General features: G+C 39.2%; 1 protein-coding gene across 6 annotated transcripts; it reads left to right on the top strand.

Moving 5' to 3' along the window:
* Nucleotides 1-512: 512 nt before the first annotated feature.
* TPPP (tubulin polymerization promoting protein) lies at nucleotides 513-74,022 on the top strand. Of its 6 annotated transcripts, none has more exons than XM_053938134.1 (5): nucleotides 513-682; nucleotides 13,855-14,106; nucleotides 42,806-42,959; nucleotides 55,036-55,226; nucleotides 73,732-73,891. In XM_053938134.1, the coding sequence occupies exons 1-5, from the start codon at nucleotides 528-530 to the stop codon at nucleotides 73,793-73,795; spliced, it is 816 nt and encodes a 271-aa protein (XP_053794109.1). In that variant the 5' UTR covers nucleotides 513-527; the 3' UTR covers nucleotides 73,796-73,891. The 6 variants fall into 6 exon arrangements, with proteins under 6 accessions (XP_053794109.1, XP_053794118.1, XP_053794127.1 ...); XM_053938143.1 differs by lacking the exon at nucleotides 73,732-73,891 and adding an exon at nucleotides 73,152-73,286; XM_053938173.1 differs by having other exon boundaries at nucleotides 593-745.
* Nucleotides 74,023-121,896: the final 47,874 nt, after the last annotated feature.

Here is a 121,896-nt window from a genome sequence, read left to right as displayed (position 1 = left end):
TCACAGATGAGGGTGCATAACGGCTGACTAGATTCCTGCTGACTCCTGGACTGTACCTGTGCTCCGGGATTTTGGATGGGGTTGCTCTAGAGTAGGTTTGTGGCTGCGCCTCTCTGTTGTGCTGGCCGCAGGCTGCTCCCAGGCAAGAGGCAAGCTAAGGAAAGGTGAGGCTTTTACTGAATGCCCGCTGCACCACACAGCCCAGTCTTTCACACGGTTTTCATTTACGTCGACGATCCCAGCTTCAAGCACAGCCGAGCGGCCATCCAGACCCAAACCTGCCAGAGCGCGGCAGGGCACAGAAGGCATTGGTACCCCTCGGTGCATCGGAAGGGGGAGGCGCAGGATGCGCGAACAGGGCGAGGCTCAGCCTGCTGCAGCGCACCTGCCGTAACGCTCCGGGCGGCGGGGCAAACGGGGATAACAGGGGAAACGGGGCGGTCGGGAGCGAGGCCGCGCCAGCGGGCCATGTAAGGCAGCGCCGGCCGCGCGGCCCCTCAGCCGGCACGCGCCTATGGGCGCTCGCGATGGACGGGCGGCGCCACGCGCCCGCCAATGCCCGCGCGGTGGGGGCGGTGCCGCTGCAACGGCCGCGCCGGCTGCGGACACCCCCGGCTGCTCCCGAGCGCACCGGACGGAGCCCGGCCAGCGCTGCCAGACCTGCCGCCCTCCGCAGCCGCCGGTGAGTGTGCGGGCGCCGCTCCCGGGCCGGACGAGCACCTCTCCGCCGGAGGTGGGTGGATAGGTAGGGTGTGAGTCGTGTGCCGTGCCCAGTCCGTCCTTCTATCGCGCCACTAATTGATCGCAGCTCGGTTGCCGATGGCGCCAGGGGAGAGGGCCGTGGAGGCGCTGTCGGGCGTCTGGCGGCTCCGGTGCCCCCTCCCGGTGCCAGACCCCACCGGAGGGGCGCCCGAGCCCAGCCCGGCGCGGCCGCCGCTGTCGTTATGTAACGCCCGCGGGGGGCTGCGGGCGGCGGCGCCGCCGCGTCCTTTCTTGGGGTTCACCTCCGTGCTGTCTCCCCGATGTTCTGCGCTCCCCTCCGGGAACCGGGGACAAGGGGCCGGTGGGGAGCGGTGCTCGGCGTGGAGCTGCGCTCCTCTCCCTGCCATGGGGATGGGCTCTGCCGCCGCATCACCCGATCGCCATCGAGGAGGGACGCGCGGCTGCAGCCAGCGTGGGACCCGGGCAGCTTCCCGGCTGTCGGCGGCAGCAGGTCTGTGGCTGGGCGATGCCGGAGTCTGGCTGCGGGCGGCTGGCGAGCCCCGCACTGCGCCCGGAGGCTGCTCCCGGAGGAGCCGGGAAGGAGCCACCTTGCGCGCACACATCAAATGCTCCTCAGTCAACAACAAAGCCTCGACCGCCCCAGCTGCTGCTGCTTCATGAGCTCGTGTAGAGGCAGCAGCCCCCTTTTATGGAGACCGATGCGGAGAGGCTATTTGCCGTTTCTTTTTTCTTGGGCTTTTTGTTTGTTTGGTTTTTGTCTTGTTTTTGTTTTTTCTTGAAATCCCCAAGCGGTAGCTGGAGGGGCTTCGTCTTCGAAAGCTGCTGCTGTATATCGTCCTCCACAAAACCAACATCAGGTGTGGGAGACCATTTAGTGCCTGCGGGGTAATACCCGTAGGTATACAGCCGTGTACTCCGGGGTGGAAAACAAGGACGAGACAAAATCCTGTGTTTTAATCTGTAACCCCGGCTAGCTCGTTTAAAAATAAATACAACCCCTCCCCCACCGGATCACCAGGGGTTGCAAATATTTCTCCAGTCCTGGGTAAAAGTTCTTGTACATTGGTGAAATTATTCCAGGGGGAAGTTGGGTGTATGCTACAAGGTGCCAAACGCACATGTGAATAGCATCTTAAAATGACAGCTTTGAATTATGTAGAAGATGCTGCTGACAACCAGTTTTCCTGTTCATGTTTTGCAGGCTCTACACGGGCAGGTTTGGGAGGGGACAGGTTTTTTTTTCGTATTTTACAGAGGGTTGCATAACTCCTCATGCTTATTTGAAAAGAAGGGGAGGAGCAAACCCAAGCCCCAGCCTGAAATGAAACACATGATGTGAGACTGTCTTTTACTGAGTCCCACTGTTTTCTCAGCTAGCATCATTAAATAGCATGCTTTAGGTGGGTTGGAAAGGGTTAGCATGATAGTAAAACATTAAGGTTCAGGGTTTTTTCCCTCTAGTGCTGTGCAAAAATTGGGGAAAACCAAAGAGATACCTATACACTTTCATAGTCTTAGGGTTAAAATAGCATCACTGTTTATCGAACCTATACAACTTATTTTTTAAATGGCCATGGCCATTTTTTTAATCCTTTAGTCATGAGCCACTTCTTTATGTTTTTAGAGACCCTATCCCAACTCGACCTTTCATCTCCTCAGTCCAAAATAAAATATTTTGAATGCCTTTGTACATTTCTGGGTCACAGTTAAATGCTTTTAAATAGTCCATCATTTGTAACTGCTGAAGTGTATATCCTGTATTAAATTATAGTACAGTGTAATGCTTAGACAGCATGCCATGCAAGGATCAAATTGCAGATAAAATTCACGCAGGAATCTCCTGCAATGCTTGCACTTGACCCTTGTAAATCTAAGAAAAGATATTTATAAATGGAAATATATATCCAGCAAGTAGTTCTTTCTGTGTCATGTTTAATCTGTGGCTTGACTGTGGTGAAAAAAACACATGTATTTAATTTTTATAGTAGATGTATTCATTCCAATTACTTTCTGGAGGCAGCTGTGTGATTGTAGTGGTTTTGGTATTTGGTATTTTTATATTAATTTGGTATTTGGTAGTGGTATTGGTATTTTTGGTAGAAGCTATTTTTGCTTCTTGTATCTTGAGCTTAAGTTGAAAAAATAAAGGTCTTTCAAGGAGTGAGGCAGTCAATTATGTCAATTTATGTTAAGATAAGTATTCTCATTATAGGTAAAAACAATTAATTGTACTCAGTATATCTCATAGCACTTCAGAGAATAAGCCATGCAATGTTTGACCTTGATAACTTGCTCTCAGGTGATAAGCTAAAATACAAAATAAAATAATATCAGATGTTTTTCTTGCTTTACACATTTTAATTATGTAAGTCTCCAGTGTGAGGATGTGACCATCCTCACAAGCATCTATCTCTCTATGTTTATATATTATTGTATATATTTCATATATTACAACAAGAACAGTCATTCTGTGGCATAGTCAGTCATTCAATGATGTAATGTCCTTTTTTATTTGTACATGCATACTACTTGTAGGCTTGCATAAATGGAATAGATTCTCTTCAGCAAGCAGCAAAGTTTGTTTTTGTCTCCCCCCTGAAACCCATTCTTATGCTGTGCCTAACTGAAATTAAATGCAGGTATATAATTTCCACACCTACTGTTTCTCTGCTGTACTGGCATGACTACTGTGGGCATAAGTACTTCTAGAAGTCTCTGCCAGTTAGTAGAAAGGAAATATTTTGCTTACTGTCTGTATTGCCATAGTGTCTGGAAGCTGTGGTCAGGGACCTTTACTAATGTGTTATGTCCAGTATAATGGAACAAAAACTTGGACATGGCCTCCTAAATATTATGATCCAAAATAAAGAACAAGGAACTGTGAGTGGTGCAAAAGGGAAATCAAGCTGATGTTAAGAAGGATACATTGGTTTGTGTGTGCATTATCCAGCTGTGTACTTTCTCATGTAAGAGCAAAGGGAATTGTAGAACTTAATGTAAGACTGTCACTATTCTCTGAGGGTTATCCTTGAGACATGCAAATGGCTTGGGTTTGGGGGATTTTGAAATGCATCTAACTTGACTAAGTGCTGAAAACTAAGGCAAAAAAAGTACATCAACCATCAATCTGCAGACTATCTAGTTTTTACAGTTTTTTAAATCTAAGGTAATATTTTACAATTTTGAAATGGAATTTTCATTTCAAATTCCAGTTGTACAGGAAAAAAATTGTTTTTCCTGTATTTAATGTTGTTTTTCCTTTTCCTCAGTGTTTTCCATAAGCTGTTCTGGCTCTTTCTTCATATCATCCCCCTCATGTGCCTAACCCCCCTAGAAATATATAATAATAATTACACCTTCAGCTGAAAGGCATTTCTGAGTGAATGCATCACTCTGCCGATCCCAAATTGCCCATACATAGAAGTATTGCAAGAATTTCCCATTTCATTGTAGACTATTTTTTGGGATACTTTGGAATAGTGATGAAAAGAACTGTACAGTGAAAGGATGTTACTGGTAAAATATCCCATATATAAATATGGTCTTTAAGTACCCAGGGACTGTACATGTGTTACAGGACAAGTATGCATATCCTGCTCAGGTTTCAGGCCGCTCTTCCTGAGTGGGTGTTTATCTCAAGTGCTGACAGAGCAAAACAGACTGATTCTGTGCTACTCAGTTTTCTTGGCTCACAGTGGTATGTCCATCAAAAGAGTTGGGAAGTTTTTCTTTACTGTTAGTTGTTATATGTGGTGGGTGGGCAATTCACTTTGCTGCTGCTAAGTCCTCTGTCAGGACTTTGAGGCAGCTGTGGAGAAGCTTAGGCTCTTACTCTTGCTAGTTGTCTTAAGGTTCCCTCTTTCTTTTCCTCCTCACCCTTCTCCTGCCTTGTAGTGTCCTGAGTTTGTGGTATGAGTTTACCTTGTCCTGGATGGAAACCCAAGAGGTGGCAGCCAAGAGTTTACATATCAAAGGGTCAATGCATTATGTGGCTGGTAAAATTATAAAAATGAATCTGCAGTGTTACTGTTTTAAATAATCATATGAAGTTAATTTTTGCTCATTTTGGCTAATCTCAGGAATATGCTTCTGTGTCAGTGATCATATATTGGGAGCATTTGACAAAACAAGCACAGAGAAACTTGGAAATAAAAAAAAAATCAATGACATAACAGTTTTTGCTTGAATCTCTGAGGGTTGCAGTCCTAGTTCAAATTCTTAAATGGATCAATGCTAAGAAAATTCTTGCAGTAGTAGTGAAAATGCTATGAGGTCTTGCTTCTTTTTCCATTGTTGATGACACTGTTTAATTAAAAAACCTGTTTCGGCCTGTCTTTTCTGATTTGAGTATTGGAAGTAGTGCCCAAATATTTCATCTTAGAAGCGCTTATAGATGTGAAAGAACTTGCTGATTTAGCAAAGGAAGTATTTTCCTTCTTATTTTGGACCAGGATGTGGGTGGTTGCAAAAAATCTGCACTTAATGGTTAGTTTATTTTCGTGGGTTCAGACAAACGTGAAGTAGCAGATTTTAAGAACATAAGGGATCCTTAGACAGTCTAACCTGATTCGTATATTGGTTATATTGATTTAGTTATCTGAGAGCAATAACGTAGATTTGGTAAAAGTCTGTCTTTCAGAGATACTTGACTAAATATATCTTCTATATTAAAGGCAGTCTAATGTGCGGACATGAGGATGTGAAGTATTTGCAGCTGTTCTTGAGAGTAACCTTTAGTACCTGGCATGGTTGATTGTCTCTTCATAAGGAAGTAATATTTCTAATTTGCACTGGCGTAGCCTGAATTTTCAACTGTTGAGTTTTTTGATATCTTTGGTAGATAGCAGAAGAGCCTTTGGTAGAGAATCATTTGGTAAAGAGCCATTTAGTAGGTGATTCAGTTTCTCTGCACAAGTGTTTAGATCTCTCAAGAATTCCACCAAAGTAATTTGTAAAGTGTCTTATAGTAAAACATCTTGTCTCATGATTTTGTGTCTCTTGTATCATCTTCCTTCCTTTGGTCAGAGGTGGTGCTTTTTGACTGCTAAAATCTTACAGTGCTTTTGAGTCTCTGTTAGCTCAGTTTTTCTTAGATTTAATTCTGTCCCTGTCAATAGTTGATTCTCTAGATAATTTTACTTGCGGGTGGTACTCAAAGTCCCCCATCTTAATGGAGTTTGAAGTGATTTTTTGTACAATCTTTGATCCGCTTTCATAGAGTGGATCTTTGTTACTCGTGGCTTTTCCAGAAATATTTTGAAAGGGTTCTGTAGAAGTTTCAAGTAAAGTCTGGTCTGGGTGGGGGTGGTGAGAGGATACAATGTACAGTGTATGAAGAAGTGAGGCTAAGCAAGCTCTACAATTGTAGTGGAGCCTATACTCAACTAATCCAAAAGTGATGACAGGCCCAGCGTGTTATTTGGAGCTGTAAATTAATTGTATGACTAACTACTGTGGAGAGCAGCTGTTGTCTTCCACTCTTTTCAGATCTGTGATTCCAAGTCTTTTTTTTGATACACCATGAAAAAATACCTCATCTAAATACTTGAGTCTCCTCTTTTGTGGTTCTTTAATTGGTGTCATATTCACTTTCTCCTGTGAAGGTGATTCTAGTCACTGGCTTGTATCCTTGCCTGTGTATGAAATTGCAGAATGTTTGTGTCCAGATTATTCATCTACCAATGACAGCAGCCTGGCAGAGGTTAGGATGAGTACTTAGTGGAACTCTCAAATGGAGTAGTGGCATAATGAAAAAAAAGCATAATAAGAGTTCACCAGTACATGTATATATTGTGGATGCCTTATTTATGCTTTTACCTTCACAGTTAAAACCTTATGTAAGTGTAATTTACTAAGAACTAAACTTAGTTTTGTATCTTGAGCAACATTGTAGAAGTAACTAGCTGAATAGCAATAGTTTTTAGAAATACAACAGTAACAATTAATTGTCAGTAAAGTAATCTCTTTGCTGGATAATATGTTTTCTAAGTTAAATCCTTTAATGGCATGTGATGGCATATGTTCACAGTCTGAAATACTGTTTTCCTGAGGAGAAACATTGGACAGGTTAAGTAGGTACCTTTTCTGTTACTCTGTGTGTGTCCTGATGAAGGTCTAAATGTAGAAGGTCTAAATGCAGAGGTCTCTGCTCATTTGTCTTCTGTGTTGTATGCTAGGGAAAATGGATGGCTGTCGTTCACTTCAGCATCACATGTGGAGAAATATAACCAGAGCAGATCTCTGAAGAAAAATGCTTTAACTCAGGTTCCTGCAGGTAGCTGTGAAGGAAGCTTAAGGGAAGCTTTAAAAGCAGTGTTTTTTATTAGGAGGATGTTGCATTTCTCCATCTGTTTATCCTTTCCTAAGCTTAAATGTTTATGCAAAAATGTGGGAAAAAGATTCCATCTGCTATACTTTGTCTCTGCTGTTTTTATTTGGCATAAATAATTACAGAGAGAAAATAAATGAGAATTCCTTTTGCAATTTTGTTAAGTTTTTATAAGAAGGGAAGATGGATCAAGTACTAAAATAAACCAAATGCAGTCAGACAAATTCAAATGCCTTGCACAGTTTCATAATGAATTATGCACTCAATTAACTCATAAAAACAACACCTTCTGTGCTCATTGAAAAGTTGCTTTCTTTTTTACTTGGATTGGTTAGAAAGTCTTAAGAAATTTTAGATGGCATCTATTTGTGGTGTATTGGATAAGTTTTACCAACAGTGCAGTAACAGATTCTGATAAAAATCCGGTCGTAAGCACCTACATGCTTACCAACACTTGGTGGGCAAGAAAAATGAGCAGGAGAATGGAAGGTAAAAACAGGTAACACTGAACATATAAAACTAATTGTTTGGGTCATATGGTAGAAAAGATTAAGAAATTAGGGAAGTATCAGGGCTAAGACTGAGACCCTGAACAGACAGTGCATTTTAGGTTGTAGGAGCCTGAGGAATTTACACTGCAGACTTTGATTGCTGGCTAGATGATGGCCTTGATGCTCAGTGTAAACATAACTTTGTGTTGTTGTGCTGTGGGCTGCGCTGGAGGTGGATATTACACCTGAGAAATAAGGCTGACCTGGGCAAAGGTGAGTGTTACAGGAAAGAGGACATGCTAGCAGTACCATTATTGCATTGCAGCTGTGCCATTCTGCTGTTGATCTGCAAATTCATCGGTCTTAGCAGTCAGAGGTCTGCTTGATCCTTGAATGAGTCTGCTGTTTAAAAGTGTGAATTGGAAGTTTCCCTTAATTCACGCTAGACTTTTGATCTCATTTTAGCAAATTCTTGGTTGATAAGTATTCTAAAGAATTAACAGTTTTAAAATACATTGACTTTTCCATTAACATGAATGTATCTGAGGCTGTAATAATGCTGCAATGTTCTAGTCTGTTGTTGACTGTTGATATGAGTTACACTCATATTCATTTCCATGGCAATTGATGTTGTGAGATGACTTCCATGAAAACTGTTTTTTTAACACTGTTTAAAACTTCCTGCAAATGAAAGCTATTAGAGGTGAGCTAGACAAAGCAGATGAAAAAGTATATGGTATAGCACAAAAAAATAGGCATTCAGATTTTTGTATCCTGCTGATATGTGTATCAGTCTTAAGCTGTGCCAAGGGAAATATAGGTTGGATATTAGGAAAAAGTTTTATACGGAAAGAGTGATAAAATTCTGGAGTGGCCTGCCTGGGGAGGTGGTGGAGTCACCATCCCTGGATGTGTTTTAAAAAAGACTGGATGTGGCACTCAGTTCCATGGTTTAGTTGAGATGTTAGCGCATAGGTTGGACTTGATGATCTTGAAGGTCTCTTCCAACCTCGTTATTCTGTGATTCTGTGATGTGTATATATATATATATATTTTTTTTTTTTAAGAAAACAGTTTTTTGATGTGGAGATCCTAAAGAGGTTTAATAGATTTGCAGCTAGTGAGAATATATTTTTATTTCCTTTATCAAGTCAGAGAATGTTGTCTCTTAGAATAGTCATTACACTCATGTATCTGCTTTATGTGACCTTAATAATTAAAGTAGTGTAGAATATGGGTCCCAGGGTCCTCATGATAATCTGAATACTGGCAGCAGAACAGACATGTTTCTTCGTCCCTCTCCTTTGGTTTCCCTATCCATGGCATGGCAGTGATGATAATTTGTGTTACAAATACTAAGCTTTCTGCTGAGCAAATAAGCCATGAATTAGTTGACAGGGATGGGTTAGTGAAGGTGCTGTGGTGAATTCTGACCTGTTAGGACACATGCTTATTCAAAAAGTTGCATGAGCTTCTGAAATTGTTGGAAAAAAATACTCTGGGATTTAGTAAGTCTTCCTTGCTGCTGAGAGTTGGATTATCTATAAGAGCAATTCCCACAAATTTAACTCAGCACTATACCAGAATTTCTGCAGTTTGTTGACACCTGGAGAGGGTGTGGATAAGTGAAAGAATGTAAATTAATACAAATCCTTCAGTAAAGTTGGCAGTTGGGTAGTACTGAGGCTTTGGGTATTCACATAGCTCTAGAAATTGACAACTGAAATTTACAGAAACATTTATTTCTTGTCCCATCTTTTATGGAAGAATCCAAGTTAATAAGTGACTTTATGTAGTGGAGGCCTTCCAGCTGTCTGTCTGCAGATGAGTATATATTCTAGTCTCTGTCTAAAAGGAAGTTTGATGATATTAGAAAACTTTTTCTTATGGGTTAGGCATGTGCTAAGAACACAGATCTGCACTTTCAGTCTATTTAGCATAAGATAGTAATGAAGTCAGTGGCTGACATCAGTTAACATGAATTTGATCCCTGGCTTAATCTCTGTATAATGTGCTGTATTATTTACCTATTGCAGATTGAGGAAAGGGACAAGAACTGTTTTTTCATGTTACTAAAGCACACAGACTATAGCAGTTCATAACACGGCACCTGTCTAAGTATTCTGTGGGTTTCTGAAACTCCATTTTTTGGAGGATAGTTGTTCTTTCAGAAACCTCCTAAACTCTAGCATCTACTTGTACCTCTTTCTTATCTGGCTGCTTTTGGGTGCTTGGTTGGAGCGTGCAGTATTTGGAGAGGATTGTATTGGTGACTAGTCCCACCTTTTTTTCTGCTGACTCTTGAGATTGGTATTGTCTAATTGTATACATATTAGACTTTCTGGATGGTGATGAAAGGCATTTCTTTGGTTACTGTAATTGTAGTCAGCATGTACACAGCTCATGCTTTTGAACAGTGGCTTAATTTTGTTTTACTGCATTTTAGATTTGGTATTCTAGAGTAATCACTTTCTTTTGTCTTTCAATTATCATCTTACTGTGGGCCTGCCCCAAATTACTCCTAATCTTTACTTCTAGCAGAATCTACCAAGCACCTTTTGATTCCTTTGTCCAGGGAAAAAGGGTAAGGAAGACTCAAAACAGCATTTGATGTTGAATTTTTGTCAAATAGGTTATTCTTTATTTCTGTTTGAGAGATCATTTCTTCAACATGACATGATCTCCTTCCTTACCTCTAATCACTAAAAAAAGTTAAAGGAGCTGGCCCCATTCAAAGTCTAATTTCATATCCTGTGTTGTGCAGTTCTTTACCTTCTAATTATAGTATGTTAACAAATATGGTTCTCGTCACACTGTGTTATTTGTAGTGCTAAGAAAGAAAAGCTGAAACTGAGAGTAGATAATTTTTTCATAAATCCAGGTAGCTTCTTTTTAATACATTTCATGCTATTACATAGGGTTTTAACAAGTAAACTGTAATTATGATTCAACAAGGAGTGTCTTTGATAATATTTGGCAAGCACTGCAGAGCCCTGGTTTTAATCTCTCCTTGACTTTCCACTTTAGATGGCAAGGATTTATTTGAAATGAGTCTGTTTTGCATACCAGATTTCACCATTCAAAACTAAAGCCTTTTCTGTAGTGTGTCTGCTCTGCCTGATCCAGAACTACTCAAAAAACCCCAATACAAAGTTAATTTATTAATGAGTGAGAGAAGTTAATATGGAACTATTACGAGCCTACCCTCTCAGCCCCCCGAATCACCAGGCCAACCCAGATATACGGGGCCTTGAGGGAAGGCACATCAGGAGATGGGCACAGGTACAAAAGAGGCTCCAATTCCCAATGTGGTTCTCCAAGCTTGTTTAATCCATGAGATGGAGGGGAAAAGAGAGACCGAACAGGAAGGGTCATGGCCTTTTCTAGGCTCTGGACAGGGAGGGCTTTCTGGCTCTCTGCCAACCCCAGGGGAGCAGGAAGGAAGGGACCCTGTTTATCTGATTCCAGTCACAGGGGTCCCCGAAAGGGAGGAATGTATAGCCCGAGCGCACTGTAACAGAACTATCTTTCTGAAGGCCAAATATGTTCCTTTCAACATTTTTCCTATAACAAGTTTATAAAGTTTAAATTTCTTAACTACTGAAAGTAAGTAAAATATTCTTTCAGTTGATACAACTATCATATTAAAGACTGTATAAGATAGTAAAATACGATTCTGTTGTGCTGTGCAAAGTTGATTTATGGTTATACACAACAAAGCATTAAGCAAAACTGGCCAGCAAGGCACTGGCACTGGCTAAGGAAAGATTTTGTTCAGGAGATACTTAAAAATGTAGGCATGCGACTATATTTTCCAATTTCAGATGAGACAGTGGCGCAGATGTTTTCTTGTTTATAGCTTGTAAACTGTGCTATTTTTGTATCTTTTAAAGATACTCACTCTGAGTATAGCTTCTTAAGAGAATTGCTAAGAGCAAGCAGGTGCTATCCTTGAAAATTTCTTGGAAAGTTTATTTGCCAGAAGATAAAATTACAAATTGATGCAAACCGTACATACCTTACCATTGCAAATTTCCATCTTCTCCTGTCCTGTTTCTTGCATACAAAGGTAACTTTGGTTTTTAATATACTACACAGACTTTGTTTTTTGTTGATTTGTACTCTCTTTCTCTAGCCAGTTCGTATTAACTTGGAAAATTTCTGGCTCTGTATTCCAGCTCCAGTTGATTTGAAATGCTACAAGCTTGGAAGAGACTTCTACTTTTGGAAGTCAAGCTTCCTTGAATGTAGAGGTACACCATAGATCTTCATGATCTGATTTTTAATGAAATACTCTGTTGTATATGTTATGTCAATAATATTTTTTTGTTTTTTTCTTATGTTATTTTACTACTGTTTTGGTGGCAAAAGAATGTAGCCTGATGAGACAGAAGATTTGATCTAGACACATTTTGGTAAAAATAAATGCATCTTAATGTTTGTAGTAGGTTTCAATTTACTATGCATGCTTTTTGTTTTAGAGTTTCAATGGTGGGATGCTTTCAGATAAGGTTTTTGATGTAAAATTCCTCTTTTGACAGTAGGCAGAATGCAAAGGAAATAGAAATAGGAATTGGTTACTGTTGTAGGGACATTGTCCCTGCGACAGGTTACTTTTTAATGAACTTGACATTTTCAAACTCTTTTCCCCCCTCTGTGCTTCATTTTTTATTTCATAAGTGCACATACAATTCTCAGGCCACAGTTAGTAATTTTCTGTCATAATAATTTTAATTTAGCATTTTGATTTGTTGGCCAAAACTTGTGCTGAGTAAAAGTGTGTAAGCAAAACAGAAGGATCCCCAGGCTTAAGATGTAACAAGGGATTTAAGCATTTACGTGTTTTTAAAAAAGGCAGTAGTGCTTTGGCCATGTTATGTTTGCTCAAGTGTGAAGGACAGAGGTCCTTTTAGTATGTTTTTAATTAAAATATTATTTCTGATCAAAAACCTCGACAACAACTGCTGCGTAGCAAGTAGCTACGGTTAGTTCTGTTACAGTGTGCAGGAAAGGGTATGTCATAGTTGTTTGAGTGACAGAGTTTAAACAATATAGGAAGAGACAGAATTTCAGTACCCTTTCTCTTGCTGAGGCATTTGTACTGATGTACAGTATATAAACCAAAAGAACTTCCTATCTGATGAGGAAATAAAACCTTAACTAGAAATACCTACCTGTCTCTGAATATGTTAATCACATCCCACATACAGCTGGGGCTTTAGAAGAAAGGCTGGGTTAGTATGATGGGCTTTCCAGCCCTTATCTAGCATTTGCCAGATTTCTGATACTGTAACCATCTCTTTATGGGTTAAAAATTTGTAGCAGCACCACCGATGTTATGGTGGTGACAGTCTATGTGCAGCTTGTTGGGGCAGGTAGGCAGTGTGCCCTGTGCCTAGGCTTTTTAGTGCCTAGGCCTTTAGTGCCTCTTACTTCTGCCATGCCAAGAGTGCATGGGCAGAAGTCAAAGGTTTCTATGATGTGCTTCTGGCACTTCAGGGTTTGGGTTTTTTTTGTGAAGACACCTGAAAATAGTATTCTATTGAGCAGTTTAAGGTTTCATTTAAAGGGCAAACCTATACTATATGTTTAGTATAGGATTATACTACTTGGAGTAGTCTGAAAGTTCTTGTCTGCAGTAATGACATCCCTTTTCAGTATGCCTCCATAATGGATGTGTTCATTCCAAATAAATTTCACAGCTACAATTCTCTGGGCATAAACTTGAGAAATAAATGGTCTGGATAACAAGAGAGACTTGTCTTGTATTTGTTAGCCCTTACATAATGTAACATAAGGGTTCTAGCATTAATATTTTTGTTGCATTTCAAAAATACTTAATTTTTCAGTAAAAAAAATTAAAGTTTAAGTACAAAAAAATAAAGGGATATTTATTTTTCCTTCAGAAATACAAGTACATAGTGATGCCTACAGTGTAAAGGGCATACTTCTATTCAAATCAACAGAGTGACTGTGACGATTGCCATTTAAGAAAAAAAAAGGAGCAAATATTAAGTGTTGTTTTGATGGCTGATGTAATGATGGTGAAACTAGTTTTGTGTCCCTAGTTTCTTGCTGTACCTTTTTTTTTTTAACGTACTAGAATTTTTTTCCCAGATGGGCAGAGAGTTACATAGTTCTCTGTTTAGACTGATGTTTGATGGTGGAGGGTAGTGAGTTCTTGCTAACTTTATAGACCATTTATACTTCATATGAACTTCATTTGTTGTGACATGGACTGTAGCGTGTAGATTGACAGAAAGTAATCTAGTGCAAATTAATGCAATAAGTTTACCCTCCTTTTCTTTGTAGCACAATGGCTGAAAAATTGGTGAAACCAGCAAAACGATTATCCTCAGAATTAAACTCCCATGAGGGAGCTACGGCAGGAGACATAAGTGCTCTGGAAGAGGCCTTTAGAAAATTTGCTGTCCATGGTGATACAAGAGCCACAGGAAAAGAAATGCATGGGAAGAACTGGTCAAAGCTATGTAAGGACTGCCATATCATAGATGGGAAGAATGTGACAACCACAGATGTTGACATTGTCTTCAGTAAAATCAAGTAAGTTCATTTTAGCCATAATTTCATTGTCTTCCTGCTCCCCACCCCCAGTGTTTTGTAGATACCATCTAAATTTACATTCTGTTGCTTCTGATGTTGTGAGACACTGTTTGACAAAATCAATCTTTCTCGTTCCTTTACAAAATTTTCTTGCTTGGTCTGAAGATACAGCTTTCAGCTTCTGACCTGCTGTCTTAAATTGACTTCAGTTTCACAGGTCTTATACTATACAAAGACTTTGATGTGATCAGGATAAATGCAGGCTATTCCAATAAACTAGTCTGCAGTAAGTGCTGTCAATATTTCCTGAAACATATCTGAATAAAGTCAGGATGTCAGGATGATCTTGCCAAAGCTTGGCATCAGAGGATGGAGGCTAAGGTGGGATATGTACTAAAAGTCAGTATTCTAACAGCAGTCATGATGTCCAGCACAACACCAGCTCAGGTTTGAAGTGTAGGGCCATGCCAGACTGATGGTGACCCTTGGTTATGATGAACTAGGATTGTCTTGGTCGTCTAATCTTATTTTTGTGACTGGAGCTTTAGTGAACCTTTCTCCCCAGTTGAAAACCTAGGCAGACTTAGTCTGAAACTTATCAAATCTAAGAGAAGATATTAAAGGAAATATTTTAACAAGTAATTAATCTGTTATGGCATGTTCTGTATGAAGTCCCAAATAATTTTTTTGGTTTTGGCTTATGTGTAGAATTGGATTCTTTTCACCTTTCATATTCTCCTGGTATCTGATATGATAATCTTGTCTTTTCTGCTTTTTATTACCACACTAACTGTTTAAATTGTCTCACACATCATTGTGTTGAGGGACATGCTTTTTAAAGGGATCCCTTAATTGTACTTGTAGCCTGTAGGAACACTTACTTGGCTTGTGCAGTCAACTGTTGTGGTGTAATGCTGGAAGAACATGCAAACTACATTGCTTACAAGGTAGTTGGAAAATCTTGCTACAAGTGCTTACCGTTTAGGCTGCATCAAACTGGAGAAAGGCAGAGAAGAAAAGACCTTTAATCTTGAAAGTTGTCTGTGTAACTTACATAGTTAGAATGACCTTATTTATTTGATAGATTTCTTTCTTTGTTTCTTTTCTCCTTGGGGATATTATCAAGATAACTGAAAACACTACATACTCACACTCCCACCCTCTTGTCCTTTCAGCAGTCCCTACTTGAATGGAATTAGGTATACTATCAGAGAGCTGGCTTATTTGAAATGGATGTTTAGGCTGTAGGGTTTTGTTTCTTTCTTGATCTATGATATTTTCAAATTTTCTTTGGCTTTCATGAGCTTAACATTTTGTTTTATTATTTCCTGTAGATAAATATAATCTTAGTGCTTCTTTCTCATATCAGTTTCTGGGCTCTTTAGTGACAAGATGACCCCATGATATGGCATAAACAGATGTGCAGCATTAGCAGATATAAAGAAGTATCAGGTTTGGTGACTGTTGGGGAAGAAGGAATCCCATCCTGTTGCACAAGAGTAAATTGTGAGGTGACAGGTACCTGAGCTTCCTGGGAAATGTTAGCACATCCCCTTGCTGCTGTTGAACGCTCCCAGCTCAGCTTGAGGTTTCTTGTCTTTGTCTCTTGAGGGGAGGGCTAGCTCAGCAGTTTCTCAGACCTTGTTCCTGTGACCGTTGTTAAGTGTTGTCATTTCTCTTGGAAGAGGTATACCATCTTTTCCTCTATCCAGTTGTCCTGGTTTAACCTCAGCCAGCAGGCAAGCCCCATGCAGCTGCTTGCTCACTCCCACACTCTTGCACACTCCTTAGCAGCACTAAGGAGAGAATTTAGAGTAAAAGCTGGAAAACTCATAGGTGAGATAAAGACAGTTTAATAAGAAAAGCAAAAGCCATGTGCACAAGCAAAACAAAACAAGGAATTGATTCACTGCTTCCCATGGGCAAGCAGGTATTCTGCCGTCCCCAGGAGAGCAGGGCCCCATCACATGTAACAAGTTGGGAATACAAAGACCAACCAAGATATCCCATCTCTTCCTCCTTCCACTTCATATACTGACCATGATGTCATGTGGTCTGGAATATCCCTCTGGTCAGTTGAGGTCACCTGTCCTGGCTGGGTCTCCTTCCAACCTCCCAAGCACCCCCACATTCAATGCCAGTGTGGCAGTATGGAAAGCAGAAAAGGCCTTGGCTTTTCTGGGTGTGCAGAAGTCCTGCTCAGCAATAATAAAAATATTGCTAAATTATCAACCCTATGCTCGGCACAAATCCAAAATACAGCCCCATACCTGCCACTGTGAAGAAAATGAACTCTACCCTAGCCAAAACCAGCACTCCAGTATTTAATAGCTTAGTAGATAACTGCATCAAATGCAAAAGTATCTTAGTTTTAATTGTTTAATATTTGTTCATTCCTCAACCTGTACCTATACTTATATATTTTATATATTCGTCTCTTTTAAAATTATATTATTTTTAAATTATATTGCTTAAGTGGCATATGGGAGCTGAGATTCGTTGTCCTTATTAGGAAGGTCTGTATTTTTTGAATGTGTGCTTTCAGTAGGTATATTTGCACATTTTCTTAACTGTTGGGGTTTTGTGGGTTTTTTACATTTTTATTCTTCAGTGTCAGCAATTCTTTTTAGTCTAGATCACATTAATTTCACATATAATATTTTAGGTTTTAAGTTTTAAAAAGGGAAGATGTAATGGCTGTAGGAGCTCAAGTATCAGTAATATGCTTTAACTTAGGAGGGTTAAGCATAAGCTGGGTATACAGGATTTCTTGAGCATATTGAGACAGCTGTTTTTCCTTGCTTTCTCTTTTACTTCACATTTAACCCGAAGCTCAAGGAAAATGATAGATTTGGTATTGCATCAAAGCAGACATACTCACATAATAAACTCACACTAATTTTTATTTTACAAACAGCTTTTTTCCAGCAGAGCTCTGTGGTTTTTTGACAAACCAAGTTTTTCCCCATCTATATTAAATGTAAAACCTTAACCACTATAGAATAATCTCCAACCCCCTCCAAAAGTGGAAAGTGCAGCTTCTATGCCTCAATAAGAATTCTCCTTATGGTTACCAGAAGGCTTTGTGCATCACTCTTGGTTTTGGGCTCTTAAGCTAAAGTGTGTCTCACAAGATTAGCCTCAGCCTGGGATTCTTATGATCAGCCAAAGTGATGGTTCGGTGGGATGGGGCTGGTGGATTTTAGCAGTTGTAGACTAGCTAGGGAACACAACAAACATTTAAAAAAAAGTTTGCCATACCCAACTACAATTGCCATCTAGCACTGTGTTAGAACTTCCAAACATATTCTCTGTTGGTTCTGTTACTGGGAAGCCACTGTACCTAGCAGGGTTGTTTTCTAGCAAGCTATACTTAGAGTTTATGACAATGGCACATGTTGTTCAGACACTGGAAAATAACTAATCTAATAGAAATGTTCTTTGTATTTATGAGTTACTATGTATAAAGCCCACATTTGTTGTCTTGCTAACTTTCCCTGGCTTCATTTATTATTCTAGTAGATACTGGCAAAATAGGTAGGAACTAAACATTGCTGATAGGGTAAAGTAACAAGGAAAATTAATAAGAGATATGTTTACCTAAGAGCTACTGAAAGATAATGTTTTATTTGCCTATTGGCAACTTGCTCTGCTCCAGGAGAGGTTTTACCTCAGAAGTAATGAACATATTTGTAGACTCAACACCCCCTCTCCACCTCTGCCAAACCAAGTGAACAAAACTTTTGAAAGTTTTAAATAGTCTGTGATACTTCTTGAAAGCTGGTACCTATGTGTCTGTCTTTCAGAGATTAGTTCATTTGAAATTAAGTTTAATGTTGTTATAAAGGTTGAAGAAATTCTATTGAGCCTTTGTTACAAATAAGAAAATAAGTGTAGAATGCATGAGAATGTCAGGTCAGACTGAAATGTAGTTTGTCTGTTTATCTTGCATAAAAGGTCTACTGAAGGCCTTCATGTGAGCACAACATTTATATGTATTTGAGGATAAGAAGTAGGAATAGTCTAATGCAAAATATCCACAGTAGTAGACATGAAAGAATTATTGCTAGAATTGCATTATTTGGTAAGGAAATATGTAAACTGGGTGATTTCTCCACTGCCCCCCCCCCAAATATTTTTGTGTAACAGTCATTTGTTGGGTCCAACAAGTCCTTCCAACTTGGTGGATTGTAATACAAGTTTATATTTGTTAAAATTGTTCAGAAAATACAAGAAATGAAGCAGCAAAGAATTTTGCAATGGAATTACTTGAAATGAAAAGCTGAAGCCCACCTATGAGAGTAAACACATGTATGAATATTTATTATTTGAGCAGACTTAAAACACTCGCATTTATGCCAAATCTTTGGATTGCATTAATGCAGTTGGAATAGTCTGCAGTTTCTGTAAATAGTCTGCAGTTCTTTTCTTATTTTTTAGGTTATAAAGCATACAATAAAGCCATCTCTTATAATGTCATTAAGTTTCCATTAATCCTGTACTTGGAAGAGCAAAAGAAATTGTGAAGAGTGAATGACAGAAGTTCTATCATATCTTACAGGATGAAATCTGTTAAAAATGCAGCAAAGCCAACAGAAATGTACATAACTGTAAATGTAATTATGCAGTAAGCTTTCTTTTTTGTAGTTTTATGGTCAACACGAGATGTTGTACTCCTTTCTTCATGTGTTCCTTGGACTACATAAAACAGTAACACCATTTGCAGGGTAAATTTTAATTTCAAAGCTAGCCTAAAGTTACTTGCTTAAAGTTATATAAAAGTCCCTTCTGCTAATTGGTACCAGGAAAACCTTTTCTCTGTAAATGGCAAAGGAAGCAACCTCTTCTCAGAAAAAAAATGGCTTATGGGATTGTTAAAAAAAAAAAGCCTGAAAATACTTCCTAGGAAGTGATTTTTTAAACTGGTCCATAAATTCAGTGCCATACTTGAAGACAAAGAATAAGTCACATTCTATGGGAAAGGAAGTTTTTGTAAATTAGTGTAGCTGAAGTATTTGTGACAGGACCAACACTAGTGCTCTGACTTCTTTTGTTACGATAATATCTTTGATTTCCCTGTAGCTCAGATTTCTGCTAAAATGTAGGAGTTTAGTATAAATATCTTAGTAATATTAGATCATTCAAAGCATTACATTTTCTCATACTATCTGAACCTTATATAGACATCTTTTTTTTATATTTTTTTAAATGAAAAGCGATAATGCAATCTGGGCCCACTGAATTTAGAGACATACAATATGCAGGCGTGCAATAGTATTTGAAGATGGATGTTTTTCATGACAGTGGGAATTCCATGGGTGTCTTTTCAGTCACTGAAACACTTGCCTGGTTTCTTAAAAAAATTCTTCAATAACTGTTTCTTTTCTGGTACTCTTATGGAGTTCCAAAATTTTGTAGGCTGTTTTGTTTGCAGAATGCAAGTATGGATTTAGTGAATCTTGTTGCCTTGAAGAAAGCAAGGTAATTGGTGACAGAGGAGAAGGGCACTGAAGAGTTCTGCATTTGGTATGAAAAGCAACATGTGGATGCATTCTTCTTATCCAGCAAGACGGTGAGACACAACAGTCTAAGAACTTCAGGATTTTTGTATTAAGGAAAGCAGAACACCCAAGAATAATAGATGCTACTGAGCTCTTACCAGCATTCCGGCATGTTGCCTTAGGAACTTAAATTTCTTTGTTTATTGAGGATCAACGACTGCTCTGGGAAATTTGATATGTTAGCTATGCTGTACACATACTCCACATGTTGTATGTAGTTAACATGGTCATAGTAATAGCCCCTATATAAATATCTCTGCTCTTATTTTAGAAGTGTTACCATGCAGCACTGCAAGAATATGGTTTAAGCACTGCCATAAAACTGCTAACTCTGTGACATTTTTAGATAGAAAAATAAAAATATTTCTGTTTACACTGGCACGTTACTATGGTTGCAGGCAGGCCTGGGTGACGTCAGCCCTTGAATCCATTGTGAGCATTTATTTAGGTAGCCATCTCCATGGAAACATTTGTTTGTTTTGGTGTTACTATGTGTTAAATTTTAAACAAATTTTTGTGATTCTATACTGGATTGTTATTGAAGATTAGTTAAGCTACAGAAGCTTTGTAAATATACCTTACTCCCTGCCCTCTAAATTATTCTTGGTAAAAGATCAAGTGGAAGCATAATTGTCTTCTGAAATGCCATTAGTAGTTCCTGATGTTGCTTTGACATGTTTTCTTGTTGCTGAGGAAGCCATGTATTCTAAAGCCCAGAAAATTCTCCTCCATCTTTTTGAGAAAGGAACGTTTATTTCCGATAGAGAATCTTCAAAACAGACTTTTTTGTGCCCTGACTTTTGAGCAGACCCACCTGTGCACTGTTCTTTCTCACTGTCTTGCACACTTGGCTGTTTAGCCTAATTCCCACAGCCTGGATCGGTCAGGTCTCTGCAAGAGTGCTTCCACCTGAGAACAGTTGGGCCTTAATGCAGCAATAGTTCACTGTGGCTACAAGACTTGAAATGGGTAATGTTTGCTCTGAGAAGCTGGCAAGAAAACTCTTGGTAAGAATGAGTATGTGCTTTCCCCATTTGTCAACTGTAATATAATTGCTGTCTTTTTTTTTGTATTGAATAAGTATGATGCTTCTTGCATTCTTTTTGTATTTGAAAGGACTAGTACTCTTTAATGGAGATTTTTACTGAAGCCTCTCTTAAATTTTTCAAGTATTTAAATAGGTGTGAAGTGGTCTTTATATATAAATGAAGTAGCTAGTAGTTGCAAGCTGTGTTTTACATTCCTACTGGAGACATTCTTTTGATAGTGACATATAAAAGGATTTTTGTAATCCTACTTTATGCATGAAGTAGGCATAACAGTTAACTTTTGTACTTTAGTATGCCTGCATGTTTTAAGTGACTGTAGAACAATATGCAGAGCAAAATCTTTTCTGGTAAGTCTCAGGCAAATTGTGAAGTTGTACATTTTTAGGTAGAAATGTAGGTAAGTTTCAACAAAAAGTGTTCTTTTTTTTGCCACATCTATATTTTAATTGAAATTAAGATCCAATTGCCTTTTTTTTGCCTAAAGAGCCAAATATAATGTTGCCATTTGCACTTTATCCTTCAAAAAGCTTTTCATTTAAAAAAACAAAGGAGGTCTTCTCCCTCTTCTGCCAAGAGGCATAAATTCTAAAAGTAAAACACTGATAGCATATAAGAAGGAAGATGGTTTTAAATTCACTTGCATGAACACAGGCATGTTTTATGCATGTATAATGGGTAAATTTTATGCCTGTAATGATGTTTGCTGATTAGGATTTTAAAAACACCATTTTGCAGGATATCACATGAAAACCTATAGATATGGTGGTGAGTGATTAATTTCCCAACTGATATGGAATGCTGCATGATGTCATACACAGTACTGTATATAGCAGCTTGCTTGGTATTTGCCACACTTTGTGGCCTATTCCATGTGTGTGCTACACAAACTTCTACTGACTTAGAGTAGAAGTCAATTGTTTTGTTTTTTGGGGTTTTTTTTTTGCAGGTCAGCCTGTTGCACCATAATTTAAAACTACCTGCTTTTCATTTATAAAAGCAGCTATGTGAAATCTGCCTTAGTTTTACTGACTAAATAAACTAAGTAACAGGCAAGTATTTTCCAGATTTTTAAGTATCAGTTTAGATTTCATGGATTGAAGTAGAAGATGATTAAGATGCAGAGGACAAGGCAGCCTTGTCTGCAGCAACCAGGTGATTGTAAAGTTTAAGATCCTGAGGGGAATGATCAAAATTAACAACAGAATAACAAACCTGACCTTCAGAAGGGCAGATCTTGGCCTCTGCATTTTCTCTCTGAAAACTGCCCTGCAGAATAGAGGTGTCCAGGAGAGCTAGTTGGTCTTCAAGGCAGCTTCATTAGAGCACAAGAACATTTCATTCCCATGTGCAGGAAGTCAGGCAAGCATGCCAATGGGCTAGCAAGAGTAAACATGGAGCTTCTGCCTGGGCTGGACTATGAGAAGGAGGTACACAAGAGACAAAAGCAGGGAGAGGCTTTGTGCAAGGAATAAAGCCCATGCATGAAGAAACAGAGTGAGCAAAGGTGAAGTTCAGGCCAATCAGCATAACCTCAGTCCCTGGGGAGGTTATGTAGTAAATGCTTTTGGAAGTCCTTTCTTAAAACACAAAGGACAAGAAGGTGATTTGGAGCAACCAGCATGGATTTGCTAAGGACCAGTTATGCCTGATTGACCTCATTGCTTTCTCTGGTGAAATGACTGACACTGTGGGTAAAGGGGTGTAGTTAGTATACATTGATTTAGGCAAGGACTTGACTCCAGTCACATCATCACCAAATTGGTGAGGTATGGGCCGGACAGTGAGCCAGCAGTCTAGGGGGCAGCTCTGGAGGTGGTGATGGTGTCAGTGTCGTAGTTTAATAACCCCGTCTGGAAAATAAGCCCCATGTAGCCACTCTGTTTCTACCACCAGTGGGATGAGGAAAAGGATCAGAAGGATAAGAGTGACAAAACTCATGGGCTGAGTAAAAACAGTTCAATAGGAAAAGCAAAAATCACTCTCACAACCAAAGCAAACTGAGGAAGTCATTTACCCCGTCCTATGGGCAGGCAGGTATTCAGCCATCCCCCAGAAAGTAGGGCTCCATCATGCAGAATAGTGACTTTAAAAGATGATCACTCTGAATATCCTCCACTTCTTACTTCCCAACGCTTGTATGCTGAGCATGATGTCATATGTTATGGAATATACCATGGGTCAGCTGGGGTCAGCTGTCCTGACTGTATCCCTTCCCAAATCCTTGCATACCCCCAGCCTTCTCGCTGAAGGAGCAGCAGGAGAAGCAGAAAAGACCCTGAAGCTGTTTCAGTGCTACTCAGCAATAACAAAAACATCTCTATATTATCAACACTGTTTTCAGCACAAATCCAACATACCACGTCATACTAGCCACTCTGAAGAAAATTAACTGTACTACAGCCAAAACCAGCACAGATGGGAAACTTCTGAAGGTGAGGTGACAGTAGTCCTTGCAGTGAGTGTGAGTTGTGGCAGCAAGGAAGGGTAGCTACTGGGCTGCATGAGTCAGTGTGTGATCAGCAGGTCTGGGGAGGTGATCCTTACATTCAGTTTGGACTTGTAAGACTGTATTGGAGTGCTGTGCCCAGTCTGGGGCTTCCCTGTGCAGGAAATAGATTGATACACTGGAAGAGGCCTGGTGCAGGGCCACCAAGATGGTCAGGGGGCTGACTGTGGTACATGGTGACATGTGGAATAAATATAAGTTTCTTTGTGCTCCTGTATAGGCAGTAGAAATTAACTTCTTGTTCTGAAGTTGGACTGGAAATTTTATAGGGAAAAAAATGTGTGTGTATGGATGTTATTTACTCCTCAAACTAGACGTGACCTAGAAATCCTTCATCTCAGAAAGAGGATTAATATACTATACATGTTGCAATTAGATATATTTAATCTGCCTATGTGTGTAAAACTGCTTAAACAATTTAGATGTAGTCTGCTTGGGATGTGATGTTTGTAAATGGAAGTGTGCTCCATCTGACGTGGTGTTTATCATTCTTCAACCTTTTTGTTTGTCTTTCCTTAAAAAAACAACAGTGACTTGACTTGGAAGAGCCTAATTGGTGTATTCTTTCCATTATCGAGATGTTTAGGAGGTTGTTATTTGCAACTGTTATTTGCAACTGTATTGAAGCAAGTCTCATGAAAGACTGGACATTAAATCCTCACCAGAATTAGTTAAAATGGTGTTACTTTCTGGCATTATTGAAGTGGAGTTGCATATTGTTTTCTTTTGTGTGGGTGTGCCCCTGCATGTGCCTAAAACAAAGGAATACGAATGAAATACAAATTTTATCTGAAGCTTGATCTCTGTTTCTGACTTTCTGCAGACTTTTAATGCATGTACATGTATTCCCATGAATTTAAAAACAAAGTAAATACAATTTTGGTATGGAGTTCTGGTACAATGCCTCCCACACCCCAAAAGAGGGCAGACTTTCTCTTTGATTTTTTTTTTCCGTGTTACAGTCTTTTTTTTTTTTTTTTCTTATTTTTACAAAGGTTGTGGATATTACCAGCAGATTGATAATTTTCAAAACCTTGCTGAGACTATGAATGTTGGTGCCGATTCTGCAGGGTCCCAGAGCTTTTTAATTGCATAAAGAAATCTCCATGGCAACTTTTTCTAGGAGAAGGTACTGTTAGATAGTGAAGTTTTATGGCTGAAGGAGCAAATGTAGGAAAGCATTCCATTTCAGCAAGGAAAGCTGACTGCAGCTGACAGTGTAGCCAGGAGTACTGTGGCTAAGGTGTTGCACCCTTCTGGTGAGGAGTAAGAAGAGCAGCTCACCTACTGCCTGTCACCAGTGTTTGTGGCAGTGCAGGCACTCCCAGCACTGATTGCTGGAGAGACACAGTCAGCCCCTTGGGCAGGCAGGGACTGTTTCTGTACTATCTGGACATTTGTAATTCAGGAAGGAAAACCAACCAGACAATCCTACTGCAGCGTTTTGCATCATTAAGTTTCTGCCTAAGCTGTGGAGCAGCTTTAAATCAATCCCAAATCTTTGTCAGCGATGGCAAGCGGTGGAAAATACCTTGAGGCAAAGTTGTTTCAGTGGAGCCAAGAATTCATTGTGAAAGCGAGGGCACTCGGTGTCTGTTTGGAATGTGTGATATTCCTGAAGTCCAGTAGGTTTTCTCTGTGCTTTTCCTTCCCAGGAATTGGTTGTGGAGAGCCTTTTGGGAATGGTGCCATGCTGTGTGAATGGAGCCAGCACATGTGTTTGTCTCTGGTGATACAGGAGAGCATTGTACCACTTAGTGCCATTTGTGATCATGGGCATCAGCAGCTGCAGAACACTGGTGATCTTGGCACCAGGCTGTGACTCTCATGACACATGACAGCACTTGCTTCATTGCCCAGATGTCTTGGATCTTTATTATATGCTCTTCAGTTGCAAATATTGTTTAAAAATGAAAATAAGCTAACAAGTAGTTATTGTACTGTCAATATGATGTTTTTAATGGTATGAAGATGAAACCTTTTTTTTTATTTTATATCATTATAACTGTGTACAAGACAAGTTGCTTTTCTTGCAGTTAACAGGTTACAGTGATACTGTAACACAACAGTAGTTCATTGCAGCACAACTGAAAAATTTATGTGAGGAAACAAACTGTGTCTGTGCTTATTGTCTAGAATCTATCTCAGTTATACAGAATCTCCAGATATACTCATTATAATTCCCAGTGCAGTAGCAATTAATCCTGGATTTAGCTACTTTGTCATATTTGAGGTGTTTGGTACTCTCTGTGGGGTGGTGTTTGTTAAACTTCTGAATGGAACTGACAGTGCTGAGAATGGAGGGTTTATCTGACCCAGACCAGTGTGAGAGTAATAGAAGAAGCTAGTGACTAGAGGATCATAGAGTAGAGGGTTGGGCAGTTCTTACTCATCATCATATGCAGTCTGTATTTCACAGAAAGGTGTTAGGTGTTTGCTTCTGCTAGAACAAGCCTCTGTGGTATGGGCTGCTTAAAAAGTGAAGACTGCAGTATTTACCATCAGCTCTCCCATCACTTTCTGTGCACAGCAGCTACTGCTGCTGCATGCTTAAGATAATTTGTGTTACTAGGGAAATACAAGGAGTCCTATTTTGATACTCCTTTATGGGCTGTCTTCCTGTGTTGCAATTTGCAAAAGGTAGTAAGTAACCTTTCTTGCAAATTTAGGCTGTTTACATTTTCCTCCTGTCATGGATGCTGTATGGGAATAGATGCCTGGGGCATTTGTAATCCATCATCCATCACCAGATCAGCATGCATCAAATGGCTTGCATTTGGCATGGTGCCAACAGAGAAGGTTTTGTATGTTTCTAAACAGTATGCATTGATTAGTGTTTTCAGTTCTAAGAGAGGATTTCTAGGGAGGATGTTTTATTTGATTTTTTGGCATCTTTTTAATTTTCAGCAAAAAAATTTAACAGGTGAGCTGGTATTCCTGAAAGAGCCTATAAATAGGAAAAATAAGAAAAAGGGAGTAATTTGGCATTTATAGGTTCTGTCTTTTTTTAGTCTAAAGAGCTTTGTAGGTTGAGAGATAGGTTTTGAGTCTAACAGAACAATATGAGAAGGTACAGAAAGGTAGTTAAAAGAAAATATGTACCTCATATGATAGCCACACTGTATTGTGTGGCTATCCTGTGTATATCCAGATATACTGTGTCCTGTGTATATCCAGAAATAAACAATTTTGATTCTAGATGTCAGATGAAAATGGTGGTGAACTAACTGTCTGAGATTTGAGTTCAGAACATTTTTAATGCTAATTATTAGAGATAATGGAGTGGTGTGAATGCAAATGTAAAATGAAGGACTATAATCTGATTAATTGTTTTTTTGTTCCAGTAAGTCCTGGTACTAATTTAAAAAGAACAATGAAGAATATTCAATTCAGTAGATCCTTTAGAGAGCCAGTGCATTTGCCATGTGTTTCAGCAATCATCCTTTATTAAAAAACATAAATAGCATGATTTTTTTCCCAAGACTTCATAGTAAAATCAAATAGAAATTATTTCTTTACCTTAACAGAAAAGCTGGAGCTGTGCTGTCCTCTTCCAGACAGGTTTCTTTCATCACTTCACCTCAGCTGAGAATAATGGGAGAGATTATGCATTATGCTGAAGTGCATGTCATAGCTGGGAAATCTGTAGACCTAAAATGCACAGAACTAGCTTGATCCTGTTTTTTTCCCCAAAACAACAGGTTGTTGCCTATTGGGACTCCTCTAACCAGATGGAGAAAGCTATAGAGATGGTACTTGGCAGTTAAATAAGCTGCTCGGTTTTCCTGCTTCTGTACTGAATAGGATGAACTCTGTGTTCTGATTTAACATTCTAGTTTTGAGTCTGACTTGCAAATCCAGGTGACTGCAGCTTCAGTCAACATTGGCCATTCTGAACAATTTTGATAATTTCTCTCCTGATGTAGTTTTGTGTTCTTTGCCCAACAATACACTGTCTCATGCATGCTTGAAAATTGTTCCTTTTATTTCCCTTTTAGATTCTACACTGTGTGTCCCGGTCATTGGCTTCCTTGTCTTTGAGTACTAATCTGTGAAAGCCCTTTTATTTCCCTTTTAGATTCTACACTGTGTCACCCAGTCATTGGCTTCCTTGTCTTTGAGTACTAATCTGTGAAAGCCATAGTCCAGATGGACAGTGAAGTGATGGTAACCTGAGGTAAACAGCAGAGGTATGTAAGAGCAATTAGACCTAAGGACTACCCATAGAAAGCTGGACTTCTTTAATGTTAGGGGCATTAACTTGATGTTATTTGACATGACATTTGCTCTTTTTAGAAATTTTTCAACTCCATTTGTCAAAGCTTTGAGATAAAGAAGATGACACGTATTTTCTGGAGACAGTACCCAAATAACTTAGGCCAAGTATTGATTAGATTTGTGTATGTGCTTGCCCCAGGTGTGATCTCCTAATCTTGGAAGAAGTCATTTGCTGAAGAGCACAGCTTCTGCAACATACATAGTGATTTTTAAAGGGGTTACAGTATTGACTAACCTCTCAACAGAATTGTTAATTGCCATATGCTGTCGTTTTTAGAAAAGGAAACATATGGTGTACCTGGTTTGCATGTACTCAGAAGATTTCTAGCCAGAATTTTTGCTTGTCATCTTTGTTGAGCTCCATTTGAAAATCCGGAGGGTTTTTTGAGCTTTGAAGTGTGAGAGGATTTGGCTTCTAATGCCTCTGAAGGGGTGGACACCTAAGTGGACAACCTAAGTGCTGCAGGTTAGAAAGACATAAAGACTTAGTAGTTTTTATAGCTGTAATCTCAGATCTTTGTTTGTGTAGGTACAGGGTACTCTGTAGATTAGGATAAGATGTTCAGGAGCATGTAAAACTTGCTTTTATTGTGTTATACCTTGTCAAACTTTAATTGAAGGAGAGCATTTGCCTGAAACATTTGCTGTTGAATTTCTGCTGGTTTTGCTGTCCTTACAATGAAACATTAAATAACCATAAATACATCTATTGAGAACTTAAGCTAGTTTAAATTGACTACTTTAATAAACATTCCTAATGTAGAGGTTCTGTAATAAAAAAGACCAACATGTAAACCTGCAAAGATGTTTGTCAGTTGTGTGTTTGGGAGGTTTCAGACCAGCAAAACTGGTACATGCAACACAAAACAGAGCTGAACTGTGTATATATACATGGCATTGTGTTAATCTATTGGTTTTGTACCATCCTATTTTCTTGCAAGAGACAGTTTGCTTTGTGCTTTATAGGTTGTGAGGATATACTTGACTTGCTTATGAACAGCATCTACCCTATTGGCAGTGGTGATGGAGGGCGAGACCCCTATATGTTGAGTAAGATCCCATGGAAATTCATCAGGGATCTTCATTCAGAAGATTTTGTACCACAAATAAGTTAGTATACACCTGGAAAGTAAGACAGTTTTCTGACATGCATTGGGATAAGAGCACAGAAGTCTAATACTAATTGCACAATTTCCAATTCCACCAATCCACAAGTCCACTATTTAGAAAACTTGCCCTTCTATACAAAACATTGTGGGCATAGATACGTTGAATATTCTTGCACCAACATGTGCAGTTGGATGAGAGTTTGGAGCAATACTTTGTTGCTTCTGCTGGTGAAATCAGAGGCTTTGAAGAAAACAGTTTCAGAATTGAGATAGTAATCTGAGAAAAATGGACGTGAAGCTTCATTTTCTGAATGTAAGTAACTGAGAGCTGCTGGAAACTGCTAGTGCAAGAATGTACTAATTTTTGTTTGTATATGAAAGTACCCTTTTGTACAAAGGAGAAATCAAAAGGGCAGCAAATCCTACCCAGCATTGGCTCAATACCTTCCTTCAGTAGGTGTTGGTCTAAATAAGTCACAGATTTCCAAAAGAGTATATGCTTGCTCTTTTATAGTCTCCTCTCTGCTTTCACAATTCATTCCAGCACCTTGGAGTCTTCCCAATTGTTCCTGATAATTTTGGTGTGCAACTATGGGGTTGCAACTATGTGGGTAAACTTCACTTTTGCATGTTTTGAATAGAGAAGTGCAATGTAAATGACAGAATATCTGTATTGGTATCAACTATCATAATTTTCTGCCTTTCTTTTGGATTGGTTTCAGATGCACATGAGTCAGCACTGTAAAGACTGATATACTGATCTTTAATCCAGGGGAGGTGATAGATCCCCATAGAGAATTTGGTCACTTTATGTTTATAGCTTTCACAAAGTGCCAAGACATTATTGGCATTGACTGTTCTGCAGATTCTATGGCACAACTGAGAGTTCCATTTGTAAAATGTGTTCCCTGCTCTGGACACAGAGAGAGAGGATCATTCTCTCTCACCCAAGGAGTCAAAATGGCTTCTTTTTGAAGCTGGAGGTAGCTTTATTGTATCTACTTGTTTGGCAGGCTTTCTCTCTCTCTATAGTTGAGGTTTTTTTGTGAGGAGATGTGCTTTGCCTATGTTGAATTATTTTGGTCTCTGAGCTCACAGACATGCCTTAATTACTTGTGAGGTATACTGGGGCTTCATACAATTGTTCTTGGTTATGATCAGTAGGGGTATTTTGATTCAGACTGAGGGTTGCATTGTTAATTGCAACAACCTTCTGCTGAGATGAAAAGTGCCTAGAGATTGCTTTTGAGGTATACGAAGTAAATGGTCAGATGCATTAGCTATTTTTTCCCTAAGTTGTGCAAAGGTAGATATCTACCTCCACAAGTTATGGTAAAGATAAAGGCATAGTAGAAGAATTTATTAAAGAATATTCTCTGCATTGGCAGTAGCAGACAAACTGATTTGGCTTGTGGATCTGTAGTGGAAATGAGATGCTCTCATGTATAAGTGTTACAGGGGCTTTGCTGCTCTGTAATTTAGCCTTATCATTTCCCATCTGCACTTTTTAAAAATAGTATTTTTCTCTTCAAGTGGATCTCTTCAAATGCTCTCCTGCTCTCATTTGGAAACTGTTTGAGAGACTGTTTTGGCCACAGTCTACCAATTCTGTCTTGCTTTTTGTTTTGTAAAATGAGAATGTTGCCAATGCAGACAATTCCATCTCTAATTGCTGTTTCATAAGACATGAAGATAAGAATGACATGGGGAGCAGAACATCATTGTGGATGTTGTCATTTTAACATAGAGTGAGATCTCCTTTGCAAGGAGACATAGAATGGGAAATTCTCCAAAGTTTGGGACTGTATATTTAGAGCTTTGCTGTCACCATCCAATTTTCCCTTTCATAAGGGAAGGCAATCATCCAGTAGGGGAGAAATATGAAGTTTCTTCATTATTTCTATTATATTTCTTATTTTCTTTGAAAGAGAAAATGTCTGGTTTGTGCTGTTTGCATAACTGCAGTCTGGAATCTCCTTTCTTGAAGGTCATGATTTAGTCCTTGGCTGTTGGTTATGGCAAACAGTTTTGTGGCTTTCCCTGCATGACGACCTATGGATATGGACTAACACTGTAGTTAGTTTCTCTTTTTTCACCTGGTGTGTCATTCTTGATTTCACACTTTTCTGTCTCCAACCATGGTCAATGACTCTTACACACTGAGATCGTGCTGGCATCAGTTAACACCAGCTGTCTATTTTTAATGCTGCCACCTTCTCTCATATTGCCAGCAAAAATGGTAGAAGATACACATACATCTGTGTTTTCTCTCTGTCATCAGGATCACTGAAACAACCTCTCCCACAAACACATACTTTTTTACTTAGAGAGTTCCCTATCACTGAGCTGTCACTGGATTCAGAAATTGCTTTTGTGGTTAGATGTGATTTGACATGGAAAACAATCCAACTCTGTGAAATCCTTTGAAAACTGGAATGGTGCTGTTGTAAAACGATCTGACAATGATATTTTCTTAGTGAGACAGTCTGATAAAACTCTTTAAAAAATTTAAATTCTGTGTAATTAAACTCTAAAGGAAAATTCCACCTTGAATTAGAGGATTGCTGCTCTGGCTTCCATAGTTGCATTTTAGTTTTAGCAGTGAGTTGCTTACTGCTGAGCTGGCTGCAGCTCCCAAATATATGAAGCTGTGTTGCCGTGTTTAAATGATGTTTCAGAAATAACAAAGCAAAGCTGTTTTTGAAAAATATGTATGTTGCAACTGGGTTCATCGTGTCCAGAGAAGGGTGCAGCTGCTGGCACCGGGCATGAGAATACACGAGACAGGTCTTTGTTTCAGAAAGCTCGAGAATCCATTTATTACCCCTGGGGAGGAGGGGCGGGATGGAGAGGAAAGACTGGGCAAAGGCAGTCATGGGGTTTTTATAGGGTATCGCAGGGGTGGAGTTAGGGTTCGGGTCAAGGGAGGAGTTACTAGCAACACAAGACGGGTAGGATCAAATTCCTGTCTCTTAGGAACAGGGGCATTTCCACATATGTATAATATTTCTTATTTAAAATATTAAATGGTATTGTACCTTTCTCACAAAAGCTCACTGAAAACCAGTCTGCAACTGGAAATATTTACTTGGAGGGTAGGGAGGAATGTCCTGGAGCTGGTTACCTCAGCTATCAGACAACACTTTCTGAATTTCCTGGCCAAGAAATACAAGTAAACTTGCTGTGTCCTGGTGCAGTATGGTGATTAACAAACAGCTGCCATGCCTGAACAGTGGACTGAATATGCTCTACATGAATTCATGGTTGTGTTACTCATCCCTTTTCCTTCATTTTTCTTGTCATCGGCCAGGTACTTCTTTTCTTTATATTGACCAGTGTAATTTCTTAATTAGGATAGGAGTTTTTTCAGAGGCCTCACTGAACAGTGATCCAGACGCCTTTCTCCATAGGAACAAGAAATAAAATGTTCAAGCTGTACTTGTGGTTTTACTTGAGCTTCACAGTAATTTAAAAACATGTCCCCACAATACTCACTCTTTGCCTTGCCACCATTTTGTATTGTACTTTGTGTGCTGCTCTGATCTGGATTGGCTGAATGTAGGAAAAATGGCTAAAAAATTTGGTAGTTATTAAATTCCTGTCTGGGAATTAAAAATTCCTCATAATATTAGACATTGTAAGGCTACACAGCTAGAGTTTTTGCTGAAACATCACAGTATCTGAGGAGGAAAATAAGAAAGAAATTCCAGGAAAGTCAGTAGCATAGAAAAGTAGGGGTTTTGTTTTAATGTAATTTTAAGGAAGAACTGAGAGGAAATAAATTTTTGAGTATTATGTTGCGAGACAGAAGCTTGGATGCTTGCTCTTGTTCCATAATAAAGAGTTGGATTCAGTTATTATTCTGTCCCTTGTGCAATTGTTTACTTTCAAAGTCAGTTCAATTCTCAATGAAAACATAATTTAAGCTCTAATATCTTGAGACTTATGGAGTTAAGATCTTATGTCCAGTCCTATTTAATAATGCCATTGTTCTTTGTCCCCGAGTTTGAATTTTGTCTAAATCAAGTAGGATGTCATACCATATAACCATTCAATATATAGTTCTTAGATATGAAGCTTTTCTGTTCTGGGTCTCATTAATAAAAACAGCACTGTCTTATGTAACTCTGTTTTCTATTGTAAAAATTCTGCTTTTTATTCTCCTGTCAAATGTCATGTCCTGTTCTCGGTTAACTGATCTCATCAAAAAAGGTAATGTCTTCCCTGAATGTCAGCTCAGTCAAAACACTGATACTGTATGCAGAGAGAAAGCAGTAAGGAAGGCTACTGGTTATCAAAAGCCTGAGGGTGCTAATATGAAAGTTCATTAGGTGTGTCCCTTTTCCTATCTCTGAGTGCCATGTATTTGTATAAATTCAGGTTAGTAATATAAATGAAGTCATAAAAAATAGCTAGTAATCTGAAAGCTGTCCTTGAGAATATTTTTCTAGTCATACTTATGAACAATTTTGTATAGTTTCTATTAACTGCTTGGGATAAAATGCATTCACTTCTGCTTAGAAGATGATTGGCAAGGTGTGAAATCAAGAGAGAATAAAAATAAACCCAAATGCTGGTGTGTTGGTGGGTTTTTTTGGTTTTTTTTGTTTGTTTTTTTTTTTTTTTTTTTTTGTTTTGTTTTGTTTTGTTTTTGTTTTTTTCTGGGACGTGAATGAGACGTGTCAGCTCACATGGGATTGCTGGTGAGATGTAGAATGATACCTTATCTGTGTATCCTACTTTTCTTTCCCTGAGTTATCAGCCAGTGTGTTCATGTGCACTGCTTTAACTGGTGGAGAAAGTACAAGTGATATTGGTTCTTTGCCCTGTCCTCTCAGCTGTAAAGCCTTTGCTCTAAGCCCCTGCACTTCAACAGCAGAAAGAACTTTTGAAACTGCAGTGGTTGTATCAGCTTTTTCAGCTCTCTGAAGATAAAATGGTAAGTATTATTATATGAAAAAAGCTTCTCACCACTAGCTCATGGGGTAAGCTCAGCCTGGGGAAGACAGATGAAGTGATTAGCTATTAAGAATGCTTAGTAAATCTTCAATTATTTTAACTGCTTTAATTTATTTATTTCCGGCTGACTTAATGGGCACTATGACATCATCCTCTTGTATTTTTGTATTCTGAATGTGCTCAGCAGTGTCTCTGGCAGCTGGGCACTATATTGGGGTGTTATACTGTGGTTAGTTTCTGCTCCCTTCCCCTATGGTCTGTATGTATGCCTAGCCTAGTGCATATCCTTAAGATGACAAGAACCAAAGAGAACAGCAAATAATTTGAGCCTTCTAGAGAAGAAACAAGCATAGAAGCCTGATTTTGAGGCACTGTCTTTCTGCTCCAGTGCTAGTTTGTCCCCTACGATTTGTATCCAAGAACTGTCTGCAGCCTCTTTTTTTAATTGCTCCTAATTTCCTACATCTTTCTGTACTTTGGCCAGTATTCATGCTAATTTCACTTGCCGCTGCCATGTCCTTTAATGTCTTAACTTCCACCCAAATTGTGCTGTCAAATGGTATCAATCTGTCATACACCCAAGGGATGGATTTCTGTGTTACTGAACGACATTATCTGCAAGTTGTATGTCATTTATTGGATTCTTTCACAGGAGTAGAGAGCATTCTAAGGAGTGATAAAATTGTCTTCTATCGGTTTTGTGTATAATTTGGGTAGAGTCCACAGGGTTGACAACCAGAAGATGGATATCTCTCTTCTATAACAAGGAAAAGCTGAAGTACTAACAGACTACGTGGTAGCATGTTTCTATATCTTTTTCCAAACTCTGGTCCATGCCTGTCATGCCAAATACACTTGCAGACTCCTTTAATGTAAATTGGGGCGTGTGCTTCTTCAGGCCACAGAGTTTTCCTAATACTTCTTATCAGTAGCTAACCATTACATGAATCTTCATTATTAAATGTTCAAATGTAACATTATTTTTGTTCTCTTAAACTGAAGAAAACCTCAAACAAATGTGAAACAATTGGAATCTGCTACTCTGTTTAGCTAATTTACTCTATTCCTCTAAGCCATGTATAGCTATCAGACCTACTGTTTGCTTGGACTTTCTCTTTTCCTCATCCTCTGTAAATCCCATTAAATCTCTGTAACCCCTTTAACTCATTCTGGGATTTGCATTCTTTTGGAAGCTTTTACTTAGTAATGTTTATGCCAAGTCATATTCTTTCTCCAGTCCCCATTCATTCCCTTCCCAATACTAGTTTATCTGATAGGCTCATAGCTGTTGGGTTTGTCTAGTTTTGAATTTCAGATTTTATTTTAAAGGAAACAAATTTTCACTATGAGTGAAGCACATAGGAAGCACATAGGATAGAAAAAAAAGTCAAGAGGAGAGACGTGTTAGCTCAAGGATCAGAAAACAGAGTTTTCATAAGAGAGGCCTAAAATTACTTAAGTTGCAATTAAGTCAAATCAGCTACTGGTTTAGTGAGCCGTTGATGTCCTCTTGCTTCAGATTTTCATAGTTTAGCAGCTGTCCCAGTTTCAGACACTTAGAATAAACTGGGCATACTCTTCTTTACCCTTGCTCGTTAATGAGACAAAAAGCACCAGGAGGGAAAACTGACCATTCCAGGTTCAGTTCCTGAATAAATGACCTGAGGTGTTCTGCCCTTGTGGCCCACTCCCAGAGAGGTTTCTGTAAGTGAAGACTATTTGCAAAGATATAGTGAGAGAATTTTGTACTGCATTTTGCATTGTGCTTGTCTTGTTTTTCTTTCCTAGAACACTGATAATGACATTCACTTGTGTTCATGGGGGTATATGAAGCCATCTAGTCCAGCTGCTGTACTGTGACTTGGCCAGCATGCTATCTATCTTAGAGAGAGTAATTGTGAAGGTCATCTGGATGTCTTCGTTGTCAGTCATACTCTCCCCGTCAGTAGAATCCACTTGTGGTAAATAGCCATGCATTCAAAGGTGCCTGTGTTCCAGAAGTGACTACTACTTTAGCTGAAAATCTCTGTTGTAGCTTCTTCCTAGGATTATTTTTTTGAAAATATCATCAGTGCCTCTTTCCTCACAATTTGCCAAATTACTCCTGCTTGCATCAATATACAGATGTCTAATTTCAGTATCCCAGTTTTACCCATTAATTGGACAGATGTCTGATGTGAAGTGGTATCTGAAGTTTTGTTACCTTAATTTTGTTTTTTGAACCATGTCTCTTTAGAGCTTTTAGTTAAGTGCAGTGCAAATACCCTGATAGTATTAAAGTAGCTTTCTTCACCTGTTCATCTATCCTCAGCTGTATTGTTAAAATTTATACACAAGCCTGTGATTTGGGTTAATTATACATTGTTCAGTTTAATCCAAGAAAATCTTCTCTTTTTAATATTTGAGGGTTTTTTTGCACTGTACATCTGAGGAGTTTTTTATTCTGTTCTTGACTGATACAGCAACAAACCAGACCTTCACAGGATATCTCCATTAGATTGCAAGGTTCTACCAGCCTGCTTAGATACCTAGGGACCTACCTTTAGTTTGGGACTTCTTGGCTATGAATTATTGTGCTGATAGCCCACAGAAATTCTGAGCTGTGTAAGAAAGAAAGTGAAAATTGTAAACTACAAAAAAAAGAAAAAAAAAAAAAATTAACCAACAGCCCTGCAGCATAATCTGCTTCTTGGTTAAACAGCCTTGGACTTTGTGGTGATAATATTACAGCAGACATTCATGGAAAAAAATACATATGTTAGATGAGTGTTGTGTTTTGCAGAGACAAGTACAAACCTATTTTGCTTCAAGGAATTTGAATTTGTCTGTGGTACCTTATGATTGTCAAGGTGTGCAGTACAAATACCACTAGCAATTGTTATCAACATACATTATGTTTATAGACCACATCATGAAGACTTAGTGTTTTTACAAGTAGCAATGAAGAGAAAGTGTCTGTTCTACTAAACAAAGAGGCGTGAATGCTCTGAGCTGTAACAGCAATAATAATAAAGTTGGTGCTGTAAAGTGGAAAGTAAGAAAAATCTTTGTATGAAAATCAGTAAGTTTCAGCTGTAGTAACTTTTTGGTGTGGCGTGTTACGATAAAAGAGAAACAGCTGAAGTGTGAAGTCAGGGCTGAATGTCATTAGGAAATATGCCTTTAGTTAGCCCTTAGGATAAAACACCTGACTAATGGTCTTGTTCTCAGTGATGATGCCTTTATATGATTAATTTGGATAATTTTCAATGTTTGCTTCTGATAATTTAGAAATGTTTCTTAGTATTAGGAAGATGTAGATGTGGGACAATAGTGGCAAATCAGAAATAGCCTGATCATGCTTATTGTGCCAGTAAGTCAGAAACTGTGACAAGTAAGCTGCTCATGCGTTCTCTTGCCAGCATGGTCCTTCATTCTGTTTTCTGAATGAATGAGACTGCCTTGGAAGGGAATAAACATAGAAAGTACCTGAAGTCCTGTTCTAATTTGCAAGGAAAGATGCTGTTGAGTTTTACTTGACTGCTCAGTTGATCAGACACCAAAGTCTCTGGTGAATTTAGAATTGCAAACAAAACTAGTTTATGCAAAAATGTTTGTTGGGCTCCCACTTCTGTTAGAGTGTTTTTAGACCCTTATTGGACCTGCTATATTCCTTAGACCGTATATGACAATTTCCACAGCAGAACAGTCCTGGTTATTGTATCTTGCTGTAATCCTGACATACTAATCTGTCTGACATGCTAAGAAAAATAGAACCTTCTCTCAGTAATTCTACATTTTCTTTCCTATCTTCAATGTAAGAAAATAGAAAACTGTCCTGCTGTGATGGGAATTTGGGATGACTTTTTGTTGGTTGGAGATTACAGCAGGACCTATTAAGTTGTAGGCTTTGTTCTGTTAATACTGAACTGTTCTAGTGCTCTGGAGATAAAGATCTCTAATACCAGTCAAGGATTTTGTCTATCAGGTATATGGAGTGTAATTGTGTAGCTTTTCAGCTGAAATTGTGGGCAACTGTTAATCCAAATAGCATTCAAGTCCATGGTATCCATTTGCAGCAGTACGCTTTCACATTTAAGAACTTGGGGCACTGTTAGTAGTAATATTTGCAAATGAAAGCTGCATTGCTTGCTGTTCCAATCTCCTTTGGGCCAATGTTAGATACTTTGCAGTTTGTTTACTGTGCTGATGGCCAGACATAGAACTGATGCACCAGATATAGGTGAACTTGGGCTCCCAAGAGCAAACTGAGGATTTCAAACTTCAGTTCAGAATCTCCCATTACATAGTAGCCACATGTGGAGAGACTTATCAAGGAGGGGGAAGTGATGGGAAGCTTCCTAAAATTCTTCTGAGTATGTTCATTCTGTCTATCCCAAGTGTAGACATAGATACAGGAGGCTATCAGTATTGTACCATGAACATAGTTTCTGCCACTGAAGGATGATGCATTATAGTAATTCTGTTTGTTGTAAGAAGCAGAGTTTAAAATAGAATGGTATGTAAGAATGTATCCTTTCTAAACATAAAGGTTTCTTTGTGTCATAATGAAGTATAGGGCTTTAAATTTTTTTATTATTAATGTCCCTCATATATTTCCTTCTTTTCCTTGAAGTGGCCAAACTTATGACACCTAATTTTGTAAAATCCTTTTTTCCCCTCTATCTTCCCTTGTTTGTTGCTATTTTCCCTTTTGTCTTATTTTCTGGTCAGTTTTAATTTTCATTCTGATGCCTTGATTTTTAAATATTTTTTTCAACAGTTTTTTATCTTTCTATGATAACTCTCTGGAATGCTAAACCTAAGACATAAGTGTTAAGAACTGAGTGATCACCCTTGGCATACTTAATTGTGGACAAGTTGTTTGAACTTGTAACACTTGAAAAATGAAAGTGAATATATTTGGTTTGTTATTCCCATGGAAACGAGATATTTATAATGAGCTTTTATAAACAAGCTACAAATATACACAAAGAAGCTGATTCTTTGTAGCAGTTGCTTAATAAAAAGGAATTAGTTTATTTGGGGGGTTATAGCTTGGGGTTTTTTTCCTAAGTTCATGTGGTCTGAAAAGCTGGTATAAGGAAGGGATTTCCTGAATGTGAGCAGGGCATTAAAAATGGTGAAAATAAGCTGGGGGTATGACAGCCTTGTGTGTTACGCTGTGTTCATAGTATTATAATTTTTCCTACAGTTTGAGTTGGAGAGAGGCTTTTACATGTCATCTAGGTAAACACCGTCACCTTGCCCGTCTCCCAGTGAGCAGGGACATATTGCATGATACCGGGTTACTCATAGCCCCATCCAACCTGACCAGGGGTGGGCCATCTATCATTTTTCTGGACAACCTCTTGCAGTGCTTCACCACCCTCCTAAAAATGACTTCCTTATATCTAGTCTCTATCTGCCCTATTTAATTTACAGCTATTACCTTGTCCTATCACAACAGCTCTGCTAAAAAGCCTTCCTCCATCCTTCCTTGTAAGCCTTCTAAAAGCTGCAGTAAGATCTGTAGCCATGTCTCCACCAGATTGAACAACCCCAACTCTCCCAGCTTGTCTTCATGGCAGAGCTGTTCCTTCTCTCTGATCAGCTCTGTGGCCCTCCTCTGGACTCACTCCAACAGGTCAATGTCTTTCCTGTGCAGGAACCCTAGAGCTGGATGCAGTGCTCCAAGTGGGCTCTCACCACAACAGAGTAGAGAGGCAGAATCCCCTCCCACATCCTGCTCAGGTGCTGCTTTTGGTGCAGCCCAGGATACAGTTGTTGGCTTTCTGGGCTGGGAGTGCATGTTGCTGGCTCATGTCCAATTTTCCATCCAATAGTACTCATAAATCATTATCCTTACGGTGTTTTTGTGGACCTGGATTGGACAGAGTGTAAATCAAGGTTTGTTGAAAGACTTTTCTTTTCCTCTCTCATTTCTACTTCAGTCAGTGGTCTCCTATATGTTCAACCCATGACTATGCAGACAGAGGAGAGGGGACCATGCTGTTCTAGTTAGTAATCATGATGACAGCAACTGCTCAGAGCTCTTCAAGACCTGTCTCTAGAGGGAGGACAGGATTGCTGATTGATAATTTAGATGCTGCTTCCAGATGCTGCTGGTACATGGCATACATATACTATACCTCACATACCAAAAGTGCAAGAACATGTTGTGTTCCTTGGGTTTTCCACAAGACTTGACATATGTTGCAGCTGTAGAGTTTTGGACATAATTATGATGCTTTACAAGTAGATTTGATAATATTGTAATCGATGGGGGAGCAAGAGGGGATATTTTTGGAGTGCAGAAAAAGATAATAAATTTCAAAATTAAAGCTGTTTTATTTAGGAAACTTGGGCTATAGTTGCAACAATTCCTTCACTACCAATCCTATTTTTAACATAACTCCAATTAATGTTGTTTGCTGGTAAAGAATATCAGCTATGATGCACATTTGTTTCTCTTTCGGGGCTTAGCTGCAATAGTACATTGGTCATATATGTGTCCAGTTTGTGGTTTTACCTTAAGCTAAAAGGGAAAAATCCATGCATTTCCTTGCCCCATGTAATTGATAGGGAAGAGATGAAATGTGAAAGGCAGGTATACCTGTTTCTTAGACCAAATGTTCTTCGTTCCTCTTGGCAGCTATATTTATGTATTTTTCCTTTTAGTTTGTGCAAAAAAGTTATGCTCTTCTATTTAATAAGTGTACATCCAGAAATTCTTCATGTGTTAATAAAACCCTGAGACCAGTTCATTTGTTTAGAGCGTGGCGCTAATAGCGACAAGGCCATAGATTTGACTACTTAAGGGTTGAACTCGATGATCCTTGTGGGTCTGTTCCAGCTCAGAATATTCTATGAAAAATAAACAAGTCAACATGAATTTCTGCTGGATTTGGTGAAAGTGATCATTCTCTTTCCTGTTGCAATGATCCTGACTCATGATCCAAGCTAAACCTATGTGCTACAGAAAACTGCTTTTGGCAAGGCCTGAATGCTAGGTTTGGCATGAATCTGTAGAGAATTTAGGGCCTTAGGGTGTTGTTATGCTGAAGCCTTGCAGTGATTGCCAGTGCTTTCTTTTTCTAAATGAGAGGCAAAACAAAATGAAGTCTTGATCTCTTGTGCTACTTAAAAGTTCTTGGACATGTTTCATCAGAAGAGGGATGTTAATCCTATGAATGAGAATCCTGGAGAAATTCCAGGTAGTTAATTGCAGTTTATTCCACCTGTCTTTCTGAGTAATGAAGTGCTGGATTATATTCTTTATTTCTACTGTCATTATGTTCTTTTACCAGCTAATTCTGTGAGATACTCCAGCACATGCTTTACTTAAAGCAGACAAGTAGTTGCAAACAGCAATGTTTGGTTAAAAAACACATAGAGTTTATTTTGTGGGTGATACATATGTTGGGCTGCATTGAAAATAAAGAATGCTAGTAATGAACAATTACGTAAAGGGTTCCCTTAGTGTTGAATTTTGTTGTGAATAACAGGTTTCTCTTTGTTTTAAAAGCCTGGGATAAAATTTCATTTTTGTTTAGTTAATTAAGTAGGAGTCACTTTCTAACTGTTGGTTGTTAAACCAGAAATTTCATTTCCCCTTTTCATTAGTGGAGGCGTCCCCCAGCTGAGAGGGATTTGACCACTGAAGGTACCTAAAAGAAGATCAAAGATAAATCCATGATGTATAGCTGAATTGCTCTTCACAATAGTATTTTTGACGCTTGAATTAAAGTCAGATTTCTGTGTACTTCTTTTCTAGCCCAAGATTTCTATTGCTGGTGCATACTTTCTCTGTCCTAGCATCTATTGTTTATTCCTATGTAAACAGCTGTCTCCGTTGAAAGGACTGTTCTGGGTTGTGTGGTGCTGCTTGGTTATTTTTTCCCCTGATTTGCTTGAAATGTTCTCTAAATTGGTATAAAAAGAAATGCTCAAGCAGCACACAAAACTTATGTAGTAGCATGTTTCCCAGCAACATGGACTTTTATATATTACTTTAACTTTGAGAGTTTTGTAATGTAAACATTTTCTGCTTTTGAAGATAGTACTATTTAAGATTATATCAGCATAAGTATCAAAACATCTTTTTGAAAATGGCTCTATTTGATCTGCTAAACTTTATTTCATATTATATGGCTAAATTTTGGGGTGTAAATTCTTATTCTAAAGATCAGAGAATCTGTAGTTTACTAATACAAGAAAAGATGTGGTTTGTGTCTGCTGTAATTTTTAACAACTAAAAATAATGGTGAGTAAACTCACTAATGCTGTTGCTTCATACCTGAATTTTGAAATGAGGAACACTAAAACTAGGTTAATATTAGGGAATTGAGCGGAACAGTGCATACTCTGCAACATTATCTCCTGGCTAAACTGAATATTTTAAAATGCTAGAAAACAGATATGCATTAACCTCCTTTTGGTTAAACATATCACTGTAGTGAATGCTTTGTAAGAGTTCTATCAACTGATACCTTTGGTGTGATGGACCAAAAAAGATCTGCAGGAATGACAGTATATACTGGTGTTTGTAAAGTGTGAATTTCCAATTCATCAGAATTTGCACCACATACTTGTACAGCAAAATTTAAGAGTTTACCAGGCTACTATATTGTGTTTTCTATGTACCTTTAAATGTCTTTTGAAGATGATTGTCTACAAAGGAAAACAGGTGTTGAATTTAAATGTGTCATTTAAAAACTTGTCAGTCTCCAATTGAGGAGGAATTTCAAGTTTTTAATTGCTTTTCAATAGTTTGCTCTACGCAATAGCAGAATAATTCTTAATATATTTGTGAATATATTAATAGTGACTTATAAATAATATGATAACAAGTTACTTAAAGAGGAATAAAAAGTAGCAAATAAAAAGACTTGCCTAAGATGCTTCAGATCTTGTCTTATACATACAGGCATTATAAGTGAATCAACCAAATGAGACTGTATTTAATTTGATGAACTGCAGGCATTTTGACAGTAGGCCCAGTCACTTTATTTCCTTTTTATTTCTGAATATTTGTCAAGGGAAGTCTATGAAGTGCTATCCTACTGATGTACATATAAAAATAAAGTGATATTCCTGGGATATGTTTTATTTTACACCATAAATGGGCTGCATGGGTCTTCCTGTTCTGTTGCAATTTTCTGTTGTTCAGTGTGGTAAACTGAAACCATTCTGCTATTCTTGAAATGCTTTTTGTGCTCTCTTGTAATTTCTTTCAATTGCTGTGTGTTTCAACAGGGGAAAGTCTGTAAGAACTATTACTTTTGAGCAGTTTAAGGAAGCTCTTCAAGAACTCTCCAAGAAGCGATTTAAAGGCAAAAGTGATGAGGAAGCCCTTCAAGAAATGTATAAGTTAATTGAAGGAAAAGGCCCAGGTTTAACTGGAGTAACGGTATGTTACTGGTCTAATGGACAGATTGTTTCTACCTGTCCTTGTTCTACTGCAGTGTTGCTATGTTCACCACTTTCCCTCTAAGATCCACAAATCCAATTTCTCTGTGAGCCCAAAGGTAGCAATTGCTAAGCAGAATGGGAGCAAAGACTATGCAACAACTGAGTATTGCACTACTGTGTGTTCTTGTGCGGCACTGTCATTGCTCGTTCTAGGAATTGTACTACCACATACTAGCACCTCAGGAATATCCTGAGCTCTTGTGTATGCTTAGAACAATGAAATGTTCATGAAGAGTGGCGTATCAAAATCAAAAAGAGTATAATGACATTAGAGCCTCAATAAAAAGTTGTAATATGTTTTGTGAAATACCAAAAAGCAAAGGCATCTTAAAATACATTTAATTACACCATGTGAATCCCAGAACACTGGAAATCTGGGAAAAATTATCATGTGGTCTGGTCTTTGTTTCTTTGTTGTTCCAAGTCTGTCTGAGCTATAATGTTCTTTCTTTTTAATTTTAAAATACTGGTATTAAGCTTTGTATGTGAAAAGGGAGCTATAAAGCATTAGCTTGGTTGTCCTTTTAGATGCCCAAGCTAGGCAAGCTTTTATGCAGTATTTTAGGAGATACTGGAGTGTTTACCATCACCTTGAATAGTTCTCAGTTCATCTGCTTAAAATTTGTGATCCTCCTGAATTTTGCCTGTAAAGCTGTGAATGAAAATACAATCTATTCAGAAACTGCTTCTTTACAAATGATCAGTGTAAATATCAAGTGGGAAGATCTCTTTTGAGTTATAAAATCCTGCAAAAAGCTGACTTATTTTATTTAATTACTCTTCTACTCTCATTTAAAATAAGTGGTAATTTTGATAGAGACTTAAAATTTGAACCTTCCTTTTTGTTCTTCATTTACCTTAATAAACTTGAATAACTTCTTAATCTGTTCAGGGATTCTTTCTTCAAATTGTGTACACTCTTCTAGGCCTCACTCCTGATTCCATTTTTGGCATTTCAGCAGGCAGACATTGAAATGAGCGGTGTCTGCTGCTAAGGGAGTAGTCTCTTTCTGTGTGGGGCGCATGGATGAGAGAGCTTTGCAGATGCAAAGTAGTATCGTATAGGTTCAGCAGAGGTATATGAGTGTGCCAGCAACAGGGGGAAAAGAGTGGTGGGGGAATATGAGCCAGAGATGTGAGGCTTGACTGCTCAATATGTGCCATTCTGGGGAGAGTTGAAGAAGTTAAGAAAGGGGAATCAGAACATCTTCTTCTGCTACCTGGAAAAGTAAAGGGCAGGAGGCAGAGCTTAAAAAGGAGGGAAATTGCAGGCTGGGAGTGTGTGTGTGTGTATGTGTGTATGTAAAACCAAATTTCATGTTTGTTTTCTCATGTGATTTTAGTTCCTGGATGGTAAAAAAGACCCACAAACTTAGCAATTAAAAACATTAAAATAAATAAATGAATACATGGCCACTCTCCTCTGTCCTGCAAACCTGGAGTGCAGATATGAATTCTCTATACAAGCTGTTAATGCTTTGTTTACTTTGGGAAGTCAGTATTGTGGAAATTTTAAATTGTGCTGCTTTCTGTATGGTTAGATAAAGCTACATTAAGTTTTTCTTAAAAGTTCTAAGGTAAGTTAGTCATGCTATGTAGAGTGTGCCCTGCTCTGTAAAACTCTACTATACCTCATGTAGATTTGGTTCAGACAGAAAACTTTATGTGACTACTGCCTACTGACACATTACTCTAAACATGTTAGGGAAGGAGTTGAAAGCATGGTTAAGTGAAGCTTGTGAATAAGAATACTTCAGCAGCATGTGTGGAATTTTGTGTCTTAGCTTTTTCTCATGTTCTGTACTGGGTATTCTGGGGAAGTAGGTGGCAGAGGCAGTATGTGTGGACTAAATGGCAGCCTGGGGAAAGCACTCCTTCAGCAGGACAGTTGGAAAGTTTACCTTCACATCAGACAATGAGGATTTTAGTACATGTTGGGATAGAAGTGATAGAAGATTTTTTATCGTCTTCTTTTTATTTTTTCTTCTCCTTCAGAATGTTGCAGAATTACAAAAATCCCTGCTTGTTGTTGATGTGGTTGAGAAGGCTCAGCAGACAGACATTGAAACCTAGTGAATTTTAGGCTGCTTTCTAATCTGGGAACAGAACATGTATGATTGACTTTGTCATACAGGAAGAAAAACATGGGAAAGTGATAAGGGTTAATGAAGCCAGTGGCTTTATTAGCTCACTTGATGGTGATCTCTCAATAGAATATACAGTGCAGGTCACTTTGACAGCTTGTAAACAGAGATGTAAATTAAGTCTATGGCTTTTAATTTATCCTCATTCCTACACAAAGGTTACAAAGAGTAAAACATTTTCTTTCTTTTCCTGTAGTAAGAGCTATGTGCCATAACAATGCTGAATGCATTTTTACACTTCCTAGGGAACACATCCTTGCTTTGGTTTTTGCTTGCTGTTAAAACTAGTTGAACTTTAGTGTATATTCATCAGGGTCCTTGACATAAAAATGCAGAACAATTTCGAGTGCAAGGAATCTGGGATGATCTCGTTCAAACCTTCTGCTCACAAGAGGGCTAACTTAAAGCCAGATCAGGTTGTTCAGGGTTCAGTCCAGTGAGATTCACGGTGAGAGGAGTATGGGTGGCAGGGCAGTACAGCAGCAACAGCACTTTAAAAGCTGGATGCTGGGTGCTCAAGGAGATGCTGATGTGGGCAAGATCATATTCTCAACAAAATGTACCTGTTGGAGCAAGGGCAAGGAAGCCAGAGTGCAGTCCACAGAGTGTGGTAAATGAGACAAAATAGTTGTTGCAGCAGAAGGGCAAAGAGGGCTAGGAATTCCACTTTAGACTATGTGGATCTGCTTGAAGAATACACAGTGGTAGTGGGAAAAAGCCGCAGCACATGGACTTCCATTAAGATGTAGAAGTCTGCAGAACTGCCATTAGCATATCAGAGTTCTTGGCTCTATTAGGAGGAAGTCTTATATCCACCTTGAATGCTTCAGAGAGCTCCTGTGTCTTCTCAGAGGTCAGGGCAGTGGTGGCCACTCTTGTGGGAGATGTGCTGTGGTTGAGGTCCTGAGATTCCAGATGGTGGCAGAAGATGAAGAGGAGACTGATGTGGTATTTGTGGAAAACCCAAGCTACACAAGGTGAGGAAGGAATGACAGCTGGAGACCAAGTGGACAGAGACTATTGAGATAAAAAAGGCTGAAATCTTGTGGCTTTGGGCAACAAAAAGTCACAGATCTGCTCCACCTGCAGTTGTTCAATTTCAGAATACATATAGTATCCTAAGCACTCGTGGGGATCAACAAGACCTGTTAGAAGTCAGCTGAGCCTGAATTTAGAGTTCACACAAAAAGGGGAAAATGAGTGATAATGTTGACCAGCACTATCTGACACTGTGGGGACAGACAGGTTCTTTTAAGAATCCTTGGTTGAATGAGAGCTGGACACAGATCTGTAGTTATATCAGGCCTTAGCATGAGTTGTGTCTTAGTGAAAATATGGAAAGGACTTGAGTGAACAGTTACAGAAGATTTTGCCATCCCAAATATCTCATGTGTTATTATACTTCCCTGTTCTGTAATGGATGACACTATACTCTGACAACAGTGCTGTACCATGAGTCAGGAGTATGGGTACCAGTCACAGAAAATTACTGGAGATTTTTCTCATGGATGATCAAGGCATGACTTGTGGCATTCTGGTGTTTCTCCCGGGTCCGGAGCAGCTGCCGTGCCCGGCGGGGCACCGCGGCTCCTCCGGTCCCGGTCTTGCCGCTGCTCCCAGGCTCCGTGGCTCTGGGAAGGTGGGTCGGCCACTTCTACCGCCATGCGGGAGGGACCTTGATAAAGGGGGAGAAGGAAGGACCAAATTCCCCACGGCAGGAACTGAGAGCATTTTATTGATGTGCTCCCAATTCCTGAGTTGGACAATATGGCCGCACGGCCCAGGCCTCGTGGGAATTTTATGGAGGGAGGAGCAGGGTGTGTCACGTGGTCTGGGAAAGCCAATAGGGACGCAGTAGGGGATGGCACCAGGACCTAGGGCGGTCCTGGCCATGGGGGAACCAATAGGGGCATGGCAGGGGCGGTGCCAGGGCCCTGGGCACTCCCGGGGCTGTGGGGGTGTGGTGTGGAAGGCAGGAGCCAATGGGGAAGTGGCAGGGGCGGCGCCAGGGGCCCCGGGCAGCCCCGGCCACGGGGGAGCGATAACAGCAGGAAAGGACCCACAGGAGGGATGGGAGCCAGGCCACATGGTCAGGCAGCTCGGGAACCGGGTACTGCAAGGAGGGGAAAACCAGGGGATACATGGGGGTACACAGGATTTGCTAAGACACCATCAGAACCCCGACCTAAACCCAAAGTCCGGGATGCAGCAGGCATGTATTTTCTGATGTCACCTGATGTCTGAGGAGTTTTATTGCTTGGTAGGTGCCAGGATCTGGGATTGTTGCAGATGCACAACCAAGATTTGTCCAGCTTCCTGAGATGGACCCGTTCTTCCTGTTTCTTTTCCTTGTGGGTACCCAGAGTACTGCTCTGGAAGTAACCTGGTGCATATAAAGAGGAACTGCAGAGGTTTAGGGATGAGGGTGATGGGTAAGGAGCTGAGATCTTGTCTTGCCAATCCCGAAAGGAAGAAAGATTGGGTAGAAGTAGACTGTATGGGTTCTGTTGAAGATGGGGTTTTGGCTTCTAGAACCAGAGAAATGAGGACTACTCAGCAGAGATGGAATAAATCTAACAAAGTGGAACAAGAGTATTTTTACACACTAAGCTTACTGATCTGCTGAGGAGACTATTAGACTGGGTATGGAAGGTTGCCGTAACCTGAAGATGAAAGATCATAAGGGGCAGCGCAGATATGTTGAGGTGACAAGCCTGACAAGCCTTTCCCTTCTGTAAATGCAACAGGACATGGGGTCTGTCTCTAACGCCTGCACACAAAAGCATATAGTATGGGGAAAGCAGGGCAAATTAGATGCAGAGATGTGATTCACTGGGATTGTGCAGGTGTGTTAACACAGCTCTTCTGACTGGAGTGCTGCACTGGATAAATAGAGACTCTTCAGGAAATACATGAAAAAAATGAGGAGGAGGGATTGTAGTCTATGTAAAGGCTTATGTTAACAGCATCTAGCTTTGGACCAAGTCTCATTAAAGACTAGTTGTAACAGTAAATTGAAGAAGGATTCAGCAACACCCTCACTGAAAAAAAAAAAAAGGCTTTGTAATATGTTTCCCTTTCTGTTTTGTCTTCACCACCAACAAGAATGAAAAACTCCTCAGAGAAGTGTTGGCACACTGTTTTTGTGGAAGGTCATATTAATCAGGCTGCTAGATCCCATGAGTTGGGATCATGTAGTAACTTGGACTGTTGAAATGCTGGAGAACTGGAGTTAAGGGGCTGATCTTAGAGAGGAGGAAAGGAAGGGGTCTCTTGTAGCTGCCAAAAAACACCTGATTTGCCCTTATGGCTGGACTTTACATGGTCTTCTCTTGATGGAGCTAGACCTGGGTCAGGCAGATTGGACAGATTAATGTGAACTTGTTGCTCTAAGTGGTGTCATATATAAGGCACCTTTTTGTTGTCTTGTCTCTAGCTCTTACTCACTTTCTAGTAAGTGAGAAAGTTTAGTTATTGTATATAGTCTTTTTTTTTCCCTATTTTTACAAAGGTTTTGGTTATTTCCAGCAGATTGATAATTTTCGAAACCTTGCTGAGACTATGAATGTTGGTGCCGATTCTACAGGGTCCCAGAGCTTTTTAATTGCATAAAGAAATCTCCATGGCAACTTTTTCTAGGAGAAGGTACTGTTAGATAGTGAAGTTTTATGGCTGAAGGAGCAAATGTAGGAAAGCATTCCATTTCAGCAAGGAAAGCTGACTGCAGCTGACAGTGTAGCCAGGAGTACTGTGGCTAAGGTGTTGCACCCTTCTGGTGAGGAGTAAGAAGAGCAGCTCACCTACTGCCTGTCACCAGTGTTTGTGGCAGTGCAGGCACTCCCAGCACTGATTGCTGGAGAGACACAGTCAGCCCCTTGGGCAGGCAGGGACTGTTTCTGTACTATCTGGACATTTGTAATTCAGGAAGGAAAACCAACCAGACAATCCTACTGCAGCGTTTTGCATCATTAAGTTTCTGCCTAAGCTGTGGAGCAGCTTTAAATCAATCCCAAATCTTTGTCAGCGATGGCAAGCGGTGGAAAATACCTTGAGGCAAAGTTGTTTCAGTGGAGCCAAGAATTCATTGTGAAAGCGAGGGCACTCGGTGTCTGTTTGGAATGTGTGATATTCCTGAAGTCCAGTAGGTTTTCTCTGTGCTTTTCCTTCCCAGGAATTGGTTGTGGAGAGCCTTTTGGGAATGGTGCCATGCTGTGTGCAGAGCTGCCCAGCACAAAGGTCCTGCAAGGTTGCCAGGGGCTGTGGTGCTGCAGGAGTGATCCCTGCGCAGCTTCAGGAGTGTGGTGCTGCACTGCCCTGCTCATGGAGTCCTTTGCACTGTGCTGGGTGCAAAGGTTATGTGACATTTGCTTGGGTTTTGAACTGTGAGCTTTGAGGAAGGGATGGTCATGTGTGCTGACAGAAAATGAGGAACACTACCTTGGCAGCACTGAAATGTCTTTCCTTTTCTTTGCCTCTACTTTGTTCTGGAGGGAAAAGTCCTGCAAGTGTGGGAAATCTTCCAGTCTCACACTGTTACCTTATTTTCATCATTGTGGCTTCACTAGCTTCATGTAATGCTTCTAGCCTTTTGACACAAGAGTTGATTATATGGGATCTTTTGAGTCCATAGAATTCATACAGTTTTCCTGCTGCAAACAAGCCAAGCCACTGCAGCTCCAGAGCTTTCACTTCATATATTTTTCCTTGGCAAGCTGCTATATACTTCTGTACTAGAGTAGACAAAATGCATGTTCTTGACTTTTGTGCTCTCATTTCCTTTTTACTGTAGTTCATTTCAGTTTCTTAAGGGCTGATATTGCATTTCTGGAACTAATTCAAATTATTGAAAATAATGAAATGGATTGTGTTGCTTGTTCTGTAAACTGGTCCTTGATTCATTAGTTATCTTGAGGTAGCAGGCAAAATCTGTGTCAAAGTTTGCCGAGTTGCCTTTCTTGAGAAAGGGCAAGGGAGGAATGCGGCATTTGTTAAGGTTTACAGAGTTTAAAGATAACAGCTTTCACTTCCTGTCTTTGGTATGAGGGCTGCTTCAGACAGAAGTTGGACTATTGGTAATATGGAATTTGGATGAGATGTTGGATTGTTTTGGCTTTTTTACTTACCTGCAGTGTGGTCAGTCCCTGGAATAAGTTGCCTATGGAGGCTGTGGGACTTTGGAGGTGTTCAGGACTTGACTGGAGAAGTTTCTATGTAAGCCTCTTTGAGCCTTGCTGTGAGCAAGGCCTTACGCTAGATAAAGACTCATATTCAAAGGTTCTTTCCAACCTAAATTGTTCTGTGACTTAGTAATTTTAAGTTTTGATAATCCTCAGGGACAGATAATCCCCCACTCTTTCCAGGCTTGACCAACCACCGTGGTGAAAACTTCTCACGTGTCTAGTTGGAATTTCATATCTTCCAAATCATGCCCATTATTGTTTACTTCTGATCTGTCTCTGTTGAGGACGGGAATAAGATTTGTCTCTCCCTTTTTAATTCTGAGTCTTTATAAACACATTTCTGTCATCTTTTCCATGTATGTCACATGCTCCAAGCCCCTTGTTATCTTAGCAGCACTTCTTTGTAGACACTAAGACAAAGTGAGGAAAAATACTGAATTTCTAAGAAAAAATTCACAAAAAAAAAGAATAAACTCAATTTGGAACACTAAATGATCATGTTTGATTCTGTTGTGCTAAGTAAAACTTTCTTCCTAAGACAAAGGTTTTTTTAAATAAAAAATTGAAGTTCATGGGCACCTTCTGTGATATGCAAACCTTGTGGTTAACTGTATGTGCAAATAAGAGATGGAAAATGAAGGCTTCTGTGGTCTCAGAGAAAAAAAAAAGGGAGGAAATTTGCCCCAAGGAATTTATTGCCTTTAGAATAATGTAACTAGAGAGATTATATAACTTACTCTAGATAGTAAACAGTTCAAGCAGAATTGCTGTATGACAACTCAGAATCATTTGTATGTGATTCATTGTGAAAAAGAAGGGAGTGTAGTAACTTGCTATTGTGGAAATTGTTCTCATCCAGCCCTTTGTGCTCTTCACTATATTTCTTCCTACATTTTTCTTCACTTAAGAAGGATGGTCACCTTTCTCTCCCCACCCCCCCCCCTTTTTGTATTTGCCTCCCCATAACCTTGTGCAATAATGATGGGTTGTAGAGAATGAGCTCATGGCCACCCTTTCAATTGGTTTTGCCTTTTGCTCAATTCCCAATTTAATCTGCATAGTTGATTTTGTTCAGTAAAAGAAAAAAAAAAAACATTTTGATAAGAACAGTTGGTTGCACATTCAGTTTATAAAGGCTGTTCACTAAAAATAAATCATCAGCTCATAGAGGAATCTTTATGGATAAACTTTTCATGTTAAGACACTGAAAGTAATGGTACAGCTAATCCTAGAAATCATATCCAGGCACATGAAGGAGAAGAAAGTCATCAGGAGTAAGCAGCATGGCTGATCACCAAGGGAGAGTTGTGCTTGACTGACCTGTAAACTTCTACAATTAAATGACTGCCCAAGTAGATGGAGTAAGAAGAGAGTACTACAGTGTCTACCTAGGCTTCAGTAAGGCCTTTGATGGAGTCTCTTACAAGAGTCTCACAATGCGGTCCTATAGTGACTGAATGAGCAGACACTGAAGTGGATTGAAAACAGGCTAAATGGTTGGGCCCTGAGGGTATTGATGAGCAGTGCCTCCTAGTTGGAGGCTGAAAAACCTGATGTAGCCCAGAGGTCTATACTGAGTCGAGTCCTTTTTAATATCTTTATTAATCATCTTCATTATAGGGTGTGGTATACTCTCAGTGAGTTTGCTGATGACACAGAGCTGGGAGGAGTGGATGACAGGTCATCCAGATGGGATGGTTGCCATCCAGAGGGACCCGACAGGCTGGAGATCTGGCCTGACAGGAACTTCAGCAAGTTCAGCAAGCAGTGCAAAGTCCTGCAACTGGTGAGGAAGAGCCCCACTCACCAGTATGTGCAGGGGGCCATGCAGGCGGAAAGGAGATTGGTTGAAATGGACCTGGGAGTGCTCATGGACACCAAGCTGAACATGAACTGGAGAGGTGTTCTTGCTGTATGGGATGTTACTGGTATCTCAGTTTCATTAAAAGTATTGCCAAGCAAACAGCATGCTCCTTCCCCTCTGCTCAGCACTGGTGAAATCTCATCTGAAGTCCTGCATTCAGCTCTAGGCTCCCTGGAGAAGACTGATAACCTACTGGAGAGAGTCCAGAAAAGGACCATAAAGATGATGGAGGGACTGGAGCATCTCTCCTATGAAGAAAGGCTGAGGGAGCTGCGACTATGTAACCTGGAGAAAAGAAGGGTCAAGGGTGAATCCCATATCCATGTATATAAATACCTGAAGGGAGAGTGCAAAGATGATAGAGCAAGGCTCAGTAGTGCTCAGTCACAGGACTTTTCTATGATTCTGTGATATATAGCACCACTAGCTGCTTCTGGTTGCTCCTGAGCCCGGGATGGGTATGAAATTGTTGTATATTCTACTCTGTATTTACAAAGACTTTTTGAATGAAAGCATCTTAGCACAACCTTAAAAAGAAAGGAGTATTTTCTTTTTTGTGTATAGATGTTCATCATAAGAATGATGGAAAAGAATGAAAAGGAGAAATGAGGTGTTCTGCATAGCCTTGTAGTGGCATCTTATCTCTGATCTTTTATGTAGATACATCAGTTCAGGGAGTGAGAGCATAACATACAAGGAATTAACATTGATTGGATTTTGTATTGTTGGAAACAAGGTGAGCCTCCCATTTTATAGGAATTTTGCCAACAGCAAATCAACACGATTTCAATTGTAATAATCTGTCATATGTGGGAAGGGGCACATCAGTGACTTGACATACAACTTAGGAAAAGGCTGTGGTTCTTACTTAGTGAAAAACAATTTGGAGAAAAAATGTTCACCTTGCAGCTACTGCCTTTAATGTTCATTTCACATTTTGTGACTCCTGTGATGCAGGAAGTGTTCTGATCTATCTTGGGCTGAAAGACCACCAGATGTGGGATCACTTTTACTCTTGCTCTCGATTTGTGCTGTTCCTTGTGCTGCGGTTTTAGGTTTTGCTTAATTGTTTTTTGGGACAAAAATATAGTATTTTTTAACCTGCCAAGCTGTTGCCCATCTTCAGTTTTCTTTGTGGGTTTGAAATGTGTCTGCACATTAATAGGAAAAGGAAGGGCTTGTGTAGCACGCTGCTCTTGTTGTAAAGTTGCACCTTATAAGTCATGTGTGTTGAGGTCTTATCAGAATGCAGGTGTCTTGATATAAACACCACATTGCTCAAGTTTACCACTGGGAATAGTTTTCGGGGAACGTCCTTCATTATTGACATGAGCCATTCTATTAATCCTTGTTTTACTGTTTCTTCTTGCATGTTAATATGTGTGCATTTCCATCCACACACACAAGTTTTAGTATGTATATTACTAAATATGTTACTGTACAAAAATTCTTGTATGTTTTATTGTAGTTTGTGTATTGAGGAAAACTTTGTACATTTCATGCCACACCTTTGAAACAGAGGAGCAGAAGCTGTAGTCTTTCTGTTTCAAAAAGTGATTAAGTTTACCATTACAAATTCTCAGAATAGCAGTCGGTCCTGAGAATGAATTTGGTAATGGAAAGGGCAGTCAACTAGAGTTTCTGAGACTTCTCTCTGTGGATGTGATGGTAGAGAGTGTATGCACATGCAGATAAAACTGATTTTCTGTAAAGTAGTGTTTTTTAAATACAAGGAAAGCAAATATGATTTAAGTTTAATTAACTACATATTGACTATATTGCCCTTGTCTTGCATTTGGAGTTTTCCTGGTTAAAAGGTTCTACCAGGTCAATGTGAACAAGTAAACTATATATTAGACCAATATTTCTTCCTAAGCATTGTCTTGATACCTATTTTTTCAGTATAGAAAAATAAACACTTCTGCAAATAGTAGTCGTAAGACTGCAAGACAGAAGTCCCTAAAGGTCATTTAGCAATGCTGTTTTGAGCAAAGAATGCTCCAGTGGTCATTTTCTTTCAGATAGTGACAGGTCATGCACATAAAAAAAAAGCCCAATTTTGGCACTCTTTGTTCATTTTAGGTCAAAAGTCGTGTGCGTTTTTTCTTCACCTGATTTTAAAATATAAATTTAAGAATCTACTGCTGCAGAAGCTGCTCCTAGTCAGAGCACGCAGGTTATCACGCTTTTATATTGTAATATGAAATATTTTTTTTTCTGTTTCTATAGTCAAATTTGTTTTGTCTTGATGACAACAAAATTGATTTTTGAAGAGCCTGATATGACTCAGTGGAAGGAAAATCTTTGCTCAATGCTATTTCATAGACTGCTAATTTGCTAATATTAGAAATAACTTTCAGTCCTTCCAGTTTGTTACTTCTCTCATGAATCCTACAATTTAGAATGGAATTGTCTTTTGAAGCAATAAATTCTAGTTGTATTGGAGTACTTTTTCTATATTGGTGGAGCCAGGCTTTTATGCTTTCATGTTGACATAATGGATTTTGAACATGGTTCAAAATGTGAAGTCAAGATGAAACTTCTTCATATCATTGGTGCTTAGAACTTGATTATTAATGAAAAGTCTCTTCCAAAAGGCTTTGACATAATTTGTGCTGTTTCCTTTTCTGCTATATTATTATTGTCATTGTATGTAATGCCAAGAAACAAACATCTTTTGCATCCTATTGCTGGGAATTAGTAGGTATTTGCATAGTCTTTGTCATTAGCAAAGATTCAAATCATGGTAGCATGTAAAAGTATCTGTATTAAGAATAGCTAATTTCTGATGTGTCTTTGTGTTTTGTTTCTTTTTTCTTCCAATAGAAGACCGTTGCATCTCCAACTGTTTCACGCCTTACAGATACTTCAAAATTCACGGGTTCTCACAAAGAGAGATTTGATGCCAGTGGGAAAGGAAAAGGCAGAGCTGGCCGAGAAGATCTGGTGGATAACTCAGGATATGTATCTGGTTATAAGCATGCAGGCACATACGATCATAAAGTACAAGGAAACAAGTAAGGCTGAGGGTTTACAACACAGAGGGGGATAGAGTATATATTTGTAAGGATGATGTTATGAATCTCACGTTTCAGTTATTATGAATGTTGAGACTATGTTGTCAAGAAGTTGTCTTCAGGAACTGGAACTGATTTCAACATCTGCTGAGCTACTTGCAGCACAATGCCACTTCATTACATTCCTCATGCATATATTGGCAAAAATAAATAAGTATGTAGGTATAAAAAATACATTATTTTGTTGAGCTTTAGGAAAAAAAACCCAAACCAGAAAACAACAAAGCCAAAGTTAAGAGCAGTTATACCACACTTTGTCAATTCAAGCGAAAGATCTCAAACGTTCCTAGGTTGCCCTGATGATGTCAAAGAGAACCTCTTGAAAAGTAGATTTTTTGTAGCAGTCTTTCTGAACAATATCCCATTACTTATGCAGTTTCATTTCACTATTGTTATAGGGTTTTTTTTTTTTTAATGTCTTATATGGGATCTAGCACTTTTCTTAAAACATTCAAAAATAAACTATTGGCAAATAAGTGGTAGTAATATACTAGGTTCTAGCCTGTGATTGTCATATACCACTCATTGGAAAACTGAAAAAAAAGCTATTTCTAGGACAATATAGGCTCTAAAGTATTTTATGTCAACAGAAAGAGTTGGGAAATACCAGCCCTTACTTTCCTCCTGTCTATACTTTGTGCTTGTTCTTGTGTGTACTGTAGCATGGTTCTGACTGGCTGGATTTGGATGACGCTATTGTACTAACCTGAGAGGTGAGGAACAAGACATTACTAAGAAAGTATAGTTAAGGATTTTCACAGTCTGTTTTCAAATTTGCACTGCCTCACATTGGAAGTGAAGGGGGCATTAAGCTAATAATGCTTTAAAATATTGTTTATGACTTAACACTGCCAATCAGATTGCTATTAAATGAATGATGTTTTGCACATATGTTGGCACATAGACCCTTTAAGCTCTAACATATGTAAGGAAAGCTTATGGCCTCTTGGAGTAAGGACATTTACAATTAATATCTATGTAATTAGGTGCAATTTTCCCACAAAAAAAAAAAAAAAAAACATTATAACTGGACTACATTTTATGATAAATTCGTTTGAATCCAAGGGACAAGGGATTTGATTCCCTGTTCACTCTTGTTGCAAGACTTGGGAGTAATTGTATTGCTGGGAATGGCTTTCCAATGTTACCAGGAGAACCAGTCCCACAGGCTTAAGGTACAGGCAGCTGAATGTGACCTAGCTGGTGTCCAGAATGCCAAAAGAAATTAATTGGAATAAAAATAACTTTTTTTTTAATATTGGTTGAAAAGGAGAGAAAAGGCCGTTTCAATTTTCTGCAAGAGCCTAACAAGTACCTTTATGTATTACTCTGTTTCTCTAAAGTTGTGAAAGATAGGATGTTCAGTATTCAAAACCAGCTATTTGCAGTTCTGCCTTGCTTTCTTTCAAAAAGAGCTTGTGCCCTGATTTTCATGTTCAACTCTTAAAAAAGGTTAATAGATGTATTGCTCTCCCCGCACCCATACCAGCATCCCACTCAGAGTACATAAATGTAGGTGACCAGTGTGTGCTGTCATGTGCCATGCAGGTGAACAATCTGTATTTGGCCAATGTATGGAAAAGGAGCAACTGGTTTTCAGCCCTTAAACTGTTCATGTTTTGTTCTGCTGACATTGTGTGGTAGCCTGTCCTGTAACTTCACCCTCAGGGACCCTTTGAGCCCATACATCAACCTAAAACCAAAACAACAATAGCAAACAAAAGGCAAGGGCTTCCTTGTGGACTTGAACATGCTTTTGTTTGTTTATAATTTATTTTGATGTTTGTTTTTAAGCGGGAGGGAAGTTTGCCAAAACAGCACATGCTCTTGTAAAGATTTAAATGACTTTTCCCATGGATGGCTTTGGTTACCTGAGAAGAGTTTAGGTTTATGTAAAGATGCTCAGGATGCAAAGTGTGTTCAGCTTTGTGAACCTTTTCCAAGAATTACCCAGTGTTCTTGAAGAGTGAAAGGTTATCCACTCCTGTGTTGCACTCAAGACCTGTCACACTCCAAAGCAGAAAATAGATTACTTGATACCAACAGTGGCTAAATTATTCTGCCATGGTAGTAAACTGTCTAAATGTAAAGAGCCTTCTTTGTCACTGGTGCCTGTGCACCTGAAGACAGCTCCAGGGTAGTCCTTGTTTTTTTTTTTTTTTAACGAATAAAAAGGCTGAGCCTACAACCCTTGATAAATCCTTCAGCTGAGTTACATGCAAAATCAGTGTCCCTGTTTTTCCTTTTGACTTTAAGACTTGACTAATAACTCTACCTGAGAAGAGTTTAGGTTTATGTAAAGATGCTCAGGATGCAAAGTGTGTTCAGCTTTGTGAACCTTTTCCAAGAATTACCCAGTGTTCTTGAAGAGTGAAAGGTTATCCACTCCTGTGTTGCACTCAAGACCTGTCACACTCCAAAGCAGAAAATAGATTACTTGATACCAACAGTGGCTAAATTATTCTGCCATGGTAGTAAACTGTCTAAATGTAAAGAGCCTTCTTTGTCACTGGTGCCTGTGCACCTGAAGACAGCTCCAGGGTAGTCCTTGTTTTTTTTTTTTTTTAACGAATAAAAAGGCTGAGCCTACAACCCTTGATAAATCCTTCAGCTGAGTTACATGCAAAATCAGTGTCCCTGTTTTTCCTTTTGACTTTAAGACTTGACTAATAACTCACTGGTAACTGAAAAGTTCTGGACCCAGCGTCACTAAAGGATGAAGTCCAGCCTACTGCAGAGTCCCAGAGCACACTGTTGACCTGGGTGTTTGTTGCTAGCTGTTGTCCGGCTGGCACATTGGGTGACACTTTGCTTTTAGGTACACAAAGGACAGGCTTTCTCAGGTGCCCAAATGCAGAGTCTGTAATGCCAGAATGTTTCTATACAGGAGGAGTGATTGGTTAGGAAGATTTTAAGATATAATCAGGTTTTAAGCTCTTAGTTCAAAGTGAGAGAGATCAGCACACTCATATGATAGAAGGCATGCAAGGGAATTGAGCGTGCGGACAGATCCAAGCTGACACTGTCTAGAAATTGAGTTATAAGAGACTGATGGAATGAGCTAAGGTTCTGCCAGCGTTTACTTTGCATTGCTTGTGCAGTATAAAATCCCTGTCACAAACCAAAGCACTTTTTTGTACCTGATGTAAACTTTGAAATTCTTTCAATGGCATAGTAAGCTTGGGATCAGAACCTAAGAAGATGGTTCAGACAGCAGTATTTTATTTTGAGGAACACATTTTTTTCTTCTTTGTTTCTTCAGTCTGATAGTTTTAAACCTCAAAAGTGATACATGAAAAGAAATCATTCTGATGTGACAGTTACAAAGGAAAGTTGTTGCTCGGAAGATAGTAAAGGTTTTTCTCTTTTATTATGCTTGGTGTGAAAGATAATGGATATGAATAAAAGCATCTTATGCAGCTGTGTATTAGGGGTTCACTACCTACTTAAGCTCTTACTAGTCCACTAATATTGGTAGGAAATTAAAAGCGTAAATACTTGCTTGATTATTAGCTCTTAAGTTCCAGGCCTGCTTGGAAATGAGGCAAAGTACATTTTCTTACTCATCTGCTGTTCCCTTAACTCTTATGACAGTAAGTACAGCTTATACATCAAATTTGACAGGAAGGGATAGCTGAGGAGGTGCCCCATTTTCAGCCCATAGAGTGTTGTAGAGCATATTCTCTTCTGATGCACCATGCTGCAGACTTTAACTAAATGTCATGTCTGAAGTAAGGACATGGGAACCTAATAAGGTTTACTGTTCTCTCTTTTTGGGGAGCATCTTAATTCATTTCATCTAAATTTCCAGCTTGATTTTCTAAATTTCCAGCTTGATTTTCAGCATCTTCCACTACGTAAAGCTGTCTTACGTGATATCTTCTATAAAACCCTGCTGTTCCTAGTTATCTTTGCTTTCATTACTACTGTAGATGCTACCAAAAGAAATGTGATCAGAAAGTTCAGATAGCTTTTAGAAATAACTGCCTTAAAGAACAAACTCAAATTTCATTTAAATACTGTGGCAGTACATAATCCTTACCTGTGTGTCTATTGAAGCTTAACCTGACCATCAAAACCTGACAAGACTGAGGACAAGAAATGAGAATCCTTACTGAGGCAAATGAATAGACATTACAAATAATTTTCTAAAAATGATGTTGTTTTTTAGTAAAATATGCAGCAGTCAAAAGGGAATTTCTTATTAGGGCTTGCTTACTAATTCCATTTAGTCACTCCATGAGCTTTAGTTGAGAGTTTCCTTGGGAGTTTTGCAGCCATTAGTATGGAAATACCAAAACCAAAAATGATTGGCCTGCTCTTTGTGGTTATCAAAGCTATCGCAATACCATTACTGAGAAGCAGACACTGAAAAACACACATAGTTTCATGGTCCGATATGAACAGTTGTAATTAACTGTAGTCAAATATTTGGAATCCCAAGGGAAATGTTGAATATTAGACTATAGCCAAAATTTAGCCCCTGTTTTTTAAAACCTGTAATACTTCTTACCTCCTTTTCATTTAGGGAAGAGAAAGGGAGATTTCAAAACTACTCACGTGTCACAGCTTGTGTTGTTCATCAGCATAGAGATTGTCTTTCAAAGATATTTTGAATTGAAGTATGTATTTTACTGACCTTACCTAAATTAAAAATTCTGGCAATTAAATTTAACAGTCTGACAATTTTTTAGCATTATACAAAGCTTTGTTCACAAAGTACCATTTTAGTCCTCCATATTTTCCTTCTATTGGATCAATATTTTTTATAGTAACTAGAATTAGGCAGAACAAAAAGGCAAATGACTGCTATGGGTTTGACTTGCAAGTGATAGGTATCCCAGCCATCTTTAACCATCTGTAGAGAAAATCCTCATGTATATTCCTCCAAAACTAACACTTTAAAGTTGTAATTGATAGGTTTTTTCCTCAAGGCTTTTCATAGTTATGAAATGAATTTTAATTCTTTGTGCTTGTATGTATGGTAGTCAAAACATAACCATGCCTTCAGGGATGCATGTATTCTGGGGGCACGCGCCTGTCATCCGTGAATAAGAATTCTCTGTTTGCATTGGCCAAGAGCAAACCTTTTACCTTCATGATAGAGCAAATGTAGCGTTGCACTGGTATGTGTCCTTTTAAGTGACTGTCAGCCTTACGTGTGTGCTGAAATAACTACACTTTTTTGTATGTTGTTTGTAGCGTGAATATTATGTTCTTGGTTTGTCATTTAGTTGGTATTAAGTAATGTAATGCACAAGACTTGTGTAGGTTTGTGTGTTTGTACACATACTCTTTGGATCCAGCATAAGTAATTAAACTGTATAAATGTTGATGAAAAATTTAAATTTTATTAGGGCCAAGCTCTAGTCCTGCAGCCAGTGCTGTTCAGCTTGCTGGTTGGGGGTGTTGTCATCCTCCCTTCATACCATAAAGGTAAAGATCTAAGGAGGCTTTTATGGTTTTACTTGTCTACCCTGTTCTGAGAGAAATCACTCTTCAGCAGTTCTAACATAGATTTAGTGTGACGTGAGGAGTTTCTCCATGGTGAGGAAGTAGGAGTGAGTAAGGGTGAAAGCAAGCTTTCCCCTGAGTACTCTTGAGAAACCATTTAAAACTATGCTCTGCATGGGCCCTGTATTTTCCTTTGCCCCAGCTTTGTGAAGCAAGGTGACACTCACTGTGTAAACACACAGTTGTTCATCACCTGTTAGTAAGTATAAAGCTGTGGTACAATGAGATGGGAATAGGAAACAGGAGTGTCATACATTGCCTATGGACTCAAGTTTTGCTTGAAACTTTATACAATTAAATACCAGAAGCATAATGACAGCTCATAAACTTGTGTGAAATTCTTAAAGTCTGGAGTACCTCAAATTAATATGTGTACCTCCTGTATTTGGAGTGTTTGCTCATAAAATATCATTTAACATTCAGTTGCTCGTTTTGTGCAACCCCAAAGTGCCCATTTGGCTTACTTAATATTACCTGGAAATGATGGTCAGGGTTGTTCAAGTCTTCAGAATCCTAGAACTACTAAGAAACCTGTAGCTGAATTCATGCTGGTTCATTAAACTCAAAATCAATGCTTTGAATGATGTCCCAGCTAAGAATAATGCTTCTAGGAATAAAAGAATATTGCAGATAGAACCTCCATGTCTTAATTGTCCAAGTAATTTATTTTTTTCAGGAAGAAATATCTGTTAATATATTTGTTGTTTTTTTTTCATGTTTTTCAGTATATTAACCTTGGTATATTGCTTTAAAAACTTTATGGAGAACATGGATTTCAAAACAAGTTTAAGATACAACTCTTGACTTAGTTGTCAGAAAATGTTTGAATTGGCTTGTTTCATTCAAACTAATAGATCATCCACTCAAGGTAGACTTTGGCAGGAATAAATCTGATCATAAACAAAAGGGGGAAAATTCCAGCATTCTTGCTGGATGACAAATGACAGACATTTGCAGTTCTGGTAGTCTGAAACAATTTTTTTAAAAAGAAGCTATCTTTTGTATTCATGCACGTGCACACGGGCACTACTTGGGGACATGGATATACATGAGGGCAAAACTACAGAAGAGACCTTTTTTTTTTTTCTCTTTAAACCTTGCATTTAGAAATTGACATTGAAATGCCCAACTGACTAACCTGATTTGGAAAAATGGTAAGCTATTACCATATTCCATTGCAGCTAAATAGCCAATGAATTAATTTTCAAATACAGTAATACAGCATCTCTTTTTTGTGAGTTACTCTAAAGCTTATGCCACTGTACAAAGTGAGTTTTGATGTAAACATTTGGAAAGACCTTAAAGATAATGCTCATGATAATTTGACCTTAATTTCAGTTATATTTATGCAAGGTTTTTCTACTACTTTGCACATTTTTCAGAAAACATCAGAAACATGAGCAAAGCTACACTCAACTAAATTAAAAACGTGGCTGTAAAAATACACTCAGTTCATCCATATTTGCATTTTGATCAGGAGCTACATTATAGATGAACAACAAAATAAGAAAAAAAGATGGCAGTCTGAATCCCCACAGTGATAAATTATTTTAAGTTCCAGTTTACATCAGTTGAGTTTCTATATGCTTGCATTTGCTCAAATGCTATTTTTAAACAAAGTAATTAAATAATGTGAAATAGTGCAGCCTGGGCTCTGTTAAATAGGATTATATTAATGCAACTGAAATGCTGTGTATGTCTGTAATATTCAAGCTAAATGTGTACTAGATCTTTACAAAGGCTTTGTGTAAAGTCAGTTAACCTACAAACTGATATCCTGTATAAAATTGTGTTGGCAAACTACTTTTGTTAGCACTGTAGTGTATGAAAAGGTAAGATCATAGGCAAATACAGGGTGCAAAAAAGTGTATTTGTATTTAATCTTTGTGCTGAGTTCAGAATATATTGGCTTTGGCAAATTCTTGCAGCAGGGAAAATTTGCTTTTAATTCAAAGTAATTTGTCTTTGCATTCTGTAAAGCAGAGAAATGGTCAATGTTGGATAAGTATATCGAAGTTTATTCTTAGCAAGGTGTTATATTTCACAGATTTAAATATTAGAGGAGAAATATATATTTATAAAAGCAGAAGAAGTATAATTTTTCAATGAGATTGATTTTGTTCAGTCATGAACCTTTTATTTATCCACATTATGCTTTATTCCTTTGCTAGCTTATTTGTCAGTCCATGCTGTTCCAGCATCCATTTCTAATTCGATTTAGATGTTTTGATTCTTCATTTGCACAAATCTGGATATGCATACTGTCAGGACCTGATCATAAAGGGTGGAGGCAAAACTGTTTTGTCTTTGATTACCTAGAGCACTAATTAAAATTTAATTGTTAAGCAGTTGGGGTATGGAGATAGGTCTTGGCATAGTCTTCCTTGGAGCACTGTACACTATTTTAAAAAACTTCAGTGAAGCTTGTTCTTATTTTCATTTGTCTTTCATCAACCAGGAAGCTGCTGTGTGATAATTACCTGCAATATTTCTAATTGCAGACATTGCAAACATTGACATGCAGCTGTACTAGCCTACTGTGTTCACTGTGAAATTTTAAACATGGTAAAAAATTTTATGTGATCATTTAACCTTAAAAGTTTACTTTTTCTCACTAATTTAACACTGAATCTTCTTTTCATTGCAAATGAACAACTTGAGCATAGCATTTCTAAATCTTAACTATAGTAGATAAACATGTCCTAAGCAAAGATTTTTAACAACCTGATGAAGAGGGCCAGGCATCATCCAGTGCAAAGCACACTGGGCAAAATCTTATCCCCACTGCAGCCAGTTCCAAAATTCTAGCTGGTGTTAGCAAAAATAGAACCACCATTACCAAGGGGTTAATACGCTTAGTAACCATGACAAGAGGTTATGGGGGGGCACAACAGTGATTCTCTTATTTCCATGTCTTTGTTTCTGTTAACTTAAAACTACTACTCTTTAATCTTTAAAATAAGTAAAAGAAACTTGAAGGGGGAATCATATATTACTAGTTTGTACTAGGTTTTTTCAGGAAAAGGAAACAAATTTATATATATATATATATATATATATATATATATGCAATATATTTTTACACTGTTTATTAATGCTACGAAGTATTAAATGTATCACTTTATCTGTGTGAATGTTAAAGTAATGACAATGTTATGGATGTTTTAAACCTTTTGAAGTTGTCTTGTTAAATTCTAAACCCACATTAACAATGGAAAAGCTACTTTGCAGCATTATTGTTGATGTTTTAGGGGAAAAGTTCAAGTGCAGCAGTTGTTTTGATTAGCACTGTAAAAGCTTGGTTTGACAAGTTATAGTGAAATCCATATTTTAAACACCATTTCATTAAAGCATAGCTTCTCATAAAGTACATTATTGCTGTTGACTGATTGTATAAAATTGTATTTTTAGTCGGTAAAGTGATCAATAAATGTGTTACTACATCAGTTCTGGGATTTACTGAGTAAATGGTATTTGCTGATAAACTTTGTAAGCAACAGTTATTTTACAGTTTAGATGTTAATTTAGTTGCTGATGAATTTATAAATTACATGAAAATACTCTCTGAACATTCAGCCATCTGATTCTGAGCAGAATTGATTTCTTCTTTACTGTTTATTTTCCTAGTTTGAATAATGACTAAAGCTGACCATTAATATTTTGAGAATTCTAGTATGATGCTTGAATAGCTATCATGATGGTGATCCACCAAATAATATCTGTCAGGCATGAAGCCATTTGTTCTTAAATAGCTACCAAGGATAGATTGATCCTCTGTGAAAAAGCCTGAGTTCTTTCAGCTTCTTTAAGTGGTGTTGAAAATATTTTACTTTTAAGGAAAGAAAGAAATTTGCTACATAGAACATTGTTTTAATGATGTTACATCCAAAAGCAAATATGGACCTTTTGCTTATAAATAACAACATCACTCAGCTTTCCAGTAGCAAAAATACCATAATTTTATTCAAGAAGCAGAACTCACAACATTGTAATACCATAATTAATAATGTGACCAAAAAAAAAGTCGAGTGCTGCTCTAGAAATGTAGCAGTGTCAATTGAAAATCTGTCAATTGTTAATTGACAAAATGAGCAGTCAGTTGCTAATCCAGTGGTTAGCAACTGCAAGGAGACATAACTAAACAGCTTATAGCTAGCTACCCTGTCTCTTTGCCAGTTGTTCTCAAACTGGAAATTCCTTGTTCTCACACATTAGACAACCTTCCTTAGAACTGCCTTTTAAGTGAAATCTAATACAGCTGTGTCCTGAGATAGCTTTTCCTCCTGCATAGAGGCCATAGACTGTCCCTCCTCTACTCCTTTTAGCTCTTAGCATGTATGATTACTGAAGCTGTAAAAAACATAGTGAAGCAGAATCTATAGGAAAAATCAAATTCTTTACCATTCAAAAAGCCTTTAAGATAGGCTTATTATTCTCTTCTGCCCTATGAGAATATAAGACACTAAGATTTGTATTTTCAAAAGATTTAAGGATTTTTTATTATTTTTCTGTAGGGCCTGTAGAAATGCCCACTCACCCCTACACACCACTTTGACATCATGACTTTAAAATTAAAATAACTCCCCTCTGCTAGGATGTGTTCTCTTTACTCCAGGAATACAATTATTTGGGCTAGTTTTCAGTCTGTGTAGCTACTCTTGCAATAGCTATGCACTCCTGCTCTCGTGTCCGTACATCACGTGCAGGCTGATCTTTCCTGCTTCTGTCAAGCTGTTCTACCACATCCAGGACTGTACAGACAGAGGTGTGGAGGCAAAGGCTATGTCTGCCAAATCTGAGACTTCAGGGGACTTAACCTGGTCTTCTAATTAGCCTTTTTTTTTTTTTTAAATTTCTTCAACTTTCTATATAACTCACTGCACTGATTTATTAATAATGTGAACTACCCTAAGCACATTGAAGGGTCACATACTTATTGATGAGTATTCATTAAATCCCCTCTCAGTCATCTCCACAACAATAGTGAATTTGTATGGAAGGAACCAAAGGCAAGGATGTAGGTGGTCTAGGGGGGAACAAGCACGGGAAAACAGGGGCATAAGGGACTAGTCTCTGGTCCATGCAGTTATTTGGTGATGTCCTGGATCTCCTAAGTGCCAACTGCCCTGTCTTATTAAATTAAATGTCTAACTATTTTCTTGGGTGAGTGGATTCTCTGTTCTGTGTACATATGTACTTATGGAGGTTTAAGTGCTACCAGCTGGAGTCATACCATGGGTCACAATAGCCAGTGTTAACTGTGGTGCCAGCAACTGGAGTAGAGTCTGTGGATGTGAGGAACCCATATGCCTGTGGTGCCAGCAGCTGGACCAAATGAGGGCATATCTAGTACCATTTGGCTGCCAGCAGATACTGAGCTGAACCTAGACAGCAAGCAGGAGCTTTAGCTCAGTTACCAAAGCATTCATAAGACTGGGCCAGATACATGTATGTCTCTGAGACAGCTGGAAGCACATACTGAAGGGACCAGGCAGTTCGTAACAACTGCTGGGAAGGCTATAAGGTCTGATGGTGTGTGTGTCCCTACACAGGAGATGATAGAATTTGTGGGATAGTTACTCAGCTGGCTGCACATCTAATCCCAGTTACTCAAGGGATCCAGTGTGTGCTGGTCTGCATTAGGTAGGAAGGGAATGATGACATGGGACTGTACCAGCAGATGAAGTGTAGCTGTGATCTTTATAGACTTGCATGTCCAGATTCCAGCAGCAGGGGAAAATAGTGATCTAGGCACTAGCCATTGGATAGGCTGTCTGGAGGGAATCTCATTAAATATACACGTTTCCTACTAGGAGCCCTTCATCCTGGTCAACCATAGACAGGTTGTTGGAACTGATTTTGGTTTTTTGGTGGTGCTGGCTTTGGTTTTTTTTAAGTGTGGAGGATTTCAATCCATCAACACTACCATAATTAAACAACTTTGTCTCCTGTTTCCTGTATTGTTACAAAAATGTTGATTTGTTGTGTTTCTTAACTGATAATAGCTCCCATTAAATTGCTCAAATTGAGTCTCAAGGCATGTGCATGTCTGCTAATTCCTGATAGAAATTAAATTTCTTTACAATAAAACAATTCAGGCAACCAATTTTGTTCATTACCCCAGCTAAATTAAATTATTTTTAAATATTTCCTTTCAGTAGCATTTTGGTAGGTTTATTCTGTTTTAGTGCTACTAATTTGAACTTTTATTACAAAGCAAACTCTTCAAAGGAACATTTCTTATAAGTTTCTTAGTGGAAAAAATTCTTGTAGTCATACACTGACATTTATTCAGTGAGAGTAGGTTTCATATGTTGACATCACTGGACCGGATGTAGTATAAAATATGAAAAGTATAAATTCCGTTTTTTTAATATAAGATTAAAATTTCTTATATCTTTATATGTTAAACATACACACACACACACACATATATATTCAAATTTATGTGAAATGTTTCCCATTATTTGAAACTCCATCTCTGTTCTTAGGTACTGTCAGCAGTATGATGTTATATGTTAATTTTGGGATCCTGCTGTAGCTATTTACCATGATACAGACATCCTGAAGGATGTAATCTTCTTTTACTTAAGTAAATCTTTTCTTCCTTAAAACACATCACAGCGTTTTGTCCTATGTGCAATCTTTGCTTATCGCCTTCTCATTCTCATCGTCCTCATAAACAGCACTTGACAATGGCTTTCATCTTGAGCTGTGTCTCATTCTGCTCTTCTCAGTTTCTTGTCTGTCTGTTTTGTGATGTCACACCCTATGGGGAAGGAAACACTCAAGTCTGGTAAATGTGGTCAAAAGGAATGACAAAAGTGAGAGGGCCCACATAGTTTTATTAGTAAATTACAACACTTGGCATGGAAACTGATATGTTAGTCACTGACCTACTCTGTAAGCCAGAAGTGGGGTTTGGGTGATGGGGTAGGGTCAGAGGGAAAAGAGAAAGGAAGAGATGAGTTAAAGAGGGGAAGAGAAAGAGAGAGGTTATCTCTTTGGCCAATGGGATGGTGTGTGCCTGGGCTTGATCAGTTTCGCCTGCCCTGAGGACAGGTTTCTTGCTTTCTATGCAAATTAGTTATCATTTGCAGGCTGTTCTTTCAGATCTATCTGGATATAGTTTAGAGGGTCACAGGGGTCTTGGGTGGTCTCATATCCTCCTGCTGGATTGGCCCTTGGTTTACAGTTCATGCCTGATTCTTCACTGATGTTGTCTTTTATTTGCTGTGCCTCTAGGGAGTAGAACAAGGATGTTTGTCCCTGCTCTACCTCCACATGGTCCTGTTCTCCAAGCAAATCTTGATCCTGGCACAAACCCCCCATGGCTCTCCGGTTACTGGTGTTTGAGACACGCACATTAGCCCCTTATCATCTGGGCTTCTACATACTCCTGGGCTGTAGCTTGATCTAATTTAAACATCACCTGAGATAATTTTGGATCAAGTGGTGTTTCTAATTCTTTCTGGAAGTAATATAAGATTGTCTTAAAAATTTCATTTTAACCAAAATTTTTACTTCTTTGCACAAGGCAGACCATATAACAACTCCTGTTCTAATTACTGAATAAGTAGCTGTTTTCTTCAGATATTTTACACCAGCCAGAATGCCATTAATTATGATTATTGATGTTAAAGTAAGAACACTTTATGATGTTGCTAAATACAACCGGATGTTGAACAGAAGACATGAATTAAGACTTATTTGTGATAAGACATATTTTTTCACCCAAGTAATGGGGTTGTGAGTTTTCTTTTTGGAAACAAGTAAATCCTGTATTTCATGGACCTGTGAAAGGATAAGTCTTTCACAGGATGTTAAAAAGAATCCAGTAGGTGGTGCACAAGGCATAGTAAAGACAGGCAGTGTTCTGGAGACCGAACTGCCACCTAGAAACTGTTTTCAATTAAAAAAAAAAGTCATCACAAAGAATCTAAAGTAATCCCAAAATCAAAGTTAAAATCTTTGATAAAAAGCCTCAATGAGAAGTCCAGGATACAAGCAAATTTAACTTTGCCAATGAAAGTCTTCTTGCTTTTCTATGAAGATTCAATGACTACATCTGGAAGAAAACCAAATCTTACAGATAAAAAGACAAAACCTTTTGTCCTAAAGATTGCACCATATTATATTGCTAGAGTAGAGCAGGGCAAGTGTGAACTACGAAATACCTAATGCATAACATTGAGCTGAAACCCAAAGGTCACATCCATTTCTCTTGTCACACAGGATGAAGGAAAAGGGTTGTGGATCAGTTCCCTGTCATTTCCACTGCAGGATATGTGTCCCTTATGTCCAGTATTAGCTCAAGGTACTCTTCTGTACAGCCCATGTGCATGTCTTCTTCCACAACACTACCTTCAGTTAATAAATTCCGTTATGTTTACCTAAGCCATTACCTCCCTGTGCCCCAGAAGCACTCTCACACACACTGCTTGCTAAGCAAGAGGCAATTTTTGGCCAGCATGCACAAAACTTAGCCAGCCACCCACCACAGGTATACACAAATGAATAAATTACTGAAGATTGCAGCCTTTTTTATCTTCATTAAAGACACTATTAGAAATTTCTATGACTGTTCTTGTGTTGGTCATCTCTGTGTTGCAACTTCCATTTTATAATTTGGAGCCATCAATCATCATTTTTTCTGACTTACAGTCTGTGTCATTTTTCACCACAGTTCTGCATGTGACTCCACTAATCCATATTACACCTTCAGAATAGGATTTAAAGACAATTATGTATTTGGTAATTTTCCAACACCGTCTTCAGAGAAGAAATCAAATTTAAAATACTATACTGTATGTAACTTACTTGTATCTTAGTTAAAATCATAAAATAACTCAGGCTGTAAGGGACGTCTGCATGTCCTCAATTGTCCAACTTATGCTTAAATGAGCTCTCTAACTTCAATGTCAATAAAGGTGCTACACAGTGTTCTGTTGAGTCATATTTCAAAGTCATCTCTAGGTGCTTGACCAGTGGAAAAAATCCTTTTATGTCCAGCTGGAATTGTCTTTGTTCCCCTGGAAATGTTAGCTGCCTCTTGTCATTTTACTGTGTGCGTTGGTGAAAATCTGGTTTCATCTTGTCCCCCATATGTCCCCATATGAAAGACAATAATTAGATTCTCCTCCTGCTCACTTTTCCCCAATTCTTCTCCGGAGTAAACAAAACCATATCTCTCAGCCTATTCCTAGTGTATGTTCTAACCTATACAATCTTCTCTGGACTCTTATGTTTTACGACCTCTCTTTTACATGGGGAACCCCAAAGTGGAATACAGTGCTGCCTCCTAAGTGTTGAGTAGAGGGAAATAATTTCTTCTCTCAGTCTGCTCTTGTTAATAATAAAACCCAACTTGTACTGCAGTCATGTTCAGCTCATTACCCAGGAAAAGCCCAAATTTTCTGCAGAGCTGATACATAACCTGTCAGATCCTGTACCTGCTGCAGGGATTTATTCTACCCATGGTACCACTTTGCATTTGTCTTTGCTGAACTCAATTGTCTGTCAACTTCTCAAGTTTGGTTAAGTTCCTTACTAACAGTAAGCCATGTCCAGTTTGTTCTTTGCTATACATTTGTAAACACAAAATTCCTTGCAATTTAGAAATTATCTTGTTGCTTTGGGATTGGAATAGGAAAAGTAATGCAAGTTTACCCAGAATACATTTATTCGGAATAACTTGCTCTATTGACTCACCTTTTTAAAGATATCTATAGAATCACATGATCATATTAAAAAACCAGTTATAACTGAAGGTGATGGCCCTGAATATAAATTGATGGGCCCACTTTAGACACCTAAGTTTGAGCATGCTGAGGAATGTAATTTTAGTAAATGACAGTGTTTTTTTCGTGTTCTACAATTTTCTGGCTGCATGTGCAGAAAAGCAGGTTCCTAAGATGACAAGAATAGAGATACTAGAGTTTATGGATTCTCCATGTGAGCAAGATCTACATACAATAGGTGCTAGAGAGGCATTTCAGCTGAATAAACACTAGACAACACAAGTTCTTGTTAGAAGGTTTATATTGCTTAATTTTCTATATGCTACGCATAGCTTTACAGAAAGGAGGCTGATAAAAGTATTTCAGACAGTGACAGGTCATGATGTAAAGCCTTTATTTTATTTACAAGTAAATAATTGTGAGAGCTTTTAAAATGTAAGACTAAAAGCCTGATGAGTTAGCCATCTCCACAATTAAAATCAGATGGCTAAAATAAGTCTGCTAATTTAGACCAGTTAATGTCAGCATGGTTTGCCTGAGAGCAGTTCAGAAAGCTGCAATCAGCTAGGTAAGAAGGAGACAACAGAGCACTGCTGAACTGGAAAACACTGGGCAAGCTAAAAATTATATTGTGCCTGTATTTATATGAGCATACATATAAAAAAAAGGATAAAGTTATTTTAAAAATTCAAAAAAATACATTAAAAACAAAATACTAAAATCACTCTAATTGTAATTACTATATTCTAATACTGTATTTTGGCATAACAAAATGATAGTACCAAAGCTAGCATTCAAAACATAAATTTGGTTTTTATTGACAAAGGAGTGCTTAAAGGCACAATGTGCCGCTAAATATACAGAAAGAACCAACAGAATGGAAATTTAAATGCAACCAAAGAATACTCAAACCAGATATTTCAAAACAGCAGACCCATTCTGAATACATCAGAAATCCTTTCTCCTCTATGCTAACTAGAGTTATTCAGTTCCCAAAATGCTTGCAAACCCATTCCAGGTTTCCAAACAAGCTAGTAGGAACATAGGATGCTAGTGTTGAAAATTAATGTATTAATGAGTCCACCAATGATGTATGAATGTCAAGAGACTAATTGATGACATGGGATGCCAACTGAAAAGGCGCCTCCAAAACTGAATTAATGCACAAGAAACTGACAAGACTGTCTCTGCTATATCTGTGCTGCTGAGCTGTAAGACAGCTATTTTTAAATGAGACATGTGATGTACCAGAAACATTCCAGCCACTGAAGCATGAAGCTGTATGTAACCAGTTCATCACGCTGCAAGGCTGCAGTACTATATGTGTAATTATCTTTCCAAAATGTTTAGGCAAAATTCAAATGGTGAATGAAGTCTTGTGGGTTTTTTAAGTCTTTCACTACAGTTTTTTTTCTGAACTCCCCTAACTGTACTATTCGCTTTTGAATGAAGCTCAAACTTCTGTGACAGCATTGCAATATCACTGTTTCAATTAATGCATCTGTACCTTCAATTGTTTGATTCTGTTGCTCAGGAAAACCTAATTTTAATGCATTATCTGTAGTAAATTGCATCAAAGATGCATTTCACTCAATTATCACTCACTGGAAATCATCTACAAAAGGAATTGATAAAATTAGGACTTGTACAAGTGTTCAAGTAAGAAAGTTTGCACAATGCCACAAAATCTTTTGGATTTGATTGATAAATTGTCTTTTAGTTCAGTAATGTCTGAAGTGGGTAATAAATGTTAATGAAAAAAGTAAGTGCATTCATGATAGCATTTTAGGACACGAAATCGATGCTGACATAGTAACTGTACACAAAACCTTGACAAATCATGTAAATCTAGCCATTTTTCAAAGGAAAGAATATTTTAATTTTTTTTAAACTCCTGTGTCAGGAAAAGGTTACTTTGTGATGACCATTTTGAAAAAATCCATTATGTTACGTAAGTTACTGAAATTCACCTCCCATTGACAGTACATGTTAGAGCTATAAAGAAAGCATTAGGAACAAACTTGCTGACTTTATGTTAATCATACTTTTAGAATATCTAGGAATATAAAGAAAGCACGACAAATTTAGATCAGCAACATGCAACAAGGCATATAGAAAATTTAGGTTGGTATTGAACAGTAAGAATTTTTGGCAATAGGCTTTGTGGCCAAAATTGATGACTAATGTCAGTAGCATTGGGACTTCATATGCAACTAGGAAAGCTTCTGAATACTGTTTGACAATGATGACTGTCCTTTAACTTAGTCTTACACAAGAAATGATGTGATTTCATTCACACGAAGGTAAGCATGCAAACTGCTTTGAAGTTTGGTAACAGGGAAGATTGAACAATGAAGTTTTCTTGCAAAAAATAATACAGAAATAACTTTACAAAAGTCACAGAAAACAGGAAGGTCTCACAGTTATTTCCACTCCAAAAATACCTCTTGCTATATTGTTTAGTCAGTTAATAGTGTTAGTTATACCAGTAACTATTAATAGAAGTAGCTATCTTCACTGTGGCCTTTGATATCGATGATGAAGCAATAAACTACAATATGGATGACAGATGGAAGTTTACAAAGCAATAATATGGCAATTTGTTTTGCAGCTCCAAAGACAATTAAAAACAGTCCAGCTTCCCAGGGGAAACAGAATCTAGTTTTCTTCCCTGATGCTACTGTGAGCACAAGATAAGACAACATTTCCAAGGAAAAAGAAATAAAGCTGTCTCCTCAAAAACTTTTGTGTATAGCATCAATTTGTGAGATTTGTGTATACCTGTGAATACCTGTGAATTAATCAAGTCATATTCTCATAGGACAGTAATATAAAAGCTTAAATGCAAAATATAGTACTGTTTTGTATTTTACTTCAATGCCTACTTCAAAACAACTGTAGCCTGAACTAATTTTATATTTCCAGAATACAGTCTTGAATAGTAGAAATTTGGTATTTTACAGAAGCCAGAGTAGCCCAAAGCAAGAGCCTTTTAATTTAGATGATAATAAAGTTAGTAGATAAACAAGACTGAATTACAAATTTTTTTCTCCTTTAATATTGGCATTCATCAACCTGAGACTGTGACATGTCAAGATGATCTGATCTAAAAGCTCACATACCATGAAAGAGAGGGAGCTGACAATCCTTTCCCCCTGTTTTTTCATTCTCTTTTTCATGCTTCCAATCAGAGGTTGCCAATGCACATACTTCTTACCTTGCACAAACTCCTGTGTTCTCTGGATTCCTCTGTGAGCTCATGTCATATGTCAACTTGCCAGAAGACAAGTTGATCAGGAAAAAGAAGACTCTCTTCTGTGCTGGATTAATGAACTGACTTGAAGAATTGTCTGATGAGTGCCAGAGGGACAGCAAAGGAATGTGCAGGACTATGTGGCCAGGAGCCATGGATCAGGGAGTGAGGTAGGATCTCTGCCATGACAAGGAGGATACAGGAATAAAAGCTATTCTTTGCTGCACCAGCAAGGCATTCATTTCACTTATTTTTTCATTAAAATATTCTCATTGTTGCAAACCTGGAAAAAAAATTGTTTTATTTTTGTACTACTGCAAAAAGTTATAAAAAGTAGAAGTAAAACTAGCAAGTTTCATTTTAATAACAAAGAAAAAATCTTAGTGTAGTGCATGACAACCAGATTTTAAAGCAGTATGTGAAACCTAAGTGCTATTTCTCCTTCGCCACTTCCAGTCAATTGTTCAAGTTCTCACACCATTTTTTACATTATATCTTTTGAATATGTCAGGTGTTATATCACTACAGTTAACTGGAAAGGTGATCTGGTTGAAAGATAACCAACTGGGATATTTTTTGGTGTTCAAATGTAAATATAAATTCTTTTAGATTTATTTCAGCCTTCAGCCATACAAGCATCTTAGTGTTTGTGATAGGGAAGCAGCAGATACATTTGTTTTGTCAACACTACTGCTCAGCTTCAGTTCACATATAGACTTAATTGCTATCCCACCTGAGTCAGAAAAACTTCAAAAGTAGTAATATAGTGATGCCATTTTTTCAATAAAAAGACTTAAGAGGTAAAATAACTTTAGAACAGAAACTGATGACTTTTCCTTGGTCCTGAAACTTAAGACACGGTTAAGGGGTAAAGGGCTTTTACTTCGGTGTTTAATAAGGATCTTTACAGTGCACCACTTCACCAAGGTGGAATGCATCAAAATGCACACCCCCAGTACACGTATACAGTTTTATAGACCTTGCAAATTAGCACATTTAATAAAGATGCCTCAATGAGAGGCTTGAATGAATAGTGTGATATCTCCCCATCCCAAAGAATTCCCCCCTGGAGGGGCCTAATTCTAATTTACAGGATGTATTTTAAAGAGGACCTTGGTTTCTCAAGATAGCATAGGGCCTTCCAGCCTCCAACTGCGAGATCTCTGGGATGTTTGGTCTAACAGAATACCAGAATTATGCTAAGTTATCAGACTTAAAGAATTACAAGTATGCATGCTAAGAGTGCCTAAGATACAAAAAAGGTATATAAAATATATACTTTAAAAAAGGTGAAAAATCATCATGTCCCCAAAACAACTATTCAGGATCCCCATGTGAAGCACCTGGGATTCCCATGATGCTGCCAAGAGTTCTGTGATTTGCTGTGTTTGACTTCCTGTGAAATCATATTTGCTATTAAAGAGAAGTTCCTTCAAGTGTTGTCAGTTCAACATGCACAGGCAGTATGTTCTTCTGCATACTCACCCACTGGTGCAATATAATCTTCGTGAAAGAAAAAAAGTTTTAAATACTTATCCAAGCTCTAAGTCTACTTCACTCAGACTATTGCCAAAGGTTGGTTTGTTTCGGGTGCTTATTTTGAAATAGACTAAATCCATGCATGCATTCTGAAGTGCCTTCTAAATAGCTACAGGCAAATATATTTAGATGCTGATGGATCAAATGCAGAAGTACAGTTACCACCTCAGCATGAAACCTACCCACTTCTTAGGATACATGTCTCAGGAATCACCACCTTATTTACAGTGATATGTTGTAACAGGAATTAAACACTGAAAGTCCCTAATTTCAAAAATGTAACTATTGCAATGTGGCTCTGCACAGCTGACACCGTCCTAACCTTGTCTTCCATAGACTTTCAAGACTTTGTGTGTATTGGTTTCATCTTTCTTAACCCTAGCTGTTAAGAAAACTCCAACCAACCAACCAACCAACCAACCAACCAACCAACCAACCAACCAACCAACCATCCTTCCTTACCTCCAAACTAACCAATGCATTATGAAAGAGATCTAGGGATTTCAGGTGACTGATTTTTTTCAGACAATTTCAAAAAAGAGTAATTTTCTCCTGTGAGAAAAGAGCAAGGATGGCACATCACCTACTTCAGAGCAATAGGACAGGCCAGGTGGGGCATGACTGGGAACATCCATAACCTCAGCATATTTATAAGAAAGGCAAGTAATATCTTCTACACATTTTAATACTTAATTGGGTTAATACAAAATCCATTATGAAGCTATTCTGCAGTATATCAATAATTTGGTATTAAACGAAAATAGGAAACTTTAATTTCTTGTTGCTGTTTGAGGGGCATTTTTGGTGGTTTCTTAAATGGTAGAACTAGTAATATTAATTATATGGTACCCATTGCAAAAGGATGCTAGAAAAAACTATTATGTCTTTCAAATGCCACTTAATATGAAACCAGCCCTTGCTAAATACCCTGCATATGCACTCTCCAGGACAAAATAACCTCTATGCTTCCAGCTTTTCTTTGAAAACAAGTATTTATAGCAGGTGCATATTATGCAAATTAAATCACTCTGATATACAGGGAGAACACACATCAGGTACACAGATCTGAGTTTGATCTTCCTTAGGAAAGAAGCTATGGAACAATAAAAACTCAGTTTCTAAATATATTAGGGTCTTGCCCACAGAGAACATTTTAGATGTGTCATATGAGTCATAAATATAACCTTTTTTTTTTTTTCCTTTATGTAGAGGTAATTTATGAGAGAGATTGTGCATTTCCTGGGTTTTGTGGTAGTCTTGGGCCTATCTCTGCTGAACTCCATGACAGTATTTCTTTAGGAACAACTGTAAAGAAAAGGTGTTAATACAGTGCAGGAGGCATCCAGAGTAAAATCTAACCAGGATACAAGAAGCAAAAAATGTATTTCTAAACTGGGAACTCCTACTCTCAGTCTGTGTATCAGGCATTACCTTTATCCCTCCCCTGATTTAACTCCACATGTAGTGACGCTGTTGAGCAGGACGGGAACAGAGAACTTCAAATCAGAAGGCAAAGAGAATTAACTCTGATTTATTTCAAATGTACCGCTCTATATATAGGGAACATCATGTGGACTAATGTCATTGGTCTTAGAGTAAAAACATCTCACGGCATTGGTGTGCAGTGAATGACACACACCGGCAGAACATATCTATAAACAATGTGAATAACAAGATAGATTAGAGAATTATTTACATTCTTTCCCAACTGCTTCCCAGGCTCTCGCCTGGTTAGAAAACCTTTCTCTTTCTCTGTGACTGAGCTGAGAATACCCACAATGTGAAGAATTTATAAGCCTTAATGAGCTTAGTTTCCATATCTGAGAATGCTGTTTCCAAGTACCCTGGGATGTTAGAGCATTACATCATTTTCAAAAACTTTCAGTTTTCAGGCACTGAATTATGAAAAACACTTTGTATTTCACATTACTCAAAGTTCAAGAAACAATTCAAAATTTACTGAAGTATGCCAGTGGCACATCTAAATTAAGTTAGATCTTAAAGTCAGCTGCATCCTGGGCTGCATCAAAAGCAGTGTGGCCAGCAGGTAAAGGGAGGTGATTTACATTTGCTCCAGCTGAGACCCCACCTGGAATGCTGCATTCAGCTCTGGGGTCCTCAGCACTGAAAAGACATGGACCTGTTGGAGTGGTTCCAGAGAAAGGCTACAAAAATTATTAGAGAGGTGGAGCCTCTCTCCTCTGAAGAAAGACTGAGAGAGTTGGGGTTGTTCAGCTGAAGAAGAGAAGGCTCCGGGGAGAGTTTTTTGTAGCCTTTCTGAACTTAAAGGTGGCTTATAAGAAAAATGGGGACAGACTTTTTACCAGGGTGTTCTGTGATAGGAAAGGGGGAACAGTTTTAAACTAAAAGAGGGTAGATTTAGACTACATATAAGCAAGACATTTTTTATTATGAGGGTGGTGAAACACTGGAATAGGCTGCCCAGAAAGGTGTTATGTGTCCCACTCCTGGGAACATTCAAGGCCAGGTTTGGGCAGGGCTCTGGTCCTGTTGAAGATGTCCCTGTTCACTGCAGGGGATTGGAGTAGATGAGCTTTAAAGGTCATCCTTTAAAGGCCCAACCATCACCATTCTGTGGTTCTATGATCCATAATCTACTAATAGAGGTAAAGGTAATATCAGCTCAGCCAAAACAAATAACAGCTGCTGCCACTACCGGCAGATGATAGGAGTTTGGGAACCAATGGAAATTCGTATGCAGGAATTCCAAGCCTTCTGGCATATTTAAAGGAGAAAGATAAGGCAACCTGAGGGGTTTTTACCTGCAGCCTACAGTTGGAAACTTTTAAATCCTGCTCCTCCTATATCAACCTTCCTTCCAGGTATGTTCTCCTGTTTCTTTATTCTGCATTGACTTGGGTAGTAATTTAATACATTTTCATGGAATAACAGACAATGAAACCAGAATTATGCAAGAAATTTTTGCTGGATTACAAAATTAATTGTAATACTGCATGAGATAATGAACACCAGAGATGCTGCAAAGTAGAAAGATACATCACTAGAAATGAGGAAAAGAGAAAGAAGAGCAATGAGGAAAGACAACAAAAACAAAACACCCCTGTATATCAACTACCTTTTGATTTACTGAAATGAACAGGGCTAATGCCTTTATTAATGTTCAGCTCTTTATTAAAAAGATCAGCTCAACACAGAGCTCGCCCCCATTGTTGTAGCTTTCCCAGGTGGCCAAAAGGAAGGAGGCATGCAGAGTCTGTCACTGAAGTCCAGAGCAGCAGCTGTCCCTTCTTTCTTTGTGGCACACCGGTGGCCAGAGGATGAGGAGGCGTGGCGTGCAGAGTTGCTGAAGTCCAGAACAACAGCTGTTCCTGCTCCTTCCCTGGTGGCAGCACCAGGACTCTCTGCCTGGCTCCCTCCTTCTCACAGCCTAACCTAGTCTATTCTTTTAGGTGATGGTGACAGGTAAAAGTCAATCAGGGGATGTGTTTCCCTCTTCCTCAGCTAGGGCATTTATCTAGACCCCTCTACTGTGTTCAGTTTTTTATTTATGGTCCTTTTTATCTCCTAAAAATACTCCCATGATCCTAAGGGATTTTTATTTGCATATTAGTCCCAGAATGGCAGTGTGGAGGGGTGGGAGACTAGTTATCTCCAGGTAATTTAGAGAAAACAAACAGAGCAATTAGCTAATTAGCATTTCAATATCAGTACTTAGCTAGAGTTAGTAGTTTTTTAGTGTTGCCATGGGAACTAAGAAGGCCCTGCCCACTTCTCTGGGGAACACGTGGCAACTGTTCATTACATTTACCATATTAAGAAAGCAAATTTAAGAGCATATTTCTCTCTTCCAGTACTTTTATATACGTACATCTGAATAAGAACTTACACATTCTGATTTTGGAGAGATTTACATCCCTTGAGCACACAAAACAAACTACCACCTAAAATGCAAGATGACAAGGGACTTAATGAATCAGCAAACTATAACTATTTTGGTTATAGTTATATTCTGGTGTATGGTGTACACAGCAGCTAAAAATCAGTGTGTTCTTGTGGTGTGGGTGGGTTTTTTTCCTGGTGACTCTTACCAACAAAACACTATCTGCATTTTCTTCTGGTTGGGAGCACATTTTACTTGCTGCACTTGTAGGCAAAACAGAGAACAGTGCTTACGATTAACTGTTCAAAGAGGACAGTTATCTGTGGTGCCAAAACCCCAAACCTGGGTTTAATGGTCTGCTGACATAAACCACTGCGGTGTCATTTTATCAGTGCATGAATTGTTGGTCAGGGGAAAATGACACCAGTTAAATTTTCCTGTATTACAGTAACTGCAGTCGCTCAGGTTTGCAGTGAGCAGGAGCTGAGGGAGCACTGGTGTAGCACATACTCGTCTCTGCTTCGGCCCACTGCGAGGGGCTGTGTGCGGGCACGCCGCGATCAGCCACAGCCGCTCCCTCAGTCCCTGCTTCCCCTCCCGCCCCTCCCGGCCGGAGACGCCAACCGGCCCTGCACATATCTGGCCCAGAGCGGGCAGCGGCACCGCGGGGCTGGCAGGCTCCCCTCCTGCCGCTGCTGCGCTCCGTGTGGGGTGGGGGAAGCATGTGGGCTCGGGAGCAGCACGCGGAGTTGCGTGCTGCACTGCTACCCCTTGAAAACTGTTCACTTGAAATGTTTTGTTGATTGGTGATGAGAGGATAATTACATTCTGCTGTAAAGTTGATTTATGTCAGAAAATAAAATATGTTTTAACTTGATGGACTTCTTGAATTTTTTAAACTGCTGTGAGGACATTTTGAGCTGTAATATATTCATCAGCTGTTAATGCAGGCAATCAGTTTTTTACAGTTTCAGTTTAAAACAACAAACTGTGTTTCTGAAGAAGTCCGTAACATCCTCTAAACTGTAACCATGTTGCATTACTATCTTCAGCCTTGAAAGTGTTATATATGTAATTCGTGCAGTTGGGGGTGCATGTAATAAACTGTAGTTAATTCACAGATTAAGTTGCCGGGCACCTAATTAGCATTTTAAAAGCCCTAGCCAGCAGAAAACAATGACCACAAAGCTGGCCATTAGGTCACACCCAAGCGAATCACAAGCAGATGGCGTGGAGGACGGGACCTAGACTCAACATCCAGGAGGAAAGACAAGGAAGAGGACATCTAGATTCATCACTAGCTGATGATCTGCTGTGCAGAAGACATTGAAATAGAGATTTTTGGAGTTCACTTAAGTTAACAAAATGAATTAAGCATTTATACTTTAGTTTGTAGAGTTATGTATTGAATTTTAACCTTTTACTTAAGAAACCTCTGCCTGGTACAAAGGGCATAGGAAAATGCAAATTTCTGAAGCTTCTTGCATAAAGAACAATACCAGAGGAGGCAAGGAACCCAGATAAAGAAGCTCCTCTGTCTCCAAGCCTATCAAGACTGACAGACGTACTTAGATAAGCACCAAAGGACCAAAAGCGCACGCACAGAGAGGTAAAGTTCAAAAGTTCAGTCAAGAGGAAGACCACAATCTTCAGCCTCAGGACCACCAAGAGACACCCGTACGACCACCACGCGTGCCCAGAAGGGCGTGAACTTATTTAGCATGAGAGAGAAGGACAGGCGGGGCCAGGGGTTGAATATGTGTGAAAAAGTTGTGCAATGTATTGCATATGGAACACCTTTTGGAATAAAGGTGTGGGTCAGACTGAGGCTCAGGGCACAAGTTTTGGAGAGCTACCTCACTTGTGCTGGGTGCTGACATACATACCCACTTCATAACTACCCCAGGTTGTGGAGTCTATTTATTTATTCTGCATATCGCTTCAACATCAGCGGCCAAAATGCCTTCTCTATGAGAGAAGACTGCATGAATATGCAGCTTGCCACAATGACTTATAGCCAAAGGCGGAATAAAAAGTATAAAAACCCTCTGCAGAAATACAGTGGTGCGCAAACTGGACGGAGGCACTGACTCTGTCAGTTTGCACCCAGAGCTGCTCTGTAGACTGTGGGCGAATTCAGACTAAATTGTTATGCTTTAGCAAATAAATTTAGCTCTTAATTATTAATCCAGATTGGCTTGTCTCTATTTACAACAAAAGTGTCTCATCTTTTTACCTGACCGTACTGCCAGCCTTTTAAAAAATGATATAAAGACAAACTCTCTTGAGCACTGATAGTCTAACTGGTTTTATCTCTGTTGATCCTCCCAAAATATTTACATCATGTTGACTATGAATCTGATATATTTCCTTTCAGTATAAATAGGGAGTCTTTCTGTTGATTTAGAGGGAACTGGATTAATGATAAAGAACAGAGAAAAAGCCTGAGTAGTGGTGAATTTCTTAAATAGAAAACACACCAGATCTCCTCACAAGATCTGATCTTCTCACATTATCTTCTGCCTTAAGAACTGCTAAGTGTAAAATCTGTAGAGGTACTGTGAATTGGGACAGAGGACCAGAATGTATGTAGCTATGTTAATATCCAGATGGGTTATTACTATATTCCTCTATAACCTGAAGTGCAGGTTATACAGTGTATCTTTGTGTTACGGTTTTTAAGGGACGTTAGGAAGAAGGAAGAAAAGACTCAAAAGAGTAAAGTAGTTGCAACATTAATATCCATCGTGGTGTTAAACATCTGACTTCTGTGCTTTTTTTTCTCTTAAATCCTATACATTAAATAGCACCTTTATTGGATTATACTCATGTCACTCGAAATACCTGTGTAGCAAATCCAAACTTCTTCAGTCTTGATTTGGAAGGAACCCAGAATGATCATCAAGTTCAGCTCCCAACTCCACACAAAGCAACCTAAAAGCTGAACAGCATGTCAGAGCACTGTCCAAACACTCGCTGAGCACTAACAGCTTGGGGCCATGACCACCTCCCTGAGGAGGCTGTGCCAGTGCTTGGCCGCTCTCAGTGACAATCTCTTTTCTAATACCCAATCTGAACTTCCCCTGACACAGCCTTATGCCATTTCCTTGCATCCTGTCTCCCAGCATTCTTTCTGCTTAGTAGGAGATGTTTTTTTAAAGATTTTTTCCTTAATTTCATTTTTCATAGTAAACATAATTGTTCCCTATAATATAAGACTTTTTGTAGCTCAAACAGCTTACCTTTTTTATTTGATCTACTTTAGGCTACCTGCCATTCTTTATGTTAGCTGTTTAGAGCCTAATTTTGTCACCATTATAATATATGGCTGACTATCCATGTAGGCTTTTTGCAGTTCTTTTTCAGTTTTTGAAAATTGGATAGTATTTTATTGCTAACAGAATATACTCAACAATCTATTAAAGCCATTATTAGTTACTCTGAAATTAGTGTGCAAGACAAAAGCTCAAAGGTGAAACTTGAAAAGCATCAGGGTCAAATAAATATAATTGCCTTTAAAAAAACTTCATATAGTCAGGGTTTTTTTCATGTTATCATCTTCAAAGCAACCAAGCTGACACTTTTTTGCTAGTAAGTCTGGGAAGGATTTCTTCTCTTTTCTTATGGTCAAAGAAAACTTTCAGAGATTGGATGACAGTTTTAGACCACTGTCTATCCTAACTAAGTCAGACAGGAGTCTTTTGGCATAGATCTGTCAAAGTTTTGTCCAGATTTTAGTCTAATACTATTCTCAATTCAAATTCTGTAAGTATTAAAATGGATGAAAAAGAGAGAGTCTATTTACTATGTACATTGCCCATTCACCCTCAATTTAGATGTATTTTTCCCCTCATTTTATTCTGACCATACAAATTTTGCCAAGAATTAGAGGAAAAGGTTCTATAAAATAATAGCTATAAGTGAATATACCAAGTATACTGGGTATGGTGGTCAGCAGCATTTTCCTCTAAAAGTCTCCTGATTTTCAGCAATACTTGATCTTGTAATGTAGCCCATCTGGTTTTTCATCAGTGGAAATGCTAATCTAATAATTTTTTTCATGTTCAATGTTTCCATGGTTCATCATAGTAATGGATATGAAAACTAAGAAATGTACAGATCATTAATATTTTAAAAATTAATGTTGTTTAGACATAGAGAGAACAGTAACTTACCTCTACCATTACAGAATTTTGCAATACAAGTTTGTTAAAACAAAAGCTACTCTCACAAGCTTAAAACAGTATAGTTAGTTCCCAGAGTGCCTTCAACTGGACATAAACCAGGGGAAATGAAATGTTACTTTCCCAAAATCTTTTTGACATCCAAATCCTTTACATTCCTATTAAAAACAAACCCCACTCCATGTAAATCTACTAAGAAGTCCGTGCAATAAAACAGTCAAAAGAAGATTTTGAGTAGCTGTTGAAAGTTGCTGATAGGAAAAACAAGATTCACAAGAAAAGAAAGTGGTTTTATGCAGAGGTTTTTTGTTTGTTTGTTTGTTTTGTTTTTTTTTTGTTTTTTTGTTTTTTTTTTAGATTGACTCAGAAAAATAAGTCACCTGCATACCTGCATATGTGTAGAAATTGCATTCTGCTCATACACTGAAGGGTTAATGTGTCTAATCCATGTTCTGTTCAGTGGGATTTTTTTTTTCATTAATGATAGTTGTACAAATAATGCAGATTTTAAAATAAATTAATGCTTGTTATTCTGTGAAGGAAACACAGGAGAAAGTATTTTGATGTTCTGCCAGTATCCAAAAGTTTATCTTTAAATATAGTTTTAAGATGATAATGTCTGGGATTGTTTATATTATCTTTAGTAGGATTTCTACAACAAATGCATAGGAGAACTTGTTATGTTAAAATAGACATTGTAATGTATTTCCATGCATTGGGAAGATTTTTTTTTTTCATAGTGGAAATGTATTTTTGCAAGCATACACAGTTCTGAACCAAGTGCTAAATGCTAGATTTTTCAGAGCAGTATAGACAGTTTGTCTATAACAGTCAGAAATTTTTATTGCAGGCAACATATGATCAACTTTAAAGAAATTACGGCAAAAAAAGGAATAGATTAATTACATTGCAAATGAAGAGACTCAAACACAGTACTAAGTACCAGAATTTTCACCATCTGAATATCTCATTCTAATGTCAGTTATCTTAGTCCCAAAACAACATTACGTTGGTTGTGCTTATGTTCCCCTCTGCTAAGGACAGCTGCCATTCATGAAATGCTAATTTCCTATGTGCTTAATTTTTTGCTCAGCCATCAAGAATGATGCATAGTCATTAGAAATTAATCTGTCTGTTATTCTAACATTTGTTTGCAGGTCTCATGCAAGTGTATGCAAGGAAATTTCCAAAGGCATTGCTGGAAAGTGGGACCCAATGGACAATACTTTTTCTTGATGATTGATTTCTTGCCTGCTGTTTTTGCTCTTGAAAAATGTGTCCCAAAGAATTTCTTCCAGTGGAAGAAAACAATTTCTGAATGGAGTTATAGTAAAGCTAGAAAATACATTGTATTCAAGATAAAAGACTACATTTTTCTCTTAAGAGTCTAATTTAGGGGGGAAATTAGGAAGATCCTAGCCTCAGATTTATTGACCAGATGAGAAAGAGAGAATTGGAAGGTACTGGGTAAGGTTAAAAAAGCCTACGAAATGTTTTTGAAAAAATCTGTGGATTGAAAGTATTAGCATTGAAACAGCTACAAATGTGTTACCTCAGTTTCAAACTCATTTAAAATGTTTTTGATCAGACATCTCATGTTCCAGGAAACAAATACCAATATGTGTTAGAAAAAGAAAGACAGGAAGATTAAGGACACCTAAAAATATCTGACACTACATAATCATAAAATCATGCTACAAAGTGTAGCAACTTTGAGGATTCTGTAAGTGAATGGAATTCACTCTTTTGTCTGTTTCTGAGGTTTGCCATACCAGACTAAGAGTCAGTTCTTGCTTTGTGTGAGGCTGTTTCTTGGATGTCATGGAAGGGATCTCTTGTGGCCATGTGCCTAATCCCCATTCCCCCTGGTTCAAGGCATGGTTGGCTAAAGCAAGTTCCTTAATACCTTGTCTTTTCATTTCTGAACGTCTCCAAGGATGGACACTCCACAGCCTCTCTGTGCAACCTTATCCAGTGTTTGATCTCACCATAACAAATAAGGGGTTTTTTCTTATGTTTAAATGGTGTTTCCTGAATTTCAGTTTATGGCCATTGCCTGTTGTCCTTCCACTGGATACCACTGAGAAGAGTCTGGCTTTGTATACAGTGGGATTCTAACTCACCAGTTTTGCAGATGACACCAAGCTGAGTGCTGCAGTTGATGCAGGAGGGGAGGGATCCCATCCACAGGTACCATGACAGGTTTGAGCAGTGGGCCTCTGTGAACCTCATGAAGTGCAACAAGGCCAAGTCCTACACCTTGGTGTGGGCATTCCCCAATATCAACACAGACTGGAGAATGAAGGGATTGAGAGCAGGATTGGGAGCAGAAGAAGGATTTTAGGAAACACACTGGTAGATGAAAAATAGGACGTGACCCAGCAATGTGCACTTGCAGGCCAGAAAGCCAACCATGTCTTTGTCTGCATCAAAAGCAGCATTGCCAGCAGGTTGAGGGGATGGTTCTCCCCCTCTACTCTGATCTCATAGGACCCATCTTGAGTACTGCACCCACTTCTGGAGTTCTCAATACAAGAAAGACATGGATTTACTGGAGCAGGTTCAGAAGAGGGTATGAAAATTATTAGAGGGAGGATCGAACACCTCTCCTGTGGGGAATAAAATAAAGGGCTGAAGGAAGTTGTTCAGCCTGGAGAAGAAAAAGTTCCAGGGAAATATTTCAATATATAAAGGGAGTAATAAAAAAGACAGAGAAAGACAAGACTCTGAGCAAACAGATTGTTGCATCCTGGGATTGGGTTTAGATTAGGGGTTCTTATTTGTGTTAGCTAGCCAAATTCTATGTATCCTTGTACATCCCCCGTGTCTTCCCCCCCGCCACAGTATCTAGCCCCAGGCTGCCTGCCATTGCCCCTGCCACTCCTGTGACCACTCCCCTGTCTGGCCCCAGGAATCCCATGTCTGCCGCCCCATCCCCACGATCCCACTCAACCCAAAGCTCAGTGTCCACCCCTGTGGTATTTCAGTTGGTCACTGTCTCCACGTCATCACCGCGGCACCCGCACCAATTGGGCGGGGGGGCGTCTGCCCTCCCTATCATATCCCCTATATCATCCCACTCCCTCCCGGGTCCCGGCGCCATTTCCCCCATGTGGAGTGGGAAGTGCGGGTTGCTACCCCCCAGCAAGCTCTCCGTGACAATAAATCCTTCCCTCTTTCCTTCGTGGGTGATCTGGACATTTCCTTCCCTCTTTGCCTCAGACCCTCATGCGGGCGACAGAACCCAGCAGACCCCGACCGGCGTGCCAGCAGCAGTGGCACGCAGGAGAAAAGCAGCGGACCCGAGCATCCAGGGGGAGGCAGCGCCAAAGGGCACTGGAGCTGCTCTGGACCCGGGAGAAAGAGCGCGATGCTGCAACAGATCTGGTAAAAGAGACCCTACCATTGGCAGAGTGGTATCGGATCTCTGAAGGTTCCATTCAACCCAAATCATTCTATGGTTCTATGATTCTGTGATTCTATACAGGCAGCCAGTAACAGGACAAGGGGTAATGGCTTTAGACTACAAGTTTAGACTAAATGTTTGGAAGAAATTCTTTACTCAAAGGGTGGTAAAGCACTAGATTAGGTTGCTCACAGAAGTTGTGAATGCCCCACTGCTGGAAGTGTTGGAGGCCCGATTGGGTGGGGCCCTGCAAAACCTGATCTCATGGGTGGTATCCCTGCCCAAGGCAGTGGGCTTGGAACCAGGTGATCTTTAAGGTACCAGCCAACCCAAACCATTCTATAATTCTATACACCATTCAGATATACATCAACACTTGATAAGATCTCCCTTGAGTCTTCTCTACGAAACTAAATCCCAGCTCTCTTGGTCTTTCCTCATTTAAGTATCAATATATTTTCTTGACTCAACTGATACAAGCTTTCATTTCAATAAAAAGGGATGTTTTTGCAGGTCAGTGGTACAGTGCCAAAAATAATTTAGATACTTGAGAAGTAATTTTAGAGTTCCAAAGTCTTCTTCCAGTTGTAAAGCCAAGTGTATAGTTTACTGTGTTGCGTTGGGTGTGTAGAGAGAAATAAATCTGGAATGTTGGGGACTAATTCTCAGTTCAGATCTGTATTCTCCACTGTGGTGAAAATTAGTTAAAAATCAAAGTGGGGTGTTTTCTTCCTTTATTAAATTTCTGTAAGTTTAGTATGCCTAATTCATCTAAAAATTTCTTAAAAATCTGAATTTCATGACTGAAATCATACAGGAAATTAGAATTCACCAATTTCCATTAAATTCTGACTTCAGTTCTATTATGTACATATATATTTTATATGTATAAGTATGTGTAGATGTATGTAAGTATAAATCAATAAAATCCTTATATCTTTCCATTGTTATTTTCTCTCTTGAGTTCTTTGGCAATTTCAGTTGCCTGACAGAGATAATACTTTACTTTGATAACCGCTGATGAAATTCTATATACTTTGGTGAATATGAAGTCAGAATTTCTTAACTTGTTTAAAGGACTGAATACATTTTGAAGAGTGAAGTGTAAAAAAACAGAAAGGAGTGGTATAACTGGAGTATTTTAACACATTTTTTTCTAAATATTTCTACTAGATAAAATCCAAAGGAGCTGGTTATCCAAATCAGCAGCATACCAGTTTTTACTCCCTTTTTGAAGTTATTTGACAGAAGCTGTAGGTTAATTAAGGCTATTTATAAGGAACTAAAGCAGGTCATAAGACTTTTAGTGGCATATTGCTTCAAGATAGAATGGGAAGGGAAAATATTTCTTACTGAAATTGTGAACTAGAAGGTTAGAAACAAGTGTCACCCTAGAATCAGTTATGCTAAAAATGCTTGGGTCATGTGGTCCTTGTGGCAAGGATTTTCTGTTGTAAATGTAGGAATCTGGACTTGATAAACACTATTCTTATCTTGAAAATTTGTAACATTTGAAAAGTAAAGTCATATCTATTAATTTCTTAAATCTCAGTAACAAGGTTTTACAGGTATCCTGTGTTGTACAACAATCAAGAAATCCAAAGTAGGTTCAAATAAATGTTTGTCATTTCTGTTTCTTCATGCAAGTTTCACCATTCTACTCTGCAGAACTGCTGCACCTACCATCTAGCAAACACAGATACAGTGAACTGTGAGTAGTGACAGTCTCATCTTCCATGTGAGAGAGGTGTTTTTCTGCTCAAATCATATGCTGCCATCCAAGCCAACAGGACACCATGTTTAGCTCAGTGTTGACATTATTACCAGGAGTGCTAATACACTTTGCCTGTCAGCATTGCCTTAACTGAAGCTGTGCAGCATTAAATCTGTAATCTGAGCTCTGAGTGGTGTGCTGCACTCAGTATCTTTTGTTTTGCAAATGAAATAATTTCATACCACTGCATTTAACCTTATGGTGTTTCTGGTGTTTATTGTGATAATGAATAAAGATTTTGCAGTATTACGGCTTGGTGGTCCCCGGGGGTCCGTCTGACCCCCAGGGCAGCAGCTGCTGTAGGTGTCCCGGATAGCACTGTGCTGGTGAGGCAGCCTGTCTGGGCCCCTGGGCTAGCTCCAAGCCGCTGGCTACTTTGCGAGCAATTGTGGAGTGACTTCAGCTCTTATTGATTTCAGCTCTGTGCTCGCAAAGTGCCTCAGCAGACGCAGGGAAGGAGAGAGGTGAAGGCTGTGTGGAGTTCTGCGGAGATGTCTTTATTGCCAGCTTCTGCAAAGGGTTCCAGTGACAGCTCTTCCGTCTGAACTGGGCAATGGTATGGGTTTATATAGGTTTATATAGGCTGTTGAGGGATCAGGATTTGTCCTATGGCTGAGGTTGAGGAGAATACGACCTATAGCCTTACAGAGAGATAACAGGGGTCTGATGTGCGGAAGAGGGGCAGCTCTGTTCCACTCATCATGACTCTGCATTTCTTATCTTAGGCTAGTGACTGCCATGGAGGCCTTGCAGGGCCTCTGACTGCTACATTGCAGATTGGACCTTTGTGAGGAAATACCCAAATACCCTTAAATGCTGCAGCAAGCAGCAGATGCTACTCTTTTGATCCAGTTAGTTATCAGATGTCAGGACACTCAGCTGTTTTGTTTTGTTTTGTTTTGTTTTGTTTTGTTTTGTCAAACAAAACCAAAGTCCTGGTTAAAAACCTGATCAGAGAATGGAAAGTGTATCTTGAAAAATAATAATAATTTTTAAAAATTAAAAATCAGATCCTTATGTGTAAGACTGACCACTGGAAAATTTCCACGTATAGCCAGAAAGAAATCAATTTATGAGTGTCATGCAACTAGTAAGTGAAGAACTTGATTTCCTTGGGAATACTGTAACATGAGATAATTGAGATCCTGCAGCATTTTCGTGTATAAATTTAGATTCTGAGTGTCGTAAGTCAAGTGGAAATACAGGGATGATAGGCAACAGAGTAGCAGTCAGCACAGCTGCGTGATGCAGAGTATGGGCATGAAAGCAGTTACAATCACTTTGTATTTTAGAAGCAAACTTTAATAACAGTTCTGAAATTGAACTAAGCTAAAATTCTTTCATTTATACTTTCATACCTGTATTGTATCTGGATCTAAGCTAACAGGCCCTGATAATATTCTTGTAGCAGTTTTCATATGCAATAACTTCTTGATAATTTATTTCCAGAAATGATATTGTACTCCAGATCCTTTGCTGGCAGTATAATGTAATTTCTGTATTTTAATAATTTTTCCAGTAGATGGCAGTAGCCTCTTATTGGCTGATGAATGAACACCATCATAGTGCACTATATGAATATACAGCAGTAAAACCCAAATATGTTCCTATGCTTGTACTTAACACACAACTGATCTGTAATTGTGTCTGTTACAAGTGTGTCACCTCTTTGCTGTATCTAAGCATGAAATCTTTTCTGAATATTTTCCTTCTGAGTCTGTTAGTTTGCTTAGAAATATCTGATAGTATTAAACTAATAAAGTTCTTACAGGGCTACAAAGGGTTAGGGACAAATAAATCTCAAAGTGTGCTTGGTCACTGGATTATGGCTACATTTGAAAACTGTTGTGGGTTACTCTGAGTTGATTAATTTTATAGTGTCTTACATTCACATTAAAATGCTTTATTGTAAATTATCTGACATTAAATTGTGCTTTTATGATTGGAATTTTACTCAAATAACAGGTTTTCTTGTGCCAAAATCGTATAGATGATTTTGCATTGCAAAACATGTCATGTTGCAAGACTGTCAAAACATACCATGTTCTTCTATTTTGTTTTGCTGCTTCTAGGCTTTCTGTCCATCCATGTTGCCTTTTCTGTCCTGGAGACATGTTATAGAAATTGGTTTTGTGCTGTTTAAACACTGATCTGAAGACTTTTATGTGGTCATGCTGAATTCATAAGGAGTTCACAAACCAAACCTCTTGGTGCTTCATCTGCCCTATGTCATGTTGGATAGAGTCATAATTTGAGAAGCTTGGAGAGAATCTGCATTATTTTAATTGAGATGGAGTTGAATGAACAGTCACCATTATACAGATGAAGGAATGCATGGGATTAAATCTGGTTTTGCCAAATATCTCAGAAGTAGAATTTTGGATAAAAATTACAATGATCTGGTGTTTTTATGGAAAATTTGATGATATCTTCCAGCGGCATGTCACTTTTCCCACCCCGACTGGCTCCTGAGAACACGGCTTGGTGCCTCGGCTCCTCATCAGGGTCGATGCCGCCGCTACTTCCGGGCGCTTCTGTGGCTGCGCCCCGGGGTGGGCTGGCCGCACTTTGTCGTTGGCATGAAGGAAGGAAACTAAGAGGCAGGGAATTGTCCAAACCCGTCCACGTCGCGGCTGGGCGCTTTATTGGTCTCGGGAGCCGCGATGGAGAAGCCGCGGCCGCTCCCAGTCTCACTTGAATGAATCTGGCCCCAAGGCTGGGGTGCCACGGAGGGATATAGGGGTGGTACAGGGGAGGATGGGAGCTCTCTGCCCAATGAACACAGACGCCGTGGCGGTGACGTTGCCACAACGGCCAATGGGGACACGACGGGGGCAGACACGGGGGTTCAGGGCCAGTGGAACTGTGAGAATGAGGTGATGAGCATGGAACTGCTGGGGACCGGATGGGGGAGTGGTCACAGGACTGGCAGGGGAGAAGACCCAATGGCCAGCAGCCTGGGGCTAACTTCTGTGGGGGGGGATAACACGGGGGATGCACGAGGATACATGGAACCGGTAAGCTGACAAAGACCAGAACCCCAAATCTGAACCCAAAACCCGGGATGCAACAATATCTTGGTAACTGGGCATTAGCAGTCTCAGTAACACAAACACGAGAATGTCAAACACACTGCATCTCAGAAACCCCTCAAGAAATATGGGGGACTAGAAGACTCTGGAAAACACTGAAGAATCAACCTGAAGCACAAGCATAGGACAAAATGAATGCATAGGGTCAAATCCAGTAAATAGAAATTAATACAGTGATATTCAACTGCAGTGTAGGAGGGTAGGGAAGTTTAAGTTAATGGCACTAACACATTTTTCCAGCCTTTTTTTGTTTCATGGATTAATTGCCTTGCCTACTACCTTGCCGGCATCCTGGCTTCTCTTCAGCTGTACTGCACACAACCTGTTGGCACTTCCCCATTTCTCTAAGTACACACTAGAAGAAACAGTGTCCCACTCTGTCCCAAGTCATGATGCTTATCTCTTCCTTTCTGCCAAGTTCACTCTGAATCTCTGAAAAGAGTGTTGTTTAGGTGACAGTTTTAAAGACAGACTTACAGAGAAGGGTTAGTAATATCTTTGAGAGGATCAAAGAGCACACATAATTCTCAGCTTTCCGCTAATACACCGTCAATATGTATCTTTACAATATTCACAGGAGCCTCCATCGTATCAGTGGTCATTAATTTCTCTGGCTTGGCAGGGCTACCAGTTTTTACTGTGAAGCTTCATATCACACCTGGGCAGTAGCTATGCATGTGAGGAAGGTAACTTTTGCTCCTTTTTTCCTTATAACTCTAATGCCATGGAAAAGAAAGGGTGGGGAGTAGGAAGGGGTAATGAATGATGATGCAAAGGCCAACAACTTCTTCACATACATACCAAAGCAGTCACTTGAATCTACATAGTGCTATGAAAGTCTGCGACAAGATTTTTATAAGATAATTTTTTGGTATTGCTATCTGATGAATAAAAGACTTGACATTTTCATCTTACTGTTTTGGATCACTGATCCTCCTTTTATTTCATCATCATAACATATTCATAGACTCTGAAATAACATGGAAACGTCAACCTTGTTATAAGATCCGTATTACAAACTATGCAGGAATATGCAGAAAAATGACACTAAATGTGATAATACTTGTGAAATCTGATTAAACTATAATAAACAGTACACTGAGCCAAGAAGACATGTAGGCATTCCTAAGACATGTCTTCTATGAAAAAAAATGTATACTGATGAAAAGCTGAAATTAATATCAGTATGTGAGTACAATACATTCCTCAGTTTTTGATTTTGTCTCATTTTACTGAATTCTCCTTTCTGACTTACAGAATCACAGAAGAATGAGGTTGGAAGAGACCTCTAAGATCATCAAGTCCAACCTATGCCTTAACACCTCAACTAGACTATAGCACCAAGTGCCATGTCCAGTCTTTTTTTAAACACATCCAGAGATGGTGATTCAACCACCTCCCTGGGAAGACAATTCCAGTACTTTATTATTCTTTCGGTGAAAAATTTCTTCCTAATATCCAACCTGTACTTTCCCTCACGTAGCTTGAGACTGTGTCCTCTTGTTCTGTCAGTTGCTGCCTGGTAAAAGAGACCGACCCCCACCTGTCTACAGCCTCCCTTCAGGAAGTTGTAGAGACCAATAAGGTCACCTCTAAGCCTCCTCTTCTCCAGGCTAAACAACCCCAGCTCCTTCAAATGTTCTTCATAGGGCTTGTGTTCCAAGCCCCTCACCAGCCTTGTTGCCCTCCTCTGGACGTGCTCAAGCATCTCAATATCCTTCCTAAACTGAGGGGCCCAGAACTGGACACAGTACTCAAGATGCAGTCTTACCAGCGCCGAGTACAGGGGAAGAATGACCTCCCTACTCCTGCTGGTCACACAATTCCTAATGCAGGCCAGGATGCCATTGGCCTTCTTGGCCAGTAAGGCACACTTCTGGCTCATATTCAACCGGCTATCGACCAGCACCCCCAGGTCCCTTTCCGCCTGAACACTGTCCAGGCACACTGTCCTCAGCTTGTAACGTTGTAGGGGATTTTTGTGGCCAAAATGTAGAACTCGGCACTTAGACTTATTAAACTTCATGCTGTTGGACTCTGCCCATCCATCCAACCAATCTAAGTCTCTCTGCAGAGCCCTTCTTCCTTCCAATAGATCAACACAAGCTCCCAGCTTAGTGTCATCTGCAAATTTACTAATGAAGGACTCGATGCCCTCACCCATGTTGTCTATAAAAATATTAAATAGAACTGGTCCCAGTACAGACCCCTGAGGGACACCACTGGCAACTGGCTGCCAGCTGGATGCAACACCATTCACCATCGCTCTCTGGGCCCGGCCATCCAGCCAATTCCTAACCCAGCAAAGAGTGCTCCTGTCTAAGCTGTGGGCTGCCAGCTTTTCTAGGAGTGTGCTATGGGAGACAGTGTCAAAGGCCTTGCTGAAGTATAAATAAACATATCCACAGCCTTTCCTGCATCTACCAGACGAGTTACCTGGTCATAGGCGGAGATCAGGTTGGTCAGACATGACCTACCCTTTGTAAACCCATGTTGACTGGGTCTGATACCCTGGCCATCTTGTAAGTGCTGTGTGATAGCACTCAGTATGACCTGTTCCATTATCTTACCTGGTAGTGAGGTCAGGCAAACTGGCCTGTAATTACCAGGATCCTCCTTCCTACCTTTTTTGTAAACGGGTGTCACATTGGCCAGTTTCCAATCATCTGGAACCTCACCAGTGAGCCAAGACTCCTGATAAATGATGGAGAGCGGCTTTGCAAGCTCATCTGCCAGCTGCCTCATCACCCTAGGGTGGATCCCATCTGGTCCCATTGATATATAAATATCCAAGTGTCCCAGCAGTTCTCTGACTTCCTCTTCTTGGATAACAAGAGGACCATTCTGCTCCCTGGCACCACCTACCAACCCCTGAGGATAGTTGTCTTGAGGACAAGCTGTCTTACTATTAAAGACTGAGGCAAAGAAGGCATTAAGCATTTCCGCCTTTTCCTCATCTTTAGTTACTAGGTTGCCTGCCTCATCCAATAAGGAACCGAGGTTGGTTATACCCTTCCTTTTACCATTAATATATTTCTAAAAACTTCTTTTATTATTTTTAACAGAAGTGAGCTTTGGCCTCCCTGATTTTTTTTCTACATGCCCCAGCACCTCCCTTAAATACTTCCTGAGAAATCAGTCCCTCCTTAAAAAGATGATAATTTTTTTTTTTTATTATTTCTAAGTTCCTTCAAAACCTCATTGCTCATCCAGACTGGGCGTTTGCCTCGTCGACTTGTCTTTCGGCACACAGGGACAGTCTGTTCTTGTGCCCTCAAGATTTCTGCTTTGAAGCACACCCATCTCTCCTGGACTCCTTTGTTTTCAAGGGCTGTTTCCCAAGGAACTTTCTGAATAAGTCTCTTAAATAGGCCAAAGTCTGCCTTCCAGAAGTCCAGTGTAGAGATCTTATTGATATTCCTCCTTATTTCACCAATTATCGAGAATTCTAAAATTTCATGATCACTGTGCCCCAAGCGGCCTCCAACATCCACATCACTCACCAGTCCGTCTCTATTTGTGAACAATAGGTCTAACACAGTCCCTCCCCTGGTGGGCTTGCCCACCAGTTGTGACAAAAATTTATCCTCCACACACTCTGAAAACTTTCTAGATTGCTGTTTTTCTGCTGTATTAAGTTCCCAGCAGATGTCTGGTAGGTTGAAGTCACCTACAAGAACAAGGGCTGATGATCCTGAAACATTGTTCAGTTGCTTATAGAATAAGTTGTCCACCTCTTCATCCTGGTTGGGTGGACGATAGCAGACTCCCAGTAGGATGTCAGCCTTGTTGGCCTTCCCCTTAATTTTTACGCATAGGGACTCAACTTCATCATCATTAGTTTCAATACCTATGACATCCAAAACCCCCCTAATATAAAGGGCCACCCCTCCACCTCTTCTCCCTTTTCTGTCTCTTCAGAAGAGCTTGTAGCCATCCAGTGCAGTGCTCCAACTACGTGAGTCATCCCACCACGTTTCTGTGATGGCAACTACATCATAGTTCTGCTGTTGCACCATGGCCTCCAGCTCTTCCTGTTTGTTACCCATGCTGCGTGCATTGGTGTGCATGTACCTCAGCTGGGCTACTGATTTCTCCCCTAACACAGTCTTACCATCCTTGGGTCTGCTTCCAGACAGCCCAGCTGCATCCCCTTCCCCCTTCAAACCTAGTTTAAAGCCCTCTCAACAAGGTCTGCCAGTTCATGAGCTAAAAACCTCCTGCCCTTAACAGAGAGATGTATCCCATCTGATTCCAGTAGAGCAGGTGCCATAAAGGTTGCTCCATGATCAAAGAATCCAAAATTTTGCTGATGACACCAACCCTTGAGCCATTTGTTAATGATGTAGGTTCTCCTATTCCTTTCATCATTTTTCTCTGCCACCAAAGGGACTGAGCAGAACACTACCTGTACACCTGTCCTATAAACCACTTGACCCAGTGCCCTAAACTCCCTTTTAGTCGCCTTGACACTCCTCTTTTCAATCTCATCGCTGCCAGCCTGGAGTATCAGCAGTGGGTAATAATCAGAGGACTGAATCAGCCTAGGAAGTCTCTCAGTGATGTTTCGTTCCTGGGCCCCAGGGAGACCGCAGACCTCCATGTGGGATGGGTCAGGTCGACATACGGGGCCCTCTGTCCCCCTCAGAAGGGACTCACCCACTATGATTACCCTTCTTTTTTTCTTGACTTTAGAGGTGGTAATCAATTTTTTAGATGAGTCATAATTGGAAGTCTCACTGGGCAGATAATTTTCTTCTAAAACATCAGTCTGGCTCTCTAGATCCAGGGCCTCATACCTATTCTGAAGTGGCACCTGGCTAGGGGATGGGGGGCAGGAGGGATTTTTGTTATTACCACCCCGAGCAGGGACCCATTTCCACTCCCCTTCATCTACCAGGTGCCCCTCTATTGCCTGAGAGTAAGGGGCATATGAGACCTCTGACTCCTGGTGGGCCTCCCTTAAAGATGTAAGGGCTGAACTCCACCAGTCTATTTCCCTTTCACTATCCCTGATACTCCTTAATCTTTCAACTTCCTCCCTAAGCTCGGCCACTAGTGAAAGGAGTTCATTCACTTGTTCACAACGTAGGCAGGCCTTCTCCACAACACCCCCTGAAGCCACTGATAAGCTCAAACACTCCGGGCAGGAATGGGTCTGTACAGACACATCCTTTTTGGAGGGTTCTACTTGGTCACATACGCTTGTACCAACCACAGATTTCGACCGGGTTAAAACCATTGCTTAGGAGAAGGCCCAAGATCAATCAACCAATAAAAACACCTCACCAAACTAGCAAGAACCTGCAGCCCTGCCTGCTTGCCCTGCCTGCGCAAACTGCTGTGACCCTTTTTGCCTGCTCCGGGTCGCCACGCTCTGGGTCGCCACGTTCCCCAAAGGTCTCTTATAATGAGTCACTCAGGAACAAAGGAAGCTCCACCTCCTGTTCCTGAATGGCTCTCAATGCAAGCCCCTTACCTGCTCAGCGCTTTTATAATGAGTCACTCAGGAATAAAGGAAGCTCCACCTCCTGTTCCTGAATGGCTCTCAATCCAGGCTTGCTTTTCTTGTACTCCCTTTGCAAGGTTACTTGCTCTCCTGAGCTACTGCAAAACACATCCAGCAGCAATCAAAGGGAACATGGGGGGGGGGGGGGGGTTCACTTCTGGAATCTTGGTCTTTCAGTCTTGTGGATGTGGCACTGTATTACATTTTGGTCTTTCCTATATATCTCATTAGTGTAGGTGAATTTTCCATATGCAGACCAAACACTGGTAAACCACAGAGGAAGATTTTTCTTTGTTTATGAACCTTGAGGTGTAGAGATTAAAAAAAAAAAAAAAAAACTCAAACATTTTGACAATCAATAGACTTCTTTGATTTAGAGAATGCCAGCTCTATAAAATGATTTGTTTTTGACTGAGTCTGAAGCCAGGCTTTGCAGATCATCCTGATTCACAATTTACTCTCCACTTTGTATATGTTGGCAACAACTACCCGTATTCATCATAATTTGCTCCTGACTGCCTTTTCACTATGAAAGAGAAAAAGGGTAATAGAACCAAGTGAGCAATAAGACCAATAGAAGGGAAACTTTGCTAATAACAGAGGAGCTTCAAGGTTGAATGAATTTGTCCCACTGGGCAGTGGGAGTGTGCACAACATGCTTTGTACAAACCAAGTCAGACAATAAAAAATGAGTGAAGTCCAGCACAATGGTCACAGACATATCATATGGTGTCCTGCTCCATCTGCTGTGGTAAGCATGACAGAGACAAGATGGGTCACTCGTGAGCAGCATCCTGTAATAGTCATTCCCATGTGGACACTGCAATTGTAAAGGCAAAGTCTGGCTTTGGACCAGTGGACTCTTGAACAGTGACCAGCTGTCCCACTCTCACAGGTATCTTCCACATCCCCAGCAAACATAGATTTGTTTGCTCTGAGTGGAGAGATAGAGAGGAGGTAGAAAAATTGTACTGGCCTTGCCTTGAACTCTCCTTGCACCTGCTCAAAACAGTCCTGTAGGAAGCAAAAGTTCTCCTGGGCAAGACCTGGCAAGCTGCCCAAGATGTTGAAATTATTTGCTGTGACCCTGCTCCATTACAACTCCATCAATTCTAGGTCCTGTGCAACTTGCCAGTCTGGATGACTATTTCAGTGTCAATGACATATTTCTAGTGAACACTGTATCTTTGAAGTTGTTGTTGGACTAAAAATATGACAGGTCATTCATTGGCTTCTAGACTAGTCCTTTCACACACATTCTACATAGCTGGCTGTCTGACCTTCCTGACACTTGTAATGTCAAGTTCCTGAAACACAAAGAGCTTAAGCTTTGGCAGACACCAAGAAGTTATCCACTGCCACAACAGACAGACCTTTCCCACCCTAGGTAAGTATTTATCTCATGTGCATACAAGTCTTGATTTCCTGGAAGGAATATTTAGAATACATATAAACTATTGGAATGCAGTGTTTTTCTGGAGATGATACAATTCTCTAGGTGTATAAATCCATGCTTTATGCGTAAATCACTTAGCTGCTGAGATAAGCAAGTAGGTTACTACTTCTAAGCAAGAGTAGTTGGGTCCTAGTGGTCAGCTACCTCCTGTTGCTATTTAAAGACTCTAAAATCTGTTTACAGAGCTTTTTGTATGAACGCTTCCAATCCTTCTCATTCATATGTTTTATCCTGATCCCATCTGAGCTTGTTTTACTGTGAGCTTTACACTCACTGTGGAGTATGTGAACAAAGATACTGTTCCAGGAAAGACAGAATTTCTTATTTTCCAAAGATTGGCTGTGTGACAAACATTACTTAGTTTGGGCTAAAAATTCCATCTTAGTGCCAGAATGGTATGAGTGCAAAAATGCCACAGAAGTATTTCATCATAGTGTTATGTGTAATAAGCATAATTCGTGCCTATAAAGTAATATATATAGAGGAGTTTTTTAATGACAAAAATATAAACTCAAAGCAAGCAAGCCAGAGCAGAAAGAGGGAGAGGCTGTCTCATGTATGTCGAAACCATTGCCGATAAAGCTTAATTTACAAGTTAATACATGTGGCAAGCTTGGAGATGGGTCGTTTCTCAAGATGATCTAGGAACTTCCAAGTGATGATCGTCCCAACAACTACCCGAGATTAAGATCACTGGAACCACCAAAAGATACATCTCAGTGCCGAGTTCCTGTAACTCCATCATCAATGTACATCATTTCCCGGACCTTGGATTGTTCAACCCGGTGCAGAGAAAAGAGATTTTATGAATATGTGGGACTTTGAATAGAAAGAAAAGGCTGATCATCGACATCCCGGCCTCGAGCAAAATAAACTGTATAAAAACTGCTCATGCAGGATGGGTGGTGTGAAGCATAGAAGAGACCCTCTGCTACAGTGGTTGAACCTGTGTCTCACCCAGTGCTGATCCCAGGCTTGGCTCTGTCCTTTTCTTTGTGGCTGGCTCAGATAGAATTTGACCCTTATAATAAAATTTATTGGTTTTTTTCTTTTCATTTGGCTGAGTCAATTTTTACCTATAACAATAGTAATTTGAAAAATTAATTCTGGTCCTTTTTCTTTGCCCTCAAAAAAAAAAAAACAAACATTCTGTGGCAGCTCTGAGTAGTTTTATGCTATAAAAAGATGGTTTATTCCTAAATGTCACAAGTCAAGCAGACAAGGCAGAAGGATGGCTTGGCTGAACAAGGATCTTCTCTTGAAAATAAGATGGAAAAGGAAGGTTATGTCCAGTGGAAGCAAGGTCAGGTGACTTGGAAGAATACAGGGATGTTATTTGCCAGCATAGGGAGAAAAATTATTCAGCCAAGGCTCAGTTAGAGATGAAGCTGGCAAGAGCTGTGGAGGGGCAATAAAAAGAGGTTTTTTCAAATATGTTAATGGCAAAAGACAATTACAACCCATTGCAGGATAAGGATGGTCATCTCATAAACAGGGACAAACAGAAGTGTTTAATGCATTCTTTGTCTTCAGCATGGGACAGGAGCTAGACTCAATGACCATGATGGTTCCCTTCCAACTCAGCATATTCTGTGATTCCATGATTCTAAGTTTTTCTGTCATTCTGTGTATCCACCTAGCCCCAGTGTGTAGAAACATAATGAACAGCTCTATCAGCAAAAAACACTTTACAGTGTTTTTCAGTTTTTCTCTAATATATTTTAAGATGAGGAAAGGGCATGAACATACCAGAATTCTATGGGGCATAAATATAAATATAAATTGTGATTTGTGAGTGATTGTGAGGCAGACAAGGGTCCTGTGATGAATCTAGATATAATCTGCTGCTCTCTGCTAAAGCATGTCTCAGTAGATGGAAGCACTCATTATTGAACACTATATATGTGTTAATTGTGCTATTTGCTGTCACATAGTTCTTTAAAAACCTATTCAGACACATTGGGACCAGCGAGAAGAGTAATTCAGATTGTATTGTTCCTCCTTTATTGTTATGAACTCTGGAGATGCTTGAGGTTGGCCCAGGAAACTGATAATTCCTAAGGCAGAGCAGCTGTTTTGTTCCTACAGTCCTTGCAAATGGATCTGGAGCCTTATCTAATCCAGTTTTTTCCTTGATCACAGAGAATTCACTTGGGATAGTTCAGAGATGAGCATTGTCTTTCAGGACTGTGCCTTCAGTTTGAATGCAGATTCAGCAGGTGTTAAACAAGTGAAAACAGCTCAGCTGACAGCAGTTGCAGACTTAATGAAATAGCAGGTGGGAAAAAGGAGTATTTCCCTCAATTAAAAAATATGTTTCACTAATCAGTTAATATAACTGTGAGAGCATGGTATTTGGTCAGCAAAGAAACTGAGACAAGTTTCAGGCAAATGCTGACTCCTGAAAATGTAGATTTGTCAGGTCATGTTATTAACGTGTATCCTTTCAGGAGTTAAGGAAAATTCCTGCTTTTGCTTTTTCCCCAGTAGGGTAAAAGGTTATTTTATTTAAAAGAAAAAAAAAAGTTGAACTGATGTTCAACTCAACTAGTTAAGTAATTCACTTAGTTTGTTAAATCCAAAAGCAGCCAAGGACTTCTGTTTGAGCTATAAATTAGGGCTTTTGTTTAATTGTGAGATTCACATGTTCACAATGCTGCCACACTGATTGGAACTATATTAGGGTTTAAAGACAGTCTCTCTCCATCTCTATGTGGATGTGAAATGTATGATTTTTAGTTTTGTTTAACAAAAGATCTTCCTTTAGCAAAATACTTTTCAGCGAGATCATAATTACAGAAATGCTGAACAAACCTGGTATCAGAGTTTCTCATGAGAACTTGAGACTTTGACAGTTATTTTTCCATCCTTCAACAAGAGGCAAAGGCTTATGAGCGTTTCTCTGTTCAGATGTCTGGTTTTGAATCAGAACTCCTTGATTTGGTACTCTGAGCAGAAGAGATCCAGCAGTCCAGACATCTCTCCTAGTAGATGAAATGAACAGGGCTAATGCCTTTATTAATGTTCAGCTCTTCAAAAAGATCAGCTGGGCAGGGGGCCCAACACAGAGCTCGCCCCAGCTGTTGTAGCTTTTCCAGGTAGCCAAAAAGGAAGGAGGCATGCAGAGTCTGTCACTGAAGTCCAGAGCAGCAGCTGTCCCTTCTTCTTTTCTTGTGGCAAACCAGTAGTGCAAGGGTGAGGATGCATGCAGAGTCTGTTGCTGAAGTCCAGTCTCCTCTCCTTCCCTTGTAGCAGCACTAGGAAGTGCTGTCTTTCCGTCTCTGCTTCACACAGCCTACTCTAGTCTAGTCTTTTTTAGGTGATGGTGACAGGTAAAAGTCGATCAGGGGATGTGTTTCCCTCTTCCTCAGCTAGGACATTAGACTAGCACCCTCTGCTGTGTTTAGTTCTTTATTTAGGGGTGTCTTTATCCCCTAAAAACACTCCCATGATCCCAAGGCGCTTTTTTATTTGCATTTTAGTCCCAGAATGGCAGCGTGGGGGAGGCAGGTTATCTCCAGGTAGAGAAAACAAACAGAGCAATTAGCTAATTAACATTTCAATATTGGTACTCAGCTAGAGCCAGCAGCCATTCCAGTGTTGCCATGGGAACTAGGAAGGCCCTGCCCACGTCTCTGGGGAACACCTGGGAACTTTGTTCATTACAGTAGAAACTTGGAATCCTAATGGAAACATTCTACCCACAATAAGATTTGATTAATCATGGTGCTGGAAATTTGATGGTCTTCTGCAGCCAGAAGGCATGAGATTTGAGAAAGGGGGAACTGATAAGCCATCTTTGCTAAATAAGGTTCTTCCCTACTATGCTGTCATCTTATAAAATCATGTATTTGAGGATTAAATAATTTCCATTTACTAAAAGGACTCCTAAAAAGGATACAATTCAGTTCAATTTAATATATGTTTAGCTAGCTTGAAAAATAACGCATTTTTAAACTTCCACATGAACTGCATTTAATCATTGCCAAGTCTGCACAGACCAGCTCCTGCTGATCTGAGGGTTTCATTGCAAGCTGTATGAATTGTTACAGGGTACTCTCTTGAGACCACAGTGTATGTTAGTTAAAATATAAAAATGAATAGGTTCTTACATTCTAGTATCAGAAATATAATTTACTGATGTCTAGTAAGACAATTGACAGTACATTCAATGATTCAGACAGTAAAACCTGCTCCAGAGTTTAATACTTTTAAAAAGAAAATACATAAATATTATGTTCTGGTTTGAAAGCAAAACCAGTGAGAGACTCCAAGTCAGAAATACAATTTATCAGGAAAAGGGGAAAAAAAAAGACAAAAATACATGCAATGATACAAAAGGAAGACCACTGACAAAGTCAGAATACAACCTGACGCCCCTTTGACCAGCATGCTGGTAGCAGTCCAAATTGGAGTGGCTGCAGTCCTCCTGGAGTGGCAGATGTGGTTGCTGTGTCTTCTCAGAAACCTGTGGAAAGGCTGCCTTTCTGTCTAGAAATCCCTGGATTTATCCAGGCGGGAATGCCTAGCTTCTCCCCCTGGGCGGAGCATCTCACAATGGGCTGATGTTATTCTGAGTCACAAGGTGTGTCCTTAATCACCTGTTAAACAGAACTTGCTCTTGGAGAGTGTTATCTCTGAGTCATGTGGCAAGACATTGATGGGCCTATTAACAGGAGATAAGGAAAACTGTCCAGATGCAACTGCTACTCGGATGGTAATAGGAAACATCTTGGTGCTCAGTCTTGGACATATTAGTAACAGGAAACTGCTGTTGTGCAAACACTTTTATAACCTCTGCAACAATTAAGAGGTAGGAAGCACGTAGGATTGTACTCACATGTGGACATAGGGACACAGGCACATCCCCTTGTATAAGAGTCTAAAGGTCCTAAGAATTCTTCCATTTTTGGCTCAATTTGTTTCAGATGCAAGCTTTGAATACCCCACCTAACTTGCGGGAAATCCTTTCTCTGTGTTCACAGATAGGGGGTTTTGTGTTTACATCATCAGCAAACTGAGAACAATGGTGACTTTTTTGTAATTTGTTTTATCTCTTGGAATGCTTAGAGGTCCCATAGCTCTGCTGTCACTACGTCAGTTAGATAGTTTCGTTTTCCCCCATTGTGTATACTGTGACAGAGCATCTCTGCTTCCATACTTAAGGTCAGACTTCAAAGGATTCATTCACATTTGAAAGCTGGCTGAAGCATTGCATTTTTATAGAAAAAGTAAAAAACAATTTCCTGTTCTAGACACAGTTTTTCAACTGATATAACTTTACCAGAATACCTTGGCTTGCTCTCCTAAAGTGCATAGTAATGGCAGAGGGATGCAGTTTCACTTGCATTTAGTGACAGGGATTCCTGTCATGTGTCCTGCATTAAGTTAAATGACAGGGATATGCTTCTGCATTGCATAAAACCACAGACACATCCTGAATGCAGCCATCCCTCCTTAGGACCTGTAGTTTCATAAGCAATGACTGAGACAGGGAGCAGGTCTGGTCTGCTCTCAGCTCATTTTTTGAGGTAGCCAGTGAATTTAGGCAATCTTCTTTATGTCAATGTATCTTGATTTGCAAATTATAATGATTTAGGCCTCTTTCCACATCATATTAACAAATTCCATATAAGATCTAAGTAAGAGTATTGTTCAGCTTCTCTTTCTGTAAAACCTTAGGGTCTAAGTATGCTCATCATAGCAATCACAGACATTTTTTATCTCAGGGACTTTATGTTAAATGAAATATAGGCATAAGTAGAGACAGAAACATATCACTTAGACACTTAGATTCTTTAATGATCACTTTTTAAAACTTTGATTTTTAATTGGATTGTAATATGAATTTGGCTAAAACATGATGTGATGTGTACAGATGATGAATGGGAAAATGCTTTTGTTCAGAAGAGCTTGTCATTTATACAAGAACATTTATAAGCCATGGCATACATATAACCTTGCAAGAAATAATTTGTTTGAGTTTAAAAAATTGTTTTATTGCTCAAGCTTTTTTTTTTTTTTTTTATTGCCAGTAATTGTAGGTATAGTGCTAGAACCTAGATCATGAAACAGAAATTCAAATTTTTGTTCATTCATGTGTTGGTGAGCAGTATGGTGCAATTCATGCAGGAAAATGGAAAGTGATCTTAAAACTTTTTAAACTATTTGTATATCATGTACTTTCTAGAAAAGTAAAAAATAGCTGGCCAGCAAATGTGTAAAGATGACCCATGTCTTTTACTTGTACTTCAGTTTTATTATGAGAGAAAAACATCATTTTGAGAGGTGGTATTTAAAACACATTGAACATAATATACATTATTTCTCCTGCATAAAATAATAACTTAGTAAATGCTGCTGCTGATTTTTTTAAACTTGATGTGCCACCTGAGCTATGTTTTTGCTTGTGTTAGTGCCTGGCAAGCTTTTTTTTTGTTGTTGTTGTTGATGCATTTCCTTTTAGACTTGATATTATGGGGGATTGAGTATGCCTTAACTGGTTTTGAATCTGGTCTGTTATTTCTAACATGTTATTTTTCCTTTTCTGTAGCATCTCCTAAGTGTGCTTGATAGATCCAAAATTTGGGTCTGGTGTGGTTTTCCTGGCGTTTCTGTTGTGTTTCAATTCTTGATCATAAAGTTTGCAACAATGCTAAACAATAGTGAAGAGATGTAAAACTGTATTAACTTAGTGATTTCCCATGGAAATATTCTATTATCACGTGGTTAAAACCCTACAAGTCACTTTACACATCTGAATATGATGATATTGATGGATTGGAATTCCACAGACCTGAAAAATCCATGCTACAGGACTTCACAGGATAATGCCTTCTGAAAAAAAATCAGAATAGGTGTTTGGGTTAGCTGCCTGTTCTTTGAATGTTCTTAATGTGAATTCCTGCTAATAAACAGCATGCTTAATATGCAGTTAAAACAACAACAGTATCTCTGTTTTCAACTTATTATGAATTTTGTATGCTATACATTATTATTTTGTGCAACAAGGACTATCAAGATTTCTCTCCAGTTGGACACAGTGAAATATCTTTTGCTAAATATTCTATCAAAGCTTCCAAGTTTTTTTTTCAATGAGCAGTGGGCCCCTTTTTTCAGATTTTACTCAACAGTTCTGTCAGATTTAATGGTAGAGTGGCTGCTTTAAAATCACTTTTCTCTTTTTGCTTCTCTGTTTATCAGTTTCTTGATTGTAGTCTATTGTTGTGGTCTGCAGTGGTGGTGAGTGCAACCTTCCCCAAGAGTGTCTTGCTACCAACAGGTAGAAGCCACGAAAGCACCAGCACGCACACACGCAGAGGAAGCAACTCAAGAGTGAAGACATGGGAGGGTCCAGGCATGGACTTCCAACAGGGGTTTATTAGGTGCAGCATTGAGTTGTTCTTCCCCGGTCCTGGGCAGCTCTGGAGAGGCCGGCAAAGGCGCTGCTTCTCGGTGGGACTGGGGCGCTGCTTGTCCCAGGCGCTGCTGCATTCCGTGCACCGGGATGGGGCTGGCCGCGTTCTGCTGCCGGCGCAAGGGGCAAGACAAAGAGGGAAGAAATGTCCAGTCTGTCCATGTGGCTAGCTGGAGAGCTTTATTGTTGCGTGGAGCTGCGAATGAGAAGTGCGACTCGCTTCCTAGCACTGTGTGAACAAAATGGCGCTGGGACTGGGGGCGCGCGGGATTTTATAGGGGGCGGGCCTAGGGGGGCGGAAGCCCCCCTTGCCCAATGGGGGCAGGCTACGGGGGAGTGACGTGGACCTGGGTAACCAACAGGGACGCAACAGGGGCGGACACAGGGCTCTGGGATGAATGGGGTTGCGGGAATGGGGTAACAGACACCAAACTCTCCAGAGTGGACAGGACTGGCATGGTGATGCTCCAATGGTAGGTAACCTGGAGTGGACCACCGTGGGGGAACATGGGGGTACACAGGGGTATACAGAACCGGCTAACTAACATATATCAGAACCCCTAATCTGAACCCAAACCTGGGATGCAACAATTAGGGTCCAATGCTGAAGGCGTCCAGGGGCCAAAGACAGGGAACAAAGGAGGATCCAGGATATAAATACAGGAAAAGAGAGGATGGAGAAGAGCATCAGCGATCCAACAGTCTGAGGGCTCAGGGCCAGTACAGAGAAGGGACTAATAAGGAATGCCAGGGTAGATGGGCAGGGTTACACACCAATGGGATTACAGAGAGTGGAGAATTTACTAGAACATGAACATATAAGGTAAAAGGGGTCGGGAAAGCCAACGGTCCAATGGGGAGGACAAAACTGGGACAAATTAACATAGTGCTGCAGAGCACCATGGGGGAAACTTCTTTCCTCCCCTGAGCTGTGAGGAATGCCCAGAACCTAAGGTGATCTCTCCACAGAATTGCTATTGTCTCCTCCCCAGTAGGCTCAAAGGCCTCCACAGTCTATATTTCTCATATTTCCACTGGACTGATGGTTCATGCATTTTACCAAAACAAGTAATGTGCTGAGTTAGTGGACTATTAGAAGTCCTTTGAAATGCTGTGCCCATCCACTTATCTGCTTTATCTCAATTATGAGTAAGTTAATGCTGACTGAATAATTGTTTATTACCAGTCAATACATGCAACATGACTTCTCTCACCTCTAGCAAGTCCCTGACTCCTTTAGGACTCTTTTAAGTGCTTGGGTTGTACTGCTTCAAACAGCAAGCAGAGATGAACTTGCAACATGGTGCTTTCCATGGTGTGCTCAATAAATGGCTTGTTACGTGGGCAATAGTTTCCCCCAGATAAAAGTGCAGTGCAATGGAACCTTACTTGCATGGTAAAGCAGACCCTTCTGTCCAAAACCTGAAACTTTGGGTATATCTCCATCACAGAGGGCAGCTTTACACATAAAGCTGGAGCTAGTTCTGAGTAAGCTGGTGTGTCTACAGAGGGCAGCTCAGTGCCATACAAAAATATGAGCTTTGACTGACATCAGCTCAGACTCCACTCTCTCTCCCTGCTTCACAGTTGGAATAACTGCACAACAACAGAACTTTACACTGAAGTAGCCACAATGCTGACCCCTTGGCCAACTAGTCTTCAGTTAGAATAAATATCTTGGAACGTCTGTTCCCTGTGCTGCAGAGAGGTATTCTATACTGCAATGCTTATATATTGTATCATCTTGCCTTTTTGATCATGTATATCAGAAGGATATAGGATAAAAGTGTAACATTTCCCTAACTAATCCAAATCTACTTGTACTTTCAGACTTCAAATATTTCCTGGAATGCATCTCTTAAGGAACATGCTGCTTCCTGTCAGTGCTGGTAAATAAGTAATTATTCTTCCCCAGAAACAGCATGGACTCAGCTATCACAATCCTGGATGGGCAGAGCCTACCTTAATTTTATTAAGGTTGCAACCTGCTATCTTCTCACTGCTCAGCACAGGTCTGTTCTCTGCTCTTTGCCCTGAAAATAGTACAGTAGTTGTGCTATTCTCTGATATAGCACTTAAAAGATATAAAGGATTGACCTGGACCTCAAGCCCTTAGAGAGGATTGAGCTTTAAGAAGTTACCTATAGGAAGGTAAAAGAAGAGTTTTAGCCTTTTATCTTATTTTTGAAAATTTTGTTATCAATGTTTCAGGAGACACACTTACTGAATACCCTATTAACTGTTGTATTTTATGTGCGTTTATTTAATAAGCCAAGGGAGCTGATGGGTACTTTGGTGGTTTTGTGTAACTCTGCTTCTCTATGTTGAATATTTATTTTGACAGTTTGTCCCATTAACAATAAAAGCTCTTTCCCTCTGCTTTTCCCCACCTAAGCTCTTTATAATCAGCACAAATGGCTACAAGTTTTTCCCCATTTTTTAGGAAAAAATTACCAACACAGTACTGGCTTACATGAAGTGCATTCTAAAATAAACTGGCAAGGATCTACTTCCATGCTGTTGGCACTTGTTGGAAAGAAAACTAAACAAATTCCATCCAAATCTAAACAAGCTTTTTTAATGCAAAAACTATGTAGCCAGATGTATGATAGTAAAATCAACAACAAATAGTGCCTTGCTCCAGTAATAACTTCATCCACAATAAGAAGTTCAGCAATAGTAAGTTTTCATGGAGATTGTGTGTGTTTATGTGTGTATCTAAATTGGTGTCACCTTGCAGTTGATATCTCTGTCCCTGTGCTCTCAGTTGTGTAGTTGCCTCTTCCCAGCTTTTGGCACTACTTCTTTGATCACATCCTAAGATGACTCAATTCACTAACTGAGCAAAAATATGTGTGCTTAGCTTGAATAAGTTCACAATGTAAGCAGACAAGTGCCTGTGTTAACAGAAGGTCAAAACAGTGTGTGATTAGAGAAGGAAAATGGAGGAAAGTGAAAGTGGGATCTCTCAAGTGCTGAAAAATTTATTAATTTGGCTCCCTATAATAACACCTCATATTTAGCTATACAAGTAGACTGCAAGTACAGTGATGATTCTGCAGAGACAAGAGAGCACACTCTAATGCACATGTCTCATTTCTTTAACTTGCATGGTTGAGAATTTATAAAACAAATTTGCAGAATGGCACAATCATTATTAAGAACAGGTCAATTTGAACGCAGTTCTTCTTCTGGAGGAAAATTATACATTAGAAGTTCAGTTATTATGGTTAAAATCCTGTATTTTTATCTACATCTACTATATATAGCATTGCAAGTATTGCACTGACCAACACTAATTGGTAATGAAAATAGGCATGAATTAAATGCTGTTAGGCTGCATATTGCTAAACTCTGATTCTTTTTTCAGAAAAAAGGAAGAATGTCTGCTGAGGTTCAATTTCTAAAAAGTTTTCATGCTTTTTGGTGGAATATAGGGAGTGCTTGCATCATGTGGAAGGAAGAAGGATAAGCATTCTCACCATCAGTTAGGTAACTACTTTCATAGGGGCATGAGTTAAAAGTTATTATTAATAGAACATCTGAGTTAGAAACTTAATGAATTAAGTAATGAGTTAGTGTGTTGCATCCCGGGTTTGGGTTTAGATTAGGGGTTCTAATCTATGTTAGTTAGCCAAGGCCTGTGTGCCCCCCGTGTTTCCCCGCCCCCCCCTCCCTGGGGTGGCTGGCTCCGGGCTGCCTGCCTTTGGAGCCTCCCCCGCCACTCCTGCAACCACTCCCCCATCCAGTCCTGGGAGTTCGGTGTCTGTCACCCCGATCCCGCAACCCCGTTTGCCTCGGGGCCCCGTGTCCGCGCCTTTCGTGTTCCGGTTGGTCACCGTCTCCACGTCACTGCCACAGCATCTGTATTCATTGGGTGGGAGGACGTCTGCCCTCCCTGTCACACCCCCTATATCATCCCATTCCCCCCCCAGTCCCGGTGCCTTTTCCCCCACGTGGGCACTGGAAGCGTGGGTTGGGCCCCCCCCACTGCAGCTCACACAGCTCACCGCGGCCATTAAAGCCTTTCAGCCTCTCACGTGGGTGATTTGGACAATTCCTTCCCTCTTTGCCTCGGACCCTCACGCGGGCAACAGAACCTGGCAGCCCCGACTGGCGTGCTGCCACAGCGGCACACAGGAGAGAAGTGGCAAGCCCGAGCTCCGGAGGGAAGCAGTGCTGAAAGGCACCGGAGCTGTCCGGAGCTGGGAGGAGCAACACGCCACCGCATTAGTGAATTCCTGTGGTGAACTATTCTATACAAATGAGATTGAGCCCTTGTTGGTCATGTTTATTAGTTTTTTTTCATGATGAACTTATAAGATAAGGTTTATTTAACAGAGTATGTTTTCTCCTTACATGTGACAGATCTGGACAGAAAGTGGCAGATGAGCTAAGTAGAACACTGGGACATTTGACCTTATTTTAGAAAAGTCACTGGCAAGTGAGGAAGAGCAGACAGATATTACAGAGGGATTTAAATTTATGTTGAAATGTGCTGGACAGATCTGTTTGAGTCTGACCAAGTCCCACTGTGTACTAGTGTGATCTTGTGTCCTGTAGGGCAGATAGCCAGGTAAGACTGTATGAAACACTGCTGTTTCTATTGGTGGAATGACAGGTCAAATTCCAATACTTGTAGGTAAATCCCTCCAGCATGTCTGGATATTCGGAAATAAAAGTTTAGCAAAGAATTTTTTTAAGTCGTCTTATCTTTAAAACATGAAGATGCACCTCATCCTAGTCTGATTTCACTTTCTGTGGGTCCAGATTCTCAGTATCTTAGATGAGAAAAAAATCCCTTGCCAGCAAGACTTTACTTCCTTTATCACCATTTTAATTTACCATCCCACTGCTTCTCAAGCATAGTCCTTCATGGAGACATCCAGCTTCCTTGCACTGTCAGCAATACAACTGACTGCTGAAATTATCAGCAATAGAACATGTTAATTGTTACAGACAACCTAATGCATACATTCAGCATAAAATACAAGATGATATTTCTAATTTTATTCAGTCTTTTTCTCCCTCTGGCCTAACCTCTTCTAATCCACACCATTTTCATAGTATAAGTGTAGCTGTAGGTGCTTCCCCAAAGCACTATATTCTGTCAATTCAGAACACTCAGTGTTGAGTTTTACTTCTTCTTATTCTTATCCAAACTCATGTACTTCAGGTAGTTAAACTTAACGCCCCCCCCCCCCCAAAAAAAAAGAAACCCAAACAGTAGAGTGATTATAGCCTGACAATATATTTTCACTTACACACCTCTATAAGAGAGAAGCTTTAAAGCAGAACAATAATGGTTGGAGTTCGACATCTGCTCATCTCAAGATGGCAAATGAATAAAGAAAATTCTGTCTTTGCTGGAATTTGAACAGGGATATGATGATCTACCTGATGGAAGAATCTTGGTTTCGAGGTTACTAGTCCATTGTGTGCTATCAGATCAGGCAAAGTTTAATCTACTACTTCCTGTCATGCACCAAGTCTAGTATGGGGAAAGAATTTAGGTTCTTGTAGAAAGACAAATAAATGTAAGAACATTCCACTCATCCAAATGTACTTTTGGTATCTAGATTTATACCTGGAGTGAATTAGACACCAAAATAAAGACTATTTTGTACTTTTTCCTGGTCACAGATATGAGCATAATAAAACTAGTGCTAGTGAGTCCAGATGAGGGCCATGAAGGTGATCAGAGGGATGGAATAACTCTCCTAAAAAGACAGGGTGAGAAAAGTGGGGTGGTTCAGCCCTGAGGAGAGAAATCTCCAGAGCGAGCTTTGATCAGCCTTTCATTATGTGAAGGGGGCTACAAGGAAGCTGGAAAGAGACTTTCCCCCCATATTAGAAAGAAATTATTTCCTGTGAGGGTGGTGAGGCACTGGAATATTTTGCCCAGAGAAGCTGTGATTGCCTCATCTCTGGCAGTGTTCAAGGTCAGGTTGGATGGGACTCTGAGCAATCTGGTCTAGTGAAAGGTCTCCCTGCCTATGGCAAGGGGTTGGAATGAGATGCCTTCCAACTGAAACTGTTCTATGATTCTATATTGCACATGAATTACAATAATAATGTATTGTATACATTTTGCATTCAGAAAGAGGTCATATTCCCATGTTTTACTCGAGAAATTAAAAAGTTTCAGAAGAGGATCAATTAAAGGTGCATTTCTTAAGAATGGTCCTACTCCAGCAATGCCCAGGCTTGTAAGTTCTCCCACTTCAGCTAAGTTGGTAAGCTCTTGAAAATAAATATCAAAATGTGTCCTTCCTTGATTGTTGTTAATGGAGGTCAGCAGTTTACAGAAAATTAAAAAAAAAAAAAAAAAAACAAGATTCTAAATTACCTAGTTATAAAGTCTGTCCTCACCTATTGGTTACAAATCACTTTCCTAACTATTATACATATATATAACTTTTCATAACTATTGCAATGCCATAATTGTACTAGTTATCCAGTTGCCATGAAGTCTGTATGACAGGTAAAACAGCAGTTTCAATCAGATGGAAGTATATTTTGTTCTGGTACAAATATGAACATATATGTGACTAAGCAAAGCCAAGTTTATTAATAACAATTCTATTCCTTTTACAGATTTACAAGGAAAATAAATTGTAATATCAGACCATATATTTTTCCATATGTTGTTAGGTTAAAACTTTAACACATCCTGCCATATTGTACTTGAGATTTCATGCCCCCTGTGCATTATTTAGCTCATCAGCTATTTTCAAGTTTCAAAGTATAAGAACAAGATGAGGAAGAGAATGAATAGGATCAATAGAAAGAACAAGGAAGGTCTAAAACCTTCTGTGTAATTGTAAGAGTGAGTGAACACAGTGCATCTTGAAGGTAGCCACACCTAGGTGAGACAAAAGCAGTATTCCAAAATTTCAGAAACTACTTGGGCTTTAAAAGAATCATAGAATAATTTGGGTTGCAGGTGACTTTGAGAATAAAAAGCAGGTAGTTCCATCTACCTGCTATGAAGAGGGATACCTTCCACTAACCAGGTTGCCTTGAACATTTCCAGGGATAAGGTATTTGCAATTTCTCTGGAAAATTTTTCCAGTTCTTTACCACCCTTCACAGGAAAGAATTTCTTCCTAATATCCAATCCAAATCTACGTTCCTTCAGTTCAAAGTCATCACCTCATGTCCTGTCATTATCCCCTTGTAAAAAGTCCCTTTCCAGATTTCTTGTAGGCCCTGGTTAGGCACTGGAAGGCTGCCACAAGCTCTCCCTGAAGCCTTCTCTTCTACAAGCTGAATAGCTCAAATTTTCTCTGCCTTTTCTCCTTGGAGAGGTGTTCTGTCCCTGTGATCATCTTCGTGGTCCTCCTCTAGACTCACTTCAATATATCCATGTCTTTTCTCTTCTGAGGGCCCCAGAGCTGAAGGCAGTATTCCAAGTGGGCTATCACAAGAAACTAAAGCAGTGATAGTTTTGAATCCCATTGTATTTGGGCCAAATTTTGCCCAGGAACACATTCTGCAAGTCTGTAAAGGAAGTGCAGTTCAGGAGAATGAGAAACTCTAAAACTAGTGGCAGGTGTTGAGTTCTATCAAAACTTAGTATAGTAGGAACAAGTCAGAGAAACCAGTTCCTTAGCTGAGTTCCTTAGCTGAGATTGACCCTGTCAATCAGTAAAAAATGATAGAAAGGGAGTCTAAAGTCAGCTTTTTCTTAAAGGAAAAGGGAAATTGATGTGTGTTTGTAAGACTTTTTTGTCCTAAAACTTAATGGAATAGTTTTGCTTTCCCTTCTTCAAATTAGTTTAAACCTTAAAGATAATGCAAGTGGACTACAGCAAATAAAAAAAAAAATTAAAAAAAAAAAAAAGAAAGTAATTCAGGTTTGATAGAAATAATTGAAGTATCTTCACTGTCTTTTGGTAAAACAGAAGCAAGTTTTTCTTCATGGCAGGAGAATTTTTATGGCTTGATGAGTTTCAAAGTGAACACCAAGCAAAAACCAACAAAACAAAAACTAAGGCAAATTTCTACATGCTAAGATATCTGGCTGCATTTGGAAAAAACCTTAGTTAAATCAATACTTCTAGGATTCTAACTATTTCATGAGTTCTACTGGAGTATGCAACCTTTTATAAGCTTTCCCTTTTATTTTTAAAAAAATAATTCTTCCGAAGATATTGCAAACTATTTTTTTGACTATTTTTACACATAATAAATAAAGTCCAACATACAAATTCTTTTGAGGTTATTTATATGAAACAAATAAAAGGAGCAGAGCAAGCATGCATTTCTTCCCTCCAAGACTTTTTTGATCACCCTTTTCCAGGGTGTACATACTGCCTTCTATTCTTTTGCCTACAGCTAGGTAAAATAAGGAATTACAAAGAAACAGTAAATCTAAATTATGTAGAAAAGATTAATAAATACCATAAGGAAATGCCAGGTCTTGTGGAAAATGTCTGTATAAATTCAGTTGGAGATCCAGTTCTCTGGTGACTTATCTGGACTAGGCACTTGCAGAAGTAATTGTGGAAGAAAGACTGTCTCTTACACACTTCCATTCCTTTTTGTGTGCAGGCAACCTTTCATGGCAACATTCACAACCTTCTCAGAGCATAGGGACAGTCAGAAAACATGGAAGAGAAGCAGTCTAAGCCTCACATCACACATGCTACAAGATGATGGGCAATGCTACTGATTGAGTAGTACATTACCCCTCTGCAGCAATGAGGAAATAATGTATTTAAGTTTTGCCCCTGAGGTGTGGCTCTGGGACACATTACCTCCTGTGACTCCCACTGGAAGTTAAGCACCAACCTTTGCTTAGGGCTGTGCCCAAGGGTATCTTTTAGAAGGAAATTCAGGCTTTATTTCTGCTCTTAGCTGTATGCAGTCAGCCAAGAAATGGAGTGGTGGCCCTGTCTTCTGCTGTAAGGTGCAAACCAAAGCATGACCAGTATTCCGATATTCCTGAACCAATTTTGCATTATTGTACTAGGTTGTAGGTGAAATGCTGTGGCTTCTGGAGCTCTAGTTTTGTAAAGATGCAGATGACATTTTAGTTTCACTGCATTTTTTTTGGCTGCTTTGGCCTTCCCAGAGGTGGGTTGAGCTTTGAATATAAAAGAGGAAGATAACTGATGTAAAATGATGGTGGTAAACCGGGCTGCAGAAAACTTTCCCTTTCCAAGACATATTCTCTATAGGATTCATAAATAAAAGCATGAAGCATTCATGGTTTGGCTGATGGGCTTTCGATTCTGCTCTGCTTCCTGTATGTATGTGGTTGTGGAGGCAAAATGTAATTAAGTATCTTGACTTTTCCAATATTTTCTCAGATTTTAATTTGGCTGCTAATGTGGATGTTGTAGTATATCTTAGTGCCATTGTATAGTACCATTAATTAATACATCACATATGGGGGAAGTCCTTCTAGGAGTTTTTGATTGACTCTATATGTGACCAAATAAAGCTCAAAAATAATGTGAATGCATTCTGCCCATGCTATTTGTTACTTACAATATTCAGTAATAATTACTTATTTGCCATAATTTTCTACAAGGTTTCTGTGGGGCATTTCTGTTACAGGAATTTTACTGTGCAAAAATATGTCTGCCTGAAACTAGAAGGCGTGTAAAGGCATCGGACTTGCTTCAGGACTCATTTTGTCCTGTTTATTCTGCATTTCAAAGCTACTGTATGGCTTGGGACAGGCACTAGGAAGTCCTGTGTCTTAATATCTGCAGTATCAGTGGCAATTTGGATGTCCTAAGCTGATGGTCACTGAAAGCAGTGGAGTTAATGCCCTGTATTTTTCACTTTGCGCATTTCTACCAGGCATAGTTTTTAAGCTTTGGGGCACATCATAAGTATTTTTCTTGAGAAGTAGGCTGGAGAGACATTTCACATAATGTCATGTCTTCTGATACAAACAATTAAGAAACTTACAAGATATAAATAGATACAATCAATATGAAAATTAGCATCCTAGAACTTCCTGAAAGTTGTTATTAAACCTCCACGTGTATTATTACTTCAGTTAGTTTATTCAGAGAGAGATTCCCAGGTAGGAGCCAAAGGTCATAAAATGGCCCTTTGCTCCCCCTGGTTAATCATAGGCTATGGCTAATAGGACTCCCTGATTCATTGACAACATTAATATTCCAGTGTCCTGAAATACAGAAGATAATGAAGTGGTAAACAACTTTGCACAGTGGTGGGCGATAATATACAGAGACACATCCCTAATGGGAGTATCCATGTATTGGTCTTTTACAGCAGCTAGAGAGCAATTTCTTATTATTTTGTCTCACTTTGATGTCAGAATAATTATTAAACAAGTAAGTACCCCCATTTGGCAAATAGTCTTTATAGCAAGTCTACCCACAAATATAAAAGGGTGAGAGTGAATGACAAATATGTTTATCTTGTGTACCAGTTTGTGCAGATTTACTGAAATACCAGCAGAAGCCCACACAAAAAGAAACTGTAAACTGTCTGTTAACAATCCTGTCACAAGGAAGAATGTGAGTGTGGCTACTAAATGGGAGTAATTTTTAGAAGTGACTTACTCCACAAGAGCCTACCTAACAGATAAATGTGGTTGAACAGCAAAGACACTATAGTTTGATGTCCTCCTTTGGCAAGTTACTGACCAAGTTACTAATGGGTACTGAAAGAACACATTGCATCTGTCGATCTTTATTCAAGGGTCTGGGTATTAACTTTAAGAAATGCAGTAATGTGTTTTGTCTGGTTTAGGTGTACTTCTGTTCCTGTAGAAATAACGCACTTAAGTGCTTTCCTCCTGGGCACAGTATAAAGACAACCATACGTGTTTACAAGTAATTCTCACTTGTTTGTTAATGAGTAGTTCACAGGAGTAGGATACATGGACACTAGAGATGAAATACAGCACAGGACCCAAATAAATAGACTCTGCTTGTGCCGGCGTAAAGTTCTGTCTGCACCCAGCATTGCTGGAAGCAGATGTGTTGAGCAGCACAGTGCAGGAATACAGTGAGAGTTCTGAACAGCATTAGCTCATCCAGTTTGTTCAGTCTTGGAACCCAGAAAATGACAGCAGCAGCCCTGGAGCTGTGCAAGGTGAAGGCTCTCTTTAGGAAGCTGATCCCAGTGAGCCCAGTGAGATGCAGAACACTGGCAGTTGCTTTCATATTCGACAAGCAGATTCAGAAATTACAGCCTGACACTGTGCTCCTGTTAAATGGTGCTCTAAAGCAAGTAGCTGTGTGGCTTATCTCTCTGACAGTAACCATGTTTTTCCTTTTTCTTTTCACAAATGTAAAAGCACTTGTCTTTATTTTTCTGTTCTGCAGTTTGTGAAAAAGTTTCTCCTTCTCAGTCTCAGATTCTCCCAGCACACCTACAATATGTCAAGACACTTTTACACATTATTTTTAAGTAAAGGTTTGAGTGTACATGAATGCCAACATCAAAGTGCTTTAATTTGTCTAGGCTTATTGAAGCCATAAGACTTGATTTGAAGTAATTCACTCAAAATCTCAGTCCGGTTAGAATACTTCCATAATATACATTTAAAGTTGTTTTAAAAGATAGATTGACTTTGTGGTTATTTGAGCTCTTAATCTGTTACAGCAAGAGGTGGGAAACTTTACCACTGAAAAAGGTTTAAGTGAATGGTTCTTAGTGCTATTTCATTTCTCTTGCAGCAGACCATGTACACACCTCTCTTTCTTCAGTGACAGTAATTTCTTAATCTGCTACTATTTTTCAAAATTCTGACTTGACTGTGATGAATAGGACATGTCAAATGAATAGCAGGAATCTCAGGAGCAACAAAGTTTTTGCTTCTGGAAAAGGAAAAACATAGTGCAGGCTTTGCCTAAGGAAATTTAAGCTAGTTTTAAAAAGAAAAACCCTTAGACTGAAATGGATGGGTGAACAGTGACCACTTGGTATTGTTTATGCTGTAAGACCCCTTTTTATTTGATCAGTGAGTAGTATGAGAAAGGATAATTTTAATTTCCTAATGTTATTTTTGTAATTTCATTTTTCAGTTTTACAATTTTTAATAATAATATAAAATTCATCCTTTCATTGTCTTGATCCCTTTATAATTGATGCTGTCCTGTTTTTGTTTTGTTTTGTTCTTGTCTAGAAATTGTTTACTCAGGTAATTCTTTCTGTCCAAAAAATGTCTACCTGACAAGACCAGATTGTTGGATAGCTGTAGTACTCAGATATGCAGTTTGAACTATTCTGAGAGTGGCAGCTAAAAGGAGTTTAAACAACAATGCTTGCTAAAGATGTATTCTCATGTCTATGAGTAAACCAGCTGAGAAATCCCAAATGCAAGTAAACCATTCACAAAATACAAAGTGTGTGAATGGGATGGTTGAACTATCTTGCTTTCAATAATGGGCTCTTAATGGACTCCTGAGCTACTTTAGATATGAACCACAGCTGTAGAAGAAACAGTCAGCAAAGCCTACTTGTCTAATGCAAACAGAAGCAATTCAGTTCCAGGAGGATGTTAAATAGAGGAGAAAGACTGGATGGAAATACTATCAGCTATTGCTGTTAAGAAATCAAAGACTGGAAAATTCAGTAAGAAGCCATTTTCCTATAACATAAAACCGCATGTTGATGAACCCTCTTGAAAATAATGAAGTTACAGTAAGTAAGGTCAAATTAATATAAAAAAGAAAGAATCAAATACGTATGTATTGACTTTTGAAGAAGACTTTTCTTCCTCTAGAGTATCATAAGTAGTATACAACTTCTCCTAGTAGAAGACTAGCTTTGGATTATTGAATCCTGCTTGCACCTTTAAAAGGAAGTATGATTTCTTGGGTTTGAAGAGAGTTTGCATGGATAACAGGATTCATCAAATCTGCCCAGATATTCACCTCCTCATTTACATTAATGACAAAGTAAAAGAAAAAAAAGTAAATAAAGTAAAAATCAACCAAAAAAAAAAAAAAAAAAAAAGATATTTCTCTCCCCCATCTAAGTCTGATAATGTGATATGCTCCTTCAGCTGTAATAACTGGACAACAGTATCACAAACCTTACAGTGAAAGGAATGGCAAAAACCATTTGTTTATGTTGTGTCTGCCTCTGTTCTCAGCTTCAGTCTCTAGCATTGCAAAATTTACCATCAATGACCTACTGAGAGACTAGAGAGCCATTCCAGGTACAAGAATCAGTATAAAGGCGCTTCCCAGTGAGATCAAATTATGGACAGTCATCAAGACATGAAGTGTGTTCCAGAACCATGGTCCCTAGGCCGCCACACACACCTCTTCCTATTTCAGGCCATTTTCCTGCTGTCCCAAGCAAGTGTTTTTATTTTGCTCTGTGTTCATCATGTCGCTATTTTTCATCTCAGGTTTTTCCAATTTTCTTTACTACTCAGACTGCTTATACTGTACCTTCCCTTAATACCTGAAAACCAGGTTTCTGACTTTCTCTCATTTGTATCTCCTTTCACTCTTAGAAGTTTTGTAAATTAGCATCCTGTGGCTACATCTTGACAGCAAAAACTGGGATCATTCAAGCTAAGAACTACCCTAAAACCTGGGATGTTTGAAAGTGAGAATAATTATATTCAGTTAGTCCCATGTATCAAGGCTGACAAAAACCTCTGACAAAACCTGAAATGCCAGCAAGGTTCTTACTGTGCTGTAGTTATTGAATTGTTAAATAATGACACTGTGATAATTTCTGCATCCCTATTTCATAGAGATATCTCACTATTCATAGGTGATGTGCTGTGGTTTTTCAGTGTGTGAGGAGGTGCAAAAGAATAAGCTCACACCTCAACTTTCCTTAGTAGAGAGGAACATGCAGTGTTCTCTTTTCCTGGGATCTCTTGAGGAAGTTTCATAGGCACTTCTCACTCACTGGTAAATCCTCTTTATACTACTATTAGTAATAAACCTTACAGTGAAACAAAAATTTGTCAGAAAATATTGATATGTAAAGAACATCAGTTGGCTTTTTTTCCTTTGGCATTGAAGAGTCTAATCTCCCTCTGCACTCTGCGGATCATGAAGTGTTAGTATAGGTTTCATGGGTCTGAGGCTTCTGGGCAGCCTGCAGATGGGGGTCTACCCTGAGGGCAGGTTTTGATACCCACACAGGTTGCCTAGAGAAATTGTTGTTCCTGTCAATTCTGATTATTAATATGTTAGAAGAAAACAGATAGCTACTGAGCTTTAAATTCCTCGAGAAGCTGCAGGCACCTGAGCCACTTTCCTTACAGATTCAGGTTCTGCGAATACAAGTAACTGAAGAGAATGTCAGACCTTTTCCAGCCAATTGTAAGCAAGAATAAGCAAATTCTGTTTTTCAGGGAACTTGACAACTCCTTGTACTTCACACATGTTTCAGAACAGAGTGTGTTTTAACAGTCTGGGCAGCAACATTTTGAAATTAACTTATTCTGTATTATGCACTTATTTCTTCACATGGTACTGTACCAGAATAACAAGTTGTACTTAATTAGAGGCCTATCATAAATTGTAAGAATTATGTGATATGTGTTGAGGGATCAACATTTGGAATTAATATAACAGAAGTTTGTTTTCCAAATATTACTGCTCCTACTGATCAGAGAAATTTCATTTATTTTCCTGTGTATTACAATCAATAACAGGAAAACTTAATTTTCCACTATATCTAGTGGAATAATACTGGAACAATTTGATTCTTAATATATTTTAATTTCCAAAAATGAACTCAGTACAAAGCAATCAGCTTCCAACCAAGTTATCCCACAAGGTTTACAAACAACTGGTGAAAATAAAAAAGGAATCTGGGTCCTACTCAGGTATAAGTTTGTAATCAGAATCTATCTTATTAATAGATAGATACCAAAAAGCTAACACTCATAGCAGGAAAAGGATAAAAAACAATTAATTCTGTTTTCAAAAAAAATTTTAGGGCAATTCCATAGAATGATTATTTTATATATGCTATCCATTTCCATCTTTGTTATTTATAGCTAAATATGACACGGATTATTTTTTAAGGGAAATTCAAAGGTAACTGAAGAAAAGCCCTAATTTCTAGATACATTTACGATCCCAAGCAAAAGATTGCCAAAGGCTACAAGCAAAAATACTGCTGTCTGCCTTCACAGAGTCCCAAGTGCAGAATTTGCTTTCCTGCCATGAACTATCAGTCTGCTTTCAAATGTATTTTCTATAAAAAGTATTTTAATGGTTGTGATAGAATACATGTGTGTATATTTATATACAGTATAAAATTAAGTGAAATAAAACACTTTTTCTGAGGAAGTGTCATAACAGTAAAGTCTGATTTTTCTTTTGATAGGGAGCTTTCAGTTTCTGCTAAAACATTTCAAATATGCTAGGTAACAATATAGCTTCAAAGGGATAACATGGAGGAGGAAAAAGAAGTCCTACAGGGAAACAGATCTTATTTGCTTAGTGTGTATTCCCCACTCCTCTGTGATATCTTTGGTGGGGTAGTTACTGTATTCAATTTCCTAAAGCAATATTATTTACAAAGACCCCCAAGAGGGAGAAGAATGACCAAGATTACATTAGGCTTTGTGTTTGATGTATGGGAAGTTACTCAAAGCTGCAAGGAAGAAAAACATGTAGAAGTGGCTTTGTTGTTGTTGCACTTGTTACATTGCCAAAATTTGAGTTTACTGAGGACTGTGGTTTAGTTTGCAAACTAAAGCAATGTCTTATTTGATCTAAAATAGGATAATATTTTCATCAGTTCAAAAGAAAATACAAGTATTTTTTTAATAAAACTATGAAAATCCAAAGAGATTTTAGCTTTGCAAATAGTGCTTTCTATTTCAAGTTTTCAACTATACTTAAATTGTAGTAACTTCCAATTTAATACACTTTAAAATATCCA

This window comes from Vidua chalybeata, chromosome 1, assembly GCF_026979565.1.
Source record: "Vidua chalybeata isolate OUT-0048 chromosome 1, bVidCha1 merged haplotype, whole genome shotgun sequence".
NCBI classification, from domain to species: Eukaryota; Metazoa; Chordata; class Aves; order Passeriformes; family Viduidae; genus Vidua; species Vidua chalybeata.
The sequence above is the reverse complement of the archived record's forward strand: the minus strand, read 5'-3'. Positions and strand labels throughout refer to the sequence as shown.

Excerpts from the sequence above, each read along its gene's own strand:
- TPPP (XM_053938134.1), top strand. The coding sequence starts at position 528 with ATGGACGGGCGGCGCCACGCGCCCGCCAATGCCCGCGCGGTGGGGGCG. Across the intron at positions 683-13,854 it reads GCCGCCCTCCGCAGCCGCCG|CACAATGGCTGAAAAATTGG; the intron begins GTGAGTGTGCGG and ends TTTTCTTTGTAG. Across the intron at positions 55,227-73,731 it reads CATAAAGTACAAGGAAACAA|AGGTTGCCAATGCACATACT; the intron begins GTAAGGCTGAGG and ends GCTTCCAATCAG.